The sequence below is a fragment of the Nomascus leucogenys genome, chromosome 6, assembly GCF_006542625.1.
Source record: "Nomascus leucogenys isolate Asia chromosome 6, Asia_NLE_v1, whole genome shotgun sequence".
NCBI lineage: Eukaryota > Metazoa > Chordata > Mammalia > Primates > Hylobatidae > Nomascus > Nomascus leucogenys.
In genome coordinates, this window is record NC_044386.1 from 97,879,104 (window position 1) to 98,011,950 (window position 132,847).

General features: G+C 41.3%; 3 protein-coding genes across 5 annotated transcripts; all 3 read left to right on the forward strand.

Annotated features, from left to right (window-relative positions):
- Positions 1 to 6,166: 6,166 nt before the first annotated feature.
- Positions 6,167 to 69,130, forward strand: IREB2 (iron responsive element binding protein 2). 2 transcript variants are annotated; one of them, XM_003275462.3, is made up of 22 exons: positions 6,167 to 6,328; positions 7,766 to 7,855; positions 30,965 to 31,130; positions 33,296 to 33,433; positions 34,312 to 34,530; positions 38,555 to 38,624; positions 39,782 to 39,965; positions 41,271 to 41,410; positions 43,941 to 44,112; positions 46,043 to 46,143; positions 51,069 to 51,185; positions 52,511 to 52,670; positions 53,440 to 53,575; positions 55,483 to 55,567; positions 55,937 to 56,093; positions 56,407 to 56,531; positions 58,160 to 58,264; positions 58,357 to 58,499; positions 61,594 to 61,741; positions 61,827 to 61,949; positions 64,826 to 65,011; positions 65,723 to 69,130. In XM_003275462.3, exons 1-22 carry the CDS (start codon positions 6,310 to 6,312, stop codon positions 65,831 to 65,833), a joined length of 2,895 nt encoding a protein of 964 aa, XP_003275510.1. In that variant the 5' UTR covers positions 6,167 to 6,309; the 3' UTR covers positions 65,834 to 69,130. The 2 variants fall into 2 exon arrangements, with proteins under 2 accessions (XP_003275510.1, XP_030670733.1); XM_030814873.1 differs by lacking the exon at positions 6,167 to 6,328 and adding an exon at positions 6,393 to 6,828.
- A 6,434-nt stretch (positions 69,131 to 75,564) lies between these two features.
- HYKK (hydroxylysine kinase) lies at positions 75,565 to 103,926 on the forward strand. Its single transcript, XM_003275464.2, has 5 exons — positions 75,565 to 75,672; positions 81,063 to 81,404; positions 82,931 to 83,070; positions 94,874 to 95,057; positions 100,524 to 103,926. The coding sequence occupies exons 2-5, from the start codon at positions 81,068 to 81,070 to the stop codon at positions 100,982 to 100,984; spliced, it is 1,122 nt and encodes a 373-aa protein (XP_003275512.2). The 5' UTR covers positions 75,565 to 75,672; positions 81,063 to 81,067; the 3' UTR covers positions 100,985 to 103,926.
- A 3,712-nt stretch (positions 103,927 to 107,638) lies between these two features.
- Positions 107,639 to 116,764, forward strand: PSMA4 (proteasome 20S subunit alpha 4). Of its 2 annotated transcripts, none has more exons than XM_030814874.1 (9): positions 107,639 to 107,774; positions 109,145 to 109,170; positions 109,415 to 109,457; positions 109,714 to 109,876; positions 111,727 to 111,804; positions 112,434 to 112,522; positions 113,199 to 113,329; positions 114,139 to 114,262; positions 116,346 to 116,764. In XM_030814874.1, the coding sequence occupies exons 2-9, from the start codon at positions 109,168 to 109,170 to the stop codon at positions 116,498 to 116,500; spliced, it is 786 nt and encodes a 261-aa protein (XP_030670734.1). In that variant the 5' UTR covers positions 107,639 to 107,774; positions 109,145 to 109,167; the 3' UTR covers positions 116,501 to 116,764. The 2 variants fall into 2 exon arrangements, with proteins under 2 accessions (XP_030670734.1, XP_030670736.1); XM_030814876.1 differs by lacking the exon at positions 107,639 to 107,774 and adding an exon at positions 107,850 to 108,073.
- The last annotated feature ends 16,083 nt before the right edge of the window (positions 116,765 to 132,847 follow it).

The following is a 132,847-nucleotide window of genomic DNA, read 5'->3' on the forward strand; positions in this document are numbered from 1 at the left end:
CTTGATAGGAAGAACATACAGTTACCCGCTTTGGATGAGCAATGGTTCCCTTTAATTTCATATGCCAAGGGCTGGCAGCCAACTGCTCTCCTCTTACCCATGATCAGGCTCAGCAGTGGCTACAAAGGTCAGCCACAGAATGGCAGGAGATCTTGTTTATCATGCTTTTGATTCTTGAAGATAAGACATTTATTTTGGAACTATCAATAACCAAATAGACTTTCTCTGTGTAGAACTAAAACATAGATTGAAAGAACAGAGCCTCACTGAGGACTTAGCTACTGAGAGATCATACTGAGATTTAGAAAGGCCATAGGAGCCTCCAACTCACCCCCTGTAATAACTGAGACCATGTCTAACCACAGAGGTGTGGGTGGGTGAAAACATGGGCTCTAGAGTGTCATGGAGGCCAGCCACAGTGGCTCATGCCTGTAATCCCAGCATTTTGGGAGGCTGAGGTGGGAGGATCACTTGAGCCCAGGAGTTCAAGACCAGTCTCGACAACGTAGGGAGACCCCATCTCTACAAAAAATTTAAAAGTTAGTCAGGTGTGGTGGCACATGCCTCTAGTCCCAGCTACTTGCAGGGCTGAGATGAGGGGGATCGCTTGAGCCCATGTAGTCAAGGCTGCAGTCAGCTGTGATTGTGTCACTGCACTCTAGCCTCAGTAACAGCAAAACCCTGTCTCAAAAGAAGAAAAAAATAGAGTCTCATGGACCTGGGCTTAAAACTCTGCTCTGATTTTAAGTTGAGTGATGGCTCCATTACCAAAAAAAAAAAAAAAAGGAACTAAGTAAAGGCAGGTGCCTCCTGATATGATGCACCAAAAAGAACACAACATGACTTATGTAGCACACCTACCAAAAATGCATAATTAAATTTAATCATGAAGAAACAGTCAGGCCAGCCTAAATTAAAGGACATTCCACAATACAATGGGCCAATACTCTTTAAAAATGTCAATACCATAAGAGAAAATGAAACACTAAGGAACTGTTCCAAATTAGAGAAGACTAAACAGATACAACATCTAAATGCAATGCTTTATCCTGGATAGCATTTTGGGTTGGAGAAGAGTTTCTAGAAAGAACAACATTGGGACAATTGACAAAATTTAAATATGGATTGTAAATTGTGTCAATGTTTGAATATGGATTATTAATAAAATTTGATGATTCAAGTTCATAAAATTCGGATATGAATTGTATTGATACAATTGATTGTGTTGTATCAATTACATTTCCTGAATTTGATCATTTTTAGTAGATACATGATAAAGTACTTAGGACTGAAGGTTCATAATCTCTAAAATTTACTCTGAAATGGTACCAAAAAAATTAGAATAAGAAATAGCCAGGTGCAGTGGCACATATCTGTAGCCCCAGCTACTTGGGAGGCTGAGGTAGGAGGATTGATTGAATCCAGGAGTTGGAGGCTACAGTGCACTTTGATCTTGCTGTGAATACCTACTGCACTCCAGACCGGGCAACATAATGAGACTGTGTCTCAAAAAAAGAAAAAGAATAAGAAATAATGAGGATCTTATCTCTGCAATAGCAGAGAGGGAGCGAGAGACAAGGCAAATGTGGCAAAATGTTAACAGTAAATAAATACATCTAGTTAAGGTGTATATGAAGTTTTATTGTAATTATCTTGCAATTCTTCTGTATTCTTGAATTTTGTTTTTCAAAATAGAATGTTTAATTTAAAAAGTAGAGATGGGCCAGGTGCAGTGGCTCATACCTGTAATCCCAGCACTTTGGGAGGCCAAGGTGGGCAGACAGCTTGAGTACAGAAGTCGAGACCAGCCTAAGGAACATAGGAAAACCCTGTCTCTACAAAAAATACCAAAATTAGCTGGGTGTGGTGGAGTGCGCCTGTGGTCCCAGTTACTCAGGGGCTGAGGTGGGAGAATCACTTGAGCCCGGGAGATGGAGTTTGCAGTGAGTCGAGATCACCCTACTACACTCCAACCTGGGCAACACAGTGAGACTCTCTCTCAAAAAAAAAAAAAGGAGAGATGAACCAGCCTGGACATTGCCCAGGACACTGATCTAAAGGGGTGCTAAAATCTCACTGGAAATGTAACTTGAAAAAAAAATGTATGGTGAAAACATACCATAAGCTTCCATTTGCATAACATTCAAAATAGGGTGTAGGGGATGAGGAAATGGCAGCCTAGGAGGAAAACAGCTGCGGTTATAGAAGGGCAACAGGAAGGATCCTTGGAAATGTTCCATATCTTGACTGTAGCGATGGTCACACAAAGCCACACATGTGAACTAAATACACACGTGCATGCGCACATGTGTGCACGCACGCACACACACACACACACACACCCTACAAAGGAGTACATGTAGAACTGCCTAAATCTGAGTAAGGTGGAATGATTGTATGAATATCAATTTCCTCGTTTTTATATTGTACTATGCTACATGGGGGAAGACTAGGTGAAGAGTGTATGGGATCTTTATTACTTAGTACAACTACATGTAAATCTACAATTGTCACAAAATAAGAAGGTTTAACAATAGGTAAATTTTATGATGTTTAAATTAAATCTCAATAAAACTGTTCAAGCTGACTGAGATGGCATATGCCTATAGTCTCAGCTACTTGGGAGGCTGAGGTGGGAGAATCCCTTGAGCTCAGGAGTTTGAGATCAGTCCAGGCAAAATAAACAGACCTCTGTCTTAAAATAAATAAAATTTTCAAAAAGTAAATAAAACTGTTAAAAAAAAAAAAAGTAATGAGTCCAGCCACACGGCAGCATATCATGATTGTTCTAAGTTAGTGCTTCTCAGTGGAAGCGGGACACTGAGAAAATGGGTGTTTTTGTTTGTCACCATCATGGGGCACTTTTGGGATCCAATGAATGTTAGATTGCCTGCATTCCACACTATAGAATTACACAACAAAGAATCAAACAAGGGCCAGGCCCGGTGGCTCACGCCTGTAATCCCAGCACTTTGGGAAGCTGAGATGGGCGGATCACGAGGTCAGGAGTTCAAGATTCAGCCTGGCCAACACGGTAAAACCCCGTCTCTACTAAAAATATGAAACTTAGCTGGGCATGGTGGCACGTGCCTGTATTCCCAGCTACTCAGGAGGCTGAGGCAGGAGAATTGCTTGAACTGGGACCCGAGGGGCGGAGGTTGCAGTGAGCCAAGATCATGTCACTGCACTCCAGGCTGGGCTACAGAGCAAGACTCCGTCTCAAAAAAAAAAGAATCAAACAAGACCCATACTGTCAGATATTCATGTACATTAAACATACACACAAACATAAAAACAATAACAACAAATTTGTTTATAATTATCTGAGCCTAGAGTTTAACCCCATATACAAGTAAAAACAAAAGTAATTTGTGTATGGTTTTAATATATATGGAATTTTCTAGGAATACAACTATTGTGTAAAAAAAGCAAAGGTTTTATTTCTTTTTGTCTTGAACTTTATCAAGAGTTATTCACCATTTCAGAAAATCACAATAGTGACAACACTTCCAATATTTGAGTCACTAACATATTTTCATTAGTCTTTAGAGGCCATTCATGATATATATGTACATTTTATACATACATGCATTTACCATATATGCATTCATAATATATATTTATGCATGATATGTATGTATATATTGAATCCTTATTTTGCAATGTCAGACATAAATAAAAAGTGTTGACCATATTTAGCTGAATATTATCTTTTTTTTTTTTTTTTTTTTGAGATGGAGTCTTGCATTGTTGCCCAGGCTGGAGTTCAGTGGCGAAATCTCGGCTCACTGCAAGCTCCGCCTCCTGGGCTCACGCCATTCTCCTGCCTCAGCCTCCCGAGTAGCTGGGACTACAGGCGCCCGCCACCACGCCCGGCTAATTTTTTGTACTTTTAGTAGAGACAGGGTTTCATCGTGTTAGCCAAGATGGTCTCCATCCCCTGACCTCGTGATCCGCCCGCCTCAGCCTCCCAAAGTGCTGGGATTACAGGCATGAGCCTGTATCTTATCTTTTTTTGGGACAAGGTTTCATTCTGTCTCCCAGGTTGGAGTGCACTGGCACAATCATAGCTCACTGTAATCTTGAATTTCTGGGCTCAAGTGATCCTCCTGCCTCTGTCTCACAGTAGCTGGTACTACAGGCATGCACCACTATGCCTGGCTAACTCTAAGTTTCTGTAGAGACAGGGTCTCACCATGTTGCCCAGGCTGGTCTTAAACTGCTAGCATCAAGCAATCCTACGGCTTTGGCCTCCCAAAGTGCTACTCAAGCTTGAGCCACCAACTGTGCCTGGTCCAGTCGAATATTATATGTCCTGTAAAACCAAACTCATTCGTTATAAGTAGATACAAGCATCTAACTACTCAATTTTGTCATCTAATATAGGCATGCCTGTGCACCTACATATTATAATGCATATTATTTTCTAATAAATTACTTTCCTATTTTTCTCCTTTATATTACAGTTAGGTCATTAAGTAGATTATTTATTGTTGTGTATGTAGATTATATTAGCTATGAATTTCATGCTGGGATTGTGAAGGAGATGTTACAAAATATAGCAAGGTGAATAAAGTAAATATATTGGAGTTTGGGTTGACAGGGCTTGGATCAATGATTAAAGGGAGTGGATGAAGGAGTCAGGTATAATGTGTTGATTTCTGGCTTCGGCAACCAGGTAGATGGTGGCGCCATTCGCTAATACAGGCAAGGGAATAGTACGTTTAAGGAGGGAAATGATGAGTTCAGTTTTGGAGATTTTTAGTTTGAGGTGCCTTGGGATGTGAAGACATTCCATGGGTACTAGGATGTACACACCTCCGGGTTTAGGAGATAGGCTCAGGTCACAGGCAGACTGGGAAGCATCAACATATTAACTAATAACTGAAGTCAAAGGAAGTGTGAGATGGGCCAGGGAAAACGAACAGAGGGAGGAGGTACAAGGCCAGAGCCCTGGGACACATTTAATGTCCAATACATTTTTTTTTGAGACAGGGTCTTGCTGTGTTGCTCAGGCTGGAGTGCCGTGGTGCAATCATGGCTCACCACAGCGTCAATCTCCTGGGCCCAAGTGATCCTCCCACCTCAGCCTCCTGAGTAGCTGAGACTACAGGTGCATGCCACCACACCCAGCTAATTTTTAAAATTTTTTGTAGAGATGGGGTCTCACTACGTTGCTCTGTTTGGTCTTGAACTTTTCAGCTCAAGCCATCCTCCCACTTTGGCCTCCTAAAGTGCTGGAATTACACGCATGAGCTACTGTGCCCATCAAGTGCCCAGTACATTTAAAAGCTGGGCGGAGGAAGAAGTCTGCAGAGGAGCCTGAGATCAAGCACCCTTAGGAGAAGAAAAAAAAAGTAGAGTCTGAGGTCACAGAAGCTGACGGAAGAGTATTTTTCAACAATGGGAGAGAATCAGTCAAGATTGAGATATGTGAGATTAGAAAGTGGAGTTATAGCCGGCCTTGGCTAAGGGCATTTGTGGGAGTGGAAGCCAGACTGGAAGAGGATAAGAAGTGGGTGGGGGAGAGCGAGTATGAGCGACTCTTTCTGGTAAGTTGCTGCCCACAGGAGATAATGCTGGGTAGGTGGAGAACATAGGGACCGGAGGAGCTGAGGCGGAGGGATGGAGAGGCTTAAGCATGTGTTAACTGCCACTGGGAAGAAGTCGGCAATGACGGAAGCTACCAGAGGGTAAGAAAAAATTCATTCATTCAACAGTTGAGCGCCTCCCAAGCGCCCGATCAGTATGGCCGCCCCCGCTTGTAAACACGCGTGTGGGCCGCCCATGTCTGACAAGTTAATGCAAGGCTTTATAGTTAGGGGAAAGCGGTTCTCCTTGAGCTCTTTCTCCTAGTAGTTCCGATTCCGACCCTGACTCCCACAGACACCTTGCGGGAACGCATACACCGCTCGAATTCATGACCCCAATAGAAAACTTAAGGCCACAACTAAGTAACGGATCGCTGCGAAGGCCAAACTAGCCACGCCAACGCCACCACTGGAGCCTCCCCAGCGCTCCGCCCCCGCTCGCGAGAACAGCGGCGATGGCGCGAGAAATTGCTTTCTGGTTAGCTCCGCCCCTTCTCTTTCTTTGTTTTCCTGTCCGACGATCTCGCGGGAGTTAGGCGACAAATCCCGCGAGCGCAGACCCGGGGCTGGCTCTGCGGCTCTCGCGATATTTGCGCGAGCCTGCTTCCTTCTTTCCTCCCTTGCCCGTCCGCCTGTCTTCCTCCCCTTCTTCCCTGCCCGGCCTCCCCCTCCTTCCCCCGCTGGCCCCCTCCCCGGAGGGATAATATGGTCTCCGGCGATGGACGCCCCAAAAGCAGGTCAGTTTCGGGCCTCCGAGCTGGGTCTGGCAGTTGGAAACGCGCGCTGCCTAGGCGCCGAATTCCTTGCTTTTCTCGCCTGGAGTCGCTCGGCAGGCGCCCAGGCCCTCGGGGCTCGGGTTGTGCTCCCCTCGGGGCCTGCCTGCTGGGCCGCCCTTTGAGCCTAGGCCGCGGAAGCTGGGGCTCCCGATCCCCACCCTCCTGCGCGACCCCCGCAGGGCGGGCCGCCCCACCGCTGGCCTTGACCCGCACCCCTTTCTCTCCGGTGGCCGCTGCCTGCTGCCAGCGGCTTCCTGGTCCCCGTCAGCAACACCAGGGGCAGGGAGAGGCCCACCGTCTTCTCCTGCCCGCCCCCCATTGGCGAGCGATGAAGGCGGGGGCCTGCGTCTCCGTGTTCGGGTCTCACGCAGCTAGATGTTGATTCCACGGTCCAGCCTAAGGCCCCTCAGTCTCTCTGTGCCTCTGGAAGCCGAATGAGGGGCAGTCAAGGTTGAACATTGGTCAGTCAGTTCTCCGACCATTTATTTATTGCAACGCTGTCTCCTCCCCCATCCACCTCCCTCTACAAAAAAAAAGAAAAAAATACTATTCATTCAGAAAATGGGCTGTGCTTATGTTTTCTCCTTTTGGATGAAAGCCTTAACAATGTTGAGGGTCCTGCCCACCCACCGCTATGAGTCTGCACAAAAGATCTGAAGGTTCTTTTCAACCTTAAGGCTGCCTCCCCGCCACTGCCCCCTAGAATGTTGAGAGCTGAGGCACATTTAAATGAGACCTCTGGATCTTTGACTTTGTAGTTCAGCTTCAGTTCGTGCAAAACCAGAAGACTTGTCTCTTTCGGGGAGAATATGCTATTTTCCTAGAGATTCTGTTACTTTTATTTTCAGTACTAAGCCCTGGTAAGGACTTAACTGAGAAGTTTTTTTGTTTTGGTTTATTGAATGTTCTGTAAAAATACGTCTTTTGGTTTTTATTTTTAATCAGTCCCTCTAATGTTAATTGCGGAATTCACAAATTCCTGTCTCTGCAGTTTTCAAGACATGTCTTTCCAAAACGTCCCCGTGGATTATTTAAATCATTCTTATTGTCCCTTTCCAGGTATTCTTAACACATTTCAGGAGTGAATTATCTTACTAGTTTTTACTTGACAAATTATGGTTTAGAGCTATGCTGTCCAGTGTGGTGGATACTAGCCCTGTGTGACTTTAAATTAATCAAAATTAAATAAATTAAAAATTCAGTTCCTCAGGCACGATAGCCACATTTCAGGTGCTCAATAGCCACACGTTGCTAATGGCTACTTTACTGGACAGCTCAAACATAGAGTATTTCTACCATTGCAGAAAATTCTATTGGATAAAGCTAGTTTCCAGGTATTTTCAGTTGATTAAAATATTTTGTTGCTGCGTTTAATGAAAATATAATTTTTTTTTTCAGGATACGCCTTTGAGTACCTTATTGAAACATTAAATGACAGTTCACATAAGAAGTTCTTCGATGTATCTAAACTTGGAGGCACCAAGTATGGTAATGTTGCTTTACATTTTCTTGGGTTTGTTTAGTCTCTAATGAAAATGCATTTGTCAAGCTGAGCTGAAGAAATTTTAAATGTATTTCCACCTTATTGTAACAGGTACACCTACACATACCTATAGCATTTTAAAAACTCCTCTTGGGACAACTTTTGTTCAGGGAAGATGTAGGCCCACACCTTAACTTCTCATTTAAAAATCTAAGTTAATTAAGCACTAGTTTTTTCCCTCAAAGGAACCAATAATGCAATTCTCAAACTTTTTTTTCTTGTTTTTGTGGAGTCAGGGGTCTTGCTATGTTACCCAGGCTAGTCTTGAACCCCTGGGCTCAAATAATCCTCCCGCCTCTGCCTCCCCAAGTTTTGGGATTACACATGTAAGCTACTGCAGCTGGCCTAATGTGATTTTTAGAAGAACCTGACTGATGATAATTCTACACCAATTAAATGTATATTTTACTTTCTCTTTTCTTTTCTTTTTTTTTGAGACAGAGTCTTGCTCTGTTGCCCAGGCTGGAGTGCAGTGTCGTGATCATAGCTCATACAGCCTTGAACTCCTGGGCTGAAGCAATCCCGCCTCAGCCTCCCAAGTAACAAGGCTTACAGGTGCATGCCAACACATTTATATAAAAACATATTTTTATATTTTTTGTAGAGTTGGGGTCTTGCTGTATTGCTCAGACTAGTCTCAGACTCCTGACCTTAAGTGATCCATCTGCCTCAGACTCCCAAAGTATTGGGATTACAGGCCTGAGCCACTACGCCTGGCCTATTTTACTTTGTCAAATGAACAGTGCCCACATCTATTCTTTTTGCCATCTGTTGAATAGGAATCACCAACAGGACCCATTGATTTGAGTTGTTCTGAAGTATTGGGCATGGTTTGCCCCGACCTGCACACCTGCAGTTTTGGCAGACATTCTCATTGACCTTATCAGGGTCAAACCTTTCTCATGGTCTCAGAAGAGTGAATGTGGGTGACCTATAGGGCATTGAATGGAAGTTTTGACTTTACTGACAGTTGAGTAACTTTCTCAATTAGGCCAATAGAGAGACCCTGTTTAGAAGACTGATTATTCTTTGTGAACTTTTCCATGACAATGACATGAAAAGATAAATTGAATGCCACATCTGTTGCAGTCAGTTTTGGAAGGAGCTTAAATCTTGTTTTTTCTTGGATTATTTAATTAAGACGATTGTTCTTGTGATTTTTCTGTAGATTTTGAGGAATTTGAATATTCTTGACTGCTATGTGCAATATTTTTTGTGTTTTGTGAAATACAGCTATTTTGGAGTATCTTAAAGAATCCCCATTTTAGAATTAGGCTGTCATTTAAAAATAAACAGTTTGCCAAAATGAGAGCAATATCCTTTACCTTGCGTGTTTAGCTGCAGTGATTTGTGTTGATATGTTTATTAAAGGAAGTTGGTCATTTTCTTAATGATGTATGTCTTTCACATTAATTTTATCCCTTCACTGATGATGAGTTTGCATTAATTTTGAAAAGAAAACAGCCAGATCGTTTACAAGAATAGTCGTTTTATTTCCCATTTACTTCTTCAAAATAATCTAGTGATACTGGCTTGGAAGTCTTTTAACCCAAATTTCATAGTTTAATAAATTAAAGGAGCACCGTAAGATGTTTTGAAAATGAGTATAAATACTTTCTGTGTATAATCTGTAGAAATGTGCTTACTTGAAGATGACCTAAATTTCTCAGATTTAAGGAATCAATAGGAAACTATCAAAAACAACTGTAAAATGCATTGAAAAGGAATGACTGATAATCTGAAAGTTAAATTTTCCATGGGAAATAAGCTGTCATGGGAATTTGTACATAACTGTACAGAGTACATGTGTACTTAACATAATTCCAGAATTACCAGTTTTTATAACCATGATAAATGTAATAATAGAGTACCTGTGACTATAAATACTTTCAAAACAGAAAGTTGGTTTTTATGTGGGGTCAGTACCCCAGTTTTTATTTTATTTTATTTTACTTATTTTTTTGAGACAGGATCTTGCTCTGTCACCCAGGCTGGAGTGCAATGGTGTGATCTCAGCTCACTGCAGCCTCTGCCTCCTGAGTTCAAGCGATTCTTGTGCCTCAACCTCCCAAGTAGCTGGTACTATAGGCGTGCATCACCACACCCGGCTAGTTGTAGAGATGGTGATTTTACCATGTTGGTCAGGGTGGTCTCAAACTCCTGACCTCAAGTGATCCACCCACCTCAGCCTCTCAAAGTGCTGGGATTACAGGAGTGAGCCACTGCGCCCAGCCCTTCCTGCTTTTTTAATAGAGTGCTTATTATGAGAGGTTATTAAGTAATAATTACTTAAGGAGTTTCCTAATAAGGAATAAAATTTGAAGAATTGACTTTGAAAGAAAGGAACAACTTAGGTAGGAAGTATTTGGTTGTTTAACCTTAGAACAAAAAATCCTTACTGCATTTTCGAAAGGATCAGATTGAATTACCTCCTAGACATATGCTTACAAGAAGACATTGCTTTGGTAGTCACCAAGGTTCAGAGCCAGTCTTCCCCACCTCCATTCCACATTTTGATGCCTGCTAGGTTGAGAATGACTGTTGTAATGAGTAACAATTAATGAAGGGAATGGATTCTATCCCTCATAAATGTTGCAGAGTAAAGATAGTTGAGAAACACTGTTCTAAGCTCCATGCTAACTATGTCAGGGATGCCTACAGCTGCAAGGAACTGAAAACTTGCTGTCCAATGACTTTAAGAAATAGGAGTTTATTTTTCTAACATAACGAAGTGTGGAGATGGGCAGACTGGGGCTGTGCAGCACCAATCTCAGCAAGGATCTAGGCTCGTCCTTTCTTCCCGTTCTGTTTTTATTCTTTTGGTTGCACCTCCAGGCATTATGTCCATGTTCCAAGCAGCTGGAGGAGCAAAACAAAAAGAAAAGCCCTCTCCAGGGGCTTTTGCCTCTTTGGCCAAAGTATCAGTGGCCACTCTTAGCTTCAAGAAGGCTGAAAGGTGGAATAATCAAGGTCTTCTCTTATTCATGGGGAATATGTTCCAAGACCCTCAGTAGACACCTGAGACTGTGGGGTAGTACCAAATACTGGTTTGGTACCGTGCATGTACTGTTTGGTATATATTTTTTTCCTATACATACATAGCTATGATAAAACTTAATTTATAAATGAGGCACAGTAGAGATTAACAATAGCTAATAATAAAATAGAACAGTTATAACAATGTACTGTAATAAAAGTTATGTGAATATGGTCTTTCTCTTTCAAAATATCTTATTGTGCTGTTCTGCAGGTAACTGAAACCACAGAAAGCCAAACCATAGATAAGATGGGGTACTGTATTTTACCTTTACATCTTTTACAATAGAGAGAAGTGGTTGGGAGTGGATGGTGAGTGAACCAGCCTAGTCTATCTGCGTTACCAACCTGATGCCTTCTCTTATTCTGACCTTAGATAGAGTTCAACACAGATTATTTGATTTCTGCATTTTTACTGCCATTTTATCCTTTTGCTTCCCAAATTTATACTCAAGGTATCTCTATGGAAGTGGGCACATCTTAGACATTGATTACATTTTGATCTTGTATGATTTTGCTTGTGGGGAATCTCTTTTGTTTTTTTATTTTATTTTTTGTGTTTTGTTTGTTTGTTTGTTTTGTTTTGTTTTGTTTTGTTTTGTTTTTTTGAGACAGAGCCTCGCTCTGTTACCTAGGCTGGAGTGCAGTGGCGTGATCCTGGTTCATTGCCACCTCTGTCTCCAGGGTTCAAGCAATTCTCGTTCCTCAGCCTCCCAAGTAGCTGGGACTACTGGTGTGTGCCACCACATCTGGCTAATTTTTTATTTTTAGTAGAGATGGAGTTTCGCCATATTGACAAGGCTGGTCTCAAACTCTTGATCTCAAGCAGTCCTCCTGCCTTGGCCTCCCAAAGTGCTGGGATTACAGGTGTGAACCACTGCACTCAGCCAGTTGTGGGGAATCTTTTTAATATTCTGGAGCTGGCTGTCTGGCACTCCAATGTGCTGACTACAAACATGTCAAAATCTAGGTAGTCTTAAAATGTAAATTTTGAGTAACTCTTAAAAAAAATTATAAAGATGGAGTGCTACTGTCACCCTGGCTGGAGTGCTCTGACATGATGATAGCTCACTGGAGCCTTGAACTCCTGAGCTCAGGAGATCCTCCCGCCTCACCCTCTCAAGTAGCTGATTTGGGTGACTCTCAAGTAGATCTCTGAATTTGAAACTATTGCTATTTTTAAGGAGAGGAGAAATCAGTGTTGTCTCCTGTATGATGGAGGACAGTCAACATCAGAGAATTAGAATGAACAGCATAATGGAAACATGAATGACTATGTTGAATGAAGGGGAAGATGGAGAGACTGGTCTGGCTGGAGTGAAAGATAGTTTTGAGAGAGTACCTGTTCTGGGGCAACAGGGCCTCTGATGGTGTAAAGCCCCCAGGCACCCTTTATCTCAGGTCATCTTATTCACCCTGTCCTTTGTCCTTCCTGTCTGCTTGCCTTTTTAACCACAGTACTGCTTAGTCCTCCAGTAGAGCCGGGACTTAGTGTCCAAATCCTACCTTGCAGCCTTTGAAAGAAAATCCTGTATTTAATTTTTTAGGAGAGTTTTTCTCATTTAGAAGAATCACAAAAAGACAAGAACATTGCAGACGGTACAGAAAGTCTCATTTTTATGTGTATACAAAAATATATGTAAATATGCTACTTTTAATAAAAATAAAATATATGTTGTTTTGTAACCCCTTTTTTCACTTAATATATCATGAACATCTTTCCATGTCATTGAATACAGGTATCCCTTGCTATCTGAATCTATTTGGTTTCTGAGTCAGGGAGCATGAGTTCAGGTAGAAAGGGATACCTGTACTTCTCTGTAGCTTCTAATAGCTGCACAATATTGCCTGTATGAATGCATTGTGGTTTAGTTAACAGACCTTTGAATATTGAGGCTGACAGTAACTTTTCTCTATTTATAAATAAACTTTGTATGTGCTAATACTTACATTTTTGTGCAAACTTATCATTATATAGAATTGTTGGATTGAAAGTATGTTATTTCCTCCATCCCATCACACACTTTTATACTTTTACTATTTACTGTTGGTTCCAGTCTTTTTTTTGAGACAGAGTCTTGCTCTGTTGCCCAGGCTGGAGTGCAGTGTCACAGTCTCAGTTCATTGCATCCTCCACCTCCTGGGTTCAAGTGATTCTTCTGCCTCAGTCTCTGGAGTAGCTGGGATTACAGGCCCATGCCATCACACCCTGCTGATTTTTGTATTTTTAGTAGAGACGGGGTTTTGCCATGCTGGCCAGGCTGGTCTCGGAACTCCTGGCCTCAGGTGATCCACCTGCCTCGGTCTCCCGAAGTGTTGAGATTACAGGCATGAACCACTGCACCCGGTCTGGTTTCAGTCTTTACCTTGGACTATAAAGAACAAAAACTCACTCAAGTAAAAAATAGGTTGCAGTTTCCAGACATCCAAAGACAAAGGAAGAAAGCATAGTCAAGTTTCAGGGAACCAGAATTTCTAAGCCAGAGGCAGTGTTTGTCACTTGATGGCTGCCTGGTTTCCTTATTTTCTGTTTCTTTTTGAATATCCAGTCTTCCATCTCTACAGCTTACTTTACTTACTCATTTTTGTATAATGCCCAATATGGCCACTGCTGACCATTCTTGTATGTTATGACTGGATTACTAACCGGTTAAGACTGTACCTCTAGGTGACTCTCTTACTTGTTTTGTTTTGTTTTGTTTTTTCCCTCAGGGTCTTGCTCTGTTGCCCAGGCTGGAGTGCAGTGGTTCGATCATGGCTCACTGCAACCTGGACCTCCCAGGCTCAAGTGATCCTCTTGCCTCAGTCTCCCAAGTAGTTGGGACTACAAGCACATGCCACCATGCCTGGCTAAATTTTAAATGTTTCGTAGAGACAGGGTCTCCCTACGTTGCCTAGGCTGGTCTTGAATCCTGGCTTCAAGTGATCCTCCTGCCTCAGCCTCCCAAAGTGCTGGGGTTACAGGTGTGATCCGTTGTATCCAGCTCACCTGTTGTTTTAACCTATTTTGACGGCACTTGTCAGGAGTCTATTGCCGGTCCGGTGATCTTGCTGGTAGAGACACAAATCTGTTCATCTTGTCTTTTATGTGGACTCTTGAAAAAAGACTGGGTTGGGTAAGCAATGTAACAGTTTGCTTGTAATTTGTACACATAGTACATAACTTTCCAAGGATTACCTTTATCTAATATCATCCTACTAGTCCATGTATAGCCCATGTGCTCACCAACCCTCCACATTTCAACTTTGCTTTTATTGCCAATTTCTATTCTAGATTGGCTCTTTTGGTTCCAAGGAACAGACATTAGCTTGAGTGAAGAAGGATTTATTGTAATGATACAGTGCTCTCCAGGCCAGTGAAATGTGGCTGTCTCTCAAGAAAATGGTGGTGGCCCAGAATTAAGGAAGTTGTTTATTATTTTCTCTTAGGTGCTTCAGATTTCTGCCCCGTTCCACTCTTCTGCTTCCTCCACTTCACTATAGACAAGCCTCCTCTGCCTGCTCACTTTGTACATGGCCTCAAATGGCAACCTCAGTCCATAGCTTAGCTCTTAACACCTTTCGAGTTCAGTCTCTCTGTGTCCTGATTACACATTTCTGAGAGGTGAATCTAATTGCCCCAGTGTCTCCTTTCTCACAAGACTTTTGGTTATCAGCCTACCAGGGGATTGGCTTTTGCTTCGCTGCTGTAGCCAAGGAGGCCACAGGCCACTGAGAACTGTAGCAGTTTGGACAGGCACCATGAAGGACATCTGTTGTGTTAGTAAATAATGCCAGTTTACATGCTTACCAGTAGTGAATGAGAAGAATATGTGTTTCTGCACCTTCATCAATAGTAGATACTATTTTTCTTGTTGGCTCAACTTCTGTCAGTGAATGAAGTGAAAAAAAAAAAACTTTCTTCTACGTTAAATTGGGGGGTTTATTGTGAAGATTTGAAGGAAATAAGGAAATTGAGGGGATCTGATTGTGTGGTCAGATCAGACTCTTTGTTCCCTTCAGTAGGCATGCGTAGAGCCCATGATTCTGGCTCAGCTGATTTTCCCTATTTCTGCTTTCCTTTCTTTTTCTTTTCTTTCTTTTTTTTTTTTTTTTTTTTTTTGAGACAGGGTCTCTATTTGTTATTCAAGCTGGGGTACGGTGATGCAGTCATAGTTCACTGCATCTTCAACCTCCTGGCCTCGAGATCCTCCCATCTCAGCCTCCCACTACAAGCAGACACCACTACACCTGGCTAATTTTTTTTTTTTTTTTTTGAGACGGAGTCTTGCTCTGTCACCCAGGCTGGAATGCAGTGGTGCTGTCTCAGCTCACTGCAACCTCCGCCTCCCAGGTTCAAGCAATTCTCCTGCCTCAGCCTCCTGAGTAGCTGGGATTACAGGTGTGTGCCATCACACCTGGCTGATTTTTGTATTTTTAGTAGAGATGGGGTTTCACCATGTTGGCTAGGCTGGTCTCAAACTTCTGACCTCAGATGATCCACCTGCCTTGGCCTCCCAAAGTGCTGGGATTACAGGCGTGAGCCACCACTCCCGCCCTAATTTTTTTTTTTTTATCTTTTATAGAGACAGAAGTCTCCTGAATTCCTGACCTTAAGCAGTCTTCCTGCTTTGGCCTCCCAGTGTGCTAGGATTACAGGTGTGAGCCACCATGCCCGGCCCATTATTCTGCTTTTCTTTTTCTCTTGGTTCTTCTTTGTTTCCATCTGTTTTCTGCCTTCTCCCTAAGTCAAGTTCACGGTATCACAGAACGAGGCTGAAGCAGCCTATTGGACGTGACATTTGTGCTTGGCTAACTCCCTATGCCACTGGCCAGACTGTAAATTGGTTCTCTGTTGGAAGGCTGGCTCCAGCTCCCAGCTATTCATGCCAGGATGGCAAGGCTACCAGCAATTGGTGTAGAAGGAACTTTTTAGAAAGAGGGTTGTGGTATAGGCATTCTGAGGACCTGCCAGTACAGGTGAAAAAACAAAATCTTATGCAGGAATCTGTTTTGTTTTCTGCTTCCTCAGACTCTCTCAATGGCATCGTATGTATGTATGTATGTATGTATGTGTATATTTATTTATTTGAGACAGAGTCTTGCTCTGTCATCCCAGCTGTAGTGCAGTGGCATGATCTCAGCTCACTGTGACCTCTGCCTCCTAAGTTGAAGTGATTCTCGTGCCTCAGCCACCCAAGTAGCTGGGATTACAGGTGCATGCCACCACGCCCGGCTGATTTCTATATTTTTAGTAGAGATGCAGTTTCACCATGTTGGCCAGGCTGGTCTCGAGCTCCTGGCCTCAAGTAATCTGCCCGCCTCGGCTTCCCAAAGTGCTGGGATTACAGCCGTGAGCCACCGCGCCGTGCCCAATGGCAATATATTTTAAAAGAGAGAAAAAAAAGGTCAGAATTTATTTATTTATTTGAAGAGACAAGGTCTTGTTCTATGGAGGTCAGACTTTATTGGAAATCAGCCCTATCCCGCCTGGTTCTGGTTAGAGACAGAAACACTTACTTGACTCTAGTCAGACATAGGCATGGGTTAGTCCTGTTGCCAGGCCTGATGTCATTACAGGGCCTTCTAGAACAGCTTCCTTATCTTTTCTCCAGGCCCCTAGCCTTTAGCAGGGTTAGCTTTACCCTGTAGCTATGCTGACTGGTTTCTGCTCTGGTCTCGTAGCCCCCTTTCCCAGTCTGGACTCCAAAGATGCAATCTCTTTGAGGGCTTTTGGCAGACCTAGAGAACCTGTGGCTTCAGTCTTTCCCCCTTCCTTCAGGTTGATGAGTTTCTCTGTTACATTTAGTTATCTAAAGCCTGCTTACTAGAGTACTAATATTCCCCATGGGTAATTTCTTCACTACTGTTGAACTTGGAATTTTCCATTTTTGCAAATAACAAAACCCTTTTACTTCAGTGTGCTGCTTCATGATAAGCAGGGAAGATAGTTTTAAATCTGTCGTGTACAGATAATACAGATAAGGTTAAAAATCTGAGTAATTTGCCTAAGGTCACAACATATCTTCTAGGTGAGGAAACTTAGTCTTAAACTCATATCTTCTGATTTCAAGACCAATGCCTTTTCTTTCCAGTACCATTCTGTTTCCCAGTTTAGTAATGTCAGTAATAAAAAAAAATTTTTTAAGTATTCGTTGAGTATGTATTTACTGTATCCAGTTCTATAAGCTCTATTATACACTTGGCCAAGGTCCCACAACTAATTACCGTTACCTACTAAGTGGTGGAACAGAAGCATGAACAAAAATCTTGATTCCAAAACCTATGCTTGTAAAAACCTATTACAGCAGGGGTTGCAAACTCATGCTTATAGGGATCAGAGAGGCAACGTAAACAACTGAAATGTTCTGCTGGGAATTGTGTGGCAAACAGGAAGGCACATGTCCTATATAGAGAGGTAGGTGCTTACTAAGTTCCAGCAGAAGTATAAGGTTGGTATTGTAAAGTTTTCTGATTGAAAGACCTGTAGTTTTTTAAATGTTGGCAGTTAAATTTAAAATGTTAAAACTCAGCAGAACAAGCAAAACATGTCTGCAAGCCAGCAGACATGAAACAGAGTTTGTGACCTTTGTACTGAGAGATACACTGTATTTTCTAATCTTTGCAGCAGCTGTTTAGCCTTGAATAGTAGAATCTGCAGTCTTGGGAGCCTTGGTTTGCCTTTCATCGGATGCTTCCCATATACAAATAGCAGACCTCAGCATTTTTTTTTTCAGAGCCTGAACCACGTATTGGATCTTCCACTAAGTAACTGATCAAAAGGATGTTTATTGAATTACTATACTTAACCAGTCAGCATCCCGGTTCCTCCACGGTGTTCTTAATTACCTGTCCTTAAAGGGTTAGCTTTATGGATTCATAGAACTCTAGAAATTCCTGATGAGAAGAGGCAGACGTAATCCAGTGCATTTTTTTTACTTGTTGCATGAGTCTCTCAACAACATAATTTAATTTATTGAGCTAATATTTATTGAGTACTTGTATATTTCTAGCAAATGAAAGATGGCTAAGATAGTATCTGTGCTAAAGAAAAGACACAGTTTAGTAATGGGGACATACATGGAAAGTATGTGTGAAGTACAGTACTATGTTGTAGCAATTTGGGTCCAGTCAGGAGATAGAAACCACATAATAGGTTAAACAGAGGAAGCTTAATATACATAATTATTAACTATGGTAAGAGTAATGGTAATACAGGAAAATTGTATATATTACTGTAGGGCTAAGGGAGAATACCCAAGGAAGGACAAACTTGGAAGAGGTGTGGGTTGGCCCACAGATAACAGAGAAGTATATTGGTTTTGGCCAGGTTGGAGCTGGTCTGGAGTTGCTGGGTAGGCAGTAGGCCACCCTCTGGAGTACCGGCAGGGGATCTGATGATCAGGAACTGGTGGTGTGGGCATGTGTTGGGAAAACAGATGCTGGTAGGGGCAAGAGCCCTTCAGAGCTCATGGGCCATGTCGGAGCTTGCAGAAGGAGTGACAGCTCAATATGTGACCTTCGAGGCAGCTTACAGATGTAGTCCACGTGCTATCAGAGCAGCAGGCCTTCTTTACAGGGGTGCCTCAGTCCAGGTACTGGCACAGGCAGGATGCCTTCAGAGCATACAGCTATGTAGGAACTCCGGCTCCTAAGTTGAGAGGGCTGTGGTGATATTAACAAATTTGTGTGTGTGTGTGTGTGTGTGTGTGTGTGTGTGTATGTATTTTAATATACAATGTAATGGTGTCCACATTTGGAAGTTCTGCATAACTTGATGAACTCTTATTTCTCAAAGACCAATAATGTAATGAGCAGACTGGTAGAAGCTTATTTCATTCAAATCTTGCTCTGTTGCCCAGGCTGGAGTGCAGTGGCGCAATCTCGGCTCACTGCAACCTCCACCTCCTAGGTTCAAGCGATTCTCCTGCCTCAATCTCCCGAGTAGCTGGGATTACAGGCGCCCACCACTACACCTGGCTAATTTTTTGTATTTTTAGTAGTGATGGGATTTCACCATGTTGGCCGGGCTGGTCTCGAACTCCTGACCTCAGGTGATCCACCCACCTCGGCCTCCCAAAGTGCTGGCGTTACAGGTGTGAGCCACCGTGCTCAGCCTTCATTCACTTTTGAGAAACTTTTTGCCAAATGTACACATTTGAATAACCATAGTTTGTCAGTTCCTTCAAGTGAAAAACTGTTCTTTAAAAAAAAAAAAAAGCTTAATTTTAGCTTGCAGCTCAAACATACAAGAGTTTTTCTGCAAGCAACTGATGTACTTTGGTTTTGAGTAGAAATATTGTATAAATATATTTCATTTTTGTCACACAGAATAATAAGACTTGACCTCAGCAGTTGAGATTTAATAAAATTAACAGTTTTTCTGCTTCTTAGGGACATTTTTAAGTGAAACTGGTATTTTGTGTGATAATAAACAATACGAGTACTACAGGTTGAGTATCCCTCATCTGAAAATCTGAAATCTGAAACCTTCTGAGCACCGACGCTCAAAGGAAATGCTCATTGGAGCACTCTGGATTTTTTTCTTTTTTCTTTTTTTAAGATGGAATTTCACTCTAGTTGCCCAGGTTGGAGTGCAATGGCACAATCTTGGCTCACTGCAACCCCTGCCTCCAGGGTTCAAGTGATTCTCCTGCCTCAGCCTCCCTAGTAGCTGGAACTACAGGCGTGAGCCACTGCATCCAACAGGGTTTCACCATGTTGGTCAGGCTGGTCTCAAACTCCTGACCTTAGGTGATCCACTCGCCTCAACCTCCCAAAGTGCTGGGATTACAGGAGTGAGCCACCACGCCTGGTGGATTTTGGATTTTTGGATTAGGAATATTCAACCTGTAGTACAATTTGGTGCCACTGCTTTGAGTCCTGCTAAGGCATCAGCAGTTTAGGACCACATTTTGAAAATCACAGTATGGGGTTGGAGAGACCACCTAGGGAACCTAAGTGAGAGATGATGTGGTGGTTGGGACTAGATTTAATGGTGATATTGTTAGAAGACAAAAAGATGTAGGAGAGAGGCATTGAGGAAAATGCCTCGATGTTTTGGCATAAACATCTGGAAGGATGGTGGTGCTATTTACTGCGCTAGGGAATGGAAGATGAGGTGATGATAAGGGGAAGGGGCAGAGGGGAAATCACTGAGTTCAAGTTTAGGTACTAGTGAATTTAGGAACATACCAGTATTAAAGTAAACACGTTCAGGAGGAATCGAGCATGTAGATTTGGAGCTTAGAAGACAGACTTGGACTACAGAAAATATTTTGGAATTATTAGTGTAGATGTAGTGATAATTGAAGCCATAGGAGCAGTTGTACTCCCTGGAGGAAGCAGTATAGAGTAAGAAAAAAAGTGAGTCTCAATATGAACTCTGAGGAACTCCTACATTTAAATATCAGATAAAGGAGTAGAGGTTAACAAGGAAGGTAGGCCTACCTAGAAGTGTTAAGAACTATAAAGGAGGCCTGGCATGGTGACCCACACCTGTAATCTCAGACACTTTGGGAGGCTGAGGCGGGAGAATCTCTTGAGCCCAGGAGTTCGAGACCAGCCTGGGCAACATAGTGAGACCCCCCTATCTCTATTTTTAAAAAATGAAAAAGAACTATAAAGGATCTAAAATTTTACCTTCCTTGGAAGTTAACAAATTAGCCTGACGTAGTTTCATGTGTGTTGGCAGGAGGCACCCAACTCCTGGATCAGAGACAATGGACAATTTATTACTCACAGCAAAGCATTATCCTTATTAACAGTATTTATGTTGGTTTCCCAAGCTCTAGTTTCTATAGGGTAATGTTGAAGGCCAGGTAACACCTGCACACAACAGGTGTTGTGTTACATACAGAAAAGGAACTGTGGCTTAGGAAACCCAAGTCTTTAATAATGGGTAGTAAGCATGCCTGCTCTTTGCTCCAGAGCAAGATGCTATCGTGTATTCGAAGACTATTCACTATATAGACATCTCTGAAAAAATAGTCTGGAACAAAGGTAGTCATTGCCTCTGTTCACAAGTCTTGAAGAAATGTGAGATGGGAGACATGGAAAATTGTCTTCCAACAATATGTTAAAAAGAAAACTGGAGGATGGTGCTGTGGAATCCAGTAGAAAGAGTGTTTCAAAAAGGAGGTAATTATTAGCTCTGCTGAATATTGCTACAAGGCTGTTAGGATTCTAGCTAGACCTGCTTCATTCGTGTTTAAGGATAGAAATAATATTGATTAGGGCTAAGGTGAATGGAAGGTAGAAAAGTGGGCACTTTTAGAGAATTTGAAGGAAGCAGTACTTTTGTTGTCAACTGGGGCTAGGAGCTGTTTAAATGTTGATGGGAAGAAACCAATTGAATTGCAAACCAGTTTGCAAAAAAGGAGAGAGGAAATGATTGATGACTCTTGAGTCCTAAAATGGTTAATGGAAATAGGATGCAAAACTCCCATAGAGAAGTTATCATTTAGTAGGAGGAAGTCTGCAGCTCCCTTAACTGGTGAAAGGGTGAATCCAGAGGCAGCAAGGCTTGTGGGTGTATAGTAGGAGGAAGCTGAGAGGTAGGAACTGTTAGTTTCTATTTATCAGTGAGGTAGGAAATGGGGCTAGGTCCTGTAGACGATAAATAGAGATTAAATTTTAAGGAGAGTGGATGAAGATAAGAATTAATTGATGTGGAGTGTGGGAAAATAAGCAGATCAGAGAAACATTAGGATTTCTGGGTGAATAGTGAGGACCTGGCTGGGCGTGGTGGCTCATGCCTGTAATCCTAGCACTTTGGGAGGCCGAGGCGGGTGGATCACCTGAGGTCAGGAGTTCGAGACCAGCCTGACCAACATGGAGAAACTAAAAATACAAAATTAGCCGGGCGTGGAGGCGCATGCTTGTAATCCTAGTTACTCGGGAGGCTGAGGCAGGAGAATCGCTTGAACCCAGCAGGCGGAGGTTGCGGTGAGCCGAGATCGCGCCATTGCACTCCAACCTGGGTGACGAGCGAAAACGCCGTCTCAAATAAATAAATAAATAAATAAAAATAGTGAGGACCTGATTGAGGTTATAATCATGTATTTACATTGGTGCCAGTTTCTCTGCATTGATGTTTTAGGAATTTTTTCCTCATTCTTCTCCTCAACATAAAACTTAATACCACAACAAATTACCATTCATACCTGTTAGAATGGGTACTATATAAAAGACAGACAGTGACAAATGTTGGGGAGGATGTGGAGAAATGGGAAACCTCATACACTGCTAGTGGGAATGTAAAATAGTGCAGCCACTTTAGGAAACAATTTGGCAGTTTGTTAAAAAGTTAAACATAAATTTACCACGTGGCCCAGCAATATCATTCCTAAGTATCTATCCAAGAAAAATGAAAACATTTATTACACAAAGATTTTCAAATGATCTTAGCAGCATTATTCATAGCCGAAAATTGAAACCAACCTAAATGTCCTGCAGTGGGTGAATGAGTAGGCAAAACTTTGGTATACAATGGAATACTATTTGGCAGTAAAAAGAAATTGACTATAGATACCTGCTACAACGTGGATGAACTGTAAAAAGCAGGCTCAGTGAAAAAAATGCAGACATAAGAAACTATTTTATGATTTCATTCATATGAAATGCCCAGGAAAGGCAAAGAGTAAATTGGTGATTTCTTGGGTTACAGAGGAGGAGGAGAGGGATTAACAGTAAATAGGCATGAGAGATCTGTTGGGATGATGAAAATGTTCTAAAACTGATTTATGATGTTGATTGTACAACTTGGTAAACTTACATTACAAAAATCACTAAATCATACACTTGGAAAGGATGAATTATAAGATATATACAATATGCCTTAATAAACTTAGGACTTGTTTTATTATTTATTTATTTAGAGACAGGGTCTTACTCTGTCTGTTGCCCAGGCTGGAGTGCAGTGGCATGATCACGGCTCACTGCAGCCTTGACCTCCTGGGCTCAAGGGAGCCTCCCGCTTCAGCCTCGTTAGTAGTTAGGGTCACAGGTGCACACCCCTGTGCCTGATGAATTTTTTATTTTCTTGTAGAGATGATCTTGTTATGTTGCCCAGGTTGTCCGAATTCCTAAGGTCAAGCGATCCTCTTACCTTGGCCTCCCAAAGTGCTGGGATTACAGGCATGAGCCACTGTGCCCAGCCAGTAAAGTTAGTTTTAAAAAAGAGAGAATAGTTCTTAAGCAGGGAGGTGATGTGGAGTGGACCAGCTGCGGGGGTGGGGTGAAAAAAGAACAGGATTGGTGTTTTCTTGGGCAAATGGGGTAAAAGAACAAAGAAGAAATAAATGTAGGGTTTGGGGAAGTGAGAGATTGAACCACATTGACCCTAAGTAAGGAAAGCGTGGATAGGCTGGTGCCAACGAGTAAGGAGAAAGTCCCCACATTATTGAAGAACAGATGTGGTAAGAGTGGGGATCAGAGGGGTTCTGAAGTTTAGGAAGCTTGCAAGATGGTATAGTTGGAGCATAAGAGCGTATGTAGAGGTGAGATGGGGAGAGTAGGAAGGAAGGGAATAAATGGGCCTTCCTGAACTTTATACCTGTTTTAAAGTGGGGATGTAGAATTAATATTGTTGAAAAAGCAAACCAAGGCCGGACATGGTGTCTCCTGCCTTTAATCCCAGCACTTTGGAAGGCCAAGGCTGGAGGATTGCTTGAGGCCAGAAGTTGGGAGACCATCCTGGGCAACATAGGAAGATCCCATCTCTATTAAAAAAGAAAAATCCAGAGCATATGTCCATTTTTCACATCTGCTAATTTACTCTCTATTGTTGTAACTCTTCTACTGGAATATCTACCTGTAGGTTTAATTTAAGGGTTAAATGGAATAATTTATATAAAGCACCTCTGTATCTGCCCCTTAGTCCTAAATAAACAACTGCAGATGATATTGTTGGAAAAGTTGAGGAAGAAAAGATATTTGTTATCTATTACTGCATAACAAACCAAAAGCAACAGTAAACATTTATGACAGTCACAGTTTCTGTAGGTCAGGAATTTGCAGTGGCTTAGTCGATAGTCCTGGCCTAAGGCCTCACTCACATGGCTGACAGGCTGGCGCTCCCTGATGATGGAAAGGCTTCAGTTCTTTTCCATAAGGGCCTCTCCTCGGTGCTGCTCAATAGTCTCATAATAGGCTGCCGGCTTTTCACTGAGTAATCTAAGAGAGGAAGGTTGAAGCCAAAATACTTGTATAGCCCAGCTTTGGAAGGCTCACACTGTCGTCTCTGCCATACTCTATTGAGTCAGACAAGCAGAACTGATTTCAGTATAGATTATATGAGAGCATGACTATCAGAAGGCAAGTATTATTGGTATCATCTTGGAGATTGGCTACCACAGGGAGAAATAAGAAATTTTGTTTTTGTTTTGAGAGAGAGAGTGGTATTTTTATTCATTTGCATCTTCCCTGGCAGTAGGTCTCTAGTCATTACTTTTACAGATTTAGACAAATTTGAGATAGTTGGTGCTTCTTCATGACAAAATGTTGAGTTAACATTTGTGGGACCAGGTGTGGTGGCTTATGCCTATAATCCCAGTACTTTGGGAGGCCAAGGTGGGAGGACTGCTTGAGCCCAGGAGTTCGAGAACTCCCTGGGCAACATGGCGAAACCCCATCTCTACAAAAAAAAATTACAAGAATCAGCTGGGCATAGTGGTGTACGCCTGTAGCTCAGCTACTCTGGAGGCTGAGGTGGGAGGATTGCCCGAGCCCAGGAGATCAAGGGTATAGTGAGCCATGATCATGCCACTGCACTCTAGCTTGGGCGACAGAGCAGGTCCTTGTCTCAAAAAACTAAAATACTTTTGTGATTAGTGCTTTCTCATAGCACTCTTGATAATTGCTTTTTAATTTTTAAATAAGAATTTTTTAAAACCCTACTTGTTAAGTTATAACTAAAACAGTAGCCTTTTGCCCTGTCCCCAAATTCTACTCCCCAGAGAATACTATTTTCAATTCTCCTGACTGTTTCTTCTGGTAATTTCCTCCATGTTGTTAAATTGCCCTTCTTATACTACTCTTTCTTGATTTTCCAATTTTAGATTTTAGTAGTTTTGTACTGTGAAAATGGTAATTTGGCACTTCTGTATATTTATGCAACTCATAATTTTTGGTGGAATCAATGTTCAGCATTTATGTTATTATGACTATAAATGTTCTTAGTCAATCCCTGTAGTAAATGATGATTGTATCTCATCTCTCATATAACTTCGTATTTTTCCTGGGATTAATGGATTACCTTTTTTGTTTGCTTAGTATTCTATGTCCTTATGAATAAATCATCCCTGAACTCTCCAAAAGAACTAAATTCCTCCTCCTGTTATAATCATGTAATCTATCGGTTATTTTTTTTTTCTTCTGTTGATGACATGCTATCTGGACTTCATCTTCTGGTCTATCTGGGACTGACTGCATTGTAGCTTGCACAGCCGTTGTCGTAGAAGAGTCTGCTCTCTCTTTGTTTTGGAGACTTTCCAAGATTTAGTGGTTTTCTGTTTTTTGTTTACTCTCTGGTTTTATAGAGCATGTCCTCTACTAGGTTCCTAAGAAAGGATGCCTGAGAAATACATTTTTGAGACCTTGCTTGATTAATTGATAGTTTTCCTGTGTTTAAATTTCTTGGTTGGAAATTATTTTCATTTGGAATTTTGAAGGCATTTTTCCATTGTCTGCTAGGTTTTAACACTCCTCATAAGAAATCTCAGGCAATCCTGATTTCCTAAACTTTGTTTCTGCTTACCTTTCCCCCATGTAGACATTTAAGTTTCAGCTATCTCTCCTCTGTTCTGCTCAGTCCATTACCAGTCATCTATCCTGTTTTTCAAAATTTTATTGGCTTTGCCTCACCCTGTCACTTTTTTTCTAGTGGGTTTATAACTTTTATAAACAAAAAATATTCCTGAGATTGTTTTTCCATAATAATTATCTAAATAAAAGGTTAATCTCGTATATAATTTCTGTGATAATATTTTCCTTCTCATTATCTCCAAATGTTCTATTAAAAAAATTTTTCCCCTGTAATTCCCCTTGGTTTGGGGGTCTTTTTATGTTTCTGACTGAAGTAAGGATGGAAACTAATATTGGTTAAGTGCCAACTATTTATTGTAATTTGAGAGCTTTACATGTACTAACTAGATGGATGAGGTAAGAAAGATATTCTTCACATCTCTCTTAGGTAGCTGACAGTCCCATTTTAGTGAGAAAATGTAACAACTTAGTCACTTTCCAAAGGCCATACCTGTAGTAAATACAGGCTTCGAATCTAGTATTTCTGATACTGTAGTCCTTTTTCTACTTTACGTACAACTTTATGAGTCTTTGTGTGTGAAAAATTTCAAACATGAAAGTAGGGAAATATACAACGCTAAGAGTGAACCCTAATGTAAACTGTGGGGTTGGGGTGATTGTGATATGTTGATATAGGTTCATCAATTGTAATAAATACACAGCTCTGTTGGGGAATGTTGATAGTGTGGGGGGCTACGTACATGTGGGAGTAGGGGGTATATGGGAAATATGTATACCTTCCTCTCAGTTTTGCTGTGAACCTACAACTACTCTAAAAAAATTAAGCCTCTCATTATGTTGGCCAGGCTAGTCTCAAACTCCTCACCTCAAATGATCCTCCAGCCTCGCCTCCCAAAGTCCTATGATTACAAGCATGAGCCACCGTTCCCAGCTGGTCATCACACTTTCTCAGAGGTGCCTTCACCACTCACCCCATCTAAGGGTGTTATTTTCTGTCCTGAACCCTACTCACCTCCCTAATAGCACCTGCCACTGTTTCTAAATATTTATTTGTTTGTTTACTTGTTTATGGACTGAATCTCCTAGTAGGCTTCAGCTTCGTAAGAGCAGATACCACGTCTCATTTGTTCACCTAGTGCTGGAACATACTAGAAAAGTCAATAAATGTATTCGTTTTGTTGTTTTTTGAGACAAGGTCTCACTCCCATTGCCCGGGCTGGAGTGCAGTGGCAAGATCAGCCTTGACTTCCCAGCCTCAGGTGGTTCTCCCAACTCAGTCTCCCAAGTAGCTGGAGCCAGACCCGCACACCAGGATACCTGGCTAGTTTTTTGTATTTTTAGTAGAGGTGGGGTTTCCACCATGTTGCCCAGGCTAGTCTTGATCTCCTGGACTCAAGCAGTCCCCCCACCTTGGCTTCCCAAAGTGCAGGGATTACAGGTATGCGCCACCATACCTGGCCAATAAGTATATTCTTAACGGGAAAAAAAAATAGGATGAGAATACTTTTATAACCCACCATGTAATTGTCAGCCATTTATCAGCATTTTGCCAATCTTTTGTTTCATATATTTCACCATATTTTAACCTGTAAAATTCTACCATATGCATAGCTGGTATATAAAAGGACTTTTAAAAAATCACAGTGCCATTGTTATACCAAACAAAATTAAGTAATCCCTTAATATAATTGGGTTTTTTGTTTGTTTGTTTGTTTTGGTTTTTGTTTTGTTTTGATTTGTTTTGTTTTTGAGACAGAGTCTCGCTCTGTTGCCCAGGCTGGAGTGCAGTGGCAAGGTCTCCACTCAGTGTAGAATCTGCCTCCCGGGTTCAAGCAATTCTTGAGCCTCAGCCTCCTGAATAGCTTGGATTACAGGTGCATGCCACCATGCCTGGCTAATTTTTGTGTTTTTAGTAGAGACCAGGTTTCGCCGTGTTGGTCAGGCTGGTCTATAACCCTTGACCGCAAGTGATCCACCTGCGTCGGCCTCCCAAAATGTTGCGATTACAGACGGTGAGCCACCATGCCCAGCCACTTAATAAAATCTAAAACTGAGTTCATATTCAGATTTTTCTGGTTGTCTCAAAAATACATTTTTACATTTGGTTTGTTGAAACAGTATCTAAATAGGGCCAACACAGTATTTGGTTGTTATGTCTTTTAAGTTTCTTTTAATCTGTAATAGTCTTCCTCTCCTCTTCTTTTTATGTTGAAAAACCTAGGTTCTTTATCCTGTAGAATGTCCCACATTCTAGATTTGGCTGATAGCTTCTTTGGGGTTTCATTTTACTTTCCTACTAACCCCCATGTTTCCAGTTAACTGGAAGTTAGAGCTAGAGGCTTAATTAGATCAGGTTTATTTATGTCCTTATTTTTGCAAGAACACTTCCTAGTTGGAACATGTAGTTTTTTGTTTCATCAGGAGGCAAATAATATCTCTAATATCTTACTTTTGGTGATGCTAAGTGGGTATGAGTGTTACCAGCTTGTAAGCTCCCCATCCACATAAATCCTAATGATTTTAGCACCCATTTGTGACCATTATCTAGATCCATTATTTCATTAGGTGTTGCACATTGGTGATCTTTCAAATTACATCATTTCTTCCACATTTACTAGCTGTAATTCTTCTATAACAAAGTACTTTTCTCTATTTGGTTACCTGAAAGAAGGAAAGATAATATTAACTATTGATTTTCCCCCTTTATTTGTCAGTTTTCAGAGTAATGAGTCGATGCCTTAGCAACTTTCATTGGTGATCAATGAAAGGTTTTTTAAGAGTCATTATGAACTAAGGGCTATTTATATATTTGATGTATTTTGGTGAATTATAGTTATTACTCATTTTGATGCTCAAATTGACCCGTTAGTGTCCCCATTAGTCTTTGATAACTTCTTTGGTTTCGAACACGAGATATCCCAGGCTCATTTTGTACAAATCCTTCTCCAGATTAGAATCAGTCATTTCTCCGAAAAACTGTTCTGTTGTGTGTGTTTAGGAAATAGTGTTTAGAAACAACAAATAGTTGTTAAGGGTTTGTAACTGTTGGGTTGTTATTCTAGGCATTTTCAGTGACAGAGCTAGAAAATACCTAATTTTTAGGAAGAGAAAAATAAATCATGAGTTCGTATACATGTTTATAATTGAAATGTAAGGACTTAACTTGGCTGTGATTTTTTTTTCCAGATTTTAAAAATAAGCTTCATTTAAAAAAAAATTAACGTGCGCTATTGGAAACTGAAAAACACAAGAAATGAGGAACAGAGTCATCCACAATCATAAGCAGTTTGACATGCCCTTCTAGGTCTTGTGTGTGTATATACATAACATCCATTTTTATGTGATTGAGATCATACAGTATGTATCATGCTTTTTCACATATCATGAACATTTATTAGTTCAGAACCCCAAAGCTACCTTCTGCCGTTCAGCTGCCAACCTATTGAATGAGTCCTGATACACGCTACCTAGGTGGTTTAACAGTTCCATGTTCAAGATGCGTCTTTTCCATCAATTATACCAAGATATTTACAAATTGGCTAACTCACTATCTCTGCTTTTTATCATACATTGTCACCTCAGGACATCTATAAAGCTTAGATGTTGCAAAATAAAGATTGGACTTTGTTCACAATAAACAGATGTATTACCAGAAATGCACATAGAGACCTATGGTTAAAATCTAAAACCTGTCCTCTGGATATGGAGACACTAGTAAAGAGCCTTACCCTTCACCCCTTTTCCCTCTTCTATCATTTCAGTGACTAAGTACATTACTACATCTAGCTCTAAGAAGTAGGTTAACAAATACCACTCCCAGAAGACAGGCCTTCCTTAAAAAAAAAAAAGATGTTTAAAAATGGATTATTTTACTGCCTCTACTTTTAACATACTTTGAGCCTTAGGAGTTGTTTATCCTTTACACACAACAGTATTAACTAAATTACATATGGTTAGACAATCTGAACTAATGTAACTCACAGGCACAGAAGTCTTCTCTCTGCATGCTTCCTCCTCCTCGCCCCTCTCCATCTCACCCAGTGAGCAGGAAATGCAAACACTCCTGTGAAATAACAAAAAAATACTTAGTGTTACTTTAGCTCTCATTAGCTACTCTGATTTTATACTTCTATGCCCTTGAAACCATAGTAACAAAAAGTACTTTTTTGCTTGCTGCTTGTTACACCAATCACAATCTCTGAATAGGAGCACTAATGACTGAATATAGTTTTCTTTCTTTGTGGTTCTTTTTGTACTTAGTACCAAGAAGGTACTCCCAATAAGGAAGTACAGTGGAAATACTGTGTGAGATATATGCTTAGTTTTTTTGTTTATCCTTTCGTTGTTTCTTTTTATTAAAATATGCATGCTAATATATTTTTAAAATTATATTTCTCATAATACACTTTTGATGATCTTATGTTTAATTATTTTAAAATAATATGGATATATTTTTAAACTCCCTTTCTTACAGGGAAGTTAGCATACTATAAACACTGTTCTGCTCTGCTTTTTCTCTTAATGATATATATTCTGGAGCTCACTCTTTATCAGCATGTAACTCTTCACTCCTTTAAACAGCTGCATGGTAATCCATTGTGTGGATTACAGTGATCTATTCAGCTAACCCCATATTAATTCAGTCTTCTCTTTAAATCCTAAGGAAACACTTTTGTGTGGCACAATGTGGTGTGAGAATTTAATATGATTGAAAATTTTAAAATATTGAAATCACTTTCTCAATTATGTCGTTGAAGTAATTAAGAGTGAATCAAAGTTTTCGTGAAATGAATTTTACTCACTCAGGCATTCCAATTTACTTTTAAACTTTAATCATTTTTGATGGAAATATTTTAAATTTATTACAGACTTTTATACAGTTTAATCATTTTCTTTTTGCCATACTAGGGGATGTCTGCATTATTGAATTGAATTCTGATATTCTGTGCTTTTTAGTTTTTCTGTGAATTCCTTGAATGTGAAGTATTTGTCATAGTTGCAGTATGATATTCCTAAATTAATGCAGCTCTTGTATGAAGGTTTTTATGTCTGCTTTTTTCAAGGCTTTGAGGTTATGTACAGGAAAGTCAGTTACAAAACACCTGATGTTAACATGAATGGTGTTATACTCTAGTTTGTCAGACTAAAAATGAATTGTTTAAATTGAGAAAACAGTGCATTTTTGTCTTTGTCTAACTTTTTGCTATGGCATTTTTAAAATAATACATAGGTATGGCTGTTTGCTTATTAATAGTAATATTTTCTTGAATCAGATGTTCTGCCTTACTCAATACGGGTCTTGTTGGAAGCTGCTGTACGAAATTGTGATGGCTTTTTAATGAAGAAGGAAGATGTTATGAACATTTTAGACTGGAAAACTAAACAAAGCAATGTTGAAGTGCCCTTTTTCCCTGCCCGTGTTCTTCTTCAAGATTTTACGTGAGTAATGGGTTTATTTTTTGTGAATGAACTCTTAGAGTGTGTTTCCTTTTTAAAATTCAGACTCTTGGCTAGGTGTGGTTGTTCATACCTCTAATCCCAGCACTTTGGGAGGCCAAGGCAGGAAGATCACTTGAGTCCAGGAGTTTGCAGTCAGTCTGGGCAACATAGTGAGACCCTGTCTGTACAAAAAATTTTTTTAAATTAGCCGAATGTAATGGTGCATGCCTGTAGTGCCAGCTACTCTGGAGGCTGAGGTGGGAGGATTACTTGAGCCCAGGAGTTTGAGACTGCAGTGAGCTGTGATCACACCACTGCACTCCAGCCTGGGTGACAGTGCAAGACCCTATCTCTAAAAATAAAAAATAAAAATTCAGACTCCCCAATGGATGGCTCTGTTTTTTGTGTTTTTTTGTTGTTGTTTGTTTTTTTTTAGGTTAGTTTATAAATTTAAAAATTTTGCCCTTTCTAAACTGAAGCAATTCATTAAAAATTAGGCACTGTTTTGCATACCATTTATTCAAAAACTGCTTTTGCTTAACTACCTTCTTACGATTTCTCAATAGGTTTCTCAAACTTAACATATTGAAAACTTGATTTTATTTTGAGGTAGTCTCACTCTGTCACCTAGGCCAGAGTGCAGTAATGCAGTCATAGTTCACTGCAGCCTCAACCTCCTGGGCTCAAGCGATCCTCCTGCCTCTGCCTCCCAAAGCTCTGGGATTACAGGCATGAGCCACCATACCCAGCCATCAAAACTTGAGTTTTTGATTGTCTATCTCAACTCACCTATTTCTTTCTAAGTCTTTTCTGTTATAGTAAATGGCACCATGCACTCCGTTTTGTTTAGGCTTCAAATTTAGGAGTTAGCCTTGATTTTTCTCTTTCTTTAATACCCTCTAACCCAGTCTATCAGCAAGCTCTGTCAGTGCTACCTTTTAAATATATCTTGTGTCCAATTATTTCTTTCCATCTCTATCACTGTCATTGTGGTTCTAGTCCCATTCTCTCTTAACCTGGACTGTAACTGCAGTAGTCTCTTATCTGGTATCCTTGCTGTCACACTTGGAATCAATAGTCTGTTCTTTACACAGTAGATGGAGTGACTTGGTTACAAATGTTAAGTCATATTATCCCTCCGTATACCAGTTGGCTTCCATCACACTTCAAATCCAGAGCCTTTACCATACTCTGAAAGATTTTGCCTGATCTGGGTGTCCAGGGATTATTTATTGGAAGAGTTAACCTTGAGCTGAGTTTTGAAAGAGGCATAGGGGTTAGCTGGAACATCCTCTTCACCCACCCACTCAAATCTGGTTTGTGTGCCACAGCTCTTTGTACCCTATGTATGCTATTACGGTACTTACGATACATAGCCGCATAAGAAATAAATGATATTTCTTACACCATCTATTCAGAAACTGCCTTTGCTTAACTACCTGCTTATGATTTCCACATAGCCAGTAGGTTTCTCAAACTTAACATATTGAAAACTTGATCTTATTTTGAGATACAGTCACGCTCTGTCACCTAGGCTGGAGTGTGCAGTGACGTGATCATAGTTCACTGCAGCATCGACCTCCTGGGCTCAAGCTGTTATTGTATGCAGCTATTATAGTACTTACGATACTATTCTTTCATCATTATCTTCCCTAAAATTTTTTTGAGAGCCAGAACTATGTCTTATTTGGCCTTGTACCATTGGTGTCTAGCACACTGAAGGTATTTGATAAATGCTTGTTATATAGTTGGCTGGATAGATGGGTGGATGAATGTAAAATGGCAAAAGCTACTGTGGATAGCTTTGGGGTAACACAAAGGCACTGGGGGAAGGGGCTGGAACTAGGGAAAGGGGAGGGTACATCAAAAAAATACATGGCAAAAGAGTTTCACAGGCATTTTCCCTGAAGTTCACTTATGCCTCAAAAATTATCTCTTATTATTTTTGGCATATTTGCCCAAGTACTTCCGTTCTCAGATAATGTTTAATGTTAATTCTCATTGAACAGGATACTTCTAACTTATAAAGTACATTATGAAAAATGAATGTAAACTAGACAGGGATACTTTTTAAAATATGAAAATGAAAAAGTTTATATTTATCATTTATTAAGCATGTATAAAAAACAATTTGGACTATAATTTGACCATTCTTTATTTTTTAGTGGAATACCAGCAATGGTGGATTTTGCTGCTATGAGGGAGGCAGTGAAAACTCTTGGAGGTGATCCTAAGAAAGTCCATCCTGCTTGTCCGACAGATCTTACAGTTGACCATTCTTTACAAATTGACTTCAGTAAATGGTACTTCAATGCAGATATTTATAGACAGCCATGCAAGTTAATAGGCTGGAAATGTGTCATGTAGAGGAAAAGGAATAGAGATAATTTATGTCAGAGAAAAGTATGCTAAATTTAGTATTGGTTAGTATATAAAAGCTAAAACTGGTGAAAAGTTTATGGAATGGTGGGGTATTTTTCATATTTGTGTATTTCTGCTGCCGTTTTTGATAGAAATGAATAAGCCTAGGACCTGCTTTTTGGAGTGAACCTCTGAATTCAGTCTTTGTTTCCTTTTTTGTTTTTTAACCTACTTGTCTTTCAGAAAGAATCGAAAGATGTGAGCCATGAATATTTTTAGTTATTTGATGATTAAAAACATTGAACTCACTAAAGCTCTATTTTCCTTCCACTGAAATAAGTTTCTTGTATTTATAAGGTCCCTTTGACCAAGACCAAACTAGAGAAGACATATTTCTGTTGCCGTAAAGTAACTTTTTTAAAACATTCCCTGGAGTAGTGGAATAAGACTGCAATTTATTATAGCCCATGAGAGGGGTTTTGCCTTCGAGATAAACTGTAGCTCTAAATTTCTTTTAAGTTGTTAGAGGGAAAAAATCTATTTCAGTACTTGCTAAAAGTTATTTAAATTAGTAGAGTATATGAAAGTGATTTTACTGGACGCTTAGAATTCTGTTTTCATTTCTGTAAATTTAAATGACCTGTTTCTTTTTATATATATATATAATCTGAGATTTGCCTTTGAAACCTGAGTTAAATGATACATTAGCCTTCAAACATCAGTTACTTCCAGATAGCATTGCTAGTGTGCATTTTTTTTTAAGAGCTAAATTTATGTCCCTTTTAAATGGCTTTATTTTGTTTTCTTTTTGGAATGACAGTGCAATACAGAATGCACCAAATCCTGGAGGTGGTGACCTGCAGAAAGCAGGAAAGCTCTCTCCACTTAAAGTGCAGCCTAAGAAGCTTCCCTGCAGAGGCCAGACTACCTGCCGAGGATCTTGTGATTCTGGAGAACTAGGCCGAAACTCAGGAACATTTTCTTCGCAGATTGAGAATACACCCATCCTGTGTCCTTTTCATTTGCAACCAGTGCCTGAGTATGAGATTGTTTTTCTTAATGTTTATTAATACCAGGTTATTTTCCAGTTAAGAAAATCAAATTTACTCTCCTTCCCACCCAATTACTATTATGTTACCTTCACACTTAAGTACTGGATTGAATTTTTATATGTATTTCCTGTTATACTAAAAGAAGTAAATTTAGTGAAAATGATGATCTGTAAGTACCATTCTCTCTTACCATTACTAGGAAAGCAAACTTTTCTTAAGATTTATCTGTAAATAGAATTCATCTTTTTGACGACTGTAAGCAGAAAAATGGGGTCTCATTTTAAACTAAAATTTTTATTTTAGTATATTTGTACCATTCATATACTCGTTAGTCATTCATATTTCTTATGTTAATTCCCTGTATATATCTTTAACATTTTTTTCCTACTAGGGGGTTTCTTATCTTTTCCTGTCGCATTAAGAGCTCTATGTTGGCTGGGCATGGTGGCTCACCACTGTAATCCTAGCACTTTGGGACGCCAGAGCAGGTGGATCACTTGAGCTCAGGAGTTTGAGACCAGCGTGGGCAGCATTGGTGAAACCCTATGTCTACAAAAAATTACCCGGGTGTGGTGTCGCACCCCTGTGGTCCCAGCTACTCAGGAGGCTGAGGCAGGAGAATCTCTTGAACCCAGGAGGTGGAGGTTGCAGCGAGCCAAGATCATGCCACTGCACTCCAGCCTGGGCGTGACAGAAAAAAAAAAAAAAAAAAGCCCTATGTTAACAATAAAATTTTTGTTTTTTATGTTTCAAATCTAGTAAGTCCTTTTAAATAAGTGATTTCCTGTATGGTAACATGGAAAGTAGTAAACATGCTATTCCTAGGATTTGGCTAGATTTCCTAATGGGTAATTTTTTTAAATAAGAAAAAGAGTTCTATGGCCAGGCATGGTGGTGCATGCCTGGAATTCCAGCACTTTGGGAGGCCGAGGCAGGCAGATCACCTGAGGTCAGGAGTTCGAGGCCAGCCTGGCAAACATGACGAAACCCCGTCTCTACTAAAAATACAAAATTAGCCAGGCATGGTGGCAGGTACCTGTAATCTCAGATACTTGGGTGGCTGAGGCACGAGAATCGCTTGTACCGGGAGGCAGAGATCACAGTGAGCCGAGATCACGCCACTGCACTCCAGCCTGGGTGACAGAGCAAGACTCTGTCTCAGGAAAAAAAAAAAGAGTCGTACAGCTTTTAAAAATATATACTATAAAATTTCCAAACTTTTAAAATTTATTTATTTATTTTTAGGGACAGGGTCTCACTATGTTGCCCATGCTGGTCTGAAACTCTTAGGCTCATGCGATCTGTCTGCCTTGACCTTCCAAAGTGGGTTTTTTTGTTTTGTTTTGTTTTGAGACAGAGTCTCACTCTATTGCCTGGGCTGAAGTGCAGTGGCATGAGCATGGCTCACCACAGTCTCAACCTGTTGGACTCAGGTGATCCTCCCACCTCAGCTTCCCAAATAGCTGGAACTTCAGGCATGCACCACCATGCCTGGCTAATTTTTTCTGTATACAGGGGGTGTCACTGTGTTGCCTGGACTGGTCTCGAACTCCTGGCCTCAGGTGATCCTTCCACCTTGGCTGTCCAAAGTGCTGGGATTGTAAGCATGAGCCACTGTGCCCAGCCATATTTTTATTTTTAAGAGAGTTATGTGGATTGTTTTTGTCTTAGTTTAAATAATTCATGTAAAATATAACAATTTATCCTATTGTTAGTAAACTGTCTTTTTTTTTTTGAGATGGGGGTCTCTCTCTGTCACCCAGGCTGAGGTGCCGTGGCACCATCTGTAGCCCACTGCAGCCTCCAACTCCTAAGCTTAAGTGATCCTCCTACCTCAGCCTCCAGAGTAGCTGGGACTACAGGCACATGCTGTCAGGCCTGACTAATTTTATCTACCTTTTTTGGGGGTAGAAGTGGGTACTATGCTGCCCAGGCTGGTCTTGAACTGGGCTCATGCAGTCATCCCACCTTGGCCTCCCAAAGTGCTGGGACTGCAGGCATGTGGCACTCCACCTGGCTTTTTTTTTTTTAATTTAGTAAAAAATTACTTACACTTTAGGTTTTAAAAAGTTTAACACATTTAAGATTTAGAGTAGCTAAGAGTAACGTCCATTAATTTATCCTGAGTACCAAATAATGCGTTAATTCCTTTGTCCCTGACTGGATCTTCCAAATTCTGCCTAGTTCTAAAATTTTGGGCTTAATATTTTTATAAAGCCACAGGTTATAGTGACCTCGTGTGCTCTTCCTTTCTAAGGATTCGGTATAATCTGTGAGTCTTTTGCCACCAAATTTTGACAGTTTTATGTGATCACTTTCTTGTTCCTGTTGCCTAGTTGTCCTGGTTGTTAGGAGCATGTTGACTTTTGAGATTAACACCTCTTATACAGAAATTAATTTCCTGAAAAGGAAGATTTATTGATTCAAAATCATTGATTTCTTTAGTTTTTGTTTCTTTTTATAACTGGTACATCGTAAGTGGTTGGTGCTGTATTTTTATTTCTAAAAATCCAATCTGCTGTAACATTTCCCCATAATTTTGACTCCGAATTACAAAGTATTAAGATAGATTATATTGTAGTTCCTGGCTATGTGATAATAGTGACTCATTGGTATCTTTTAATATGTCAATGAAGTATGAATTATTGACTTAAGAAGTTGAGTTGAAAGATGAGAGCATAACCCTTGGCACTTCAAATTATCCCTAGTTTGAAGTCAGGTTATGAGCCAATAAATGTTTGTATGGCCCTTTGTAGCCATAAGTGCTATTGAAAGGTAAAATAATTGGAGTGGCTCAGAAAGCTGTTTTCCCTGAGGCCCTGAGAAAAATCTCACTAAGATATGCTTGGCTTCAGAAGATGACTCAACTATGAATTATTAAAGTAATCTTTGTTTTAAAAAAAAAAAAAAAGTTGTCCAGATGTGGTGGCTCACACCTGTAATCCCAGCACTTTGGGAGGCTGAGGCGGGTGGATCAATCGCCTGAGGTCGGGAGTTTGAGACCAGCCTGACCAACATGGAGAAACCCCATCTCTACTAAAAATACAAAATTAGCCGGGTGTGGTGGCGTATACCTGTAATCCCAGCTACTCAGGGGGCTGAGGTAGGAGAATCGCTTGAACCCGGTGGGGCGGAGGTTGTAGTGAGCCGAGATCATGTCATTGCACTCCAGCCTGGGCAACAAGAGCGAAACTCCGTCTAAAAAAAAAAAAAAGGTTGACAATTAAGCAACTGTAATTATCTGGACTGATTATCTGGTCCCTGAAGGACATGTATAATTTAAGTTATATTGATATTCTAGTCAACACCTAGTCACCAGCTGGCAGGTAAAAGAACCAGCTTAAAGCTGTTTGAAATAATTTTTAAAAGTAGCTACTAGATAAAAATAATTTTCTAAAAATGGTACTATGCTACTGCTTAGAGGTCAATTATTTTTGTCTCTTAGTTTAAATAATTCATGTAAACTATATTTATAATCCATGTAAAGTGAACTGCTACTTATACATAAAGTAGAGCCTTCTTTTGGTATGAGATGAATGAAAGATTTTTGCCAAAAGCTCTTTTTAAACTATAAAACGATGTTGAGATGTTGTTTGTCAATGCTGCATAGAAATAATCAGTGCCCATCTCCTAGTTTAATTGGCACAAGAGCCAGGTGGGGAGGAGAGTACATGCTTGTCGTTGAAGCTACTACTTTCCTCTTTTCTTGCAGTGGATAACCCAACAAAGTGTATTTTTATTATCACTTAAATACAGTTTTGGACATTGGTGTAATGTGGCTTTCTTATACTCAGTAAAATACAACTCATTTTTGTAGCTTTCTGGTGTGTTATTTTAAAGCAGAACTTTGTTGAAAAAGAAAATAATTCTGAGAAACCTAGTAAATAGTTCTTCCAAGGATTTTAAGAATATATTTGTGTATATATATGCCTAAGAATGATGACTTAGAAAGCAACAAGGCAAGTCTTTTTTGTAATACATACATTTAATGCCAGCTCTTCTTCCTTTTAGACCTGAAACAGTGTTAAAAAATCAAGAAGTAGAATTCGGCAGAAACCGAGAGAGGCTTCAGTTTTTTAAGGTATAAATGATTCAGGGAAATTTTTGTATTGTAATATATAAGCTAATGATAGGTACAATTTTTATATCTTTAGTTGTTTCTTTTTCTGTTTTGTTTTTTTTGTTGTTTTGTTTTTTTGTTTTTTTTTTTGTTTTGAGACAGAATCTCGCCCTGTTACCCAGGCTGGAGTCCAGTGGCGTGATCTTAGCTTACTGCAGCCTCAACCTCCTAGGTTCGAGCAGTTCTCCTACCTCAGCCTTCCGAGTAGCTGGGATTACACGCGCACATCACGCCTCACTAATTTTTGTATTTTTAGTAAAGATAGGTTTTCACCATGTTGGCCAAGCTGGTCTTGAACCCCTGGCCTCAGGCAGTTGCCTGCCTCCGCCTCCCAAAGTGCTGGGACTACAGGCATGAGCCACCATGCCTGTCCTATTTATTGTTTTATTAATTAATTAATTGATTTTTGAGGAAGAGTCTTGGTATTGCCCAGACAGGAGTACAGTGGTGTGATCTTGGCTCACTGCAACCTCCACCTCCTGGGTTCAAGCGATTCTCATGCCTCAGCCTCCTAAGTAGCTGGGATTACAGGTGTGTACCACTGCCTGGCTAATTTTTGTATTTTTAGTAGAGACGGGGTTTTGCCATGTTGGCCAGGCTGGTCTTGAGCTCTTGGCCTCAAGCAATCTGCCTGCCTTAGCCTCCCAAAGTGCTGCGATCACAGACATGAGCCACTCTGCCCAGCCACTTTAGTAGTTTCCAAAGGCTTTATAGTAGTACAACGCTTTTGTTCCTCAAATGAAATCTTAATTGGAAACCCTATTGTATAGAGAAAGATGAAAACAGTGGCTCTAGTTTAGGACAGAGAGCTCGGAGGGAGGGCCTTGTACATTGAGCCTTTCTTTCTTCTCATTCCTGAGAATCTTTGGAACACAGTTGAATACTGCCATTTGTCTGGACTTTTTAAACATTTTTATTTGACCTAAATTAATTTTGTCTTAATAAAAAATATATTTAGGTTCAGTATCTGTATATTTGTTTTTAACTATGTGATATGAACTTCGTATTTACCATATTGAACATTAGTCAGAATATTTTTAGTGTTAATATTACACCTTGGTTGTGAGCACAAATTTATATACTAACACTTGTGTTTCTTAAATTTAAACAAAATATAGTGGAGTTCAAGAGTTTTTAAGAATGTGGCAGTAATCCCTCCTGGAACTGGAATGGCTCATCAAGTAAACTTAGAATATTTGTCAAGAGTGGTTTTTGAAGAAAAGGACCTCCTCTTCCCAGACAGTGTAGTCGGCACAGATTCACACATAACAATGGTGAATGGTTTAGGGATTCTGGGGTGGGGTAAGTAAATGACTAAATATATTTTCATTTCTTTTGGGGTAAGGATGTCAAGAACATTGTAAAAGAACATAAATTATTGAGTTTTTATAGCCTCTTTGAGGCTGTGTGTTTTTCATCTGTAATAGCAGCAGCAACAACAAAATCCTAATTGAGAGTTTGTGATCAGTGTTGTGAAAGAGAATTTATGAAGAGAAATTTACACATTGTCTAGCACAGCACTACCATTTGTGAAGTAATTGAATGATAACGATTATGATACGTCTACAAAGGTTGCTTCTTTGTGTAAGGAACTTTTGTGGCTTCTCCTGGTCTTCTTTATAAGTCCAGATTTCTTGCCATTTTATACAAGGCCCTTCACAACCTCTGGTGTCCCTTTAGCCACTCACCTACACCCATCTTAGAGACTAGTCATTTCTTTACTTATGTGGGCTGTCTCTTCTTTTTTTTTTGGAGACAGCATCTTGCTCTGTCACCCAGGCTGGAGTGCAGTGGCGCAATCTTGGCTCACTGCAGCCTCCACCTCCTGGGTTCAAGCAATTCTTGTGCCTTAACCTCCCAAGTAGCTGGCACTACAGGCACGTGCCACCATGCCCAGCTAATTTTTGTATTTTTAGCAGAGATACGGTTTTGCTATGTTGGCCTGGCTGGTTTCGAATTCCTAGTCTTAAGTGATCCACCCACCTCAACCTCCCAAAGTGCTGGGATTACAAGCCTGAGCCACTGAGCCCAGCTAGCTATGCTCTTTTATACCCCATGACTTTGCATAGGCTATTTCTTCTGGAAGAATGCATTCTGCTGACCATGACTTTGTTGAAATGTGGCTACTATTAACTAATCCAAGACTGGCCTCAGTTATCTTCTGAAAGTCTTAACTCCCCTGCTGAGTTCAGTGTACCTCACTTTGTAAACTTACTCTTTCACAGGGTGTTATAATTGTTGATTTTTTTGTCTCATTTCATTAGACTGAACTTGTTGAGATTGGCAGGGACTGGATTCTGTTTCTATCTATCTTGAATACAGTACAGTGCCTAACATAATGAATACTTAAACTAATATTTTAACTTGAATATACTTAAAACTAATATTTTACTTTGAATATAAAGGTAAAATAATAGTTTTTCAACCATGCGAGTGGAATCATTTCTTTTGGGAAGCCTTGGGTTCAGTGTCCACATTAATAGCTATATAGCAACTCTGTAAAGTACTGTGTAAGATAAACTCATGAAACACCTAGAGATTCAGATGTTACAGAGATAAATTATCTTTAAATATACTGTGCTAATATACCTGTCTTTATTACGTTAGGGGTTGGAGGCATTGAAACAGAAGCAGTTATGCTTGGTCTGCCAGTTTCTCTTACTTTACCAGAGGTGGTTGGATGTGAGTTAACTGGGTCATCAAACCCTTTTGTTACATCCATAGATGTTGTTCTTGGTATTACAAAGGTAAGTTAAAGTTGTGGTAGCTCTATGACTTAGTGAACATTATTTTTACAAAAATTGAAGAGCTCTACGAGCGCAGGGATTTGGATTCATTACTGCATCCTCAGGTCTCTTGACATTAGTCACGTCATCATAGTTATCATAGTAATAACAACAAACGTAACATTTACTTTGTACTAATAAATACAAAGAAATTTGTTGTGTTCACTTATGTTAGCTCATTTATTCCTTATAACAAGCCTGTGAGATGGATACTATTACTATTCTCATTGTAACTCTGAGAAAACTAAGGTACAGTAGAGTTTGATGATGTACCATAGGGTCGAAGGGCTGAGTAGTAAGGGGTAGAGCAAAGATTCCAGGCAGTCAGATTCTTGAGTCCATTGTCTTAACCATTATGCCTTATTAGTGCCTTGTTGCCTTAATAAACACTTGTTGACTACATTATTTTTTTCTCTTTTCTATGTGAATTTTTAAAAAATGTTTAGCAAAAGTTGATTGTATCTTCTTTAATTAAATTATTTGCCCATTAGAAACTGTTGCTCTACTAAGTAGTGCTTTCAAAAACATGGACTGTAGAAATGTGATATATCATTTTTCTGTTGCCCTTTTAACATTTCTCTGGATTATTATGTAAAAACCTTTTCTCTGAATTTTTAAAATACTAGCTTCAGAACTTCAATACATACACTGAGCTGTTTAAGCATATTAATACACAGGCTCACGGATTTCCTAGTGAACAATAATTTGTAACTCTTCTTCCTAAATAGCTGGCTTTTACTAACTTTATTTTAATGATTAAGTTCTATTTTGTTAAATGAATGTACCTGGGAAATGTTCCACATATAACTCCAATTTGGATCCCAATTCAGCATTTTTGGTTAGATTATTGGTACGAAGGCTTTCAGGAGTATCAATCTCAGCATTTTTGGTTAGATTATTGTTATGAAGGCTTTCTGGATACTCCAGCGTAAGGAAATGATAATGCCTCCCTCTCAGCATTTGGTATTGATCCTTCTTCCCTAATTAGAAAAGAATTTGGCATCTTAGAGAAATTATTGATTCAGTGTATGGTACCAAAAGATCAAGTAGTAAATTGGGAATTGCAGGATTATTCCTAAAGGAAAAGGAATATCCCATTATGTTTTTACAGAAATCAATTCTTTACTTTAGACATCCTGAAAATTAATGCTGCTTTTTAGCCTTCTCTAGCCGTTTTTTCCTGGCAATATTACTGTGCGTTTTTTGACAGTTTATTGTTAAAAAATTAATCTATTATATGTTTACATTTATTGAATATATTATTACTTCTTTTTTGAGATCCTGTTCCATTTGTGATCCTTACAGGAGTAATACTCTATGTTTTTTTTTTATGAGAGCAGCATTTGGTTTGTAATATCTAATCTGTGTTTCTTTCATCCTAAAAAATGTAACCATAAATGAGGAAACATCTTTACACTTAGGGTTTGAGTTTCTGTATCTATAAAAAAGGGTTTGGGTTAAGTGGTCCCTGGCACTTATAAAATGTTAGGGCTTAATATTATTCATAGATCGAGGATAGTTTCATTCTTAGTCACCTCCTTAGTCACTCTTCCTATACCAATCTGAGAACATTTTACAATTTAGAAAAGACAACTGGTTGGGTTACTTGATAGTATAATAACCAAGAAAAATAATTTTAGAAGGAATTAAGTTTGAAACCACATGTTAACAAATTCTACCAAAGTGAGATTTGCCTGTGATTAAAGATGCTGTAAACATTTGGGCCAGTAGTTATAATTTGAAAAATGTTTATAGCCAGTATATAATTTTTTACTTAAATATACAGTTTCATCAGTCTATTAGTATTTAAGTCTAAGATGCCATCAGTGGTTAGCAAACACCACTGTTTTATGCACTGCTAAGAAAGAATAAGGGGCTGTGCGCAGTGGCTCACACCTGTAATCCCAGCAGTTTGGGATGCCAAGGCAGAAGCATCACTTGAGGCCAGGAGTTCAAGACCAGCCTGGTCAACATTGTAAGACCCTGTCTCTACAAAAAAAAATTAAAAATTAGCTGGGTGTGGTGGCACATGTCTGTAGTTCCAGCTACTCAGGAGGCTAAGGTGGGAGAATTGCTAGAGCCAAGGTGTTGGAAACTCCAGTGAGCTGTGATCACACCACTGCGCTCCAGCCTGGGCAACAGAGTGAGACCCTGTTTCTAAAAGAAAGAAAGAAAAAGGGCTGCCAGCTAAACAGACACACTATTGAGTTGCTGTACCCTGATTTCAAAGACATGAAAATGTTAGTTATAGCCACCTTGAGCTTTCAGGCCCCTTTCTACCCTGATTAACAGTGACATTGGACCAGTCTTCTCTTTACTTCTTATCTTAAAATACTCCCAAAACCAGAATGAGTTGATTCATAAGGACAATGAAGGATCTCATTCTTTCATCACTAGTATTGGTTAAAAATTATATTTTATAGTTTTCAGGCAATCCTTGCTAATCTTATCTTTGCAATTTTGTATGTGTTTCTGTGTATCCCTTATATAGCACCTCAGGCAAGTAGGAGTGGCTGGAAAGTTTGTTGAGTTTTTTGGAAGTGGAGTTTCACAATTATCTATAGTTGATCGAACTACAATAGCAAACATGTGTCCGGAATATGGTGCTATCCTCAGCTTTTTCCCTGTTGACAATGTGACATTAAAACATTTAGAACATACAGGTAAGAAGATAAAAGATCATTAGAATAAACATGTTACATTTCCAATGTGTTTGATAATGTTTTATAAATTACTACCTTATACATGTTATTTACTGTTCACAAAATTACATTATGTTGAAACAACAACTTTCAAGCAAACATCAGATGTCTTAAAAGAGTGTTGTGTCCTCAAACCTAGTTCCCTGTGACCCATTGAAAGCAATTTAAAGGAATTATTCAAACCATTGATCCGGACTTGACTGTTGCCCCATAATGATGGATACCTCCACCTCTACTTAGGGGTCAGAGGTTGCAATTTAATGGAAGTCAGCCTTAAACATATTCACAGCAGTCCCTTTCTACAACCAAGAGTAGAGGAGCTATCATACATGGGTTTGGGAACCAGTCTTCTATCTAAAGAAGAAGAAGTGCAAAATTTCGCAAAAAACATTAGGAACACAGGTTCCAAATCTTTTTGTAACCTGATTAACTAGGAATTTTGGCCACTCTTCTATTGACTGTTTAGATTAAAATAGGAAGTACCTACAAAACAAGATATGTTGATATTTCATAAGTCTGCTATTTAAAAAGTAAGATCTCTTTTTAATCTCTTTAATGAAGTAATCATTGCTGAGTTACTCATTTCTAAGCATAGATATGTATTTGGAGGATATATTCTAGTATTCTTCAGTGTGTGGGCAGATTATTATGTTAGTTAATCAGACAGCAAAATTGATGAATGGTTATATAGAATTGTGGAGGGAATGATTCCCCTAAATGCAAAACTTCTGCATTTGAGTTAGTAGAACATTCAAAGTAGAAATGGTTAGAAGTGCCTCATTTCTTGCATATTAATCTTGAGTTAAGGTTTTAGTGATCCTGTGTAACAAATTATCCTAAAATTTAGTGGCTTGCACAAGCATTAATTACTAGCTCATGGTTTCAGTGGGGTCAGTAATTCAGACAGGACACAGTGGGGACAGCTCATCTCTGTTTCATGTCTTGAACCTCAACTGCAAGATTTGAAAGGCAGGGCCTGGAACATCCTGAAGGCTTGTTCTGCTTGCATGTCTAACAGCAAATTATGAGCTGTCAGCTGAGGACTTAGGTAAGTCTGTCAGGCAAAACAGCCTCATGTGGTTTCTCCGTGTAGTCTGGGCTTGCTCACGTGGTAGATTCTCAAGGGTTAGGAGAAAGAGAAATGTAAATGAATATGTAAATAGTATTTGTTTCTTGTTCATCACTGGAATTCAGTATCCTTACCCCCAAAGATTTCAAAATTCCTTACTGAGGCCAGACTCAGTGGCTTACACCTATGATCCTAGCACTTTGGGAGGCTGAGGTGGGGGGATCACATGAGTCCAGGAGTTATAAGACTAGCTTGGGCAACATAGCAAGACCCTCATCTGTACAAGAAAATAAAAAATTAGCCAGGTGTGGCAGTACAGACTTGTAGTCCTAGCTACTTGAGAGGCTAAGGCGGGAGAATCACTTGAACCCAGGAGTTCAAAGCTGCAGTGGGCTATGATGGCACCACTGTACTCCAGCCTGGGTGACACAGTGAGACCCTATTTCTAAAAATAATAAATTTATTGGTGGGGTGTGGTGGCTCATACCCGTAATTCCAGCACTTTGGGAGGCCAAGGCAGGAGGATCTCTTGAGGCTGGGAGTTCAAAACCACCCTATTCAAAAAAAAAACAAGACCCCTCCCCCCCCATCTGTACAAAACATTTGTAAAAAAAAAAAAAATTTAACCAGGCACGGTGGGGTGCTACTTAGGAGGCTGACATGGGAGGATTGCTTGAGCTCGGGAGGTCAAGGTTGCAGTGAGTTGTGATTGCAGTGCTGCACTCCAGCCTGGGCAACAAAGTGAAACCCTGTCTGAAAAAAATAATAAGTAAATAAATTTCTCACTGCATTTTGTTGTTGTTTTGTTCGTCTTCGTTTTAGGTTTTAGCAAAGCCAAACTCGAATCAATGGAAACATACCTTAAAGCTGTGAAATTGTTTCGAAATGACCAGAATTCTTCAGGAGAACCTGAATACTCCCAGGTATATGCAGAATAACCCACCTACGAGTAAAGAGTGTAAACTGTGATGTAATCCCAGTGCTTTGAAAGGTTGGGGTGGGTTGATGGTTTGACTTCAAGAGTTTGAGACCAGCCTGGGCAATATGGTAAAACCCTGTCACTGCAAAAAAATACAAACATTAGCTGGGTATGGCTTGTGCCTGTGGTCCCAGGTACCTGGGAGGCTGAGGTGGGAGGATCACTTGAGCCTGTGGGGCGGAAGTTGCAGTGAGCTGAGATTGTGCCACCGCACTCCAGACTAGGTAACAGAGTGAGACTTGTGTCAAAAAGGAAAAAAATAATAAATTCTGGAGCACCTGACCACCTGGGTTTGAATCCCAGCTCTAAGACATGTTAGCTGTATAACCTTGGGGAATTTAGCCTTTCTGCCTCAGTTTTCTCATCTCTTAGATACGACAATAATATCTACCTCTAAGGATTCTTAGATATTAAAAACAAATTCATAGAATAGTTCTAGACACATAGTAAATGCTCAATAAAGGGTAGCTTTTTGTTTTGCTTTTTGAGACCCAGTCCGGCTCTCTCACCACACTAGAGTGCAGTGGCACAATCATGGTTCACTGTAGCCTCAGCCTCTGGGCTCAAGCTCCCACCTTGCTGGGATTACAGACATGAGCCACCACCATGTTTAACCCCTGTTTTGTTTTAATATTACTATTTTTTTAATATTATTATTTTTTGGACTCTGGGCAGGGTCTCATTTTACTGCCCAGGCTGGTCTCAAACATCTGGTTTCAGGGGATTCTCTAGTCTTGGCCTCCCAGAGTGCGGGGATTACAGGCATGAGCCGCTGGACCTGGCTGAGGGGGTAGCTATCATTATTATTATTATTATTATTATTATTTAAGTAATGTTATTGTAGCCCAGTGCTTTTATTCATTAATTTTACATAGAGTTTTATTATAGTGAATTTTGTAATATTTTATGAAGTCTAGTTGTGGTTTTTGGGTTTTTTTTTTTTTTTTGGTAGAGAGAGGATTTTGCCGTGTTGCCTAGGCTGGTCTTAAACTCCTGGCCTCAAGCAATTCCTCCTGCCTTGGCCTCTCAAATTGCTGGGATTACAGGTGTGAACCACCAAGCCCAGCCTATGAAGTCCAATTTTTTAGTGTTTAAAATAATAGTGACTCTTAATTCTTTGCTCTAATTTATTTTTACTTTATGATAAGAGTAATATCTCCCTTCAGAATAATCAGTTTTGATGTTATCTGTATCTGGTTTACTTGTGTATTTTGCAAAATTCCGCTATTAAAGATATACACTATTATGCAGTCTTACATGTTAGTTTTAAAGATATTTTACAATCCAAGTAAATACTTATCTGAAATTAGCCAGGAGTAGTGGCATGCTCCCGTGGTTCCAGATGCTCAGGAGGCTGAGTAGGGATGATGGCTTGAGCCCAGGAGGTCAAGGCTGCAGTGAGCTGTGGTCGTGCCACTGCACTCTAGCCTAGGCAACAGAGTGAGACCCTGTCTAAAAAAAAAAAAAAAAATCTGTTGGAAATTTATATCAAAATAGGCGGAATTCACTTCCAGGGAAGCCTTAATTTTAATAAAATTCATTTTCTAGGAGTGCATCAAGGATTTCTAACAACATGGTTTTACAGTTTTGGTTAACTGTTCATTAAACTCCGTGAGGACAGCAACTTTGGTTTGGTATTGTATCCCCAGCTCCTAGAACAATGCTGGCACATAGTAGATATTCAGTAAACATGTTAGGTGAATAAATGAATACATATAGGACCCATAGAAATTGAATTTGTGTGCTACTTTGGGCAGATCTTTTTACTTCTGATCATTTTCCAATCATTTTCACCTCTGTTTATTAGATCTAGTGCTTCGTCCATTTTTTTCCTTGTTCACATTTTTTAAAATACATAAATGGAAAGAATAAGAACAATGGGAAAACTTTGGTGGTATAATAAAAAGAAATAAATATGCATGTTAAAAACCCTTGGCCAGGTGTGGTGGCTCACGCCTGTAATCCCAGCACTTTGGAAGGCTGAGGCAGGCAGATCACCTCCTGAGGTCAGGAGTTCACGGCCAGCCTAGCCAACATGGTGAAACCCCATCTCTACTAAAAATACAAAAAAAAAAAAAAAAAAAATTAGCCAGGTGTGGTGGTTGGGGGCCTGTAATCCCAGCTACTCAGGAGGCTGAGGCACAAGAATCACTTGAACCCAGAAGGTGGAGGTTGCAGTGAGCTGAGATGACACCACTGCATTTCAGCCTGGGCAACAGAGTGAGACTGTCTTAAAAAAAAAAAAAAAAAAAAAATCTGGCTGGGTGTGGTGGCTCACGCCTGTAATCCCAGCACGTTGGGAGGCCCGCACTCTGGCAGGCCGAGACGGGCGGATCATGAGGTCAGGAGGTCCAGACCATCCTGGCTAACACGGTGAAACCCCATTTCTACTAAAAATACAAAAAATTAGCTGGGTGTAGTGGCACGCGCCTGTAGTCCCAGCTACTCAGGAGGCTGAGGCAGGAGAATCGCTTGAACCTGGGAGACAGAGGTTGCAGTGAGCTGAGATCGCACCAGTGTACTCCAGCCTGGGCAACAGAGCGAGACTCTGTCTCAAAAAAAAAAAAAAAATTTCCCAGCAGACCAGGTGTGGTGGCTTATGCCTGTAATTACAACCCTTTGGAAGGCCAAGGCAAGAGGATTACTTAAGGCCAGAAGTTCAAGACCAGCATCATTAAGCAAGGCCCTGTCCCTAGAGAAAGGGGATGGATGGCCCGAGCCCATGAGTTTGAAGCTGCAGTGAGCTACGATCGAGTCAATGCACTCCAGCCTTGAGCGATAGCAAGACCCACCCATGCTGGAGTGCAGTGGCGTGATCACGGCTCACTGCAACCTCCACTTCCTGGGTTGAAGTGATTCTCCTGCCTCAGCCTCCCGAGTAGCTAGGATTACAGGCATGCACCATGATGCCCAGCTTTTTTTTTTTTTTTTTTTTTTTTTTTTTTTTTTTTTTTGAGACAATCTCGCTCTGTCACCCAGGCTGGAGTGCAGTGGCACGATCTCGGCTCACTGCAAGCTCTGCCTCCCAGGTTCATACCATTCTCCTGCCTCGGCCTCCCAAAGTGCAGGGATTAAAGGCGTGAGCCACCGCGCCTGGCCTATTGTTTGTATTTTTAGTAGAGACGGGGTTTCACCATGTTAGCCAGGATGGTCTCGATCTCCTGACCTCATGATCCACCTGCCTCGGCCTCCCAAAGTGCAGGGATTACAGGCGTGAGCCACCGCACCCGGCCTATTTTTTGTATTTTTAGTAGAGACGGGGTTTCACCATGTTGGCCAGGATGGTCTCAAACTCTTGACCTCAAGTGATCCACCCACCTCAGCCTCCCAAGTTGCTGGGATACAGAGATGAACCACGGCGCCCGGCCCAAGACCCTGTTTCTTAAGAAAAAAACAGAAACAAACCTGACTGTATAAAGAAATAAAACTAAAATCATTAGGATGTTGATTTCAAGAGAAACTGCTTAAATGAATATTTATGGGCAAAGACTAGGATCGCCTGAATCCATTAAATGAAAGTATAAGTAAGCCAGGTGTGGTTATTCATGCGTGTGATCCCAGCACTTTGGGAGGCTGAGGTGGGAGGATTGCTTCAGCTCAGGACCAGCCTGGGCAACATAGTGAGACCTCACCTCTACTAAAATTCACTTAGCCGGGCGTGGTGGCACATGCCTGTAGTCCCAGCTACTTGTGGGGCTAAGGCGGGAGGATCACTTGAGCCCAGGAGGTTGAGGCTGCATTTAGTCCTGACTGTGCCACTGCGCTCCAGCCTGAGCAACAGAGTGAGACCCTTTCTCAATAAAAATGATAATAATAATAAATAAATACATAAAGTGTAAGTAGTTGGATCAGTCAGAATAAACAGGGATATAAAATAATGTTGAAAGCCATGATGAAAAGTTTCAAGATGGTTATATTCACATAAAATGCATGAAGGAAACGATAGAAATACCAGAAGAAATAAATAGAAATCTAGTTGGGAAGTGGGATTTTTAACAAAAAATACATTTCTTAACCAAGGAATAAAAGCCTGGGTTGCAGCAGGCTGGCCAGTGAAACCCTCTGGAACAGGAAAAAGAACTCTTTCTCTGCTGTGTCCCTTCAGCACCCTCTAGTGACCAGTCTTCACATCATGTGTGCTGACAAAGGAGAAATGTTTACTAACCGTTTACCTCTGTGATCACAGAGCGGGCAAAGGAGGGTGAATTTGGAGCCCAGAGGCAATAAGTTGACAGCTGGCACAGGCATCTATTTTATCATTGGACATCTGTTAAGACAGTGTTTATCTTTGTGGGAAAAAATACTTGGGAAACCAGATTTTTTTTTTTGAGACGGAGTCTCGCTGTATTGCCCAGGCTGGAGTGCAGTGGCGTGATCTTGGCTCACTGCAAGCTCTGCCTCCTGGGTTCACGCCATTCCCCTACCTCAGCCTCCCGAGTATCTGGGACTACAGGCGCCCACCACCACGCCTGGCTAATTTTTTGTATTTTTTAGTAGAGACGGGGTTTCACCGTGTTAGCCAGGATGGTCTTGATCTCCTGACCTCGTGACCCGCCCACCTCAGCCTCCCAGAGTGCTGGGATTACAGGTGTGAGCCACCGCGCCCAGCCCCAGATTTTGTATATGCAGTACAATTGGTGTTGTGGTAGTTTAATTGCATACTGATCTACTAGTCTTGATTTTAGCAAATTTTCGTGTTTCATACATTTAAATGTGCTTGTTTTAAAATCTTGATTTCTTGGGGTTGAGGGTGTATTATACTATTAAAATAAATTGCATATACTTACTCTGCTTTAGAAAGTAATGCTTCAATTGGAATCTGTTGTAAGGAATTCTAATTCCTTGTTTTTTCTCTTTCTCATTACTTAGGTGATCCAGATTAATCTGAATTCAATAGTTCCATCTGTTAGTGGTCCAAAAAGACCTCAGGATAGAGTTGCTGTGACAGATATGAAAAGCGATTTCCAGGCTTGCTTAAATGAAAAGGTAGGTTACTTTATTGTTATCTGTGTTTTTCAACCCGCTTTGTGCTAAGTAGTAAAGAACCAACAAGGTGACCCATAAACTCAATTCACTGCTATGTTTTATATATTATGGCACACACCAGCAGCCCCCTTGTTTTCCTTTTGTCTAATATGCAAGTCAGTCATTTGGTAAGCTTGTTCTCAGTTCCATTGTGAGGATCAGAGATTGATTGTGTCTATTTAAATTAAAATTATATACAATTTAAAATTGAGTTTCTTAGTCACAGTGGTCTCGTTTTTAAATGCTGAATACATATGGGTCTTGTATTGATGAACAGCATAGATAATTAAATAGTTACATCATCACAGAAACTTTTTTTTTTTTTTTTTTTTGAGACAGGGTCTCACTTTGTTGCCCAAGCTGGAGTGCAGTGGCACAATCTCGGCTCACTGCAACCTCCCCGTCCCGGGCTCAAGCGATTCTCCTGCCTCAGCCCCCAAAGTAGTTGGAATTACAGGAGTCCACCATCATTCCTGGGTAACTTTTGTATTTTTAGTAGAGACAGGGTTTCACCATGTTGGCCAGACTGGTCTTCAACTCCTGACCTCATGTGATCTGCCCACGTCAGCCTCCCAAAATGCTGGGATTATAGCCATGAGCCACTGCACCTGGCCTACTGTCATAAAATTTGGTAAATGTGACCGAATAGCAAGTGGTCTCTGGTTTTTGGGGGTTTGTATTTTCTGTCTGAGAATCACAGTTTTAGTCTTGTCACTTTCTCTATTCTGAGATCTCTAGTACTTGGCTTTCCTTTCAGAGCCTTTTTATGATTTCTTGACTTTTTGTTCAGAAAGTGTTAAACTTGTACAAAAACAAAATAGTCCACTGAATTGCCATGTACCTGTCAATTAGCTTCAATAATTAGCAACTCATAGCCAATCTTGTTTCAGCTGTGCTACACTCACACACATAGGATCCCTTTGGAAGAAATCTTCGGGGTCATTTTAAAAGAAAAAAATCTGTGCCATCTCTTGAGAATTACTATAAACAGGGATGATTAAGAACAACAAAGCCAAATAAGATCTGGATTCTGGATGGTAGGCTGGACTCGCTTAGGAGATAAAAGTTTTGCTTGTGAACATCACCAGACTCCTATCGTGCCTATGCAGATTTATGCTTCAGCTGAATTACAACTACTGAATGTTACGGGCATTTAGCATCACTCACAAAAAGGATTTTTTAATGTTAAATCACCAAATGTCCGGTGTCTGCTATGTTTTCTGCCGGTCTTTTATTCTGTACATACCCAGAATATTTATGTTATATTTTTGTGGAAATTTGTGTAGGTTGGATTTAAAGGCTTCCAAATTGCAGCTGAAAAACAGAAGGATATTGTCTCCATTCATTATGAAGGAAGTGAATATAAGCTGTCTCATGGATCAGTGGTCATTGCTGCAGTTATCAGTTGTACCAATAATTGCAATCCATCTGTTATGCTTGCTGCAGGTGGGTTGTGGTTTATGGCCATACTTTTTCTTTTTCCTTAATTATTGTTAGCTTTTCTGTTATTGTAACTTTCTGTTTCTTGGATGATGCATGAGTGTCTACATTTGATATTGAGAGACTTTCTAGTATTTTAGTTAGGTGTTAAGGAGCCTGAGTTTGATTTATGTTGTTTTTATTATACCGAAGGTAAATTTACTGTTTACTATAAAGGTTGTGTCTGCTTCTCTTGTTAATTTAGAACTATAGTTAATTAGCAGGTATTTCTTGATTATCTAGAAGTTAACCATAACAGTGTGGTAGATTTCATTAAAAGTTATAAAAGTAGTAAAAGATCATTGTCTTGGCAAGGATTGTAAATGAAATTAATTTGTATGCCCATTGGAACAATTCCTTAGTTGTATAAAATCATGTATAATGTGTTACATTGCCCTTAGCTTATTTTAATTGTGACTTTAAAATAGTTCGCTTTAGAAAAAAGAAGAGAAAAAAATGGTTTTGTTAACATGTACTTATATATGTGCATCTTTTGTTTACATTTGTGTGAATGATGTCAGCCTGTATCTTAATAATTTTCAAAATAAAGGCTGTAATTTTAAATTTGTTGTAAATGAAGCAAATCAGTAGAATAAATTGGACAAAATAATGACAATAAGTTTATGAATTCATACTTTAATCTGTTAAATAAATTACTTCTCACTTTTTACTTTAATATGAGTGAGAGAGGGAAAGAAACATTGCCATAATAAATCATTGTTTGTTGGCTGTGCAGGTCTTTTGGCTAAAAAGGCTGTTGAAGCTGGTCTGCGTGTTAAACCTTATATAAGAACAAGTTTATCTCCAGGCAGTGGGATGGTTACACATTACCTCAGTTCAAGTGGAGTATTACCATATCTCAGTAAGCTTGGGTAAGTGACAGCTATCGCTCTTCATATTGATACTGGTGTTCAGTAGGTATTGAAGCTGCTTGTTTGTGCCTTTCATATACAAAGAGAAGATAGAAAAAATATGCTTTAGTTTTACTTGCTACCTTGCCATTACCATACAATTTTTGACGCCTTATCACTCAGGAAACACTTATTGGGCATATCAAATGAGCAAAGCACCAGGTTGGATACACAGAAGTAGGAGATGTGGTCTTAGCTTCAAGATACTTAGTTGGAAAGACAAGACAAACAAGTACAACCAAATAACAGTTTACAGTGTAAGAGACGATGCCAAGTATGCACAATTTCTGTGAGTTGTGTAGGTCAGTTCAAAAAAGAAAGAAATCTTAACAGTTTGCATTTATTAACTGAAAATTGTCTTAATTTTAGATTTATGAGGTTATTGGGTCTATAATACATAAGTTTTATAAAAACTTTATAAAATTGCCCCTGAACTTTGGATATAGTAACTTTGTTTTTTGGGCTGGGCGCAGTGGCTCACGCCTGTAATCCCAGCACTTGGGGAGGCCGAGGCAGGCAAATCGTGAGGCCAGGAGTCTGAGACCAGCCTGGCCAATATGGTGAAACCCCTACTCCACAAAAAATACCAAAATTAGCCAGGCATGGTGATGCACGCCCGTAGTCCCAGCTACTCAGGAGGCTGAGGCAGAAGAATTGCTTTAACCCAGGAAGCGGAGGTTGCAGTGAGCCCAGATCGTGCTGCTGTACTCCAGCCTGGGTGACAGAGCGAGACTCCATCTCAAAAAGAAAAAAAAAATGTAACCTACGTTTTTTATGTAATCCAAAACAATTGATGCTAGTTGTGTGGGAATTTTTTGGTTTTGAGACAGTGTCTTGCTCTATTGCCCACACTGGAGTGCAGTGGTGCAGTCACAGCTCATTGCAGCCTCGACCTCCTAGGCTCAAGCAGTCTTCCTATCTCAGCCTCCTGAGTAGCTGGGACCGCAGGTGTGCACCACCACACCCAGCTAATTTTTATGTTTTTAGCAGAGACAGAGTTTCACCGTGTTGACCAGGCTCGTCTCAAACTCGTTGCCTCAAGTGATCTACTCGTCTTGGCCCCCGAAAGTGTTGGGATTACAGGCCTGAGCCACCACACCCAGCCTAGTTATATTTTCAGTGTGTATTTTGGAACATATGAGTCATCAATTCTTTTGCAAAACTGATAAATTTTAGATTTTTTTGCTTTTAGACTAGCATCCGAAAGTAATTTAGAGGACTGTGCCTGTAATCTTTTAGTTATATTATCTTGGATTTATTGTCAGAGACTCTTCTTGGGTTTAACTGGTTGATAATTGAGAGATTACTCCTATCAGAGTGCCCAATTACAATGCCTCTTTTGGGACCTTTGGTCAGGTTATTATAGCCAGGTCCTCTTTACATTTTAAACTCTTTGATGGAAGTACAGTATCAATTATTTTAAAAGGTCATGTTATATTCCTAGCAAGTTGTATTTGGGGGAATTCTCCTGTACAGTGATAAGTGCTATTAAGGCTCTTCAAAGGTTTGCATTCACCTTTGAGACCAGCCTGAGCATTTTTATTTTTTATTTTACAAAAAATAAAAAAATTAGCTGGGCCTGGTGGTGAGTGCCTGTGGCCCCAGCTACTCAGGAGGCCGAGGAGCAGGATTGCTTGAGCCCAGGAGGTTAAGGCTGCAGTGAACTGGTTCAAATAGCATGCCTGAGAATTAGACTTGATTGCTCAGAATCTTCTGAAGTAAATATATTGATGAAGGTTAATCCATGTGTCATGTATAGTCTTTTAAGTAATCTTATTGTAGTGATAGAAATACAAGATAAGACTTGTCCTTTCTCTATAAATGTTGTGATGTGCTATTCAGTCATTTTTTTTTTTTTTGAAATGTAGATTTGAAATCGTTGGCTATGGATGTTCAACTTGTGTGGGAAATACAGCGCCCTTATCAGACGCAGTTTTAAATGCAGTAAAACAGGTAAAATGTGTGGATTGGCAAGACATCTAAATGATTTTCTTAACTATGTTTTGTTATTAAATTATAGAAAATATATATTGATGTGTTTATATTTCTGTAAACTCTGCATCTCTTGGCAATAGTAACCTGTGAATCTTTAAATGATTCAAAGAATCATTTGTAGATCCTTGAAATAATTCCTTCATAATACAAGGAATTGACTTAGTTTATTTGCAAGATGGATAGTTCTATATTTAAAAATTAGTAATATGTTTTTTGGTTAATCTCGCCCTCAGACTTTAATATTTAAGATTGCTTATATATGATTATCCAAATTTGTACCATCTCTAGAATTGAATTTATTTGTTTGTGTGTTTGTGTTTTTTTCAGGGTGATTTGGTTACCTGTGGAATTTTATCTGGAAACAAAAATTTTGAAGGTCGTCTTTGTGATTGTGTTCGTGCCAATTATCTTGCCTCTCCACCCTTAGTGGTAGCTTATGCCATAGCAGGCACAGTGAATATAGATTTCCAGACAGAACCTTTAGGTATCTTTTCCTTTATGTATATGTATACCTACACATACTTTTCCCAGTAGAAGTCGTTATATTTTTGAAATGTTTCTTAGACCATCTATTCTTTGAATTATTTCAGGAAGACGTATGATAATGTATAGTTGTTAATTTCTGTGTTTATGTGAAGAAAATAAAATGTGCAGGTAATTAGTTCTTCCAGCCGCTTAAGCCTGAAGCACCCTGTTGAATCATTTACTTGATTTCCATGATATATCTTTGAAAAGGTATGAACATTTTCAGAGAGTTATTTTTTTTACTGAGTATCATGTTCAAAAATTTTAACCAGGTACTGACCCCACCGGCAAGAACATTTACCTGCATGATATTTGGCCTAGTCGAGAAGAAGTTCATCGAGTAGAGGAAGAACATGTTATACTATCCATGTTTAAAGCATTAAAAGATAAAATAGAAGTAAGAGTCTTATGTGTTTCTTAAATAGTTTGATCAATTTGCAGTGTTCTTTTATTTCATATATCTTCTGAACAGAATAAAAATTAAAATTACATTATTTTGAATACAGTTTTTAATGTGTAATAGTAAGTTTGTATCTGGAATCTGTAGTTAAAAAGAAGATGGCGGCTGGGCACAGTGGCTCATTCCTGTAATCCCAGCACTTTGGGAGGCCGAGGCAGGTTGATCACGTGAGGTCCGGAACTCAAGACCAGCCTGACCAACATGGAGAAACCCCATCTCTACTAAAAATACAAAACAAATAGCCAGGCTTGGTGGCGCATGCCTGTAGTCCCAGCTACTCAGGAGGCTGAGGCAGGACAATTGCTTGAACCCAGGAGGCGGAGGTTGCGGTGATCCGAGATCGCACCACTGCACTCCAGCCTGAGCAACAAGAGTGCAACTCTGCCTCAAAAAAAAAAAGAACATGTGTTAGAGTATCAGAATTCATTAGTGTTAATTGGATGATCCGTGCAGCAAACCACCATGGCACACATTTACCTATGTAACAAACCTGCACATCCTGCATAGGTACCCCAGAAGTTAAAATAAAAGTTGAGGGGGAAAAGAAAGAATTGATTAGGTGTTTAGAATGCATCATTGAACAAAACACAAAATTCTCCTGGGGAGAGGCAAATAAGCTGTAAAGAGAATAATTGGATAAATTATGCAATATTTATTATTTTTTATTATTTATTTTTTGGTGTTTTTTGGGAGATGGCGCCCCACTCTGTCACCCAGGCCGGAGTGCAGTGGCCTGAAGCAGCTCACTGCAGCCTTAACCTCCTGGACTCAAGCAATCCTGCTCCTCAGCCTCCCGAGTAGCTGGGGCCACAGGCACTCGCCACCAGGCCCAGCTAATTTTTTATTGTTTGTAAAATAATAAAAAATGATCAGACTGGTCTCAAACTCCTGGACTCAAGTGATCCGCCCACCTCAGCCTCCCAAAGTGTTGGGATTACAGGCGCGAGCCACTGTGCCTGGCCTAAGAAATGGTGAGATTTTTGGCTGTAGTTTGAAGGCTTTGATGTGGAGCAAATACATTGAAAAAGCAGAGGTTTTTCTCCATTATAACATTCTTAGACATTAACAGCATACCTCATACATGCTTAATCTCTCCGTAGCAACACAGAAATCTTTCTAAATTCTTTAACTTTTTTGGACTCTGTGAAGTCTTTATGTTCAGTTTATATTGAAACTTGCCCCTTGGAGTGTTCCTGAAGATCTAGTGTGCTAGAATTTGAGGAGCAAATTTTTAATCATTCTGTCCAAAAACATCATGATTTTTTAGAACACACTGTTTTGGCTGGGCATGGTGGCTAACACCTATAATCCCAACCCTCTGGGAGGCCAAGGCGCACGTATCGCTTGAGCTCAGGAGTTTAAGACCAGCCTGGGCAAAAATTAAAATTTTAAATTTTAAAAAAAGAAAAGAATACACTCTTAATTTTCTTTCCAAATGGATAAGGCCTATTTTTGTTGTCGTTGTAACCTAAGTACTATTTTATTCCCTTGATCATTTTCATGCGCCTCTTTTTCTGAGTCCTTTTATCTTTGCTTTGGTTCATCAACCAAAACTGTGTTCACAGATGGGGAATAAACGGTGGAATTCCTTAGAGGCACCGGATTCAGTTTTGTTTCCATGGGACTTAAAGTCTACTTATATCAGATGCCCTTCATTTTTTGATAAACTTGTAAGTACTGTCTTACTATTTGATCTTTTAAAGATTGTTATAAACTAAGAAGTCTTGTAAAGAGTTAAATGCCTTGAACTTTTACCTTCTAGACCAAAGAGCCAGTTGCACTCCAGGCTATTGAAAATGCCCATGTCTTATTATATTTGGGAGACTCTGTCACAACAGATCATATATCACCTGCAGGAAGTATCGCTAGGAATAGTGCTGCCGCTAAGTATTTGACAAACAGAGGGTATGTGTACATGGCTTTAGAGTGTTTTTGTCTTTTCTTGTTTCTTACTGATTAAGAGGCTTCTATTGGTCATGTTCGTTTTTTCCAGTAAATACGTGCTATCGTAGGTATCTGACTCCCAATGTGTTTGTCTTAAGCAAGAATGGAGAGTGGCGGGGTGGGGGGGTACCTTCTGTACTTGTCTTTGCTTGTGACTTTAGAAAATGAAATTGCAATTTTAAATTGAGCCCTTATAGTCTAAATAGCTGATTGGAAATAAGACTTTTCTTTTTCAGTGCTACTTTATTGAAAAGTCAGCTTGGTTTTACCTACCAAATGAAGCCTGCTCATTTGGTTAAAACCAACTTCCCCTTATTGGAGTAAGGAATTTAAATGTGTATTTCATGGGCTATAAAATATACATGTGTGAGGCTGGGAATGATATGTACAAATCAAAAGACAATGAATATCTGCTTCATGAGCCTAAAATTTTATAGGAACAATAAACGTAAAGGCCATTTATATTGGAGATATAAATTTAAAACTGGTAAGATTTTATTTCATTTCTACATGATTAATCATGTAGAGTTGCCCTGTTATCAAAGGACTGTTTTGACAATAGAGACAAAGTTTTGCTAAAAGCAGAATTTGTAGTACTGCTACCTGATTAGCTTATTGGATGCTTGTTTTGATGCTTGAGTAATTAAAATGACAAGCTTTTTCATTGAAATTTATTTATTTATTTATTTATTTTTAGACAGCCTCACTCTGTCACCCAGGCTGGAGTGCAGTGGTGCAATCTCAGCTCACTGCCACCTCTGCATCCCTGGTGCAAGCAATTCTCCTGCCTCAGCCTCCCAACTAGCTGGGATTACAGGCACGCAGCACTATGCCCAGCAAGTTTTTGTATTTTTAGTAGAGATGGGGTTTCACCATGTTGGCCAGGCTGCTCTCAAACTCCTGACCGAGTGATACGCCCACATCGGCCTCCCAAATTGCTGGGATTACAGGCATGAGCCATCGTGCCCAGCCAAAATGTCAATATAGCTTGTCTTGACGTGTGATAATATTGCATAGCTTTTATTATAAAGTGGTGAGAAATGTTTTCTTTCCTGTAAATATTTTTTTGGTTGTGATTTCCACCTTCATCATAATTGTGACATACTTCCAAAAAAAAGGTCAACACTTCTCTCAAATGTACAATTTTTGTAATTATTATTTCTTCTGATATGTATTTCTTAGCATATTTAATCCAGTAGTGCTCATCAATTAGAATTTTCTAAAAATAAAGACACTCAAACCTCCTACCACTCCCATCCTGAAGAATTTAAATGCACAAATTTAGAGTATTGTTGCCTTTGCATAAAAGACCAAATCAGAGGCTGATAAAAGTCAGTTGTTGATTGTTGAGATACTTATGTTCAGTTATTTTTCCCTAAAAAGTTATATATAGTCACTAATCCAGTAGCAATACCCCTAGCACCCAGATTATGATTTCTAAATACTATTTCCCAATATAATGAACCAGTGCTTCATGGAGAAATTATTGATTCCAGATCTGGGACTGGAAAATGTACACGATTTTACCAAAAATTACCAAGATTACCAAAAACAAGGGAGTTGTCAGAGACCATCAGGCTTCTGTCTAAAGGTCTCAGGGCCAGGACCAGCTCATTAGCTTGAAAACTGGTAAATAATCAATTCTTTAACCAGCCTTTCATGTATGGAATGTATTTCAGCATAACCAAATCATTGATGAAGGGAAGTTTGTCATTTTGTTTGTTTTTAGAGACAGGGTCTCACTCTTCCCTGGGCTGAAAAGCAGTGGCAGTTGGCCCTCTGCTGCCTGGAACTCCTGGGCTCAAGCACTCTTCCTGTCTCACCCTCCTGAGTAGCTTGGGACTACAGGCTCACACCGTCATGCCTGGATAATTTTTAAATTTTTTGTAGAGATGAGCTCTCCCTTTGTTGCACAGGCTGGTCTCCAACACATGGGCTCAAGCATTCCTCCCACTTTGGCCTCCCAAAGTGCTGGTATTGCAGGCATGAGCCACCATGCCTGCTGGGAAGTTTTTCTTTATAGAACTTTTGTACCTAAAAAATGAAGAAGGAAAGGGTGAATTACAGTATCACTATTTTACAGTCTCTAATAAGCAATCTAGACCACAATGAGCAATCACTGGTAACATTCCAGGAAAAGACAGTTGGCTGTCTTGTGCCTCCTAATAGAAGTACATATGACCTATGAAGCATTGTTGCCAAAAATTAAAAACCCAAATCTTATCAAACCACTGGATCTGACATGTGATTTACAAGAACATAAGGCAGAAGAACATGTTAAATGATCCATGGAGATGCAGTCAACACAATGTGGGTACAGAAGACTATACAAGTAACTTTATTTCATCAGATAGAGCACAAGCAGGAGGAAGGAGAGGGAACATATATTGTCATTCCTCAGTATAGATGTGGGATTGGTTCCAGTACCACCCATGTATACCCAAATCCACACGTACTGAATTCCTACAGTTAGCCCTGCAGAAGCCACATATATGAAAAGTCGTATTTGCAGTTTTCTGCATCCTGTGAATAATATATTTTCTGTCAGCATTTGGTTGAAAAAAATCGATGTATAAGTGGACCCACACAACTCAAATTCATGTTTAAAGGTCAACTGTAGATTAAAACACTTGAGATCAACTGAACACATTTATGAACTGCATTCGGATCCTGATTTGAACAAACCAACTTAAAGTAGCTTGGAAATAATCAGTGACATTTGAATATTGACTATCTGATGTTAAGAAATTATTGTGATTTTTTTTGGTGTAAAGATTTTTTTTTAAGAGTCTACATCTTTTAGTGAAATGTACTGAAAAGTATGCTGTTAAAATATATCTCAGTTTTGCTTCAAAATAATCTAATGGGGGTTGACTGTAGAAGAAACCAAGAGTCCATTAAGTTACAGCTTGGTGATAGGCGCATGGACATTCATGGTTTTGTTTGTGTTTGAAATTTTCTGTGATAAAAAAAATTTTCAATAGGTCTTACAACTCAGTAGTATATGATTATTTTCCACATGTAATGAAAACTGACTTTCATTACTTTCTTGTAGCCTTACCCCTCGTGAATTCAACTCTTACGGAGCTCGAAGAGGTAATGATGCTGTAATGACGAGAGGCACTTTTGCAAATATCAAGCTTTTTAATAAGTTTATTGGAAAACCAGCTCCTAAAACAATTCATTTTCCATCAGGACAGACGGTGAGGATGCACACAAAGTATTTAGACAATTTATAACTGGATCAAAATTTGTATTAAAGATTTTTGTGTTTGTTTTAATCTACAGCTAGATGTATTTGAGGCTGCAGAGCTGTACCAGAAAGAAGGTATCCCACTGATTATTTTAGCAGGAAAGAAATATGGTTCAGGAAACTCCAGAGACTGGGCTGCCAAAGGACCGTATTTACTGGTATTGAATCTTAAAATTTATCATCTTAAGCTTCAAAGAGTTTTAAATGTTCCCTTTTGTCAGTAACATCCTGTCAAAGTTTAGTTGGATTTTTTATCGTTATTTGAACCTTACAGGTATAGAGGGTTTTGTTTGTTTGTTTGTTTCAGTGATCTTTGGTAATATTTTGTACTCATCTAGTTAGTATCATTTTAATACTCTGAGTTTGGTTAAACCTACATCAGTCTTATGTGAAGAAGTCGGTATAATAGAGGGAAAGGAAATTCTGTTTTAAACTATTGTTTTATAATTATTTATACCTATTGATCATATTTTTTTGGTTTTTTGGTTTTGAGACCGTGTCCTTGTCACCCAGACTGGAGTGCAGTGGCACAATCACTGCTCACTGCAGCCATGATCTCCCAGGTGCAATTAGTTCTCCTGCCTCAGCCTCCGAAGTAGCTGGGACTACGCCATGAGTTACCACACCTGGCCAATTTTTGTATTATTTGTAGAGATCGGATCTCCCTATTTTGCTCAGGCTGATCTTGAACTCCTGGGCTCGAGTGATCCTCCCGCTGTGGCCTCCCAAGGTGCTGGGATTACAGGCTTGAGCCATGTGCCCGGCCCCCACTGTTAATTTTACTTGCCTCCTTTTGATTTAATTTTCTCCTATTTGCCCCATCAATGGGTAAAAGACTCAGAAGTAGTGGGCCAAGTTTCACCTTTTTTCCCCCTAAATAGGAGATTGTGGTGCCTGGCTGTCTGCCAGGAGGACATTTCTCCTGAGACTGTTTCCTTGTTGCAGAGCAAATAGGCCATCTGCTGGGGGGAATAGTCATGTGACATGTGCTTTTTGCCATTTCATATTCACAAATGCTTCACTTTACAATTGTAGCTGTAAAAAGTCTGGCTGAAACACAGATATCATGCAGGCCTCATTCTTATTTTAATCTTTAATATCTCCTTTAAAATGTAAATACTCTGAGGGGCTATGGGAATAAACCAAAATCTCATCCTTCTAAGATACTAATTATAAGTATTATTATGAGTATTAATGATAGGTATAGGTTATTTTTATTCTGGAAATTGTTTTAGTGTGTTTGTTTTTGTTGTTGGAAGCTTTCCTCATATGGCAGGTGATGCTTGGCCCTCCATTTGTTAGACATTAAAAAACTGATTACAAGCTGTGGATGGGGGCTGGGTTTTGTCAGTTACTGGGCCTTACTATAGGTGACTGGGTGATAAGCTACCTTTTTCATTAAGAGATTCTATATGTCATTATCTGTATTTTCTTTGAGGCCATCCAGTTTCTTGAAGGAAAGAGACTCGTTCAGTATGTAGACATCTACTTAGTCCCCTGTTTTCAATCTGGTATTCTCAAGCCCCTGCACCCAGTGTTTGTCAGTTTAGAGAATGTATTCTCTTCCTTATTTCTGCTATAATAAAAAATTAGTAAAAATTTGTAAAAAATGAGTAAAAATGAGTAAAAAAGAACAAAAATTGGTTCTCAGGTGGTAAAAAAAAAAATTCTACTTTTTGCACATAAAGTACAGATAAATAAGAGTACATTAAAAGATACACGGCATCTTAGTGGTACTAAAATTTTGGAGAGAAGGGAGGTGAACAGGAAGACACAATTCAGGGGAAAAAAGTATTAAAAGACTCCTTAGGTAGACAGTGGAGAAAAAAGTTGAAAAACACAAGTCTAGAGGCTTTGGCTCATTTTTTCCAGAGAATAAACCTCTACCCTTGTGGAGTGGGGATTGAGCTGGATCTGACTGCTTTGTATGGCCTTGTAACCCGTATCCACGAGTATTCTGAGAACCTCATGCCTCTGAATCTCAATCCTTTTCCTGGGTCTTGTGTTGCACATTAACTCAGACCTTACTGGTATCACCCTCTAATTTCATTTTATCATTCTGTGGTTTCAACATTGTCTTCTAAATCAGTTACCTATCTCTGTTTTCTAAATATTTATAGAATTCTCTCATCCTATTCCCTTTGTTGCTATGGGCTTTTACCCTCTTCATTATTGTTGTTACTTATTTATATTTTTTGGAGATAGGGTCTCACTCTGTTGCCCAGGCTGGAATGCAGTGGCATGATCTCAGCTCCCTGCAGCCTCCACTTACAACCTCAAGTGATTCTCCAGCCTCAGCCTCCATAGTAGCTGAGATTACAGGTGTGCACCACCATGCCCAGCTAATTTTTCTGTTTTTAGATAGAGATGGAGTTTTGCCATGTTGGCCAGGCTGGTCTCAAACTCCTGGCCTCAAGTGATCTGCCCACCTCGGCCTCCCATAGTGCTGGCATTACAGGTGTGAGCCACTGCATCCAGCCTATTCTTGTTACTTTTTTTGTTTTATTTTTTATTTTTTTTGTAGAAACAGGGTCTCACTATATTGCCCAGGCTGGTCTCAAACTCCTGGCCTCAAATAATCCTTCTGCCTCAGCCTCCAAAGTACTGGGATTATAAGCATATAAGCCACTGCACCTGGCCCCATATACCTTCTTTATTCCTTTATTTTAGTGGCATTTCAAGAGTGTTGAAAACGTGTTAGATCTGCCATGTTTAAATAGAAATCCTTCTGAGCCCTACTTTGGAGTCAAAGGAGCCAGCCCATTTATAGAGCTCTTATGATGTGGTAGGCAGCAGCAGTACTTAACCCTAGAGCAGCAGAAAGGGATCAGAATAATTTAGAGAGCTCCGTAAAAATTCAGAAAAATAATCTGTAAAAAGGTTCTGTAAATACTTTGATAAAATATTGATTCAGTATGAGGTATTAGACTAAAAGTATTTAGACAAAGGCCAAAGTAGATTTTTGCCCCCTTTAAATGCTCAATAAATAACTTTCAGAAGTGATTAGAGGGAATAAAATGCACATTTATTACAGGGTGTGAAAGCTGTTTTGGCCGAAAGTTATGAAAAAATACACAAAGATCATTTGATTGGAATTGGCATAGTTCCACTTCAGTTCCTTCCAGGAGAAAATGCAGATTCCTTGGGCCTCTCCGGTAGAGAAACATTTTCTTTAACATTTCCTGAAGAACTATCTCCTGGAATTACATTGAATATACAGGTATCTCTAAATTTTTCAAATATATGATTATGTACTCAAATGTTTATGAATTATTGAGTAAGAATCAATTGCTGTAAATTATATACTAATGTCACTTAATGAAGTTGCCGTTTAAGATGACTCTTCCATACTTAGATGTAGCTATGTTAATAGTTCATGTTCTCTGAGGAAAAGTGAAAGAACTGGATGCTTATACCAGAAAAAAAGAACACGTGAAGGGAAATCTTGACTTCCACTTAACAAGTGCCAGCTTCCTTTTCATGGTGGTCATTTTTTTGCTGTCCTGATCTAATCTTAACGCAGGCATACATACCACTCCAAAGAGAGAGCAAAGTTGAACGTTCAAAGTTAGAGCAAAACAGACTTTACAACTAAGAAAAAAGGGGAAAGAGTAGGTGTTATTGATTACATGCAATCAATATTTGGTGTAAAATGAAATGAGTAGTGAGTATAACTTCCCCAATTAATAAGTCAAAATCTAAATGCAGCTATTTTTCTACTTAGCTGTGAAGCCCATGGTCAGGTATCTCAGGTGTTTTTCAAGCAGCAGAAAAGTTTCAGGCAATCAGAGTATAAGAAATTAGAACCAGCATAAATCAGACAGAATCTGTGGCAAGTACAGTCATTAAATGTGAAGACAAATGGTCTTAACCATCAAGTAGCACCTGGAAGATTTACTTGCTCACATGAGATGTTTTTGTTTCTTTCAAGACAAGCACTGGAAAAGTATTCAGCGTGATTGCTTCGTTTGAAGATGATGTGGAAATAACATTGTACAAACATGGAGGATTATTAAACTTTGTGGCACGAAAATTCTCATAGTATCTACTTACCATGGATACCTTTCATAACTGGTAACTGCAAAGCCTTTTGTGCTGGACCCAGGAATCCTTACCATGGAGCAGCAGATAGTCCCAGTATACTCACTTATCTCATCCATGGATGTAAATGATGATGAATCAACATAGTAACTGAAATGAAATCTTCTTGATTTTAAATAATATACGAATGGTGCTATTAACATTGCTAAAATCAACGTGTGAAGTGTGTTGTGGAAGAGACCTGTAAGTATGGGGGGGCGATATTTTATCAGACCATTTTGTAAATAAAGGCAGAATTTGTGTTGAAGATTCTTATATGAGTAACCTTCCTGGATTTGTTTAGTTTTGCACCAATAAAACTGTGTACTACTGTTTGTTGGTTTAAGAGTAGCAGATTGAAATATAAGAAGCCAGATTAGACTCTAAAATTGTGGTCATTGGAATCTCATTTATAAATGGACCTTTTAAGTATATTAATTCCTCTTCAGAATTGAGCTGGACACATTTGGCATTCTTAGTTTGTCATATAACCAGGTTTATCCTTAGTCTAACTGCAAGGGATAGAACCTGCCCCAGGTCACAATCATTCTGTCCAATCCAGCCAAGGTTCTCTCCACATATGAAGATGGACCATGGCAAGATACAACTGATTGTGTGGCACCATGTATTAGCAGTGGAAATATGTATCACATATGATGCAGCCTTTAATGTTTCAGCAGTTTGCCACTGTGACTATCTGGCAAGCCCCCAGATGGCATTATATTAATTGGATTAGATTATTTTGCTCACCTTATGTAATACTGTAACTTCCTATAACCTAATATTTTCAGTATCGTTAACCAAAATTTCACACTCATAGTTGCTAAAGAGAATGTTATTCAATCATTAAACTCTGAACTGATTTCTTCTATACATTTAAATTATCCACCCTCAATTATACGGGTGCTCAACCCTATGCGTTTTTTAAGTGTTGCTTTTTCTTAATCAAATTGATTTCCTGTCATTCTGAATCATTTATCACCTGCAATGCATGATTCTATTAATTTTGTTATGTTACTGTTTTAACCAAAGCTGACTGTAAGGATAAAACACTTAAGTTGTTGCTGAGTACTATATATCTTCAATATGCATGTCTGCCCATCACATCAAATGTTCTGTCAAGATGTTTGGCAATTTTTTTAAAAAAGGTTGGAAAATTAATTATAGAAGGTTCTATACCGTTTTTTAATTAAGAAACTAAATCTAGCAGGCTAAAGGTTAATTGTAGTGATTTTTTTTTCACATAGATACCTTTCTATGACCTAGTTAGTTACTGCAATTCAGAATTAGTTCACATTGCATAAAGAATTACTTGTTTTAAGCAAAATGCTGAAACTACCAAACCAGTGGATGAAGACCACTAAGAACTTTGCACATAGTCATACAATCTTTTGAAAATATTTTCCAAATATGTGTTTAGACAATAAGATGGACTAGAGTTTGACAAAATGATTTCTTTATTTAAATTTTGTATAAGTATTTTCTTTGACACTTTCAATTATATTGTGTTCTTGATATATGCTGTATATTTATTTGTCAGTGCATGTGTTTTTAATTTACATGAAAACATGAGTTAGGAGAAATTACAGGTTGAAAGATGAAATGCCTGTATGTGCTCTGAAGAAATGGTAATTCCAGATTGTGCAGGGGAAACAAATCTATTTTGTTTTGTTTTGTTTTGTTTTTTGAGACGGAGTCTTGCTCTGTCGCTGGGCTGGAGTGCAATGGCGCGATCTTGGCTCACTGCAGCCTCCGCCTCCTGGGTTCAAGTGATTCTCCTGCCTCAGCCTCCTGAGTAGCTGGGACTACAAGCATGCACCACCACACCCGGCTAATTTTTGTAGTTTTAGTAGAGACAGGGTTTCACCATGTTGGCCAGACGATCTGAATCTCTTGACCTAGTGATCCGCCCGCCTCGGCCTCCCCAAGTGCTGGGATTACAGGCGTGAGCCACCACACCCGGTCTATATTGTTTTGAAGGCATACTCTATATATAGTTATGGGCAGAGGCACAGGCATCCTCAGCAGCTGATTCAGGAGATGATGGTAAAGCTAGCTAACTATGAATTAAACATTCACATATCCAGTCTACCTGGTCCAGTAATAATACAAGCAAATCTTGTATTTCAGGAACAAATCAAGGTTCTCTTAATTTTTTGGCTTATATACAATGAAGTAAAAACTTGATAAACATGGTTTCAAATTGAGGAGGAGAGTCTTGGATGTATGTTTTAATATGTATACCTTATAATTCTGCCTCTAGCCAAATGTTATGTTTGCAAAATGTGGCATCTGTTAGTTTTTATTGTCTGTATCTTCTTTGTTGACTATACCTGGGTAATTTTGTGTTACCAAAAAAATAAGGAAGTGTAATGTCAGACACAAGAAAAGCAAATCAGTGTTGTAAGCTTAAAGTACAATTTCAAAGGTCATTACCAACAGCAGGTTTTTTTTTTATACTTTAAAAACATTATGCTACATATCATTGCCATTTTCATATTTTGGGGTTTTGCTACTCTTATACAATGGAATCAATGAAAATGTCATCCAGCCACTGAATTGCCATTATTATATCTAAAAAGTTTCTAAGATGACAGTTGTCACTATTTTGTTTTATCTCCATGCTGACATTTGAAAGAAGGTACTAGTATCCCTCTAGCCAGATTGCTTAGTTTTTCGTTGGTAATCAAACAACAGTTGTACTAAAGGAAAGTAAAGCTAGGACCTAAATCAGAATCATAGTTGCCTGCATATATGGTAACAAGGTTGTGTGCATTTGCTTTCACAGTGATGAGTGAGAGGATGAGAAGAAATTATTTGACATTTTTCTGTGGTTGAATAGAAGACACCTTTCTTTTGTCTTTAGGTTTAGGAGAAGATACTAAGATACTGGATGTTTGTCCTATCTTAGTTTGGTTGGAGTAATAAGAGAGAAGAAGAGGGTAGACTTTGGCTTTTTCAGTGTTTTTTCCCCTAAAGAGTGATATTGCTGATGTTTCTATCAATTTTACATATAATATGTGGCTATGAAACCATATATCTCACTTAAGTAACAAAGTAATCACTTTGTCTATCACTAAGTAATAGACAAAAATCATTGTCTATTATTTAAAGCCAACAAAACAGTGTAACAGTTTTAAGTTCAATAATGTTAAGTATTGTATAGAAATATATTGGAGGCAAAGTTCAGTTGATGACAATTGTGTATATGTTACTGATGCTGTAAATTATTTTTAATAAAGAAAATTGTATTATCACATTTGATTCTTGTTCTATTTTGTAGTAGTTGAAAATAAAACAACATGATGTAAGAAATATGCTGCCATCCAGCTGGGCGCGGTGGCTCACGCCTGTAATCCCAGCACTTTGAGAGGCTGAGGCAGGCGGATCACGAGGTCAGGAGATCGAGACCATCCTGGCTAACACAGTGAAACCCCGTCTCTACTAAAAATACAAAAAATTGGCCGGGCGTGGTGGCGGGTGCCTGTAGTCCCAGCTGCTCAGGAGGCTGAGGCAGGAGAATAGCATAAACCCGGGAGGCAGAGATTGCAGTGAGCGGAAATCACGCCACTGCACTCCAGCCTGGGCGACAGAGCAAGACTCTGTCTCAAAAAAAAAAAAAAAAAAAAAAAAAAAAGAAATGTGCTGCCATCCAGATGCTATGTGTTCTTGTGCCTCTGTGCTACAGGAGCAGCTAAGGATGCCTGCTCCCTGTGCTGCCTGTTCATTAGTTTTCATGAGGCGAGTCATCGGAAGCTGGGAGCCAGGATCCCAGGTGTATTTGTTTGTTCTCACATTGGTATAAAGAAATGCCTGAGACTGGGTAATTTATTTTAAAAAGAGGTTTAATTGGCTCATGGTTCTGCAGTATGTACAGGAAGCATGATGCTGGCATCTGCTTGGCTTCTGGGGAGGCCTCAGGAAACTTAAAATCAAGGTGGAAGATTAAGTGGGAGCAAGCACTTCACATGGCCAGAGCAGGAGGAAGAGAGAGACGGGAGGTGCCACACACTTTTAAACAACGAGATCTCAGGAGAACTCACTATTGGGACAGCACCAAGGGGGATGGTGTTAAACCATAAGAAACCGCCCCCATAATCCAGTCACCTCCCACCAGGCTCCACCTCCAACACTGGGGATTACAATCCGACATGAGATTTGGGCGGGGACACTCATCGAAAAAGACATATCCTTTCTTCCCACTATTATTAGCAACCTAAATGAGTAAGGTTTATTTCTTAGAATTCAGTAATCATAAACAATAATTGGCACTTTATTAGAATTTTCTAAGGATTCCAATTTAGTATTCTAAGAAGTTTGCATTACCTAAAGGCTAATACCAACATAGGCACAAGCTGATAGTTTGAATATCCAGTATAGGAGGAAACTTAAGAGCTTCATCAGTGTAACATTTAGTTGGTTTACAGTTTTCACTTGATGCTAATTTTGCTTTTTAATTACAAAGTAGCTTCAGATTTACCATTTTGATTTGCCGTATGTTGTAAACCTGTGTTCTATACTTGAAAAATGCATTTATTGCGAAAGCGGATGTATATGTAATTCTCACAAAATTTGCTTGTATAATGACAAGTGTGGCCAGGCGAGGTGGTTCACACTTTGGGAGGCCAAGGCAGGAGGCAGGAGGATCACTTGAAATCAGGAATTTGACCCCACCCTGGGCAACATAGCAAGACCCTGTTTCTTAAAAAATAATAATAATTAGCTTGGTGTGGTGGTGTGCACCTGTAGTCCCAGCTACTTGGGAGGCTGAGGCAGAAGGATCGCTTGAGCCTAGGTTGAAGCTGCAGCGAGCTGTGATTTATGCCACTGCACTCCAGCCTGGGTGACAGCAAGACCCTGTCTCTTAAATAAGTGTGTTGTCACTGTGAATTTTGTATTTATGTGGTGTTAGTACTGAATTTTGAGCATTTTTTTCAATATTTCCCTATCAATATCTGTATGATCTGTGGCAGGGTCCCTTTTTATTACCAATATTGGTAATTTGTGTTTTCTATTTTTTCCTTGATTAGTCTTTCTAAAGGGTTAAAAATTGAATTAATTTTTTAAAAAGCCAATTTTTTACATTATTTTCTCCATTGTTTTCTGGTTTTTTGTTTGATTTTGGTTTTGTTTTTTTTGTTTGTTTGTTTTTGTTTTGCGACAGAGTCTGGCTCTGTCGCCCAGGCTGGAGTGCAGTGGTGCAATCTCGGCTCACTGCAACCTCCACCTCCCAGGTTCAAGCGATTCTCCTGCCTCAGCCTCCCGCTTAGCTGGGATTACAGGCATGCGCCACCATGCCCGGCTAATTTGTTTTGTATTTTTAGTAGAGACGGGGTTTCACCACGTTGGCCAGGCTGGTCTCAAACTCCTGACCTCATGTGATCGGCCCGCCACAGCCTCCCAAAGTGCTGGGATTACAGGCATGAGCCACCGTGCCCGGTTTGTTTTGTTTTATTGGTTTCTGCTCTTAAGTATTTCCTTTCTGTTTCTTATTTAATTTCCTCCTTTCCCCCAGCTTTGTAACACTTTTCCTCCAATGTAAATGTAAATATTTAAATTTTCCTCTAATCGCTGCTTTAGCTGTAGCCCACTGTGGAGACTAAAGCCAATTTTGAGCATTTTAAACAACTTGTAATATATAAAGGAAGTATCATAAAACTGCTGGGATATTGTTTTATGGGACATTGTTTTATAATGTAAAATCATGTCTATAATCTCACTGCAAATTGTTCATTTTGTTTCACTCCAGTTTTTTTTTTTTTTATCACTGAGCTCTTTTTTTAAAAAATTATAAAAATAGAGGTGGGGGTCTCACTGTGTTGCCCAGGCTGGTCTTGAATGCCTGGCCTCAATCAGTCCTCCCACCTCAGCCTCCCAGACTGCTGGGATTACAGGCATGAGCCACCATGACCAGCCACTGAGCTATGTTTGAGAGCCACTACTTAAAAGTGCTCCAGTAGCCAACTGAAGAAACGTTAATACAATGACATGACATTTTCCCCCCCTAGAAACGGGTCTCACTATGTGGCCCAGGCTGACCTCGAACTCCTGGGCTCAAGCACTTTTCCTGCCCAAGCCTCCTGGAGTAGCTGGGACTATAGACATGCAACACCATGCCTGGCTTAAAATGACATATCTGGCCGGACACGGTGGCTCACGCCTGTAATCCCAGCACTTTGGGATGCCAAGGTGGGTGGGTCACGAGGTCAGTTCGAGACCAGCCTGGCCAACATGGTGAAACCCCGTCTCTACTAAAAATGCAAAAATTAGCTGGGTATAGTGGCATGTGCCTGTATTCCCAGCTACTAGGGAGGCTGAGGCGGGAGAATCGCTTGAACCCAGGAGGCGGTGGTTGCAGTGAGCTGAAACCACACCATTGTACTCCAGGCTGGGTGATAGGGCAAGACTACGTCTCAAAAAAAAAAAAAAAAAAAAAATGACAACACATCTTGTCTTACGTTGGTGAAACTTTTTAAAATGTTGTCAATGTTGTAAATGTTTAAAATCCAATGTTGGCATTATTGAGAGGAAAACATGATTTGGCAACATGTATTGATTGAGAGGCTTAGACCAGGTGCTGTGGCTCACGCCCGTAATCCCAACACTCTGCGAGGCTGAGGTGGGAGGATTGCTTAACCCAGGAGTTCAAGACCAGCGTGGGAAACATGGCGAAACCCGTCTCCACAAAAAATTAGCCAGGCGTAGTGATGCGCACCTGTAGGCCCAGCTACTCAGGAGGCTGAGGTGGGTGGATCCCTTGAGCCCAGGAGGTGGAGGCTGCAGTGAGCTGAGATTGCGCCACTGCACTCCTGAGCGACAGAGTGAGACCCTGTCTCAAAAAAAATAAAAAGGCCTTAAAAGTGTTTATTCGCGGCCGGGCGCGGTGGCTCACGCTTGTAATATCAGCACTTTGGGAGGCCGAGGCAGGTGGATCACGAGGTCAGGAGATCGAGACCACGGTGAAACCCCGTCTCTACTAAAAATACAAAAAAATTAGCTGGGCATGGTGGCGGGCACCTGTAGTCCCAGCTACTCGGAGAGGCTGAGGCAGGAGAATGGCGTGAACCCGGGAGGCGGAGCTTGCAGTGAGCCGAGATCGCGCCACTGCACTCCAGCCTGGGCGACAGAGCGAGACTCCATCTCAAAAAAAAAAAAAGTGTTTATTCTCTTATACCTAGTTAATATGACGCTGAGCAGTTTAAACACATAAAGTGCACGAAAGATTTATGTATGAGGATATTCTTTTTTTTTTTTGTCGCCCAGGATGGAGTGCAGTGGCGCGATCTCGGCTTACTGTAAGCTCCGCCTCCTGGGTTCACACCATTCTCCTGCCTCAGCCTCCCGAGTAGCTGGGACTACAGGGGCCCGCCACCATGCCCAGCTAATTTTTTTGTATTTTTAGTACAGACGGGGTTTCACCGTGTTAGCCAGGATGGTCTCGATCTCCTGACCTTGTGATCCGCCCGCCTTGGCCTCCTAAAGTGCTGGGATTACAGGCGTGAGCCACCGCGCCCAGCCGAGGATATTATTTAAAACAAGGAAATGGGCACTTAAAGTGAAAAAGGCAATTTACAAAGTACATTTTTTTTTCTTTTTTGAGACAGAGTATTGCTCTGTCGTCCAGGCTGGAGTGCAGTGGTGCGATCTCGGCTCACTGCAAACTCCACCTCCTAGGTTCAAGCGATTCTCCTATCTCAGCCTCCTAGGAGCTGGGATTACAGGCGCTGGCCACCACGCACGGCTACTTTTTGTCTTTTTAGTAGAGATGGGGTTTCACCATGTTATCCAGGCGGGTCTCAAACTCCTGAACTCAAGTAAGCCACCTCCATCGGCCTCCCCAAATGCTCGGATTACAGGCATGAGCCACCACACCCTACCAAATACAATATTTCAAAAGAATTCAGGGAGTTGAAACGCACATAACAAGGAGGGCAGTTGTGGATCCAATGGCCCTGCCTCCAATTATCACAATTTCCAGATTCAATCTTAATTCCCATTCCCTCATCCCAAGAGAAGTAGAAAAAGACCAATAGAGCTGGGATAATGACGGGTGGAAATAACTCAGAAGCCACTCAAGGCAAAAAGCATGCAGAGGGGCCTAAGGGAGCCAATAGGATTCTAGTTCTGGTTACAGAAAAATCCAAGTCGAAATCACTCTTTGACAATCTGAAGGAATGAGATATTAATTATGTTCCCCTGGGGTTGTGAAAAACAGCCCTGCCTTTTGGAGATTAGAAGTGAAGCAGGTAAGAACCATATCTAAAGCAGGGGAAGAAGCCTCCCTCAGTAGGTCGTTGATAGGGGTTTGGGAATCATCCAAGTTAATCAGGGTGACTATAGATAATCCGAGCATGTTATATCCTGACAGAAAACAAAGGGTGGATGTGCATTGGCAAAAACAAAATAGAGACCAACTTGCAGGCAGGAGTCGACCAGTGCCAAGGACTCTCTTCCAGTAGCCTACAGTAGATAGAGTGCTCTGACTTATCGGAGAAGTCCTGCTTGGCTGGAGAAGGGCATCAAGCTATTTATCAGCGCCTCATGCCCTTGACAGTTAAGATCATCCAACTAACCTGGCTGTTACCCTATGAATCTCATGCAGCTTTCTGAAAATCATGGGGTCTCTGCGGACTTTCCTGCAGAAAGACAGCCCACTGATTCCACTACCTAGATAAAGACGTGGTGGTGGGTGCCTGTAATCCCAGCTACTCCGTGTAAGAATTAAAGAAAGAGGAAAGAAACACGAAAAGTGGCTTGGCCGTCATGAGAGGTTTATTTTAGAGAAAACAAACCTGAGAGGGGCGTCTGGCCAAGTTAGGTCAGAGGCATACTCTCTTACAGACTAAGTAAGTTTTTAAGGATTCGGGGTGGGAGAGTTTATCAGAGGCTTGGACTGCTTCTGTGTCTCTTTGTTGTGCTTATCTCGGAGGGAGAGTTGTGTGTCTGTTCCCATACATCTTTCTGCAGCTGCAGGCATACCCCCTGAGTCTAATTTTTGTATTTTTAGTAGAGATGGGGTTTCACCATGTTGGCCAGGCTGGTCTCGAACTCCTGACCTCAGGTGATCCTCCCGCCTCGGTCTCCCAAATTGCTGGGATTACAGGCGTGAGCCACCTGCCTAAACTGTTCGGGTTCTAACATTTCAGCATCCTCCTGCGGAACGCAGCCAGGCCTTACTCAGGCCTTCCAATCAGGACCCTTGCAGTTCCTGGGGCTGGGATGGGGTCGAGTCTCCCTGGGGCCACGTTTTCTAAACGTATCACTTCCAGGATACGTGCCTCCAACAGAAGGAAGGCTAGGAAACAAAAACGTGGATGCGGGTGAGGAGCTGTCAGTGTTACCGCGACGACAACGTGGACCCTGCGGAAGTTGGAGGTGCCACTCAAGAGCCGAAAGCCTGCCCACTCGGGGTGGGGCGGCAACCCGGAGAGCCAATCAGGAATAAGGAGTCCGGTTCATTAAAAGGTAGCCGGATTCTGACTCGGATACTCACTTTGAAAAGGCGGGGCGGAGTTGCAGAAAGTCAACAGACGCTGGATCTCTGAATTTCTGTTCGCAGCCTCCTAGGCGGGGCCAGGAAAAAATCCTGGCTCCCGGCCGCGCCCCGCCTTCCAGTAGTCTGCGCTGACTGGGCGGCGAGGGACCGGGAGGAGCCAATCAGAAGTCAGGACTTGCGGGGCTTGGAGGAGGGGCGCGGACGCTGCGGCCCCTGCTCTACCTCCTAGCGCCAGTGCGGGGCCGAGGCCGCAATATCTGGCTGCTGGAAAGCGGGATCCACCCCAGGACGTCGGGTCGCTGCCGGTGAGCCAAGGAGGGGGAAGCAGAAACGAGCCCCGCGTCCCCGCTGCGGGAGGCGGGGGCGCCCCCGAGGGCAGGGAGGCTCGCTGCGAGTGTGGAGCCGGGAGTCCTATGCCTCAGGCTTCTCCAGCCCGCACTACCGTCAGCTCGCTGCGTGCGTGATGGGCAAGTCACCCTTCTTCCCGGACCTCCCTTGTAACCTACGAGGGCTGAGCTGGGCCCCCAGAATGAAAGCGTGGCACCCGAGAAGCTGTCGAGGCCAGTCCTCCCCGGTCTGTGTGGGGTCGCTGGCCAAGGGCTGTGCCGGCGCCTGGCAGGTGTCTGCTGGGAGCAGTCTCTGAGCTCCACTGGACCTCACTTACTCATGCGCCCTCCTCCTCTCTTTTCCTGCCTCTTGGTTCAGCAACCCCTCTGCAGCCCGCTCACCCACCACTCTTTCCCCTTCACCCACCAGGAAGACCCTTAAAAGCACCTAGTAATGCACTGTTGTCTTTGAAAAACTACAGATGCTAGATTCACCACCTTTCTGTTTCATGATCCCCTTGAGGGTGAACTGCCCCGTGGGTCTGTGGAGTGAAGGTCACCCTTGGTTCACCATTTAATATTAAATAAGGGACTAGCCTACGGGCTGAGAATACAGAGATTGACTGGGTATAATCCCTTGGAAGGATGCAGCAAAAGGGAATGTAGGAGAAGAAAGGTAGAGTTGGAAGACATGCTAAGGTAGAATTTACTAGACTTTGTTACACGTTGGGAGTGAGGGACAGGAAAGAATCAAGAATGACTCCTATTTCTTGTCTGGTATACCTTGCACAAAGTACAGAGCTTAAGGTCCAGCCCCCCTGGCTGTAGGACAAAGGTGGTGAGATTCTGGCGCAGATCTTGGAGTTGGAAATCACACTTGCTTCCTGTTGTTTTTTTCAGGAGCTAAATACTGTTGGCCGGATATATAGACCAACAACCTGTAGTACCTGAATTCCTCCTCTCCCTTTGAATGAAGTAGGAAAAAAAGTTAATAATTTTTAAAAATGTGTGAGTGGGCAACATAGCGAGACACTGTCTCTAAAAAAATAAAAATAATAAAATCAAAAAGACAGGCATGATGGCTTGCACCTGTAATCCCAGCACTTTGGGAGACCAAGGTAGGAGGATTGCTTGAGCCTAGAAGTTTGAGACCAGCCTGGGCAAAATAGTGGGACCCTGTCGCTCCAAAAAAAAAAAAAAAAAAAAAAAAACCCAGGCATGGTGGCACCTACCTGCAGTCCCAGCTACTTGGGAAGCTCAGGTGGGAGGATCCCTTGAGCCCAGGAGTTGGAAGCTGCAGTAAGCAGTGATTGTGCCACTGTACTCCAGACTGGGTGACAGAGACCTTGTCTCAAAAAAAAAAAAAAAAATTCCCCTCCATACAAAGGAGACATTTGGTTAAAACAGACATGTCTGATAAACATATTTTTTTCTTTGTTTTTATTTACTTTCAGGAGTTGACTTGGTCTGTGCCATTAGTTCTATGATTTAGAGCCCTTGTATAAAGAAAAAAGGCAAACTTAAAGAACTTTAGCAGCATAGAATACTAGAGCTAGAGGAGACTTTTAGTAATAATCTAGTCCAACTCTGTTTTAGAGGAGACATGACTAGTCCAGAGTTTCAGAGGTTAGGTAGCAGAGCTGGGACTAAAACATGTCCTATTTCTCCCAGCACAACCTTTTATTATATCAGTCTATTTGGATGGCCAGAGCTAACAACCTTGCTTTACACGGCTATGGAAAACAGGGCTCTCCTAAGAGGAGCTTAACAAGTCAAAGATTGTATGGGCACATCTGGAATAGAAAGGAGATTGGCCTTCACCAGTTGCCTCTAAGCTTCCTTACAACTTTAAGAACTTATCATTCATTTCAAATTCAGAATTGTTCTGACATCTTTAATGCTTTGGGAGTTGAAAATGACTCCAGGATTTCATCTTGGAGTTAATGCTTCAGTTCATATTACATTTTGAATACTTACCTTACGCCAGTTTACATATCTCCAGAAGGAATGTTAAAATTCCTTGTAAAGTTTTAAGCCTAAATACAGTGTGACAGGATATGTTGGTTCCCAGAAGTTTCAAGTGCAAAGACTGTTTTGAAACTCTATTTAGGCTTTGTCACAATATCTTCAGTGAACAAAATCTGAACGGCTTAACTTGCTTCTGAAAGCAAATGCCTGGTTAGAAAGTAAACAGGAAACATGATTGTCAAGAATGCATTAACTTGCAGTAACAGGTGATGGAAACCGATCAGTGGCACAAGTTATGCAAGTTAAGAGGCTGGAGCAATCACTTTGGGTAGGAGGATCAGGGAAGGCCATGGCGGGGGCTAGGGGGTGGTTAGCGTTTGAGGTTTACCTTTCCCTTATTTTCTCTTCTCTTTTCTTTTCTTTCTGTCTCTCTTTCTTCTTTCCTTTCTTTCTTCTTTCTCTCTTCTCTCTTTTCTTTCTTTTCTTTTCCTTTCTTTTCTTTTCTTTCTTTTTGATGGAGTTTTGCTCTTTCACCCAGGCTGGAGTGAAGTGACGCAGTCTCATCTCACCACAACCTCCACCCCCCTGTGTTCCAGTGATTCTCCTGCCTCAGCCTCCTGAGTAGCTGGGATTATAGGCGCTGGCCACCATGCCCAGCTAATTTTTTTTTTTTTTTTTTTTTTTTTTGTATTTTTAGTAGAGATGGGGTTTCGCCATGTTGGCCAGGCTGGTCTCGAACTCCTGACCTCAGGTGATCCACCCACCTCAGCCTTCCAAAGTGCTGGGATTACAGGCGTGAGCCACTGTCTCTACCTACCCTTATTTTAACTTGAGCCATCAGGCTATAGTTCTGGGACTGAGGCAGGGATGGGGTCATATAGGAGATTTCTGGTGTATCTCCCTGAATGTTATCCCCTTTTCCTCACTGGAGTTAGGTGAGTTTTTGCTGTGATACAGCCAAATAAATTAGGCATTAACAGACATATGGTCTGATTTTTGGAGTTCCAAGAAACTCCTAAGATCCACCTCCCTTGTCCTAGCCAATTTCTCAGAAGTGCTCTTTCTTTTTTAAAGGCAAATTTTACATTCAGTGATATTCACAGATCTTACTAGTTTACTTAGGTTTTAAGTTAAGTTTTGACAAATGTAAGCCAAGTCACCAAAGCCTAATCAAGATGTAGAACACTTGCCTCTCAGAAAGTTCTCTCATGCCCCTTCCCTGTCAGAAGCAACACATCTTCCACTTTCCACAAAAGCTAACTCTTCGTGAGATTCTTTTTTTTTTTTTTTAAATAGAGACAGAGTCTCATTATGTTGCCCAGACTAGTCTCGAACTCCTAGCCTTGAGTGATTCTCCCACCTTGGCCTCCCAAAGTGCTGGCTGGGATTACAGGTATGAGCCACTGTGCCCAGCCCATAAGATTATTTTTATATAATACTGTATCCCCTGAACAGCAATCAAAACATACCCTAAAATGCAGCTCACCCTCACGATGTTATCAATTATTTACAACTTAGTATGAAAGAAGGATTAGAATAAAACTATTTTGGGAAAACAGCATGAGATTCTAACGACCTGAAATATTTGGTTTGTGAAGCATGTTCAGAAGCACTACATTGTCTTTCATATGTAGCTGGATGCTCAGAAAATATACCAGGTATGGGTAGCAGAGGGTGGAATTACCAAGTGAAAGAAAACAGTCTCCTCCCCGGCCCATGTATCCAAATCATACTTAAAAATTCAAGGCCCAGCGTGGTGGCTCATGCCTGTAATCCCAGCACTTTGGAATTACAAAGCGGAGGCGGGCAGATCACTTAAGCCCGGAAATTCAAGACCAGCCTGGCCAACATGGTGAAAGTCTGTCTCTGCAAAAAATACAAAAAATTAGCCTGATAATGATGGCTTCTGTAGTCCCAGCCACCTAGGAGGCTGAGGTTCATGGGCGGCTGAGGTTCAAGGTCACTGAGCCTGGTGGTTGAGGCTGCAGTGAGTTGTAATCACACTATTGCACTCCAGCCTGGGCGACAGAGCGAGACCCTGTCTCAAAAAAAAAAAAAAAAAAAAAAAAATCAATTCAGCCCAGGTCCAGTGGCTCACACCTGTAATCCCAGCACTTTGGGAGGCGTAAGTGGGAGGATCACTTGAGACCAGGAGTTTGAGACCAACCTGGGCAACAAAGTGAGACCCCCATTTCTATCTTTAAAAATAAAAATTCAAATCTATCTTCTGAAGAATGTCTTCCCTTAGGCTGTAGTAATTTCTCTCCCTCTCAGCTTCTGTCACAGTTTTGGCAGATATTAATTTCATAGGTCACAAACTCAAATGTAACTTTATTTTTGTAATTGACCTTAATTTTAATTTTAAGCCCCTATTCCTCTCAGCAGTGGAAAACATATTCTTTACAATTTAAGGTAAGCTCAGTCACTTCAGTGTTGATTCAGTCATTTCAGGTTAATACTTATAGTTAATACAGGGTTTTCTTCGGCTCTCTGGCCTTATATCCTCCAGTGACTCACACAATACTTAGCTCATCAGTCTACGTTTTTCTGTTTGAAATATGTGTAATAAATTAGATGATGATCCTTATAATTTAACCAAACTGTGACTATAAAAGATCACTGTATTTGAATTTATTGTTTAACCTAAGATGGTAGGAATATAGTCAAAAGGACGTAATCATGGATTAGAGTCTGGAGAGCTGAATTCTTTTTTTCTTTTTTTCTTTTTTTTTTTTTTTGAGATGGAGTCTCGCCCTGTTGCCCAGGCTGGAGTGTAGTGGTGTGATCTTGGCTCACTGCGGCCTCGACCTCCCATGTTCAAGTGATTCTCCTGCCTCAGCCTCCCGAGTAGTTGGGATTACAGGCGCCCACCACCATGCCCGGCCAATTTTTGTATTATTAGTAGAGACAGGGTTTCACCATGTTGGTCAGGCTGATCTCGAACTCCTGACCTCAGGTGATCTGCCTGCCTCGGCCTCCCAAAGCGCTGGGATTATAGGCTTGAGCCACCACGTCCAGCCCGAGAGCTGAATTCTTACTGTGAGTTAATGTGTAACTTTGGGCAAGTCACTTAACCTCTCAGGACCAAAATTTCCCCTATAAAATTAATGGGGGAGGAGGAGGGATTGGACGAGGTGATACCAAGGTGCTTTTCTAGTCTGCGTTTGCGAGGTAAGTTTAAAAATAATGTGTCCTATAAGAATTTGTATGCAGTTGCCAAAACATCTACTTCTTGATCTCATTCACTGATTTGATTTTTTTTTAACTTTATGAGTAAAACTTAACAATCAAAAGAAGTACAGAATCAACAGAAACATTATTGGTCTGTCTTGAGAAAAATCATTTAAATAAATATATTCATCCTGTGTCCCCTTTCTGTTTGTTGCTTTTTGTTCCCCTAGACGTAATGTCAAGTGGAAATGATCAGCAGTCAGAGGCTCTTAGCAAACCCACTTTCAGTGAGGAACAAGCCTCTGCGTTAGTGGAGTCAGTGTTTGGGTTGAAAGTTTCCAAGGTCCGGCCACTTCCTAGCTATGATGACCAAAACTTTCATGTCTACGTTTCAAAAACCAAAGATGACCCAACTGAATATGTCCTCAAAATAAGCAACACCAAGGCTAGCAAAAATCCAGACCTGATTGAAGTGCAGAATCACATCATCATGTTTCTGAAAGCAGCTGGATTTCCAACAGCCTCTGTGTGTCGCACTAAAGGAGACGACACAGCTTCTCTCGTGTCTGTAGGTAAGAGATGAACAACTCGCGGATCATTACCTATCCAGACACATCACTGCATTTTGGCCACGAGTAGAACTATGAAGAGCAGGTTCATAATTCCAAGTGTAGATGTGGTTATTATTTTTTAGCAACCTCAATAGTACACCCTTGGAGGTGGTTATGTTTTCACTGTTGGGAGAAGCTACAGCGTCATCAAAGTGGTGATTGGTCATCTGATTGAGTAGTAGTTAGAGCCCAATGTGGTGTAAGTTTTCTGTTTAGAAAGGCCCTGACAGATAGTAACTAAGGGGAACATTTGTGGAAATCAGGGGAATATTTTGTGTTTGTTTCACTTATTTTGTTTTGTTGGTGGTGGTTTTGGGGTTATTTGTTTGTTTGTTTTTTGAGACAGGGTCTCACTCTATCACCCAGACTGGAGTACAGTGGTGCAGTCACAGCTCACTGCAGCCTTGACCTCCTGGGCTCAGGTGATCCTCCCTTCAGCCTGCTGAGTAGCTGGGACTACAGGTGTGCATTACCACACCCAGCTAATTTTGTAGTGTTTTTGTAGAGGCAGGGTTTTGCCATGTTGCCCAGGCTGGTCTTGAACTCCTGGCCTCGAGTGATCTGCCTTCATTGGCTTCCCAAAGTGCTGGGATTACAGACATGAATCGCCATACCTGGCCTGTTTTTTTTTTTTAACCAGAAAAATAATAAAACATTTTTATTACTTAGAGAAGCTATAAATTCTGGTGCTGTGGTATAGTAGAAAGAATATAATACTGGAAATCAGGAATTTTAGATTTTAGCTTTGTCATTACTGTATATGTGACCTTGGACACACAGACCACTTAAATCCCTGAGGCCACCAGTCCTCATCTGTGAGACAGCCCTTTTCACCTCTAAATACTAAAATGCTAAGAATAGACCTAATTCAGCTCTTTAAGCAGCAGGCTAAAACCAATTTCTTGAAGTTTTTTAAAGGTTCAAAATCTTGATTGTCTTTTTTTCTCTTAATTGTTCACCATTCTTTCTTAATTTGCATTGCTCCAAATACCTGAGGCCCATTGTGGTCCCTGAGACACAGTTATTGTCCTGTGTTGCAAACACAGGCTGTCCCATAAGAAGCCTGATTCTGGAAGTCATTTATTTGTACCTCACTCGCCTCAATTGTGAACTTATGAAAGAGTATGTGTTTTTGCTTTCATTTACCACACTAGGTAATTTTTGTGTAGAGCTAAGGCCAGCAGAGTTAGGGCTATAATTTTATTGGTATGTAAATGGCCAGTTCCAATGTTTTGAAGGTTTGTATATTCTACCTTCTTGCTTCATCCACTCAACTCTGCTTCATAGAATCCTGCCGAGCTGTTTTAGATTAGCACATTTTTGTTGTTGTTCTGTAATTTCTGTTCTTTTCAGTAATACTTGCAGAGGCAGAATAGCTTCTAATTCTATTATATCTAAATACCTCTCTCTCTCTCTCTCTCTCTCTCTCTCTCTCTCTCTCCATATATATATATTTAGTCAAAGGATATTTTATTCCATCTATTTAGATAGTGGCTCTGAAATCAAAAGCTACTTGGTGAGGCTGCTGACTTACCTCCCAGGAACACCCATCGCTGAGCTTCCCATCAGCCCCCAGCTATTGTATGAAATTGGAAGACTAGCTGCCAAATTGGATGAAACACTGCAGGTAAGATTTGGGGCTTTATTTTATTCTAAGGGACGTTTGTTTGTTATTTTATTTTTAAAAAAAACTAAGAATCAGATTCTCTTTTTATGTATGGTGCTACCTAAGGTATGTTATGAAGGGAATGGAGTCCTAGAGTGCATACATTTTATGACAGTAAAGCTAACTTCTGCCTCTTACTGGTGTAGGCCGGGTGTGGTGGTCCACGCCTGTAATCCCAGCACTTTGGGATACTGAAGTAGAGGGATCTAACTTCAGGCCAGGAGTTTGAGACCAGCCTGGCCAACATAGTGAAACCCCATCTCTTCTAAAAAATACAAAAATTTAGGTCATGGTGGCGTGTGCCTGTAGTCTCAGCTACTTGGGAGACTGAGGCAGGAGAATTTCTTGAGCCAGGAGGTGGAGGTTGCAGTGAGCCGAGATCACACCACTATACTTCCAGCCTGGGCAACAGAGCGACACTGTCTCCAAAAATTTTTTTTTTTTTTTTTTTTTTTTTTTGAAATGGAGTCTCGCTCTTGTCGTCCAGGCTGGAGTGCAGTGGCGCGATCTTGGCTCACTGCAAGCTCCGCCTCCCGGGTTCATGCCATTCTCCTGCCTCAGCCTCTCAAGTAGCTGGGACTACAGGCGCCCACCACCACGCCCGGCTAATTTTTTGTATTTTTAGTAGAGACGGGGTTTCACCGTATTAGCCAGGATGGTCTCGATCTCCTGACCTCGTGATCTACCACCTCGGCCTCCCAAAGTGCTGGGATTACAGGCATGAACCACTGCCCCTGGCCCAAAAAAATTTTAAAAATTAAAAAATAAATAAATCTTACTGGTGTATTGGAAAGATTACCTAAATTTTTAGAAATTCATGATATTCTTCATGCTGCTCACTGAAAACAGTCAATATTCACAAATGGAAGCCTGAAGATTTCATCCAGTCACAGTATAATCAGCTGCAGCTCCATATGAAGCAATACGAGGTTGCAAATGGATTAATGATGTATGTTAAGGATGTTTTTGCCCTACGGAAACAATATAATGTATGACAGGTACCTTTTAGACTCACCCATAAAACATCTTCATTTATTCAATATTGACTGAGTACCTTTTATGTTATTTTAAAAAAATCACAGGACAAAGGAAATATATTTACTATTTATTAAGTGGAAATGGATCATCATAAAGGTCTTCATTGTCATCCTCATTTTGAGTGGGCTGAGGAGGAGGAGGAAGAGAAGGGTTGGTTTTTTTTTTTTTTTTTTTTTTTTGAGACAGGGTCTCACTCTGTCTCCCAGGCTGGAGTACAGTGGTACAGTCACAGCTTAATACAGCCTCGACTTCCTAGGCTCAAGCAATCCTCCCACCTCAGCCTCCCGGGTAGCTGGGACTACAGGAATGTGCCACTACACCCATCTAATTTATTTTTATATTTTTTGTAGAGATGGGGTTTCGCCATGTTGCCCAGGCTGGTCTCAAACTCCTGAGCTCAAGCCATCCTCTCGCCTCTGCCTCCCAAAATGCTGGGATGACAGTCATGAGCTACCCCATGCCTAGCCAGGGGGTTGATCTTTGTATTAGGCCATTCTCGCACTGCTATAAAGAAATACCTGAGACTAGGTAATTTAAAGAGAAAAGAGGTTTAGGCCAGGTGCGGTGACTCACGCCTGTAATCCCTGCACTTTGGGAGGCCAAAGCAGGAAGATCACTTGAGGCCAGGAGTTTGGGACCAGCCTAGGCAACATGGTGAAACCCTGTCTCTACTAAAAATACAAAAAATTATCCTGGCGTGGTGGTGCATGCTTGTAGTCCCAGCTACTTGGGAGGCTGAGGTGGGAGGATCACCTGAGCCCAGGAGGTTGAGGCTGCAGTAAGTTGTCATCGCACCACTGCACTCCAGCCTGGGTGATAGAGCAAAACCTTGTCTCAAAAAAAAAGAAAAAAGAAAGAAAGAAAGACATTGCTCCACTTCTTGCTTGCATCCGTTCTTTTCTTTTCTTTCTTTTTTTTTTGAGACAGAGTTTCCAACTGTCGCCCAGGCTGGAGTGCAATGCTGTGACCTCTGCCTCCCAGGCTCATTGCTTGCATTATTTCTGACAGGAAATCTGCCATCAGATTGTTCCTCTGAATGTAATGTGTCTTTTGTATGTGTGTGGCTGCTTTTAAGACTTTCTCTTGAGGCCAGGTGGGATTACACCTGTAATCCCAGCACTTTGGGAGGCTGAGGCAGGCGGATCACTTGAGGTCAGGAGTTCAAGACCAGCCTGGCCCACATGGCAAAACCCCGTCTCTACTGAAAATACAAAAATTAGCTGGGCATGGTGGTGCACGCCCATAATCCCAGCTGCTTTGGAGACTGAGGCAGGAGAATTACCGGAACCCAGGAGGTGGAGGTTGCAGTGAACCAAGATTGCACCACTGCACTCCAATCTGGGTGACAGAGTGAGACTCCATCTTAAAAAAAAAAAAAATTCTCTTTATCTCCAGTTTTGAGCAGTTTGATTAAGGTGTAACATGCATAGTTTTCCTCGTGTTTGTTATGCTTGCCATTCACTGGGATTCCTTGAATGGATGTAGTGAAGTTACTTGGAAGCAGTTTGATCCTTTTGGGTCATGCTTTTACTACTTGATAGATGGGACCAAGGACCAATTTACTACTGTTCAAAATCCTTCAGTGTCCTGTGAGCTGTGAGGTTTTCCAGTGCGGGCGGTAGGAACAGGCACTCTTCCTGGCCCTGTGCGTGCCGTGTACTCTTCCCTCTAATCTTTTCAGGTGGCTCTTTCCCTAGTTTTGAGTAGTTTCCTCACATTTACACATGGGTCATACACCCATCTGCTAAATTCTCAAGGGGGACATAATGCAGATCCCTGGAGTGCTCTCTCTCTGCAGCTCTCCCATCCCTGGTAATCTGTCCTGCCAACTCAAACTACTTTGGTCTCCCCGGACTCTCAACTCTACCTCCTCAACTCAGAGAGTCCTCTGGGCTCCGCGTGGGTCTTCCCTCTCTGCACTGCATCCTCTGTCAAGGCAGTGAGCTAGGGCAAACTGCCCTTGTGTGTTTTATTTTTTATTTTTTTTGAGACAGGGTCTCACTCTGTCACCCAGACTAGAGTGCAGTGGCACGATCTCAGCTCACCGCAACCTCCGCCTCCCAGGCTCAAGGGATTCTCCTGCCTCAGCCTCCTGAGTAGCTGCCACCACAGCCCAGCTAATTTTTTGGTATTTGTAGTAGAGACAGGGTTTCACTATGTTGGCCAGGCTGGTCTGGAACTCCTGACCTCAAATGATCCACCCACCTCGGCTTCCCAAAGTGCTGGGATTATAGGCGTGAGCCACCACACCTGGGCCCCTTGTTTGTTTCCATCCTCTCAGGGATCATTGTTTTTTAGTGCCTAACATCTAATAACTTGAAAACCAGTGTTTAACGTATTTTGTCCACTGTTTTTGCTTTTTCTGGCAGGAGGGTAAACCCCCCATTACACCTCTCTTGGCCAAAAACTGAAGACCAGGCCAGGCGCAGTAGCTTATGCCTATAATCCCAGCACTTTGGGAGGCCGAGGTGGATGGATCACCTGAGGTCAGGAGTTAGAGACCAGCTGGCCAACATGGTGAAACCCCATCTACTAAAAATACAAAAATTAGCCGGGTGTGGTGGCGGGTGCCTGTAATCCCAGCTACTGGGGAGGCTGAGACAGGAGAATCACTTGAACCTGGGAGGCAGAGGCTGCAGTGAGCCGAGATTGCACCACTGCACTCCAGCCTGGACAAGACAGAGCAAGACTCTGTCTAAAAAAAAAAAAAAAAAAAAAAAAAAAAAAACTGAAGCCCCTGTTGCAGTGTAAATAGTATTCATTTATCCTTAGATCCTCAAATAGAAATATTATAACCTTTTTCTCTGATTAAAAATCCTTCGGTGATCCATTATTTAAAGAAAACCAGATAAAAACACAAAAGAAAAATTAAGTTACCACTAATTCCATCATCCAGAGATGACATTCTCTGAACCATTTATTCCATGTACCACACTATTCCATAGCCCCAGGGGCATACTTGGTGCTCAGCATATGTTTATAAACCCACAGACCTTTTTCTATACTTACAATAATCACCATTTTATATTGCACTCTATCCATTTATTCAACAAATATTTATTGAGTTTCTGCAAGGGTTTGGGTGGTAAACATATTACACATTTCCATTGAAATAGATTTCAATTAAGTTTGAGCAAATTCATTTGTGGACTTTCGTTAAAATGTTCATTTGTTCACGATAATATAAGTTGGATTTAAATAGCCCGTTCTAATTAATATATTTTTAGGAAATTTTCTTCACATATTAATTTTATTTAGAAAAACCTTTGAACTGGGCCAGGCACAGTGGCTCACTCCTATAATCCCAGCTCTTTGGGAGGCCAAGGTGGGTGGATCACTTGTGGTCAGGAGTTTCAGACCAGCCTGACCAATGTAATGAAACCCCATCTCTACTAAAAATACAAAAATTATCTGGGCGTGGTGGCAGGTGCCTATAGTCCCAGTACTTGGGAGGCTAAGGCAAACAGAATCACTTGAACCCAGGAGGCGGAGGTTGCAGTGAGGCGAGACCACACCACTGCACTCCAGCCTGGGTGAAAGAGTGAGACAACGTCTCAAAAAAACAAAAACAAAAAACAAAAACCTTTGAACTGATTGTAGTGCTCAATGAAGTCTGTGTACCTTCCTCAAACTTAAACCTACTATTGAGGTTTAAATGACTGTCTGTTACATAATAGTTTTCCTTTACCAGTAACCTTTCCTTCTGCCCTAACTGTGGGCTTCATTCATATGCCTATGGCCACTGAACTTTCAACTTTTCCTGCTATATTCTGAAAAAGTAATACAGTTTCAGAGGGAAATAGCACCACATCATTGCTGACAGTGAGTCAATTCTATGCATTTAGCCACCTGCTGCTCTGCTGTGCAACTTACTTTAAGTTGTCTTACAGAGGACAAGGGAGCATTCTTCATTTGGCATTACATGCATTTTATCATGCATTATTCCTGTTGCTCATCCCCTCACCCAGTCTCACCCCATGCCTTTGCAGGAGCTGAGTTCTTAGTTTTTCTATAAGTACTAAGAACTGTAGAGACTATGAAAGATAATACACAAGTGTAGTATTTTAGTCATGTAGGCATGGCCAAGGCTGTGGCTGCTCTGCTGGGGACATGGTTGGGCCATTGAAGCTTCCAGCAGTTGGTCAGGTAGGCCTGTGGGATCCAAAGTAGGCAGGAGTTCTGGGGATTGTAGGGACCAGAACTGAGGAGTTAACAAGTGAAGGGACCAACTAGTACTGGAATTTGGTTGCCATTTGGTCCACAGATGGGCTGGAAGTCAATCTCAGGAGATTTCATTAACTATAAGAAAGAAGAAAATATAGGACAGGCTTATGAGTATGATTGTGGTCAAAGCTTTGTACTAGAGGAAACAAGATGCATGGGAAATGGGAGCTGGGGTATGGGGTGGAGAATGGGGGAGTTACTCTACTGGTGCAAAAGTAATTGCGGGTTTGCCATTACTTTTAATTGCAACACTGCAATTACTTTTGCACCAACCTAATAACAAGAGGAGGGCTAAGATAGGCTAATAAAGAGTGCTGATTAAATTATCCAGAATTCAGGTTGGTGCAGCAAGGAGCCAAGTGGATAGAAAAGCCAGAGAAGTCAGGCAGATAAGGACAACGCTGATTTTAACAAACATGTATTGAGCACCTATATGTATGAAGTTTTCATTTCATGTCTTAGTGAATCCACAATTGATTGTAAAGCCGGTAATTGATAGCTTGATTTTGCTATCTAAGGAAACTAAAATCTGGGATATTAAGTGGTAGAGCCAGTTGAAACCTAGATCTTTCTGAGTCAACCCCAGGATTCTTCCCAGTACCCCATACTAGAGCTGAGAAGTTCTACAGCTGCGTGGGTCAATCGTGCCATCATTTCAGAAGCTGACTCAGAGCCTTCCCCAAGTAGACCGTCGCTCCACTGGAAACCCAACTAGAATATTATCTTTCACTTTTCTTCTTCTTTTTCACTTTTCTTCTTCTTCTTCTTCTTCTTCTTCTTCTTCTTCTTCTTCTTCTTCTTCTTTCTTCTTTCTTCTTTCTTCTTCTTTCTTCTTCTCTTCTTCTTCCTCCTCCTCCTCCTCTTCCTCCTCTTCCTCCTCTTCCTCTTTCTTATTCCTCTTCCTTTCTTCTTCTTCTTCTTCTCTTCTTCTTCTTCTTCTTCTTCTTCTTCTTCTTCTTCTTCTTCTTCTTCTTCTCTTCTTCCTTCTCCTTCCTCCTTCTTCTTCCTCCTTCTTCTTCCTCCTTCTTCTTCCTCCTTCTTCTTCCTCTTCCTTCTTCCTTCTTCTTCTTCTTTTCTTCCTTCTTCTTTCTTCCTTCTTCTTCTTCCTTCTTCTTCCTTCTTCTTCTTCTTCCTTCTTCTTCTTCCTTCTTCTCTTTTTAATGAGGTGAGATCTCACTATGTTGCCCAGGGTAGTCTGAGCTCAAGTGATCCTCTCACCACAGCCTCCCAACTAGTTGGGATTATAGACATTAGCCATGACACCCAGCTATTTTACTTTCTTTAAAAATAAAAATAATAAATATGCACAGTTAAAATTTCAAACAGTACTGAAAGGTATGAAATGAAAATTTTTTCTCTCCACCATCATCTCCATTCCTGCACGATCCCACTTTCCAAAAGTAATAGCTCCTAACAGTGTTTTTTCAGTGCTTACTATGCAGTGTTTTTGTGATCTGCATTGGCATTTAACACACAGGATGTTAAATGTACAAGAGAAGACTCCGGTTCGAGACCAGCCTGGCCAACATGGTGAAACCCTGTCTCTACTAAAAAAAATTTTTTTAATTAGCTGGGTGTGGTGGTGTGCACCTGTAATCCCAGCTATTGTGGAGGCTGAGGCAGGAGAATCGTTTGAGCCTGGGAGATGGAGGTTGCAGTGAACTGAGATTGCGCCATTGCTCTCCAGCCTGGGTGACAGAGTGAGACTCCATCTCAAAAAAAAAAAAAAAAAAAAGGGAAGACTCCAAAGCTGGGTGGCTCACACCTGTCATCTCAGCACTTTGGGAGGCCGAGGTGGGTGAATCACTTGAGGCCAGGAGTTCGAGACCAGCCTGGCCAACATGATAAAACCCCGTCTCTACTAAAAATACTAAAAAATTAACCGGGCATGGTGACACATGCCTGTAATTTCAGCTACTTGGGAGGCTGAGGCATGAGAATCAGTTGAACCTTGGTGGCAAAGGTTGCAGTGAGCTGAGATTGTGCAACTGGACTCCAGCCTGGGCAACAGAGTAAGACTCTGTCTCAGAAAAAAAAAGAAAAAAGAGAGAGAGATGGAAAGGACTCTGAGGGAGCAGGAGTACTATCCTCAAAAATCTGGAGGACTAATCCTGTTCCAGATGGGCCCAGAGGTCATAGTTGGAACCAGTGGCATGGATACTATTAGAGAGGCAGAGGCAGATTTTAACTGCACAAAAGGAAGAACACAAAGCCATCTCAATAAGCGTAAAAAGTACCTACCATGGGAAGTGTGTTAGTCCATTCTCGAATTTCTATAAAGAAATACCTGAGACTGGGTAATCTATAAAGAAAATGGGTTTAATTGGCTCATGCTTCTGCAGGCTGTACAGGAAGCATAGTGGCTTCTGCTTCTGAGGAGGCCTCAGGAAGCTTCTAATCATGGCGGAAGGCAAAGTGGGAGCAGGTGTCTTAAATGGCAGGGGCAGGAGTAAGAGAGAGCAAGCCGGTAGTGCTGCATACCTTTAAACAACAGATTTCATGAGAACGCACTCACTGTCATGAGAGCAGCCTCAAGAGGATGGTGCTAAACCATTCATGAGAAACCACCCCCATGATCCAATCACCTCCTACCAGGCTCCACCTCCAATACTGGGGATTACAGTTTGGCATGAGATTTGGTGAGGACACAGAACCAATCCATATTATTCTGCCCCTGTCCTCCCAGATGTCATGTCCTTCTCGCAGTGCAAAATACAATCATCCTTTCTCAACAGTCCCCCAAAATTTTAACTCATTCCAGCATTGACTCAAAAGTCCACAATCCAAAGTCTCACCTGAGACAAAACAAGTGCCCTTCTGCCTATGAGCCTATAACATCAAAAACAATGTGTTTACTTCTAAGATACAGTGGGAGTATAGGCATTGGGTAAACACTCCTATTCCAAAAGGGAGAAATCAGCCAAAAGAAAGGGACTACAGGCCTCATGCAAGTCCAAAACCCAGCAGGGCAGTCATTAAATCTTAATGCTCCAAAATAATCTCCTTTGACTCCATGTCCCACATCCAAAGCAGACTGATGCAAGGGGTGGGCTCCCAAGCCTGGGGCAGCCCCACCCTTGTTGCTTTGCAACGTTCAGCCCCTGTGGCTGCTCTCAAGGGCTGGTGTTGAGTGCCTGTGGCTTTTCCAGGGGCAGGATGCAAACTGCTAGTGGATCTACCATTCTGGGGTCTAGAGGATGGTGGCCCTCTTCTCACAGCTTCACTAGGCAATGCCCCAGTGGGGATTCTGTGTGGGGGCTCCAAGCCCACATTTCTCCTCCACACTGCCCTAGTAGAGGTTCTCCATGAGGGCTCCACCCCTGCAGCAGGTTTCTGCCTGAACATCCAGGCTTTCCGTACATCCTCTGAAATCCAGGCAGAGGTTCCCAAGCCTCAACTTTTACACTCTGTGCACCCACATGCTTAACACCACTTGGAAGCCACCAAGGCTTCTAGCTTGCACTTTCTGAAGCAGTGGTCCAAGCTGTACCTGTACCATACCCCTTTGATCCATGGCTTGAGCTGGCACAACTGGGATGTGGGGAGCAATATCCCACGGCTGTGTAGGGCAGCAGGGCCATGGGCCTGGCCCACAAAACCATCCTGTCCTCCTAACCCTCCAGGCCTGTGATGGTAGGGGCAGCCACAAGTCTCTGAAATGACTTCAAGAACTTTTCCCCATTGTCTTGGCTATTAGCACTTGGCTCCTTTTTACTTATGCAAATTTCTGCAGCCTTCTTGAGGTCAGAAGTTCGAGATCAGCCTGGCCAACATGGTAAAACCCCGTCTCTATTAAACATACAAAAATTAGCTGGGCGTGGTGGTGGGCGCCTGTAATCCCAGCTACTGAGGAGGCTGAGGAAGGAGTATCGCTTGAACCAGGAGGCAGAGATTGCAGTGAGCCAAGATCGCACCACTGCACTCCAGCCTGGGCAACAGAGAGAGACTCTGCCTCAAAAACAAACAAACAAACAACAACAACAACAACAACAAACAGATCTCATGAGAACTCACTCACTATCACAAGAACAGCACCAAAGGATAGTGCTAAACCATTCATAAGAAACCACCCCTATGATCCAATCACCTCCCACCAGGCCCCACCTCCAATATTGGGGATTACAGTTCAACATGAGATTTGGTGGGGACACAGATCCAAACCATATCAAGAAGTATTCAAACAGGCTGCATGACTATTTAGCAAGAAAATGCTACTGATAAGAGAATTATCAGGGGAAGGTTCTCAAACTCCCGATCATAATAGTGAGTATTGAAATTCCATTTAGAGGAACTTTTATTATTTTTTTTTTATTTATTTATTTTTGAGATGGAGTCTCGCTCTGTCGCCCAGGCTGGAGTGCAGTGGCGCGATCTCAGCTCACTGCAAGCTCTGCCTCCCAGATTCATGCCATTCTCCTGCCTCAGCCTCCCAAGTAGCTGGGACTACAGGCGCCCACCACCACACCCAGCTGATTTTTTGTATTTTTTAGTAGAGATGTGGTTTCATCGTGTTAGCCAGGATGGTCTCGATCTCCTGACCTTGTGATCTGCCTGCCTCTGCCTCCCAAAGTGTTGGGATTACAGGTGTGAGCCACCGTGCCCGGCCTAGAGGAACTTTTAAAAGAAATATAATTTTATTTTTTATATATATTTTTTGAGACAGAGTCTCAGTCTGTCACCCAGGCTGAAGTGCAGTGGCACGATCTCGGCTCACTGTAACCTCTGCCTCCCAGGTTCAAGCGATTCTCCTGCGTCAGCCTCCCAAGTAGTTGGGACTACAGGCACCCACCACCACGCCTGGCTAATTTTGTGTATTTTTAGTAGAGATGGGGTTTCACCATGTTGGCCAGGCTGGTCTCAAACTCCTGACCTCAAATGATCCACCCACCTCGGCCTCCCAAAGTGCTGGGATTACAGGCATGAGCCACCACGCCCAGCCAGAATATAATTTTTAAAAACACCAGAATATGTCACATGTAATGGTCTAAGTGTTGTTTACTGAGACTTTTTCTTTATACGTGTGTGCCTGTATACTGGGGTTATGATGTAAAATATATTTCTTACTGCAAGTCGTGCAAAAAAATTTGAAATCAACTTCACTGGATGACCATCAAAGCATCTCCCAGCACTCACTCTGTGAAAGAGGTCTGAACTGTGGGTCACAAGATCCAGGTCCTCCCTCAGCCTTATAATAACAAGCCGTTATCCCTCTATGAACCTGTTTCCCCATTCATGCAATGATAGTGAAAATTATTTACAACTTTAGATAGAGTGGTCAAAGTCTAAAGGCCCTTCCAATTCCAGAATTTTTTTATTCTAAGAACATCCTTTAATTAAGCAAATATTGCTCAAGCAGTGCCTTCAATGTGCCAGGCACTGTTCTAGGTGTGGGGATACAGGAGTGAACAAAACAGACAAAAAACAGCCCTACCCCTCGTGGAGCTTATATTCTAGTGAGAGTAAACAGTAAAATAAGTAAGTGAACTATGACAAATGTTAGCAATAAGTGGTAAGAAGAAAAAATAAGCAAAGACAACAGGTACAAAATATCAGAGAGAGGGTTGAAATTCTAGATGGAGTGGTCAGGACATTCTCACAGAGAAGGTGTTTTTTGAGTAAAGACCTGGTAGAAATGACGGCACTAACCATGTGGCTATTCCCAAAAAGGGAAACAGCAAAAACAAAAGGCTGTGAGGTAGGAACATGCCTAGCATGTTCCTTGAACAGCAGGGAGGCCAGGGTGGTTGGAGTAGGTGAGCAAAGGCAGTAGAAGGTGAAGTCAGAGAGGTTACAAGGGGCGTGGGTGAGAACAGAGTTCTTTAGAGCTGCCTCCAATTTCTTTTGTAAGCTGTGGGCAATAATGCCTATCTTTACATAATTATGAGGATCAAGTGAGCTGGGATCGTGCTCCCCAAACTGAGAGATCCTGCACAGATACGAAGATTTACTATTTTGTGAGTTAAAGTAAATGGGGCAAGTCAATGACCATGAGAGAATGCCAGCTCTCTCCCTCCAAGACTCCCTGGCCAGTCTAGAGCAGGTAGTCTTCTGAAGCAGCAGATCTCTTGTGATAGTGAGTGAGTTCTCACAAGATCTGGTTGACTAAAAGTGTGTAGCACCGGCCGGGTGAGGTGGCTCACACCCGTAATCCCAGCACTTTGGGAGGCCCAGGTGGGTGGATTGCCTGAGGTCAGGAGTTTGAGACCAGCCTGGCCAACATGGTGAAACCCTGTCTCTACTAATAATACAAAAAAAAAAAAAAAAATTAACCAGGCATGGTGACATGTGCCTGTGATCCCAGCTACTTGGGAGGCTGAGGCAGAAGAATCGCTTGAACCCAGGAGGTGGAGGTTGCACTGAGTCGAGATCGTGCCACTGCACTCCAGCCTGGGCAGGAGAGTAAGACTCCGTCTCAAAAAAAAAAAAAAAGTGCAGCACCTCCCACCTCTCTCAGCAGTGGTTGCTCTGTCAAGAGACTAAGAATATCTCGCTTTTGATTTAGAAATTCCATCACCCAAAGTTAAGTAGTCTTCATCGGGAGAACTTCATCTGGAATCTGAAAAATGTTCCTCTTCTGGAGAAATACCTGTATGCCCTGGGCCGGAATCAAAACCGAGAAATTATTGAGCATGTCATTCATCTGTTCAAGGAGGAAGTAATGACAAAATTAAGTCATTTTCGAGAATGTGAGTATTTTCCAAAACAATTAAGTATTTTTCTTGATATTTAAACTGTCAAATTTCATATCATCAGACAAGTATGGGGGTACAATTTAGCTTTATCAAATCTTAAAATTTTGCCATATTTGCTCCTATTGCTTTTTAAATAATAATACTTTTACTTTCCTCAAAATTGCTACATTTGAAGCCTCCTCTAAATTTTACATGAGTCTACCTCTCTTCTTCCCATTAAATTTGCACATTACATATGTATGATTTATAAGTTATTTATAGTAGGGTTTGTGTTTTTCAAACTTTATATCAATGGTATCACACTGTATATTATTATTCTGCAACCTGCCTTTTCTATTTGACATGTTTTGCAGATTGATCCATATGAATATTTGTAGTTTTAATTTAGTTTATTAATTTTAACTGCTAAATAGTATTCCATAGTCTGAATATACCATAATTTATTTGCATGTACTATAATTTTTTGATCCATTTTCTTGTTAATGGAATTTTAGGTTGCTTCCCATTTCTTTGCTACATAAATTATGCTGCAATGAACCCTCTAGTACAGGGGTCCCCAAACCCCAGGAACTGGGCCACACAGGAGGAGGTGAGCAGAGGGAAAGCAAGCATTACCGCCTGAGCTCTGCCTCCTGTCAAATCAGCAGCAGCATTCGATTCTCATAGGAGCGCAAACCCTACTGTGAACTGCGCATGCAAGAGATCTAAGTGAGAATCTAATGCCTGATGATCTGAGGTGGAACAGTTTTATCCCAAAACCGTCCTTCCCCTGTCTCCTGTCCATGGAAAAATTGTCTTCCATGAAACCAGTCCCTGATGCCAAAAAGGTTGGGAACCACTGCTCTAGTATATCTCCCTATGTACACAGACAAGTGTTTCTCTAGGGTATATATCTAGATATAACCAGCCTTTTCATCCAGCATTAAGTACTGGTCAAAGGCAAGGAACTGGCTGGGCATGGTGGCTCATGCCTGTAATCCCAGCACTTTGGGAGGCCGAGGTGGGTGGATCACTTGAGGTCAGGAGTTTGAGACTAGCCTGGCCAATGTGGTGAAACCCCGTTTCTAATAAAAATGCAAAAACTAGCTGGGCATGGTGACGTGTGCCTGTAGTCTCAGCTACTCGGAGGCTGACGCAGAAGAATTGCTTGAACCCTAGAGGTGGAGGTTGCAGTGGGCCTAGGTTGTACCACTGCACTCCAGCCTGGGCAACAGAGTGAAATCCATCTCAAAAAAAAAAAAAAAAAGGGGCAAGGAACCGAAGGGCATTTCTATCAAGGCCTAAGATAGGCAGTATATGTTTCTCAGTGTTTCCTTACTCTGTGTAAACACAGTGTAAGGTGTAGTGTAAAAACAGTTGATTTTTTTCCCTTCAAACCTGTTTTTCCCCCAGTCTTCTTCATCTCGTTAAAGTTGTATCCACCATTCACCTAGTTAATCTGGACAAAAAGTTAGGAGTCATAGGCTTCACTCTGTGCTTTCTCTCATGTCACAAATTCAGTCAAATTCTATCCATTCTCTCTTCAAAGGAGAGCCTGTGATCTGGATAATTGCAGTAGCCTTATAACTGGTCTCCCTGCTCCTACTCTGCCTCTCTACCGTATATATTCACTTGTCTTCCCTTTTTTTTCTCAATACTACTTTTGTAAGATTCTTCATGTCATTGCATATGCTAGTGTTGGTTAACTTTTATAACTTTAGAATATTGTATTCACTAATATACCACACATTATTCTACTCTTAAAAGATACCTGGGTTGTTTCTTATTTGGGGCTATTAAGAACAGTGGTGCCGTGAACATGCTTGAGTACCTCAGTATACATGTTCATTAGTCTTTGAGTGTATACCTTGGGGTAGGATTGCTAGGTCATAGGACATGTCTATATTCAGCTTCACTGGATAATACCAACGTTTTCAAAAGTGGTTCTATGAATTTATACTACAGCTAGCAGAGTGTAAAAGTTTTCATTGTTCTACACCCTTTGTGTGGTCAGACTTTTAAAATTTTTCTCAATCTGATTTGTACATAATAGTTCATCATCACATCATGGTTTTAAAATCCATCTCCCTTATTGGCCATTTGAAATATATTCTTGAGAAGTGCCAAATCAAGTCTTTGGCCTTTTTTCTATTGAAATTATTTTTTTCTCATTGATTTGTAGAAATGCTAAATATATTCTGGATATGAATCCTTTGCTAGTTATATGTGTTACAAATATTTTGTCCCATTCTGTGGCTTGTCTTTTCATGGTACAGTATGTTTGGATGCGTAATTCTAAATTTTTTTTTTTGAGGCAGTCTTGCTCTGTCACCCAGGCTGGAGTGCAGTGGTACGATCACAGCTCACTGCAGCTTCGACCTCGTGGGCCCAAGTGATCCTCCCACCTCAGACTCCCAAGTGGCTGGGACTAAGCTATCCACCATCATGCCTGGTGAATATTTTTATTTTTGTAGAGTTAGGGTCTCTCTCTGTTGTTCAGACTGGCCTCAAACTCCTGGGCTCAAGCGATCCTCCCACCTTGGCTTCCCAAAGCACTAAGATTACATGAGCAACCGCACCAGGCCCCTGTTATTTTTTACAGCTTTATTGAGATGTAATTCACAAACCATGAAATTCACCCATTATTTATCTATTTATTTTTTGAGCTGGAGTCTTGCTCTGTCACCCAGGCTGGAGTGCAGTGGTGCGATCTCAGCTCACTGCAACCTCCACCTCCTGGGTTCAAGAGATTCTCCTGCTGCAGCCACCCAGGTAGCTATGGCCACAGGTGTGTGCCACCATGCCTGGCTACTTGTTTTGTATTATTATTCATGGGTATTTAGAAGTATAAATCCTGTTCCCCAAAATATGATGAACTTTTTTGGTTATATCTTATTGTTGATTTCTACTGTAATTACATTGTCATCAGAGAACATACTTTATATTAGTGCTCTCCAGCAGGATTTTCTTCAATGAAGGAAATGTTCTGTATCTGTGTTGTTCAATACAATAGCTCCTATGTGGCTATGGGCATTTGAAATGTGGCTAGTGCTACTAAGGATATTCCTTAGGACTTTCAATTTTATTTAATCTTACTGAGCTAAAAAAAATTTTTTATGGCTAGGGCTACAGGCGTGCATTACCATGCCCAGCAGATTTTTTTTTTTTTTTTCATAGAAATGGAGTCTCACTATGTTGCCCAGGCTGGAGTTCAGTGGCATGATCTCGGCTCACTGCAACCTCCGCCTCCTGGGTTCAAGTGATTCTCATGCCTCAGCCTCCCTAGTAGCTGGAATTATGCACCACCACGCCAGGTAGTTTTTGTATTTTTAGTAGAGATGGAGTTTTGCCATGTTGGCCAGGTTGGTCTTGAACTCCTGGCCTCAAGTGATCCGCCCACCTAAGCCTCCCAAACTGCTGGGATTATAGGTGAGAATCACCACATCCGGCCCTCCAGTTTGAATCTTAATGAATTTAAATAGCCACATATGTCTAGTGACTACCATATTAGACAGATCAAGCTCTATATGATTTTGGTCATTTCAAATGTACTTTATCATGTGGTATTTGGTAAATTTTTATGAATGGTTCATGTGTGCTTTAAAAGAAAGTATATTCTGCAGTGTTGGGTATAAAGTTATATGCCCATTAGGTCAAGTTTGTTAATCATTTTTAAATTTTCTGTAACTTTCACTTAGATTTTTGTCTGCTTTTTCTAACAATTATTAAGTAAAGCACATGTTAAAGTACATTTTAATCCTATTTTTGGCTTGTATTTCTGTCAAATTTTGCCATATATATGTATATAAAATTTTTTTGAGATAGAGTCTCGCTCTGTTGCCCAGGCTGGAGTGTGGTGATGTAATCTCAGCTCACTGCAGTCTCTACCTCCCAGGTTCAAGTGATTCTCCTGCCTCAGCCTCCCGAATACCTGGGACTACAGGTGCCCACCATCACGCTGGCTAAATTTTGTATTTTTAATAGAAACAGGGTTTCACTATGTTGGATAGACTGGTCTCGAACTCCTAGACTCAAGCAATCCATCTGCCTTGGCCTCCCAAAGTGGCCAAAGGGATTACAGGCATGAGCCACCGGGCCCAGTCAAATTTTACCTTATATATTTTTGAGTCAATTACATAATATATCCCAGTTTCAGAAATACAAAGTTTAAAATCTATGATTTACAATAATACTGTTTCTATGTGCCCACTCACTATATGTTACATTGCTTAAGCATGATTTACACAATCCTAAATCATATAGAAAAAGTCAGCATTATATTTAAAAGTTAAAATTATACACTTTATATCATGTATATGACTCAGGGCTTCATTGCTCATGGACACATACATCTCTTACTAATCTTTAGTCGGTGGCTTAAATCCGTGCTTCTTAGACTATCTGTGGTAAAAGACAAGTGTGGGTTTTTTCCCCCAACCCATTACAGTCTGGCATATGGTCCTATCGTGCATGATTTGCTTACAGTTCGTGCCACATGCAACTAACCACGGGAGTTTGACAAAACTTGAACTCATGTATGCTCTGTTCAATGAGACAAGGCCACTGATCACACTCTTGGATGTCATATCCCTGTAAAATTTTCTAAACACTCTCAACTCTGTTCTTATCTCATGGAAACTAGTAACATTTTGTAGACCAGCACTGGCCACGGACCCCACTTTGAATAGTAACTGACTTAAAATATCACAACCTATTTTAGTAATCAAAAAAAGGGAAATTTAGAATTACCATGTTATCAGAAAATTTTGTTTAAAAATCCTAGGTGAAGCCAGTCACAGTGGGTCAGGCCTGTAATCCCAGCACTTTGAGAGGCTGAGGCGGGTAGATCATTTGAGGTCAGGAGGTCGAGAGCAGCCTGGCCAACATGGTGAAACTCCGTCTCTACTAAAAATACAAAAATTAGCTGGGTGTGGTGGCGCACCCCTGTAATCCAGCTACTCAGGAGGCTGAGGCAGGAGAACTGCTTGAACCCAGGAGACAGAGGTTGCAGTGAGCCAAGACTGTGCCACAGTACTCCAACTGGGCAACAGAGTGAGACTCCATCTCAAAGAATAAAAATTAAAAAAAAAATAAAATCCTAGATGAAAATAAAGGTAAATCGGGTCCATTCTAGGACTCTTTGTTTCTTCTAACAATATGAATGTGTTTCTATTCTTTTTAAACATTTCTGGGTTTAAGCAGTTCTTTTCACTTTACTCTTCTAATGGCCAAAATCAGGTATTTGTAGTAACTGTAGTCTCCATCTTCTGGCCTTGTATTGATGAGAAGCAAAAGCAAAACCACCCCAAATTAACTGCTTTTAATCTTTTCAGAGGAAATTATTTTATTTCAAGAAAAATAGGGCCTGGCCCTTTATCTCTGACTGCTCATCAAATTATGGCTTTGCCTATGAAAGACAAATGGAAGGGGAATGAATTGGGATATTCAATAACTGTTTTTATGTGATTTTTCTACTTTCAGGTATCATTCATGGAGATCTTAATGACCATAATATTTTAATAGAGTCCAGCAAGTCAGCCTCTGGAAATGCTGAATATCAAGTGTCTGGGATTTTAGACTTTGGTGACATGAGCTATGGCTACTATGTGTTTGAAGTGGCAATTACCATCATGTACATGATGATTGAAAGCAAGAGTCCTATACAAGTAGGAGGCCATGTCCTTGCAGGGTTTGAAAGCATCACCCCACTGACAGCTGTAGAGAAGGGTGCTTTGTTTTTACTTGTATGCAGTCGTTTTTGTCAGTCACTTGTCATGGCTGCATACTCTTGCCAGCTATACCCAGAGAACAAAGACTATCTCATGGTTACTGCAAAAACCGGGTGGAAACACTTACAGCAAATGTTTGATATGGGTCAGAAAGCTGTAGAAGAAATCTGGTTTGAAACTGCCAAATCCTATGAATCTGGGATCTCCATGTGACTGAGATCTCCATGTGACTAAAAGTTCACTTTCACTTGGGTAATTAAAATAGGACCCAGTCAAATTTTAGGAAGGATTTTCCTGCATAGTTAAAAATCAACTGATGGAATGGATCAATTCTGAATATGACAGAGCACATGAAATCCCTAAGGTCTTCAAGCAATCTCATGACAATTTTTTAAAATTCACAAAAGTACCACAAGCAAGCATATTTTTCTGTGAGTCTCACTTGCCATGCCTATAAAACACATAGAATGATACCATTTTGAATCAGATAATCTTACAAGATCTATTCCAGCCCTGAGATTAATGACTTTTTTAATTTTAAAAATAATATATACATATAGATATATTGACATATTTTAAACATCTGGACATAACATACTGACCTAGATAACATACTACTAGTTCTATGAAACCTCCTCTGATCTCTCCTTTCTCTAGAATCCCAGTGCATTGTGTCTTTTTCATGGCCCATCACTTTGTATAATGGATCGTGGTTGTGCAGTCATCTTGCCTGAGAGCTATTGAGGGCGGAGACCATGTAAAACTTATTTTTGTCTCCTCATCCCTTCTTTTTTTTTTTTTGTTTGAGACGGAGTCTCACTCTGTCACCCAGGCTGGAGTACAGTGGCGCGATCTCGGCTCACTGCAACCTCCGCCTCTCGGGTTCACGCCATTCTCCTGCCTCAGCCTCCTGAGTAGCTGGGACTACAGGCGCCCACCACCACGCCCGGCTAATTTTTTTGTATTTTTAGTAGAGACAGGGTTTCACCATGTTAGCCAGGATGGTCTCAATCTCCTGACCTTGTGATCTGCCCGCCTCGGCCTCCCAAAGTGCTGGGATTACAGGCATGAGTTACCGTGCCCGGCCTCCTCATCCCTTCTTATCACACCTGTTATTATAGTGCCTTTCCTACAGAGAAGTCTTTAAAAATATTTGAAAATAAATGTGTGCTAGAAGAAAGGATGGAGAAGGCACACACTAAGATGCTTTAGGAGAAAGCACAGACAGCATTCTTGGAGAAAAAATTTTAACTTCTCTGAGAGGGTGGTTGAAACTGGAACTCCAGAGATAGATGCTGGAAGACCCTGGGAACTGCAAGGAAGCAAATAATGACATCCAGGCAAGGCCACTAACCCCTGAGCTACCTAAATACAATGGTTCCTCTCAGACTGATACCAGGAACCTCCTTAAGCATATATTTTTTAATTCTCTATAATTTGTTTCTTTTTGGATGACTCTGAAGTAGATTGGGTAGACTGAAGTTCACTGTATACTTGGCTGAAGGTATCCCCTGTGTTTCCTTCGCTGGTTTCTCTTCATGTCTCCTTTAGTATGATTTAGTAAATGGCTGTTATTATGGTTTCAACTATTCATTGTCTACAGATGACTCAAGTCTAGAACCTGGCCATTCAAATACTCAATAGTTATCTTTCTATATATATGAACAGGCATTGATCCTATCTCCATCTTTCTGTCTACCTACCTAGTCTTCCCAAACTAGATATTTCTCTAAATTGTCTTATATGGTTCATTTTTCACTTCTTTGTCCCTCAATTTCATTTCATTTCTTTTCTTTTTCTTTTTTTTTTGTTTTTTTGGTGGTGGGGCGGTGGGGACAGGGTTTCACTGCAGCCTCAACCTCCTAGGCTCAGGTGATCCTCCCACCTCAGCCTCCCTAGTAGCTGGGACTTCAGGCATGTGCCACCATGCCTGGCTAATTCTTTAATTTTTTGTAGAGATTGGGGTAATACCTATCTCATAGAGTTAATAGAGTTCATTGTGAAGATTTCATAAGAGAACAGTGCCAAGTGCTTAACACAGTGTATGGCACATAGTTAGGACTCTATCTATTTACTCAATAAATGAAACATATTCCAGGTTACCCAAACTCAAAATATTGGAGTAATTTTTTGCTTGCCTCTCTTATATTCAGTGAGCCCCACCAGTTTTTAGAATCGTAGAATTTTAGGAATCCCTGTCTTTACTGGATTTTTTGTTTGTTTTGGGTTTTTTTGTTTGTTTGTTTGAGATAGGGTCTCACTCTGTCACCCATGCTGGAGTGCAGTGGTGTGATCGCAGCTCACTGCAACCTCTACCTCCTGGGCTCAAGCAATCCTCCCACCTCAGCCTCCTGAGTAGCTGGGACTACAGGCATGTGCCACCATGCCCAACTAATTTATTTTATTTTGTAGAGATAGGGTCTCACTATGTTGCCCAGGCTGGTCTCAAACCCCTGGACTCGAGCAATCCTCCTGCCTTGGCCTCCCTAAATGCTAGGATTACAGGCGTGAGCTATCGTACCTAGCCTGTGTTGTTTTTTAACAATATATAACAAAAGCCAACATTTATTCAGCACTAAAGTATCTTACACACATTAGCTCACTTAATTTTTACAACAAACCCATGTGGGAAGTACTGTTATAATTAGTCGTCATTTTCAGATAAGAAAATAGCAGCTGAAAAAGTAAAAATAATTTCCTCAAAGAGAGCCAGGGCTTAAATCAGGTCTTTCTGATGCAGACCATGCTCTTCACTACCACAAAGTTCCATGCTACTTTCTCTCCCTCTCCCTCCTCTCCTGTCCCTGCTATACACACACACACACACACACACTCACACACTCACACACACACACTCACACACACTAGGAGGAACAAATGAGATCATTACATGAAAGCACTTACGTTTCTCAAATTTAAGGGATTGTGGTTTTTATCTAGGTTGACCATTCAAGCTAAAAACTGGGAACCAGAAAAATGGACTGAAACTTGGGTTTCACTTCCAGGCCCGTGTTGATCCTCTGAACTGATGAAACTGTATAGCTTTCCCCCTTGATTGCCCCTGCTAACATGGATTTTGCTTCACTCAATTCCTAATGCAAATATTGCTGACCACTATTGATGTTTACATGCCGCATTACATTGATATTTTACTATTTGGTGTTTGTTCTAACTTGTCTCCAATCAATCAATTTCATGTGGTTTATATAAACTCTTTGGTGGCTGTGATGGTTAGTTTTAGGTGCCAACTTGCCTGGATTAAGGGACACAGAGATAGGTATTAAGCATTATTCCTGAGCGTGTCTGTGTGGAAGTTTCCAGAAGAGACTGACATTTGAATCAGTAGCTGAGTAAGGAAGATCCCCCTCACCAATATGGGTGGGCACCATCCAATCTGTTGAGGGCCTGGATAGAACAAAAAGACAGAGAAAAGATGGATTCAGTCTGTCTCCTGGGACAGCCATCTTCTCTTGGCCTCAGATAGCAAAACTCCAGGTTCTTGGCCTTCAAACTCCAAGACTTAACCAGCGGCCCCTCAGGTTCTTAGGTCCTCAGCCTCAGACTGAGAGTTACACCATCATCTCCTCTGGTTCTCAAGCCTTTAGATTCAAACTGAAACACACAATTGGCTTCACTGGTTCTTCAGCTTACAGACAGCAATTGTGGGACTTCTTAGCCTCCATAATTTATTTCCATAATAAATCCCCTCCTGTTTATCTACCTATCCATCCATCCATCCATCCCATTGATTCGGCTTCTCTGGAAGACCCTAATACAATACATAAATATTTATTTTACTTTACTTTCAGGACCTAGCACCATGCCAGACCCCTAGAAGACCCAGTAAAGATCTGTTGAATAAACTGTAAGCATGAACACACCACTACAAGTGCCAGGTCCTGGTCCTTTCAAACAACGTGGAGAAAACCCAGTTCCAGATTTAGGAATCAATACCATATGTCTGGCAAAGACTCTTTGCTTTTGCAAGTGCCTTCTTCTGTCCAGGCTTTTAGCGCCCCTGGACTACAACAGAACTTTACTTTCTGGTGTTCTTAGTCTCCCTAACCTCTGCACTTCATATTATGTAGGCAGGTAAAAACTCTGGTTACATATATTGCTGTGTGATGACCAAAAAAATTGTGGCTTAAAACTTTAATCATTTTATTAGCTCATGGTTTCTGGCAGTCATGAATTCAGACAGGCCCTGGGACAGTTTGTCTCTGCTCCCCAGTGCTGGGGCCTCAGCTAGGAAGACTTTAAGGCTGGGAGAGATTTGATGCCTGGGAGAGACTCAAGCACTGTGTAACCAAACACTCGCTTCTTACAGAGTCCAATTGACAAGGGTGAGGTATAATAGAAAGACAGAATTTATTAACCAAAAATGGTAAAGGGAAAGCAATCGGATTCCTATCCAAATTAACAGCTTCTATTTTTAGGAAGAAGGCAGGGGTTTAAAAAGAGAAAACTTGATAAGGAAGGCATGCAAGAACTGGGCTGAGTACAGTGTCTGTGTGTCTTATTCTGGTGGCTATCTTGGGTCCTGGTCCACCTGGACCCTGGGCTGATGGCATTTCGACAACAGCCAGGTTGTTAACTAGCTGCCTTGAAGTAATCTCTGGAACTTTGCAGCTGGGTCTCCAGACTTGGTCTGTGTGTCTCAGGATTGACCCCTGGAACTTCTAGGAAGACACCTAATTAGATACTAGTAGACAGTCAGATAAATGTGAAGGGAGTATATACAATGAGAAAGGGAGGGATGTGGACTCTAGAAAAGGTTTCTGCTGTTTGCTTCAAGGTTATATCTTTAAACCCAAGGAAAAGGGGAAAAAACTTTTTAATGCAGTTTGAAGCCAAGCTGCCTGGTTACAACTGGGTACTAGGATCATCTGGAGGAATCTTCACTCAGCTGTCTGGCAGGTGACACTGGGACTTCATCTAGGCTGTTGGCCCAACACCTCTCCATGCGGCCTTTGCTTCCTCACAGCATAGTGCCTGGGTCCCAAGAACGACCATCCCAAGAGGACAAGACAGAACCATATCACCATTTGTGATTTGCTCTTGGAAGTCACATGATATCACTTCCATTGTAGTCACAGGCTCACCCAGATTCAGAATAAGGGGACACAGAACCTCTCAGTGGGAACCATCTGTGGCACATTGTAAGAGGAACATGTGGGATGAGAGATGTTGAGGGTTCATCATCCTAAAACATCACTTAAAACAAATTCTGGCATTAAAGGCACTCTACACTTCGGCCTCAAATGCCTTTCCTTACTTCCTGTATTATCTCCTCCATTCAGATCAGACCGAACTACTCAGTCACCCACACTTGTCAGACTCATTCTTCTCTTGCCCTTTTTCTCAACTAATCCCTTTTTTGACCTGAGAAATTCTACCTCTCACTTAAAAGTGACTGTTCACTAAATTCCGCAGAATGAACTAAGGTGGCAGGCAGGGGCCCTCAGAGGTGCCATAAGTTACACCACCTGAGGATGCTTTCAGAGCACCACCTGCGTGTGGCTCTCTGCCATCTTGCCTTGGCTCACTTCCCTGTGTGCTTGGAAAGTAGAGACGATAGACGAGACCTCAAAATGCAACTTACTTCCAAGCTATCTCCTTTTCAAAGCCCAGATCCCCCAATAATTTTGCAACCAACATGAAGAGGACAGAGTTTCTGCCCAATGGGCTGCTTTTTGGGAGACTGTGAGCAGATGACTTCATATGAACCCAGATCTAGTCAACCTTCTAGCCTGAAAAAACCTAAAATGAATAGTAGATAGTTTACATAGGGACCGAGGCTGAATGAGCAAAAAGGCGGAGAGATGGATAATGAACACATAAGTATGACAATTTCAGTAAAGAAGATAAAATGGTGCCAGTATATGCTGACGGTAGGGTATTGCTTTAACTATGCTGGTCAGGGAAATCCTTTCTGACTGGTGAAAAGCAGAGAAAGAGACCAAGGTGAAACTTCCCCCAAGAGTGTGAACCTGATCATAATTTTTTTTAATTCTTAGAGCCAGTGTCTTTCTCTGTCACCCAGGCTGGAGTGCAGTGGTGCGATCATAGCTCACTGCAACCTCAAACCCCTAGCCTCAAGCCATCCTCCTGCCTCAGCCTCCCAAAGCGGTGGAATTACAAGCGTGAGTCACCATGCCCGACCCTCATCATATACATATATATTTTTTTTAAGATGGAGTCTCAGGCTGGAGTGAAGTGGCGCACTCTCGGCTCACTGCAACCTCCGTCTCCCAAGTTCAAGGGATTCTCGTGCCTCAGCCTCCCAAGTAGCTGGGATTACAGGCGTACACCACACACCAGGCTAATTTTTGTAATTTTAGTAGAGACGGTTTCACCATGTTGGCCAAGCTGGTCTCGAACTCCCGACCTCAGGTGATCCACCCGCCTCGACCTCCCAAAGTGCTAGGATTACAGGCATGAGCCACCCGGCCTTACTCATCATAATGTGTATGTCCAAAATGCATGCATCAGCAGTAAAAGTGAAAGCCAGAATGAAAAAGGAAGGTGATGAGAGGGGTAAAGTCTCATGTGGTTGGAACCATTTTGGGAAACAAGACAGGAATGATAGCAATTAAGAAGCCGGTCCACACTATTTGCTATCCTAGGTCTTAATAGTGAAGAGAAAGTGAAAGCAGAGCGCCAGGGGTTAAGAGAAAGAAATTAGCTATTCCACCTCCTGATTAGTTCCTGCCCTCCTCCCCATGGCACAGCAACTCCTCCACCTGCTGAGGACCCTAGCCTAAGCTGCGGCGCCCCAGAGTCTCAACAAGCCCGCGCCCCAGCTCCCACGAGGTTCACGGGTTCTAGCTCCGCCCCGCAAGGAGGACTTCCGCGTCCTCGGCCTTCCCGCACCCCCGCCTAGCGGTTCTGCGCATGCGCGGGGGCCATATTAGCAGCGGTTATTCGATAAACGCTGGTGGTTTATTCTTCCGCGGAGTTAAGGGCTCCTTGGCCATCTCAAGTCTTCAGGGTCTTCCATCTGGTGAGCCTTTGGCCCCTTGGGGCCCGCGGAAGCTTGGCCGCTCTCCCCTTGGGCGGGGGTCGTGAACGTCAAGACAGTCGGTCCCGGCCTGCAGTTGCCGCCGAGGAGCCGTGGGCACGATGACTCTGCACCGCCTCCTCGGTGACGCACCGGCTGCCGGGAATGGCCCCCGCCGGCCGCCGTCGGGGGCTTCCCAGTGCCAAGCCTGGACGCCGGGGCCCGTGAGGGGGCGGGCTGAGGGTAGGGGGGTCTGTGGGCAGGACCGAGGAGTTGGGGCGGCTTCCGTCCTCGGGAGTTCGATACGTGAAAGTTAGCTCTCGCGGAGGTTCCGGTGAACTCAAAATTGTGCTGTGCCTGGCGTCAGGCGTGGAGACAACAGAAAGTTCTGCTTACGCTCGAATCAGAAATCCCCGGCGAGTCTTTCTGTGTCCTCCCTGCTTCTCTGCTCTGTGCCATCCTTACTTTGCACCTTCCTATTGCAGTTACCTCAACCAGTTCGCTGCCCTCGGTCTCTCACCAGCCAGAGTGATCATTTAAAATGCCAATCAGTTCCTGTGGGCTTTGGGAATCATTCAGAGGAGCCCCATTGGCTGAGAGAGAAAATTCTGTTTTTACCTGGGCACGCGGGCTCTCCAGGATTTGATTCCAGCTTACCTTTCCAGTCTTGATTCCCTATATTGCAGTATTTGGAAATGTGGGCTTTGGACTGAGGCTTTACCAAATAACTCTGAGCACCCAGTATTGCCTTTTGCACGAATGGTACTGATGGTGCCCAAGATAACTGCCTCCACCTCCAAGTTCAGGACCCAGATCACTCTCTGGAGAAGGCCTCAGCCTCTTGACTTGGCCTTCAAGGCTCTGCGTGATTTGGATACTCGCTTAGCTCTTATTTATATATTTTTAAAAACATCAGCAGTTTGTCTCATGCCCACTAAGCTATTCTGCCTCAGTACCCTTTGTTCATACTTTCTGCTCTGTCTGGAATGCCCTTCCCTTCTTTCTTCCCCTGTTTTTTCTCTTAGACCCAAGTGTTCTCAGCCTTATTTCTGCCTCTGCCGTCTCTGATTTACTTTCATTTTCTATATCAGTTTCTCAAAAAATACTTTCTTGATTTTTTCATCATCCCTTTTCCCACCCTACCCCCGGTTTCTCTTTCCACATTATAATCTGTGACTGCCTGTCTCACCTAACTGCCAGTATTAGCTTTTCAGGACAGGAACTGGTTTTACACATTTTGGTATTCCAGCATCTAGCATGATGCCTGACACTTAGCTGAATAAAGGGAGTAAATAAAACAGATCTGTAAAGTCAGCAAATGCTTTTTAATTTGTGAATCTTATTTTAATGATGATCTGATTTTCTTTTTACAGGAACTATATAAAGTTCAGAAAACATGGTGAGTTAATACACATGCCAATAAACTGTTGCCTGATAAACAGTATTGCTTGTACTCAGCTTACAGACTTGTGTGGGAAAATTGAAATAGAAGGAAAGTGTTGAGAAGGTGCCTTTTTTCTTGTCAGTTTCCTCTCACCTATTGAACTTTGTATACCAGGATAGGTTTTGTAAGATCATTTGTAGGCTTGCAGGAGTTGGCTTACTTTCAGTGGGTAGGAATCACTCGTGTTTTTCCTTTGCAGTCTCGAAGATATGACTCCAGGACCACTATATTTTCTCCAGAAGGTAAAATAGAAATTGTTTAATCTGCCTCAAGTTTAAAAATAAATGTGTTAGACTTTTAGAAAAAAAAAATTACAAACTTTTTTTGGTAGTTGCAAAGTTCATCCTTTTTGTACTTTGAAGCAATTATGGTTGATTATACCATAGAAGAGGGAAAGTGGAAATTTGTTTCTAGCTTGCTTCATTGCTGATTTCTTTTGGGCCGGTGGTGCAAGAGCACAGAGGAGAGTCTTGGCTTCTCACTGCTTTTGTTTTGTAGGTCGCTTATACCAAGTTGAATATGCCATGGAAGCTATTGGACATGCAGGCACCTGTTTGGGAATTTTAGCAAATGATGGTGTTTTGCTTGCAGCAGAGAGACGCAACATCCACAAGCTTCTTGATGAAGTCTTTTTTTCTGAAAAAATTTATAAACTCAATGAGTAAGTGAGATTTTAGGAAAGAGTTAAAAAAAATCTCACTTTCTCACATAAGTGGGATCTGTGTAATTTGGGAGGGCTCTTCCGTGCCATGTGGTAGAATTGAAGTTGTGCCTTTATTTTGCTTGAAACCTGTTTGAGGCCTGGTACCATGTGTTACTCCTTTTAAGTGCAGGGCAAACACTTAGTGGAGAAACTAGCATTGTGTAATGATAAGAGTACAGACTTAGTAGTCACACAGATTTGGGTTCAACTCCAGGCTTCACCCATGCAGGCTATGTGACCTTGTACCAATTATTTAATTTATTTGGGCCTCAGAGCCTCCTAAAGTGGTTGTGGCAGTTTAATGAAATAAAATGGGCTGGGCGTGGTGGCTCACGCCTGTAATCCTAGCACTTTGGGAGGCCGAGGCGGGTGGATCATTTGAGGTCAGGAGTTCGAGACCAGGCTGGCCAAGATGGTGAAACCCTGTCTCTACTAAAAATAAAAAATTAGCGGGGCACGGTGGTAGGCGCCTGTAGTCCCAGCTACTCGGGAGGCTGAGGCAGGAGAATCGCTTGAACCTGGGAGGCAGAGGTTGCAGTGAGCCAAGATCGCGCCACTGCACTCTAGCCTGGGTGACAGAGCGAGACTCCATCTCAAAAAAAAAAAAAAAAAGAAAATGAATGAAATAAAATAGTATAGTATCTGGCATTTAGTAGGCCCTCGAAGTATTGTTTAGAATAGCTACGCAGGATTTTGTTGAATTACACTGAATCTTACTAAAGAACAAGCCTCTTGGAGGTCTGGGAAGAATTTAGCCAAGCCTTGTACACTGTGTGAGATGTTTGTTATATTCGGGTGTGCAGAACTTTGCAGCTCATGGAGAGCTGGCCGTGCTAAGTAGAGACTTTCCCCTCAGTGGTGGTGGGCTTGGTAAATGCTGATTATCAGGGCCTTTTGATGAACTTGTCCAAAGTGGTGTAACCCCTCCACAGAGCCTCTGTTGGGTCCACTGAACAGCTGGCAGGCTTGGCTAGGTGTAGTCACAGGGCAAGTCTCAGCTATAAGAGAGCCAGGGCAGCCCTCAGGAAATGGGCCCAAAAAAATGAGATGCACCTCTAGTGGGAGCCTAACCCTGTACTTCCTAAGCAGGTTTGTAAACCCTCCTGCCATTGTCCCCTGTCACCTCTATCAAGCCAGCCTTTAGGAAATGAATATTACTCAAGTGCAGTCTGTCAAGCAAAATCTTTTTTTTTTTTTTTTTTGAGACAGATTCTTGCTCTGTCACCCAGGCTGGAGTACAGTGACGCCACCTTGGCTCACTGCAACTTCTGCCTCCCAGGCTCAAGTAACCCTCCCACCTCAGCCTCCCAAGTAGCTGGGACTATAGGTGCGCACCACCACACCCAGTTAGTTTTTGTATTTTTTGTTGAGATGGGATTTCGCCATATTGCCCAGGCTGGTCTTAATCTCCTGGGCTCAAGCCCTCCATCTACTTCGGCCTCCCAAAGTGCTGGGATTACAGGCGTGAACCATTGTGGCAAGCCTATCTTTTTATTCTTTGTTGCTGAATCTTCTTGAGATTTGCTTTAGCTTCTTGGCATTAATTCTGTTATCCCATTCACAGGGTGGTAATGATAAATACATCTGTTAAATAACTTAAAGGGTGCATTTGTTTATCTTTCATGTTGAATGACATCAAGTAAACGTCTCCTACAAAGATAAAACTTTTGTAGGTTTTTTCTGAAGGAAGTAGCTGTTGTGAAGCAAATGTAGTGAATTTCTAATAGAATTCTGTGCTTTTTAATACTTGTAAACGCACCTTGCAAGCATCTCCCCTGCTTACAGATCAATGTCTTTTTTTCTTCAAGGGACATGGCTTGCAGTGTGGCAGGCATAACTTCTGATGCTAATGTTCTGACTAATGAACTAAGGCTCATTGCTCAAAGGTATGGTCATAAATAGCATAACTGATGATACAGAAATTAGTTTTGATGTTTCTTTCTTTTTTTTTTTTTTTTTTTTTTTTGAGACAGAGTCTCACTCTGTTGCCTAGGCTGGAGTGCAATGGCGCCACCTCGGCTCACTGCAACCTCTGCCTCCTGGGTTCAAGCAATTCTCCTGCCTCAGCCTCCCAAGTAGCTGGGACTACAGGCATGTGCCACCACACCTGGTTAATTTTTGTATTTTTAGTAGAGATGGGGTTTCACTGTGTTAGCCAGGATGGTCTTGATCTCCTGACCTCGTGATCCGCCCACCTCGGCCTCCCAAAGTGCTGGGATTACAGGCGTGAGCCACTGCACCTGCCTAGTTTTGATGTTTCTAAGGAGAGCTCACTTTTGCAAAGATTAAAGTCATTAAAAATCTTTGAATTGAAAATTACAGATTTTTTTCAACCAAACTTATAAAATATTATTTACTATGAGAATATTCAGATGTTGACTTGTTCCCTCCCCTTCAAATTACAAATGACTGTTAGGTTGTCCCCATGGCATAGATTGCTTTTCACAGAATATTTTCCTTAGAGTCTGTCTGTGGTTTAGAGAAAACTACTAATGTGCCCTTCTCTTTATCCTAGGTATTTATTACAGTATCAGGAGCCAATACCTTGTGAGCAGCTGGTTACAGCACTGTGTGATATCAAACAAGCTTATACACAATTTGGAGGTACTTAATTTTTTTGAAAATTTTATTCCAAAAAGTTAGGACATTTTATGAGTTATAACCCATTTGAGGTAGTAAAAAATTGAAAATAGACCCTTTGTTTTAAATTAAATTTAATTTTTTTAATTGGCAAATAAGAATTGTACATATTCATGGGGTACATAATGATGTTTCAGTACACATAATGATCAGATCAGGGTAAATGGCACATTCATCATCTCAAACACTTCTTTGTGTTGGGAGCCTTCCATATCCTTCTAGCTATTTGAAACTAATATGTTACGGTTAACTATATTAATCCTACAGTGGTATAGGACACTAGAATATCATACATTCTTGCTTCATGAATGAACGTGTTCCTCCACCATGTAGATTACCCTAGTTTTATTAATAGGATATTGAAAGTCCAAAACAACATTTTCAAATTTGGAAACTAACTGCTGTTTACATAATAATGAAATTCAGCATTGGTCCTTTGTTCCCTGTCCTGGCTGTGTCCAAATTGTAGAAACAAAAGTGGAATTTGTAATGGAGCTTATCTATGGAAGCCAGAATACAAAACAGTTTATGAATGCTTAAGTTCACAGAGTAGGGTTTAGCTACCTTCACTGAGCTCAAGTAACTATAGTGATACTAAATTTAGATGATTGGTATGTTTGGCCTTTTTTCTTTGTTAAAGGAAAACGTCCCTTTGGTGTTTCATTGCTGTACATTGGCTGGGATAAGCACTATGGCTTTCAGCTCTATCAGAGTGACCCTAGTGGAAATTACGGGGGATGGAAGGCCACATGCATTGGAAATAATAGCGCTGTGAGTATTTTTGTTGTGCTATAAAATCTAGCAGAATGTCTAATAACTGCCATAATTTTGCCGTGGTGATGAATGTAAACAGTATTTTAAGATAGCTACAACAATCTTAATGTGATATGGAAATATCTGTGATTTCTGTTGGTGACAGCATTGCTGGTATAGCTCATATACTGGGGTTCGTTAACTACATTAATAAATGCTAATTTTCAGTTAGGAGTTGTGAAATTAGAAGTTGTGATTTTGTTTCACATCCTAGTTTACAGATCCCCTGTATTCTATGACAGACCCCTTGGGAGACTGAGGACCCCAGGTTAAAGACACACTTTATAGAGCATCAGTACCCCCTCTTCTCACCCCGTGCCATGTGTGCCCTCCCCGTCATCAAAATTATGTATATGGGCCAGGCATGGTGGCTCATGCCTGTAATCCCAACACTTTGGGAGGCCGAGGCAGGCAAATTGCTTGAGCTCAGGAGTTCAAGACCAGCCTGGGCAACATAGCAGAACCCCAACTCTACAAAAAATACAAAAATTAGCTGGGTGCCATGGCATGTGCCTGTAATCCTAGCTACCCAGGAGGCCAAGGTGGGAGGAGGAGCACCTGAGCCTGGAGAGACTTGAAGATACAGTGGCTGAGATCATGCCACTACACTCCAGCCTGGGCAACAGAGTGAGCCCCTGTGTCAAAAAAAAAAAAACATTGTTTATACTTGTAATGCCAATAATAATTCAGGCATTTTTCTTCTAGACCAATATATGTTTCTAAAAAATGTAAAAACTTAAAATTCTATGTTGATTCATGTTTTATAGGCAGCTGTGTCAATGTTGAAACAAGACTACAAAGAAGGAGAAATGACCTTGAAGTCAGCACTTGCTTTAGCTATCAAAGTACTAAATAAGACCATGGATGTTAGTAAACTCTCTGCTGAAAAAGGTAATTCATATCCTCTCCTTTAATTCTTTCGACTGAGTGAGGGAAATTAGCAGCTGTTAAGTTTTGTTTTTTTTTTTGAGCTGGAGTCTCGCTCTGTCACCAGGCTGGAGTGCAGTGGCGCAATCTCGGCTCACTGCAACCTCCGCCTCCTTGGTTCAAGTGATTCTCCTGCCTCAGCCTCCCGAGTAGCTGGGACTACAGGCTCGCGCCACCATGCCCAGCTAATTTTTGTATTTTTAGTAGAGATGGGGTTTCACCATGTTGGCCAGGCTAGTCATGACCTCCTGACCTCAGGTGATCCTCCTGCCTCAGCCTCCCAAAGTGCTGGGATTACACAGGCGTGAGCCATTCGCGCCCAGCCAGCAGCTGTTAAGATTTTAACATGTCATCCTAGTTCATTGACACAGCCACCTTATGAATTAGGTGATGTTATCCCTGTCTTCTAACTGAGGACACTAGGGCTTAATGAGGTTGAGTTGACCAAGATCAACAGTGGTAAATTGTGGAGTCACAATCTCACACTGTATTCCAAACTTAAAGGCTTGATACTGAACAATCTCATTACTCACAGATAGACATCCTGCACTGTGCTACTTTTAGTTAACAGTTATCAAGTCTTCTCATCAATGATATCTTTGCTTGTGTGTATGTATGATAAAGCATATGTATGTAGTTATATATTTATACATAGGTTTGGTATACTTTACCAGAGATACAACATTTGCGTGGGTTGTGATACTCTCTCCTGTTCTTCTTAATCTACTAATCTCTTATTTTAAGCTCATGTTAGCAATTCCAAATACCTTGTTCAACTTAAGCTATGTGACTATATAAAAGAATATTTCAGTCGAGCGTGGTGGCTCACGCTTGTAATCCCAGCACTTTGAGAGGCTGAGGTGGGTGGATCACCTGAGGCCAGGAGTTCCAGACCAGCCTGGCCAACATGGTGAAGCCCCATCTCTACTTAAAATACAAAAATTAGCCAGGCATGGTGGTGCATGCCTATAAATCCCAGCTACTTGGGAGGCTGAGGCAGGAGAATCACTTGAACCTGGGAAGCGGAGGCTGCAGTGAGTTGAGATCATGCCACTGCACTCCAGCCTGGGCGACAGAGACTCTGTCTCCAAAAAAAAAAAAAAAAAAAAAAAAATTCTAAATGTTTTTCAGAAATTGTGGTAAATTAACATGTTGCTTTATGTTAGGACAGTTTAGCTCCTGGTGTTCCTTAGAAAATGCCATTTACAGCCGGGCACATTGGCTCACCCCTGTAATCCCAGCACTTTGGGAGGCCGAGGTGGGTGGATCACCTGAGGTTAGGAGTTCAAGACCAGCCTGGCCAACATGGTGAAACCCCCACCTCTACTAAAAATACAAAAAATTAGCCGGGCGTGGTGGCGAGCACCTGTAATCCTGCTACTCAGGAGGCTGAAACAGGAGAATCGCCTGAACCCAGGAGGCGGAGGTTGCAGTGAGCTGAGATTGTGCCATCGCACTCTAGCCTGGGCAACAAGAGCAAAACTCCATCTCAAAAAAAAAAAAAAAAAAAAAATGTCATTGACATGCAGATTGCCCTCTTTTGTCTACTTCCACACAATTTCAAGGAAGCACTACTCAGTTTCCCCGGCACAAAAAAATTCCTTCCCCTTTAGGTATCGGTCTGCTTTTCTCGGCCATTTCATGCCTTTTTTCTTTTTTTTTTTAAGAGACTTGAAAAGTCCATAAAAAATAAGCTATTATTACCAGTTGAAGATTCTGGCTGAGCCCTCAGAGGTTCCAACAGTTCCGTCTAATCAGCACAGCCAATAGCAGGCCAGCAATAGCAATTGGTCGATTATACTTTTTCTAAGGGAGTGACAAAATGGCTGAGGAGACGATATTTAAGTAAAAATTATAATTAAAACATTACAAGATCAGAAGTATATTGTTCTCATAAAAGGGAATAATGTTAAGTATAAAACATAGGAGAGTGCTGAACTAACGTTTCAGTGATGTGGCGAGCATAAACCATGCCTGCCTATTAAGTTTCTCTGCTAAGTATGCCTGCCTGCCTGCAATACAGATAAATGTATGTGTTTGTTTTTAGTGGAAATTGCAACACTAACAAGAGAGAATGGAAAGACGGTAATCAGAGTTCTCAAACAAAAAGAAGTGGAGCAGTTGATCAAAAAACACGAGGAAGAAGAAGCCAAAGCTGAGCGCGAGAAGAAGGAAAAAGAACAGAAAGAAAAGGATAAATAGACAGAATCAGAGATTTTATTACTTATTTGGGGCACCATTTCAGTGTAAAAGCTGTCCTACTCTTCCACACTAGGAAGGCTTTGACTTTTTTTAACTGGTGCAGTGGGAAAATAGGACATTACATACTGAATTGGGTCCTTGTCATTTCTGTCCAGTTGAATACTTTATTGTAATGATGATGGTTACTCTTCATGGACATCTTAATCTTCCACACACATCCCCTTTTTTTGGAATAAAATTTGGAAAATGGAAATGAAGGAAAAATTTTCTGTAGCAGTAATTGTTAAATATACAAAAAGTGACAAGGCGATTACCTTTTGCACACTGTGGCTTACAGTCCTTTCACAAAAATGGGCACGTTCCTCAGGCTGGCCAGATTATTCATCTCTGTCTGCGGGGATTGGTTTGAGAATGAACACGTGAGCTGAACAAAGCCAGAATTGATGTGTGGGTGTGGATCTCGCAGCTAGGACTGAGGCTGCCCACAGGCAGCAGCTCAAGCTGCGTGGAAGATGAGGTGTAGAAGTTAAGGCCACAGAGGAAAAGTGGAACCAAGAGATGAGAACAGTTACATGTTGGCTGAAGGGAGCTCTGTTGCTGGGCTTTGTTCAACCTCCGTTCCCTTGGGTGTCTGTGGCTTCATGACAGAAGTGATACAGGGCATTGGTACTTAATGCGTAGCCATGGTGCTTTAGCATACCTATGCAGATTCTGATGTCCCATCCCAGATCTACTGAATTAAAATCTCTGAGGGTGAAACCCAGTAATCTGTTTTAACAAGCTCTGCATGTGATTTTTAGGAATGCTAAGTAAAACTTTAAGAAGTTTTTGTTGCATATTAGAATCACCTAGGAAGCTTTTGCAACTTGTAAGCATGCTGTATCAATTAACTCAAGCTCTGTGGTGGAACCCAGATATTAACATTTCTTGAACTCTTCAGGTAATTTCCATCAACCAGGATGAGTGCATTGAGCCATCATTTACCCTTCTCTCAGCTGTTGTCAATCAAATATGGGATCCCAGTCTAATTTCTCATTGTTGATTTTCTTAATGCAGCTCCCTGCAGTTTTCTGTATAGGCTAAAGTATTTCCAAGCCCTATTTGCAGCACTTTTTTGAACTTCTAAATTATTCTCTTACTCTGTACAGCTGGTTCTTGTTATTTTTGGTAGTTATATTCTAAAGTCACCACAAAAACTAACAAATACTGAACTCTTGCACCTAGGGAAAGTACTGGGTTAGTGTCCTACAAGCCACTGGTCACATTTTTATCAACTGATCAGTACATAACCTGTTTTTTGTGTATTTCTACTTAAAGACACCTTTTTAAATGTATATTGTGGATTCATTAACATAGAACTCAGCCAACACCTCTTTATGTGAATGTTTTTGTTTTGTTTTGTTTTTTGAGACTGGGTCTTGCTCTGTCACCCAGGCTGGAGTGCAGTGGCGTGATCATATTTCACTGCAGGCTCAAACAGTCTTCCTGCCTTGACCTCCCAAAATGTTGACATCACAGCTCTCTTATGCTTAGGAACAACACTGAACTGTTTTTTTCGTAGAGACGGTGATCAGGGAAGGTCTCACCATGTTTCCTATGCTGGTCTCGAACTCCCAGACTCAAGCGATCCTCCTGCCTCAGCCTCCCAAAGTGCTGACATCACAGCCCTCTTGTGCTTAGGAACATTAAACAGCACTTCAGCACTACACCTGGGTGCCATTTGAAATAGTAAAATCACTAAGAAAAATGCAAAAATAAATGGCACAAGGTAGACTGCAGGAACACTTACACAGTGTGAGAGCTGAAAACAAGAATTCAGAGTGTCGCCTTGCTCAACCTCAGCTGGGAACATGTTCGTCTGTCTGGGTACTCAAAATTTTCACCACTCTGCATGTCAACAAATGACCTAAAGTACCACAAGTATTGGTTTGAGGGTTACATGTACATTTTATGAGAATGCAAATTTTGCAAATTCACAAGTACAGAATCAGCAAGTAGTGAAGATGAATGGCACGTCTTCACCCTCCAGTCTTGCTACACCCAGAGGTCGAGGTAGCCAATAAATCTTACTAACTCTGTCTCCAGAATTTACCCATAATCCAGCCACTTTCCACTGCAGGAACGCTGGTCCAATTCACCATTATCTCTCACTTGAACTATTTCAACAGCCTCCTAACTGGTCTCCTTGCCTCCAGTTCATTCCCCACAGTCAATTCTCCAGCAGCAGCCACAGTGATCCTTTCAAAATGTAAAACGGTACTACTGCACAGTTTTGGCTCAAAACTCTCCAATGGCTTCCCATCTTGCTCAGTAAGAATCAAATTCTTTGTACTGGTTCATGAGGTATCCTGTATTCTGGCCTTGTGCTACCTTCCATGTGCTTCCTCACTCGTTCATCCAAATGAGCCTTCTCATCATTCCCTGAATGTGCCAAGCTCCCCTCGCATCACTTGCCAATCCCTCTGCCTTGGGAATGCTCTTCCTGGGTATCTATTGCCCACTCCCTCATCTCCAGGTCTCTGCTTGCATGTCACCTTTTTTGGGGTACTTCTGTGAAGGAGCAATCTCTTTCCCCTGCACACTCACATTTTCTATTCCCTATACGTACCCTGTTGAGTTTTTCTCCATAGCACTCATCACCAGCTGGCAGATTTGTTTTCTTGTCTCTCTCCACTGGAATACAGACTTCCAGAGCAGTACTTTGTTTTCATTCAATAGTTGTGTCTCGGTACCTAGAACAGAAACTGGCACATGTTAGGCAACAAATAAATACTGATGAATGAATAAATACCCTGGATATGCTGGTGTGAAATCCTAAAAAAAACCTGCTTTCCATCCAGATCAGTAGCACTGGTGGATTTTCTCTATCCTGACTACCCCTTCAACATTTGCCTAAAGCTAGGACAACTTCTTCAAAGGCAGTAGTGGATAAGAGAGCCTGGTATAGTTTGCCGCCACATTAGGAAAGTCTTCAGAATTTGACCCTAACAACAGGCAATTTCAACGTATTCATCTTTTTGTTGAAATAAATTCATACCATGAGGAAAAGCAAAAGATAGGAGGTGAGACAAAGGCTACTCTTTAACCGTGAGTTTTTTTTCCCTGCGATGGGGTTTGGCTGCCTAGTCTAGATTCTCACACTAGCCCCACTGTCCTCTGCTCTGTGGCATATTTTTAACCTGAGTTGCAGGACAGTTGGTTTCCAGAGTGTTGCCTGATGCATCCCAAATGCTGCCTTAGCAATACACATCTGAACAGGGGCCCATCACTAATAGCAAGCATTTCATTAATCTGAGCAAAACTCATGGGTTTTCACAGGGACCCTACCAGCTCAGAAGCACCTTGATATAAATAAGTAGAAAACCAAAGACAGCTAAGTTTTTTTTTTTTTTTTGAGACGGAGTCTCGCTCTGTCGCCCAGGCTGGAGTGCAGTGGCACAATCTCGGCTCACTGCAAGCTCCGCCTCCCGGGTTCACGCCATTCTCCTGCCTCAGCCTCTCCGAGTAGCTGGGACTACAGGCGCCCGCCACCACACCCGGCTAATTTTTTGTATTTTTAGTAGAGACGGGGTTTCATCATGGTCTCGATCTCCTGACCTCGTGATCCGCCCGCCTCGGCCTCCCAAAGTGGTGGGATTACAAGCGTGAGCCACCGCGCCCGGCTGCTAAGTTTTAAATCTTGAGTCAAAACTTTAAAATCAAAGTCAAGTTGATTTCATTTTGGTGAGCTTTCAAATTATGCTTTTAAAAATAAGTTATGTAAAAAAATCATGTACTCCTGTGTATAATTTTACTTCTGGTGTTTTTTCTTAATCAGAAAATAAAGGAAGACTCTGGAATTTGTACAGTCTAGCACTTTGAAAGTTCCATGAGAATATTTGTTTTAGCAGTGCAAAAATATTCCATACTCTGAAAAACAAAACCAGAAAGTTGATTCATTCCTTTATTGGACACTTAACCATGTTCCTGATAATTTTAGGTGGTGGGGATATATGGATAAGACATGTCCTTGGCTCTTAACTTGCAGCCTTGCAGGAAAAGCAGATGATCCACAACAATATTGTGGAGGAGTGCTAGACTCCAGGTAGCTGTGTGCTGAAGGGTAGGGAGTAAAGGCAGAAGGAACCGCACGTGCAAAGGCTTGGCAATGGGAAAGCTTCACAGTAGCTAAGCAGAGCTAGAGCACAACTTCCTGGGGAAATAAGAGATGAGGTTGGAAATGTGCACTAGGATGAGAAGACAGCTTTGCAGGTCTTGAAGTTTGTGCTCTATGCAATGTAGAGGCAGCTGAGATTTTTTAGTGAATGAGAAAAACAATTACTCTGACTTGTTTAGAACAATGATTCTGGGAGCCCAGAAGATGGACGAGGTGGGAAGAGACAGAGTTAGGAGGCTACTGAAATAGGCAAGGAAGGATGAGGGTGTAAGACTGTAGTAAAGGGAACAGAGAGGAAGGGAAGCTGCCACGGAGTGACAGAGGAGAGAGAAAGGAAGGGATGACAAGGGCATCAAATTCAAGTAGTCACAATCTGATCTAAAAAAGCACTCAGTGAACACGATGAACTACTCTTAAAATTTCCTAATGTCTTTTTTGTTACTATTGTTATAACCTGAAACCAATTAGAGTTAATATCCCTAGTAGGGAAGAATTCTATAAACAACATTGTATATCACTCATCAGGGTAAACCCATGTCAAATGCTTTTTTCCCCTTCTTCTTCCAGGTATTATTCATTTGTATTCTTGCATGCACTGTCTGATCATCTTTTTTGCCCAATTTCTATCAGATAATTTAACTTTCTATAAATTCATTTATGAGCTCTTTTAAAGGTAGTTCTTTGTCATCTGTGTTACATTTTTTTTCATTGTAGCATTTGCATTTTTATTTTGTTTTTGATGCTGATGTACCCAAAGATTGTTTTGTGTTTATGTAGACAAAGCTATCATTTAAAGTTCTTGTTAGTACAATGCCCATAAAAATATTCCCCATGCCAAAGTACATCAACATTATTCTAGTAAATTTGTGGTTTAATCATCTTTATAATACACAATTTGCAAAATATAATTGTTAATCTATTTTTAAAAGCAGTATTTAAATTAATCATGAAACTTTAATTCAACTGTTTGGACTACTTGGGAATTTTCCATTCTTGACTGAATTCAGAATTACATGAAATGATAGTTATTTACCCTTCTCCATTTATTTTTGTTATTTTTTGGTAACAGCCTTACTGAGATACAGTTCACATACCATACAATTCACCCATTTAAAACATACATTTCAATGGCTTTCTGTATACTCCCAGGGTTGTGCGACCATCACCACAATCGATTTAGAACATTTTCATCACCCCAAAAATAAAACTCCACACACTTCTTAGACATCACCCCCAAATCACTGCCCAGTCCTAGGCAACCACTCATCTACTTACTGTCTCTACGGATTTGCCTATTATGGACATTTCCTGTAAATGGAATCATACAATATGTGATCCTTTGTGTCTGGCTTCTTTCACTTAGCGTAATGTTTACAAGGTTTATCTACGTTGTAGAGTGCATCAGTACTTTGTTTACTAGATTAGAGAAAAAAAGCAGAGATTTATTATTTTTCTTCCATTGTATGGTTATACTACATTTTGTTTATCTACTCATTGGCAAAAATATGGGTTATTTCTACTCTTAAGAATAATGCTGCTGGCCGGGCGCGGTGGCTCACGCTTGTAATCCCAGCACTTTGGGAGGCCGAGGCGTGTGGATCACGAGGTCAGGAGATCGAGACCACAGTGAAACCCCGTCTCTACTAAAAATACAAAAACAGCCGGGTGTGGTGGCGGGCGCCTGTAGTCCCAGCTACTCGGAGAGGCTGAGGCAGGAGAATGGCGTGAACCCGGGAGGCGGAGCTTGCAGTGAGCCGAGACTGCGCCACTGTACTCCAGCCTGGGCGACAGAGCGAGACTCCGTCTCAAAAAAAAAAAAAAAAAAAAAAAAGAATAATGCTGCTATGAACACCCATGTATAAGTTTTTTTGTGTGGACATACGTTTTCACTTATTTTCAGTATACACCTTAAAGTAGAATTTTTGGCTTATTTTAAAATCCATCTTTATGCCATACATTAACGTTAGTGATAATGGATTTTTAAAAGAATCTACTTTGCCCTATTTTCTCCTAGAAGAACCCAATAGAAATGGGAAATGGGTTGACTATTTGAGTAAATGTATATGAATCTGTTAGTTATAGAAGTAGGTCTCACAGTTGGAGAGGATTTTCACTTCCTTTCATCTTGGCAGGAAGAATGTTTTCTCTAAGTTTCTTTATACTTAACACTAGAGAGGCCAAGTCTTTGATTCTGTACCTAAGAGCCTTATGTAATAACCTTCTCTGAAATATTAGGAATTACATGGAATGGGAGAATCCAGGGTAAATTGTCTTCTGAGTCCTAAACAATCTAATAACTTACTTTTTCTCATTAGGAAAGCAATGCATGATCACTTTGAAAAATACACAGAGAATAAAATAAAAATCACCCATAATATCTTGCCCAGAGTTAGCCACTATTAACTTATCTCAGTGGCCCAGTTTAGATGCTGAACGAGTATATTGGTAACCTTCAGCAAATTATAGGCAAGCTATTTTAAAATACTGTTTTATTTTGTTTTCTTTTGAGATGGAGTCTTGCTCTGTCACCCAGGCTGGAGTGCAGTGGCACAAACTCGACTCATTGCAACCTCCGCCTCCCGGGTTCAAGCAGTTCTCCTGCCTCAGCCTCCTAAGCATCTGGGATTACAGGCGCCTGCCACCATACTCAGCTGTTGTTTTTTGGAATTTTTAGCAGAGAGGGGGTTTTACCATGTTGGCCAGGCTGGTTTCAAACTCCTGGCCTCAAGTGACCCATCCGCCTTGGCTTCCCAAAGTGCTGGGATTACAGGCGCGAGCCACTGCCCCCAGCCTAAAAATACTCTTAAAGGAGAAATGTAAAAATACTTTTTCCTTCTAATTGCTTTTCTTTTCTTTTTCCTTTTTTTGAGATGAAGTCTCGCTCTTTTGCCCAGGCTGGAGTGCAGTGGCACCATCTTGGCTCACTGCAAACTCCGCCTCCCAGGTTCAAGCCATTCTCCTGCCTCAGCCTCCTGAGTAACTGGGATTACAGATGCACACCACCAAGCCTGGCTAATTATGTATTTTTAGTAGAGACGGGGTTTCTCCACGTTGGTCAGGCTGGTCTCGATCTCCTGACCTCAGGTGATCCACCCACCTCGGCCTCCCAAAGTGCTAGGATTGCAGGCGAGAGCCACCATGCCCAGCCTCTAATTGCTTTTCTAAAGTATTTTACAGCCTTAGAAAGCCCCATTTCTCTTTACAGGAGAGTAGAAGCTATCATTTGTTGATTAAACAGTGTCAGCTACATTATAAATGTTAGTGCTAATTCTCACAACAACCTTGTAAACCCTTGAGGGCCTACTCTGTGCTCAGTGATTTAGAGGCAATCTCTCTATTGTGTAGTTGAGGAAACCAAAGATCAGAAAAGGTGAGTAATTTGTGCCAAGTCACACAACTCTAGTGCCATCATTCCATGCAAGCCATCACTATCATCCCTTGCCTGGACTTCTATAATAGCTGCCCATGGCCGGGCACCGTGGCTCACACCTGTAATCCCAGCACTTTGGGAGGCCGAGGCGGGCAGATCATGAGGTTAGGAGATCGAGACCATCCTGGGTACCACGGTGAAACCCCGTCTCTACTAAAATACAAAAAAATTAGCCAGGCATGGTGGCACGTGCCTGTAGTTCCAGCTACTCCGGAGGCTAAGGCAGGAGAATTGCTTGAACCCAGGAGGCGGAGGTTGCCGTGAGCTGAGATCACACCACTGCACTCCAGCCTGGGTGACAAAGCAAGACTGTCTCAAAAAAAAAAAAGAAAGCTGCCCATGCCTGTTCCCCTCCAACCTATTCTCCCCTTCACTGCTAGAGGGATCTTCTTAGTATGTCAGTCGGAGCACATGAACACATGTCTTAAACCTTGCATAGGTTTCCCATCAGAGAACTTCCCCAATTTACTGTGAAGCTAATGCAGCTTAAGAGTCAAGCCTCTTCATTTGCACGGCTCCTTCCAAGGCCCTGGGAAGGACCCTAATAATGTATTCTTATGCTCATATGCAAAATATCTTTTTTTTTTTTTTTGGAGATGGAGTCTCACTCTGTCACCCAGCTGGAGTGTAGTGGCACAATCTTGGCTCACTGCAACCTCTGCCTCCCGGATTCAAGCAATTCTCCTGCCTCAGCCTCCTGAGTAGCTGGGATTATAGGTGCATGCTGCCATGCCCAGCTAATTTTTTTGTATTTTAGTAGAGACGGGGTTTCACCATGTTGCCCAGGCTGGTCTCGAACACCTGAACTCAGGCAATCTGCCTGCCTTGGCCTCTCAAAGTGCTAGGATTACAGGCATGAGCCACTGTGCCTGGCCGCAAAATATCTTTTAACAGCAGTTGAGAAGCACTACCGTTTGTTTCCGGACAAATTTCTCCTCCTTTTGGAAGACGTTGGAGTGGTCATGGGTGTAATGGAATATGTTAATTCGCAGTCACTTTCATGTGTAGTGAGCTTATTTTTAACCACCAGTGTAGAAATGGCTTCGGGATGTTTCCTACCACCATTGTGCCAACTCACTTGGCATCATGACAAGAAGATTCAGGGACAGAGGTTGTGTCACCATGTGAACTATGTTTTCTATGGTGCCCATCATCGGAATTTTATGAATACTGGAGAGAGAAACAAGGCTTGAAATGTATGGAGTCAGAAGCTAGTCTATGATAAATGCTTCCAGTCTCCAGATGTAGAAAATTATAAGCTAAGGATTCAGTTCTCATCAATACCAAAACAGGAATGGGGAAAAGTACTATACGATATCAGGCCATTAGTCAAACTATCATTTTCTTTTTTTTCTTTCTTTTTTTTTTTTGAGATGGAGTCTCGCTCTGTCACCCAGGCTGGAGTGCAGTGGCACGATCTCGGCTCACTGCAAGCTCCGCCTCCCAGGTTCACGCCCTTCTCCTGCCTCAGCCTCCCAAGTAGCTGGGACTACAGGCGTCCGCCACCACGCCTGGCTAATTTTTTGTATTTTTAGTAGAGACGGGGTTTCACCGTGTTAGCCAGGATGGTCTCGATCTCCTGACCTCGTGATCTGCCCACCTCAGCCTCCCAAAGTGCTGGGATTACAGGCGTGAGCCACCATGCCCGGCCCAAACTATCATTTTCTAGTTACTGTGATGTTTGTCAACTTTTACAAAATTTGTTCTGGCTTTGAGTGTAGTGGTCCAAAAAATAATGTAATTTGTTGAAAATTTTTTTGTTCTAAGTAAATATCCAATTTCACACGCAATTTCACATTTGTACTATCATATTCTTTTTCTATTTGTAGAGATAGCGTTTTGCTATGTTGCCCAGGCTGAGGCTTGACTTTAACTCCTGGGCTTAAGCGATCCTCCCTCCTCAGCCTTCCCAGTAGCTGGGACTACAGGCACGTGCCACCACACCTGGCTTGTATTGTCATATTCTTTGCGTAAAGAGGACTCCTTACCACCTGCCCAAATAATACAATCTTCAACATAAACCGGAATTAGCCCCTGTTTTCCATTGTCCCCCTATCTTGTTGAGAATCTGTACCTGATTCCTCTCTGCCCCTCCCTCTCACAAACTTCTTTCTTCTTTTTTTTTTTTTTTTTTTTTTTTTTTGAGACAGGTTCTCTGTCACCACAGCTGTGGTGCAATCATAGTTCACTGCGGCCTGAACCTCCCGGGTTCAAGTGATACTCCCATCTCAGCCTCCCAAATAGCTAGGACCACAGGTGTGCACCACCACACTTGGATAATTTTTATTTTATTTTTACTAGAGATGAGGTCTCACTATGTTGCCCAGGCTGGTGAACTCCTGAGCTTAAGTGATCCTCCTGCCTTGGCTTCCCAAAGTGCTGAGATTACAGGCATGAGCTACTGTGCCTGGCCGTAGCAAGCTCTTTTCTACCAAAGGGTCTTTAGCTAGATCACCCCTCTATCTGGAATGCTCTTCCCCTCCATCCTGCATGACTGCCACTTTCTCCATCTTCTGTCCTAACTCGGGTTATCTTGTCAGGAAGGCATTTCCTGACCACCTGATTAAAAGTAAAATCCCCTACCCCCCACTGCATCAATTTCTAGTTATTCCTCAATAGTTTTTTTTTTTTTTTTTTTTTTTTTTTTTGAGACAGAGTCACACTCTGTTGCCAGGCTGGAGTGCAGTGGCACAATCTTGGCTCACTGCAATCTCTGCCTCCCAGGTAGCTGGGATTACAGGCATGTGCCACCATACCCAGCTAATTTTTGTATTTTTAGTAGAGATGAGGTTTCACCACGTTGGCCAAGATGGTCTCCATCTCCTGACCTTGTGATCTGCCTGCCTAGGCCTCCCAAAGTGCTGGGATTACAGGCGTGAGCCACTGCACCTAGCCCTCCTCAATAGTTCTTATCAAATTCTGAAATTATCTTGCTTACTTGTTTTTTGTTTTTTGTTTTTTTTTTAAGACAAGGTCTTATGTTGTTTTTTTAAAGGCAAAGTTTATTTATTTTTTTTTTGAGATGGAGTTTTGCTCTTGTCACTCGGGCTGGAGTGCAATGGCGCACTGTCTGCTCACTGCAATCTCCACCTCCTGGATTCAAGCGATTCTCCTGCCTCAGCCTCCCAAGTAGCTGGATTTAGAGGCACATGCCACCACGCCCAGCTAATTTTTGTGTTTTTAGTAGAGATGGGGTTTCACCATGTTAGCCAGGCTGGTCTTGAACTCCTGACTTCAGGTGATCCACCCACGCCAGCCTCCCAAAGTGCTGGGATTATAGGCATGAGCCACTGCGCCCAGCCAAGGTTTGTTTTTTAAAGACAAGGTCTCACTCTGTTGCCCAGGCTAGGGTGCAGCAGCAGACATGATCATAGCTCACTGTACCCTTGAACTCCTGTGCTCAAGTGACCCTCCCACTTCAGCCTCATAAGTAGCTAGGACTACAGGTGCACACCACCACACCTGGCTAATTAATTTTATTTTATTTTATTTTTTTTGTAGAGATAAGGGGGCTCTTGATGTTGCCTAGGCTGGTCTGGAACTCCCGGCCTTAAACAATCCTCCCACCTCAGCTTTCCAAAGTGTTGGGATGACAGGCATGAGCCCCCGCGCCCGGCTTTGTTTACTTGTTTATTGTTTGCGTTCCTTCCCAAGGCAGTACTTTCCAAGAATGCAGGGACATTATCATGTTCACTGCATCATTCCTAGAATTTGGTATATACGTAAGTTGTTTCTTAAATATTTGTTGAACGAATGAATGAATAGCTGGGAGTGACAGCAAAGATTCAAACTCATGTTTATCTGACTCCACACATCAAAGGCTGTGCGATTCCCAGTATGCCAAGAGCTCTCTGTATTTCCCAATCTATTATCCCATAGAGCATTGAAAAGATCATGTGTGTGTTAGAAACACAAGCAGTTTCAATTCTGGTTCACCAATGACTGAGAAGATCAGATATAATCAAGGATCAAAATACCCTTTTCCATACAGGTGACTTCAAGTATTCTTCAGTTTTCAAAAAATTTAAAACACCTAAAATTAATTGGCCATGTTCTAGAAGAGCAAGGAAAGATTGTGTCTTGTGCGAGACAGCTGTGGAACTGGAAATTACCAAATGATTTCCAATTTTAAGAGATTTGGATCAGGTGGCTTAGAATTAGATTAAAGATAATCAATTCCCTGGAACAATCAATGCCATACATAACTCAATCTTCAGAAGGAGCTTTTTCTATTGCTGGGAGGTTGCTCATCTGGTCTTGTTTCTTATCCCTATAGAAACCTTGGTGTCAATTAGTATTCCACGGGAAATGAAGCTAGATGAGAAAGTGAACCCTTGCTAAATAAATTAGAAGAGACGATCATTAAAGCAGAGATTCCAAACCATATCCGAGAAGCAGCTCTATCTTCATTTTACCATCACTTCCCTAAAAGCAATATATGGCAGTTTACAAATTACACATGGAAATGAAATATATTTAATTTTGGATTTTTTTTGTGCTTTTGAGGATCAGAATTTCATAATATCTCTTGACTGAAGGGGAATTAATCTGGGAACAAATAATTTGGCAATCAATACATTAAATTCTAAGATGGCCGTTCTGCTGGTCTATAGCCACAAATATCTGGAACATTTGTGGTCTAAACCTGCAGTATAATTTGTAGTTTGGATTCACTTCTGGTATACATAGCAGTCTCTATAAATACCTCTCATATCCAGAATAGAAAGCCTGAGGGAGAGATAGAGGCTAGATATTTGATATTAGAAAAATATTCCAATTCTACCTTTCGCACAGAATTGAATATTTGTGATTTTATCTTGTAGATACCAAATTAAAAGCATAAGTTTCATTTTAACATTTATAATAGTATATCTCATCTATGGAGAACAGACAATTCATATTTATATTACACACATTTATATATTCCTAATAAGATGTCTTTATTTACTAGACAAATGTTGAACTTTTGCATATTAAAAATTATTACTCTACTCAAGGACTTTATGGAAATTCATATTTGTCTTAAAAAGAAAAATTATTTTATAAAGTAATTCATCACTTCCAGATTTAAAAGCTTTCAACATTTAGGGGACATGGGATATTGCATTGCACTTTATTAAAATAAAAAACAGTATCTTCATTTTTAACAAGAATGTTTTGTAGGCCAGGTGTGGTGGCTCACGCCTATAATCCCAGTACTTTGGGAGGCCGAGGTGGGCGGATCACCTGAGGTCAGGAATTCGAAACCAGCCTGGCCAACATGGTGAAACATCTCTACTAAAAATACAAAATTAGCCAGACGTGGTGACACATGCTTGTAATGCCAGTACTTGGGAGGCTGAGGAAGGAGAATCACTTGAACCTGGGGGCAGAGGTTGCAGTGAGCTGAGATCGCGCCATTGCACTCCAGCCTGGGCAGCAAGAGTGAAACTCCATCTCAAAAAAAAAAAAAATATTTGGTAGCTGAACTGCCATTTCCTTGTTAACATGCGTTTTTCTATTGGTAATTGAACCTGTGACATTGTGTGATATATATGCAATTATTAAATTCTATTGCAAAGGCTTAGTTTTATATATGGCTTATATTTTTGTGACATTTGATTTTATGCATTACTATTTAGTTATTACAATCTAATAAAAATGTGGCAAATTAATTTTCTTTTTTAAAGCTCTCCACATTAAAATATGCCTGTACTTTTACATTTTGATTGTGGTCACTGAAATAGCCCTGGAAGGAGACCTTTACTTATATCATTTCTTATGAAGGATTGAATTTTAATATCCCATCAAAACTTGCTTTTTTCTTTTAATCTGTGAAAATGAATTTAATTTCAGCAGTAAAATTGACAGCATCCATTTTTATCTTTAATTAACTTTTCAGTTTGGCTTTCATCTTAAAGGCTCACAGCAGAATTTATCACCAAGCCATAATAGAAGTGCTGAATGGAAGTTCCAGAGAAGCTGCCTAGCTCTGAATTTAGCTCAGTTGACCCCATTATAAAAAAGAAAAGTGAACAACATTGATATAAAAGACAACTCATTAGGCCATACCACTCACAGATGACAATGTTTATTTTTGATTTCTGCTATTTATTTGGCCTCCTAATTCCCTTTCCATGCACTCTTTTTAACTCCAAAGCACCAACTGCCCTTTACTTAAGGGTTTGGTAAGTATGAAAGTACGTCAGAGAATAATTGCTACGTAAATAATAATAGCTACCATCTATTGAACACTCAAGCACTGTGCTAAGGACTTTATGAACTTTACATTCTGTGAGGCAGGTTTTATGGCACTGTTTTAAAAGTTAGTAATAGGGCTTAAAGAGATTAACTTTAGTTTAGTGAATGGTTAAGTCTTTGAAGTCAGGTCACCTGGATTCGAATCGCTGCCCACTATTTTCTAGCTCGCTAGCTCTCAGATCTTTGGAAAACCAGTTAACATTCATTTATTCAGTGAAAGTAATGAGCGGAGGGAGTACAGGGCCCAACTTAGAGAGATTGCTTTCATACAAGAAGTGACAATCAGCCCAGTGCTGAAGGAGGAGTAGGAGTTAGGCAAGGCAGAGGAGGAGGAGGCGTGGAGAGAGATTAGTCCAGGCAGGGGGAACAGAATGTGTGAAGGCCCTAAGGTGGGACTGGGCTTGGTGGTTCCTGGACTGAAGGGGCTCATGTAGCTGGAATTTAGTATGCAAAGGGGAGGGGTGTGATGTGGAGTTCGTGAGGGTAGCGGGGGCCCCTCTAAGAATCATGACAAGGACTTGGGATTTTGTTTCTGTTTGAAGACAATCACTCAGGCTGCCATCTGCAGAGTGTGTTGGAGGATGCAGGGAAGGAGACCCAGTGAGAGGCTGGGGCAGGAGTCTAAGATAGAGATGCATTTGAATAAACTAGGAGTGGAAAGGAGATACAAGAGATGGATTCAAAATAAATTCAAGGCTGGCCAGGCGCGGTGGCTCACACCTGTAATCCGAGCACCTTGGGACGCCGAGGCGGGTGGATCACCTGGAGTTCGAGACCAGCCTGACCAACATGGTGAAACACCATCTCTACTAAAAATACAAAATTAGCCGGGCCTGGTGGCGCATGCTTGTAATCTCAGCTACTTGGGAGGCTGAGGCAGGAGAATCACTTGAACCCGGGAGGCGGAGGTTGCAGTGAGCTGAGATTGCACCATTGCACTCCAGCCTGGGCAACAAGAGTGAAACTCCTTCTTAAAAATAAATACATAAAAATAAATAAATAAATAAATAAGTTCCAGGTAAATAGCACTTAAGGTTGAATTAGACTTGGTGGGTGAAGCAGAGGGAAGAACTAAGGATGACTTCCAGTTTTCTAGCTTGAGTAATTAGTCATATGGTGGTACCACTGATTGAGATGGGAAGGCTGAGAGGATAACATGGTTTGGGACATCTTAAGTGACATAACTAAGTGATTATGATGTAAAGTACATAGTCAAATACACTGGAGCTCAGAGGTGAGATCAGCACCCATCTGAGTATGAATCTGGTCATCATCAATATATGGATGGTATTTACAGCCAGGGAAATGGATAAGATCACTGAGGGGGGAAGTTTACAGAGACAGAATAGGTCCCAGATTTGAGCCTCTGGAATTTCCAACCTGCAAAGCCTGGGTAGAAGAGGAGGAACCTGCCAAGAGAACTGAGAAGGTGTTGGCCAAAACAAGGATAATAAAAGTACCACTCCTGTAATATTGAGATTAAATGAACTAGCATATTAAAAAGTGTTTAACTTCTTACAGTCCCCATTACTTATCATTGTTAATATAATTATTAAATTCTACTTTCTATGGCAAGGTACTGACTAGCAAGTGGGTATTATAAAAGTGAACAAGACATAGCCCTGCTGGGTATGGTGGTTCACACTCCTAATCCCAGCATTTTGGGAGGCCGAGGTGGAAGGATCTCTTGAGCCTGGGAGTCTGAGACAAGCCCAGACAACATAGTTAGACCTTCTCTCTACCAAACAAACAAACAAACAAAAAAATCAAAACTAAAAAAAATTAGCTGGTTGTAGTGGTGCACACCTGTAATCCCAGCTACTTGATAGGCTGGCGGGGGGAGGATCGCTTGAGTTTGTGCCCAGGAGGTTGAGGCCGCAGTGCGCTATCATCACACTGCTACACACTCCAGCCTGGGCAAGAGTAAAACCCTGTCTCTACTAGGAAAAAAAAATAAAAAGACATAGCCGCTAGGCTGAGAAACCCATGATCTAGTAGAGAACATAATTATAGAGAAATAGATAAAGAGAAGGCAGGTGGCATTTGAAATGAGCCTTGAAGAAAGGGTGGGTTTGGATATTCAGAAAAGGGGAGAAGGAAGGATAAGTGAAGACAGGAAAGTGTAATAAAAATTCCACAATCTTCAGAGGAAAAGGTGGTGTCTGGGATGCAAGAACTGTGTAATACTCCCTTTGGCTAAGTCTCAGAAAGTTGGTAGATAGATGCCACTTTAGGGGTACTTTGTAGGTGGTGGCTGCAGCAACAGCAGCAATTTTCATTGTCATTTGGTCAGCTAATGTCTCCTAGCAGTGTGAAGATGCCTGTTATCAGAGTCAGGTGTAGCACCACATCCAGCAACCATGATTAATTGGCATATCCCCCTGGAAAAACCATCTAAGATGTAGACGTTATATTCTGATTATTTGCTTGGATTTTAAAATGCCCAACAAATGTCACGCTTTGCCTTTCACTTAATAGCGACAATTAATAGTGTTTTTCATAGATTATGTAAATAACCATC

Excerpts from the sequence above, each read along its gene's own strand:
- PSMA4 (XM_030814874.1), top strand. Across the intron at positions 112,523-113,198 it reads AGCTTATACACAATTTGGAG|GAAAACGTCCCTTTGGTGTT; the intron begins GTACTTAATTTT and ends TCTTTGTTAAAG. Across the intron at positions 114,263-116,345 it reads TAAACTCTCTGCTGAAAAAG|TGGAAATTGCAACACTAACA; the intron begins GTAATTCATATC and ends GTTTGTTTTTAG.
- HYKK (XM_003275464.2), top strand. The coding sequence starts at position 81,068 with ATGTCAAGTGGAAATGATCAGCAGTCAGAGGCTCTTAGCAAACCCACT. Across the intron at positions 81,405-82,930 it reads AGCTTCTCTCGTGTCTGTAG|ATAGTGGCTCTGAAATCAAA; the intron begins GTAAGAGATGAA and ends CCATCTATTTAG. Across the intron at positions 83,071-94,873 it reads AATTGGATGAAACACTGCAG|AAATTCCATCACCCAAAGTT; the intron begins GTAAGATTTGGG and ends CTTTTGATTTAG.
- IREB2 (XM_003275462.3), top strand. Across the intron at positions 51,186-52,510 it reads AGGCTTGCTTAAATGAAAAG|GTTGGATTTAAAGGCTTCCA; the intron begins GTAGGTTACTTT and ends AAATTTGTGTAG. Across the intron at positions 52,671-53,439 it reads ATCTGTTATGCTTGCTGCAG|GTCTTTTGGCTAAAAAGGCT; the intron begins GTGGGTTGTGGT and ends TTGGCTGTGCAG.